The following is a 104,293-nucleotide window of genomic DNA, read 5'->3' as shown; positions in this document are numbered from 1 at the left end:
AAATGATTTATTCAATGTGATACTACTTATTATATTCATATATATATTTAATAAATTATACATACCTACATATAATTGTAAGTTTTAATTTAATTTTTTTTGGATATTATGATTATTTAGATTGATGGATAATTTTTCAATTTTCAAGATCATATAACAAATAATCACTAATTATCGGTCAAATTTTGGTCAATTTGACCATAAAAAGTCAAACAAGACAGATGAATTAAGACCGAGGAAGTATTAGATTTTTTGTGAGTTTCGCGTTCGAATCGAGTTTAGATTGGATTTTAGATTTCAAGTCGGATATTGGTTAATATCTAAATCCAAATACAATCTCTTCCGCCTTTAAACAATGAATCCAAACTCAATATGTCGGATTTCTTAAATCCATTTGGGTCAAATAGATCGGATATCCATCATACCGGATTTTTTCTGTCATCTTTGTCAAGATGTTGAGAATTTGAAGGCGAATGAGTGAGTCTCTTTTATCAAGGGTTTGAAACTTCTCAAGATGACGAACGAGTCTCCTTTACAAATGATCGAGAGTCTGAAACTCATCATAAAAATGATCGAGGATATGAAATTCATCATACGAATACGTAAGATGACAAATGAGTCTCCTTTACAGATGATCGAAAATGATCGAGAGTCTGAAATTCATCGTACAAATAATCGAAGGTATGAAATTCATCCTAAGAATACTTAGTGTGTGTAATTATTAAAATACAATTATAAAATAGCATATAACTAATCGCATTGCTGAGTTTTGAGACTGACGGATCACCTTACAAGTTAAATGTGAATAATATTATGTCCATCCTAGCAGGGTTTTTTTTTTTTTTTTTTGACAATTTAGGCTTATATGCTTACAAGTGAGTATCTGTTCTAACAAATTTCGGGGATGAGCAAGAATCTAACCCAGTACCTGGGACGACAAGAGATAAGCCCTTACCACTCGAGCTATCTCATCGCGCTTGTAACCAGATACATTGAACGAAATTTGTCCATCATAGCAGTTTTTATTTGTAACCAGATACATTGACCGAAATTTGTTTTACATTTTAATTTTACCTTCTGAATACTGCAAAAAGTTGTTGGTCTCCCTCATCTAATCACTTGATGTATTATTGAATAGGGCTCTTAATTGAACAGTCTTGAACTTGCTTTAGAAAATCAGTTACAAGCATTCCTCAATTTAACTCAAAAAACTCTGCAAGTCCAAAAGAGTCTGAAATTTCGGTATAGTTAAAATTTAAAAATAAAATATACGAGTCATTCTTAGGTTTTAATAATCATAAATTCAAATGAATAGGATATTAAATACGAAAAGCCAGGTAGTTTTTACTCCATTACTAAATAATAACCTTGATACAACTAGTTCAAAGAACCTCAGTGACTGAAAGGCAGAGAGCTCCTAACCACACCAAAGGATAAAACTAGTATAAGTGCTATAGACAATAAACTGAACACCAAACAGGCCAATCACACAAAATAAGATGAACATAACATAGTCCTAAAGAAAAACGGGCATCTCCGTTCTGGATCCAGCTCAAAAGGCCATGGTAAATCATGTCATCAACCCTGCAACAATGTGAAGACATGACAATGAATCAGGAATCTTCAAAAAAAAAGTTGACATAGTTCTATAGAAGTCAATATACCTTGTTAGCAATATTGTTGGAAAGCCAGTCCAGGCCCTCGTACAGCCCTTCCCCAGATGTTGCACATGTGCTCTGGATGTACCTAGAACATTGAATAGGACAATTTGATTTGGTATAAATATCACAAACATGCATTACATGTACACACTAGTCAAGAGCGAGAGATATACCAGTGGCGCTGCCTGAGAGAGTGAAGACCAAGCTTATCAGTTATCTCAGCGGCATTCATGGCATTGGGTAGATCTTGTTTGTTAGCAAAAACAAGCAGCACTGCATCTCTCAGCTCATCCTATGTAAAATAAGTAAGATAGTTACTGTAAAAGATATTAAAAAGCATTGATAATTAATGATAATGATCTCTTGCCTAATGCATAACCAGGTTAGATACAATTGAAATAAAAATGGCAGAAAGTTTTCATCAATTGATAATGAATGATAATTATCTGTGCGTCAAATGACGTTGCCTAACCAGGTTACATACAATTGATAATGAACTCTGCGCTGAATACTGATGCCTAATCGGGTTATATATGAATTAATGATGTGATGTACTTATTAAGATTGGGGACTAGCTATTCACATTATTTTTTTGGTAGCTCCACATGCTTCTTGCTGTTTGCATGAGAGTACAAAACCATACGTAAGGGATAACATCTAGATTATAAGTCATCATATAGATGTATTTGTCAGTTCTGCAAATTCAACATCGGCTTTCCTACTCTTCTGCAAAGGGTTTTAGTAATCTAATGCGGCTATCACCCCTTACCATTCAATTTCAAAAAATGGGGGGAAATTATAAAAGAAAAAACTAATTTGAAGTGTACAAATACCTCGTTCAGCATCCTGTGCAACTCATCCCTCGCTTCAACCACACGATCCCTGTCATTGCTATCAACGACAAAGATGAGGCCTTGGGTATTTTGGAAATAGTGACGCCACAGGGGCCGAATCTGCAATAGCAAAATGAGAATTTCATAAAAGTGTACCACTCATACGCAGATTATAAATTGATATTAGTAGAATAGTATAACATGGCCATTGGTCAGAGAACTACCAAACTACATATTGCACGGCTTTTAAAATTAAAAAAAAAAACAAAATATAGGTAAGCAAATTCGAGTATATATACATTTAGACGAAACAAGTTCAGGGACGTGCTAAGTCTACATACGAATACTCCGCATATTAAACAGTAGTCAACGTTAGTGATGATGCAGTCAACTTTAATGTTATATATAAATATGATTGGGAAAATAGAAACTGTTTATCTCCTACTTCTAGTGGGCAATTATTGAAATCAGTTTGACACCATACAAAGAAATTTTAGCATAAGTAGACAAACACAAAACTTGACCTTGAATATCCTAAGAACTTAATAGAAGTTGTTCCAGCTACTTTAATGTGCATTATATAATTATATTACACCATGTTAATGTAATCCGTAAGAATATACCTTTGACAAGTATTAAGTCAGTTTGACACCATACAAAGAATTTTAGCATAAGCAGACAAACACAAAACTTGACCTGGAATATCCTAAGAACTTAATAGAAGTTGTTCCAGCTACTTTAATGAGCATTATATAATTATATTACACTATGTTAATGTAGTACATCCGTAACAATATACCTTTGAAAAGTATTAAGTCTAGGAAAACATATAATTGGTAATCATTTCCTCAACATATGCTTATATGGTGGTAAAATAGATATCACAATAAGTGCATGCATCAAAATGGGCTTTTCCACACGAAATTTATTCTGAAAACAAAACACTGCATACCTTGTCCTGACCACCAACGTCCCAGACAGTGAAGCTGATGTTCTTGTATTCCACAGTCTCCACATTGAACCCTGTGCAATACAGAAATGAGTTTAATTTGCCCAACTTGAAAAAATGACATAAGCAGTAGTATTCTTCAATATGACACAACTGAACAGATGGCAGTAAGTAGAGAAATCATACCAATTGTTGGAATGGTAGTAACAATCTCTCCCAATTTGAGCTTGTACAATATGGTGGTCTTACCCGCAGCATCGAGACCGACCATAAGTATACGCATCTCCTTTTTTGCAAACAACCGACTGAACAGCTTGGTGAAAGACAACCCCATTTTTCCTTAAATCTGTCAGCCAGTAGTAGAATTCAAACCTTGTACCCAAGCTAATTAATTAAATGCAAATGTAAGAGAACAAGAAAGGTAAGGGGCAGGAGACAAAGTCAATCTATATTTACCCTAGAACTAATAAAACAATGCTGGTCACTTTCACAAGGGTAACAATATATCATCAGCTAAAAGTTAATGATGAGTCCTTCAAGCTTTCATCTTTCATAGGTGACGCAACTCAATTCGACAGAAGAAATATTTCAAAAACAGAAAATAAATCTAAGCATGACCCTCTTGCTACCCTTAGTGTGCGCATATTTACCAGCATACGACAAAGCAACGACATTCTCACAAACTAACAATCAAAAAAAAAAAAAAGGGAAACCAGGATCCTCGAAAACCCCAAACAGAAAAAATTTAACATCACATTCCTTGAATTTAAATAATCATCATATCAAACCAATCACATGTTCCATAATTTACGTCAGTAAACCACAATTAACCTGAGCCAAACAAAAGGCACTTTCTTTCGAAATCATGCAACTACCCACAAAAAAATAAACCCAATTACACCAATTCTACACAAATCTAATGTCATTGATCTCTAAAAAGGAAGAATCATACACACAGATACACATCTATGTAACAGGTAACTAAAGGGCTATAACTAAATGAAGCTTAAATATATGCATATAAAAACAAAAAGGGCTCCCTAAAATCAAGAGAATTAAGCTATATAAATCAACAATTGCACAAATGGAGTAATTCACAAAAATAAGAATAGATCTGAAAGAGATAGAGATGTAACGATGGGTTCAGAATGGAATAGATACGATACATAGAGCTTGAGATTCAAAAGGGGGCAGGAAAACTCACGAGAGATCGAGAGAGATTGAGAGAGAGAGATGCAGGAGGATCACTTGCCCTTTTCCTCGTTCTTTAGAAAGAAAAATGAAGTCGTTTATACTTTATACATACAATCGAATCTTGATAAATAAATATAAAATATTCGATAAATGGATGATTTTTCAATTCACATATTTTACAGAAATTTAATTTTGATAAATTTTGAGACGTCCAAAATTATTTATTATTTAAATTTACTCATTTTTACTAGAACATTTCATTTCACTTGGCTTTCTATTTATATAAAATTTATTATACATATACAGTTGGATTTAGTATATTGCTGCCTAATTTAAGGATAATTTATAAATATTAACTCAATAACTTCATAATATATATAGTATGATAAAATGTTTAAATTTTGATAATAAAAAACAAAAAGTACAAAATCAAATCCAAATCATAACTGTAAAATTTAAATCAACGTAAACACGTGGATTCAAATTAATTTTATATATTAGTTATAGTTATGTGCATTATTTTAAGATGTATAGTTTCAAAAAGCTAAAAAAAAAATTCCACTGGATCATCTGGAAAATTGAGCACTTGTATTCATTCATGAACTTGAGTGTAAAATGAAAGAGATAGATTTTATCTGAGCCTAATCCACACAATAAATTACAGAGTCGGGTCGAATCACATCGTACTGAAATTCTCTGATGTTCGACTCAGATTCACCCCTGAATCGGCATTAGCATTACCAATAAACATGTATTATCAGAATCGACGTTAAACAAGCATCTGTCAAGCCAGATAATCTGGTTTCAAAACGTGCTCAGCAGTACTATGACAATCATATAATGAAGCAATGTCTTCACTTCTCCGAAACAGTGAACCAACCATCATAATTCATAACCATAACAAAGAAAGTTGACAAACCTATCTACTTAATGTCGCTAAACAGTTCAGACAAACTGGGAAAGCAGTTCAGACAAACTGGGAAATGCAAAAGTGTCGTAGACAAAAGTTGAAAGGACTAAGTTAAGCTTCGTGCAGATCACAAGACAGCCAAAGGCTCTACATAAAGATAATGATTTCCCAATTAACTATGGTAGCCTCCATCTTCCAAGCACTTCAAGCCCATCTTGTAAACCCTAGATTTTTTATGATCTGATACTGCAAATAGAGAGATAAAAATAACTTAAAAGTCTGTATTAGTGAAGAGCATATCTTAAAAAACACATTGTATAATCAATTACTTATTTTCCAATAGTGCAAGTATGGTTTTGAAGCTAGGCAAGTGGTAAGGAAAGAAAATTATTTAAACTAGTAATCAACCTTCAAACAAGTATTCATGGAGAAATAATCTCACTGCAACTTCCCCAATAGAATAAATGTGTAACAATCACTCTGATTAGTTTTAACACTCGCTGCTGACGAGCATGTTTATTATTTAGTCTTGTCCTCACATTCATAGGTACAAATTTGTACCTAATGTACTAAGAGATGAATCCAGTATAGCAGCAATACCCAATCAATAGACTAGTATAAGAGTATGGGAGTTGATGCAAGAATAACACTGTGGTTTGACACACAATAAGAAAATTAAACAAAGAAACGATCTAGATATAATGTACACCACTGTAAAAAGTAACTGAATGAATGTCATAGGTCTACAATAACTTAAACTACAACAGCAATTGATGTCAAACTATGAGAGTGAAAGCGTTTTTTCCATTTTTTATACTTAAATAATTTCAGATTTCCTATACAGAACTTGATCACTAAGAGTGTTAAACAGAACAAAAAGGCCAGTACAGCAACTATGGAAGATTTGTAGTTTATATATAATTCTTACAGCCATGTGTCTAGATTTCTCTGAGAATAAAGAAACATTAAATAAACTCTCCCTCATTTTCTTTTTCATTTTAAAACTTGCCTAAACAGTGAATATGAAAACCTAATATATACAATTCGTTGCATGTTTCAAAGAGAAAGTTCGAGCATAGTCAATTAGTCACTATAAAGCGAGGCATCTATACTACTGTTTCTTGAAAGAACTCCAAGAAAATAATAATCAAACTGCTATATCTGGAACTAACGTCAATAGTTCTGTAGGATTTTGAGAAAAGGGAACCTGATATCACTCACCTGTTCACCTCATTCTCGGCCTCTTACTGAAGTTGCCACCTGAAGGTGCCCGTGACTTCCCATATGATTTTGATTTCCGTCTTTTCCTCTCCTCTTCACTGTCCGATTCAGCTCCGTGTTCTCTATCTGCAGTGGTTGCTTCCTTTTCCAACTCTTCCCATGTTTTTCCTTCTTCCTCCTCTTCATCACCTTCCTCAGAATCTTCTTCGTCATCTTCCTCAGAATCCACCAAAGAGGCACTATCATCATCGTCGTCGTCATCTGATTCCGAATCAGATTGTACATCAGATGGCTCATATCCTTGGTCTGACTCGACAGATTTCTCAGAATCTGAATCGCTAGCCTCCAAATTCAAAAATTCCCATCCACCCTCCTCAATGAACTTTTCTGGGTCATCGGTGATTGTTTTCAGTATAGTTTTCCAGTTCATATTAAGTCTGCTCTCATAGTACTTTATGTCTGTTGTATCAAGCCACTCTTTGATACCATCCAGGGATGATGAAGGAATTGAATCGATCCGGAAAACATCACGCTTAAAGTCAGTGAAAACAATTGCCATGTCAAAGTTTTTCTGACCAAGCCCAACTCTCTCCAGGTTAACAATTTCAATCTCACTTAAAGAGATAACGACAAAAGGCATCTCTATAAGCTCGACCAGGCAGCTTGATGTCGGAACCACAAAGGAAGAGGATTTGTATGGAACCCCATGGAAGCCAAGCTCTCTTAGTGGCTGATCAAACTCCAAGTCCAACTCTTTAAGCTGAGGTTGGCCCCATAAATCATTTACACGATTTACAAAATTTTGAAAGTCTGAGTTAATTTTGTTTTTACGAGCCCTCTCTCGTTGTTCTTCCTCAATCTCGTCAGGGTCATAAGCCGACCTCTTTCCACCTCCAATTGTCTGCACCACATCCATCACTTCACAGTAGAATTGCACATCCTTAGTTTTCTTGTTTCCCACCATGATGTGATTGTGCAAATGGAAGTGCAGAAGAGTTATCATTTCTTTTTCAGCTGGCTGGAAGAAAGCATGCTTGATGTTAGCATACATAACATCCACACGCTCATCAGGCCGTGAAGTTGAATATCGCAATCCATTTACATGTGCTTCTAATGTACCTGTCAGCTTTCTTCCACGACCACCAAACACTGGACGGATCCATAGATCAGACAACCTAATTGGCTTGAACTTTGAACCTGCTAGTTGGAGCTTTTCTTGAGTAACTAAAGTTGCCCTCTCAGCTTTCTCTGACTCTCGGGAAGCAACCTGCTTACGGAGGGTTTTGATCTGTTGCACAACCTCACTACTGTGCCTTGGATCCCTTGACCGGAACGACACTTCCTTAACAAAAATGAAGTTTTGAAACTTTAAGGTGTTCTGATCATATGGATTGAAAGGAGTACCAGGTACATTAAATATGATTCGGATATAGCAATTACGACTGGTATCCTGCTGGCTGCTAACACTCTTTATAGTAGCCACATGAAAGGGAACCATGCTACCATAAATAGGCAATAGAATGGCTTCATTCCTTTGATCTATTTGAATTAGTAAACCTCTGGGAGGAGGTACATCATTTACATTCTTATATGCAACCAAGTCACCTGAGGATCTCATGCCACCACGATTATCCACCGCACCAGAGCCTGCAGCAGTTAGCCTCCTAGCAGTTTCAATATTCTTTTGGCGGGCAAGTTCTGCTTGATGATTTCTTCTAAGCTCTTCCTTTGACATTTCATGATTAACCGACCTGAGTGTCGTCTTAAGAGTATTTGGATCACCAACAGTTGCTTCTATATCTCCCAGCTCCTCCTCATCTTCTTCTTCACTCTCTTTGAAGGTGTATGCAACATCCTTAACAGCTTTGCTGCTTGTAGAAGTCACTACTTCTGGACCTTTTTCAGCAATAACAACAGTATCTGCAAGCAACATGGAGACTTTTTGGGTCTTCGGATCTTTGGTGTTGGTAAGCAAATTCTGGAAACCAAGTGAAACATTAAAAACCATGCCTATTTTAAGCACCCTGTCATTCTTTCCATTTAAAGCAAGTCCTGACTCACGGAATTCAAGGCCAATTCCTGTTCCAGCTGATTTGGTCAAGTTTGCAACCAGTTCTGGAGTATTTTTCTGAACTACAGAAAGAGCTGCTTGGTAGGCAGCACTAGCTTTGTTACCGGGCCTCAAAACACTAATTGCTGCTTCTTGGGCTCTTAGGAGGACTTCGTAAGCCTTTGTCTGTATTGCATTAGCATCTATAAGGAAAGTGCGTGCAACATTAGAGCAGTAGCTGCTGTAACGAGTCCCAATTGCGCACAATATAACACTAGTAGAATCGTAGTAGAGGCTCTGGTCATTGCTTGATGCACTTGGTTTTAGATCAAATTCTCCACCACTCTGAAAAATTGGTGGGTAGCAGATATCAACATTTTCAGCCTTTAGCTTCACCTTGATCTTTGCAGGTTCAGCAATCACCTTCTCTGTCTCGTCCATTAATGAAGAGTGAGAAACTTTTTTCTCCTCGTCAATGATTTTCTCCATCTTTGGGACCACAAAAAGCTTCATCACTGATGAAGTCCAATAAGCAGATTTCTTCACATTTGTAATCTCATCACTGTCCTTCACAGCAAATAGGTCAGAAAAACCATTTGATATGTCAGCAAGGACGAAGTTTTCATTATTTAGTTTCTTAGCCCACTTCTCCAAAAGACTCCCCTCAGGAGTCTCTCTTGATATATGTCCAACAACCGGGGTATCCACTTCCGACTGAGCACGTACTGCACGGACTACAGCATCCATTAATGCAGATCCATCATCATTTTTGGTCTTCACGTGTATTACAATTTCAATATCAAGAGCCTCCCTAGCCGGTCCTTTTAAACCTCCAAGTATAGAAGCCTTCTTCAAACTACACAAAAAATGAATCTGCTTTTTCATGAAAACCATAATGGTATCTGGGAACTCATACCCAACCAACCAGATATTTAGGGCTGATGATTTTAGATAACGTAGGTCTTCTGATGGTGGAGGAGTTGCTATCGTAATAACTTCAGAAGAACCCCACAGATCATTACAGTTTTCAGTCCAGTGAGAATACAATATCTTCAACCGAGTTTTGAAATTATCTGCATTGATAGTATAAGTACCTGAAGCAACATTGCTATTTTTCTGTTCAACCATTTTAGTCTATGTATAATATAGATCACCTGTAAACAACGAGACAAAACAAATAATAATCAGTTTGTTATAACATTCTTCTCCTCAAAAACAGTGAACCCAAAGGGAGAAAAAATCTAGGAGCAAGTATCTGTTGGGAGGGAAATAGGGGAAATTAGGCAGAAGGGAGTCAATAAAAAAATAAATCATGGTGGAGATTACTGTACCAGTGATTTTCTAATATTCATCTTATTTATTCTGCCTTTCTCATAAATTATCATACCAGAAGGCTATTAACAGAGTCTTATGCTTTCAATACAGTTATACAGGTAAACTATCAACTAAAATATATCCACTGAAAAATATCACATACTATCAAATCTTCTTCCAGTAATTAGGGATAACTCGAACTTTCTTAGTTGAAAGAATGTATTAAATTTCATATGGTAAAATCAAAAATAACATCAAATCTTTCACCACCACCGACTAACATAAAACAACTCAAAGTGCAATGTTGGTTATCAACATGAATTCTCAGCCAAAATTCAAAAAAGAAAAAAAAATAACTTTTAGACTGCCTACAGTTAATAGGAATAGCTCAAACTTTACTAGACGCCAGGAATATGTCAAACTTCGTATACTAAAAAGAAACATGAAAAACTTGATACATTTAACCACCACCAACTAACCAAAACAGCTCACAAAGTGAAAAATTGGTCATACACAAACTGTATAGATGTATTATCATAGTCAAAATTTAAAAAAACTTCAGCCTCACTCACAAAACAATTGATTTTAAAAGTAAAATTTTGAAAGTATATTATTACTTTCATAGTCTATGAACAAAAGTACCATAGGGCATTTATTTTAAACTATATATAGCAATTAACCACCTAAACAAGAAAATAACCAACACTGGTCAGTGGTCAGTCAGTTAATTTCTTGGATATAAAAAAGGCAAAACCTGGACGAGACTAATTATGAAATATTGCAATTGTGAAATCTAGAACCAATTAAGGGATCCAAACCGCTGAAAAACAAGTTGACAGATAAAAAATAGGCATTTAAGTATATTCGGATCCTTCATTTAGTAAGCAAGGATCGCATTATTAATTTACTCCCTCCGTCCCATTTAATTCTATACACTTTCCTTTTTTGGATGTCCCACTTAATTCTATACATTTCAAAATTTTCCCAAAATAGTAAATTTTTATAATATAAAAACCCCACTCACCCACTACTTTCAACTACTTTTCCAAATCTAACAATTATATATTGACGGGTCCCACCATTTTACCCACTTTTCTTTCTCTTTCTTCATACTTTTCATTACTTTATACACTTTTCTTAGTCTCCGTGTCCAATCCATACGTATACATTTCAGAGGGACAGAGGGAGTATTATTAAGTAACAGTTAAATACATTTATGAGCGTATCCAGTTCTTTATTATTAGAAAGACAAAAACAGACAATATGATGATTAATGAGCCAACAAATTATAAGGCCAACACAAACAGTTTGTCTCAGTGACGGTCTTCGACTTTCCACTTGTACAAAAGCGGAGTATAGTGGTAAAATGTTCACCGCGATGCTCCACACATTTATTGTGACATCTCACATCAACACGATAAGTGAGTTTAAATGCCTTCATATTTTCATCTAGTTGTGGCCTCGGGTCATTATATGTTCATCATCAGCACCCACAATCATCCGACTACAAGAATTAAACTATCTAAATTCCACAAATGTATAAAATATACGATATTCGACAAGTACCAATTACAGCAAATCACTAAAAAACCACACCCACAATTCAATTTTATACCAACTCAATCAAACATGCTGCTAATCGTAAACCCTAATTTTAACCACATGGGTACAAAAAAACACTGATTAAACCAAGATAAATGAGTGAATAAGTGAGAAAAAACAACTTACGAGATTAGGGTTTGTGAAGCGATCGTCCCGTGGAAGCTTTTGGCCTTCAAAGCCCTAGAAATAGATACACATATACATACATTTGGGATTAATAAAAGTGGTGGCAATTATGTAGAGTGTCGTTTGAGGTGGATTTAGAGGGGAACAGCGTCGTTTTGTATTGTTTGTTTCCTCTCTGTGATCTTTATTGATAAAATGGCGGCAGTGTCGCTCACATCAATTTGGCGGGAAAGTCTTATTTCTTTATATACTTTTATTTTTGTTTTTATGGGTCAAAGACTCGAAACAATTTCAACTGGACCGCACAATGTGCACACTACTGTAGTACTGTTATACATCATGTTACATCACGAAAATTGTGTCGACTCCAAAATGTTGATCATACGAAATAATATTATTTTTACTATAAAATGGAGGTATCGACTATCGATGGATGTTTGTTGTAATACAGGTAATGATACACGACACTAAAATATAATATGAAAATTTGAATTAGATTTTTAATATCCAATATACGAAAAGCAAAATACATGTTAAATTTAATATCTACTTCGGAGATTATTTTATATACACGAAGGTATATTTTATATAAAATACATGTTCATGAAATATATTTATATATATATATTTATTTATTTATATGGATAATGTAAATACATATACAAATTTATACATAATTATATACAAATATAAACATTTAATATATATTTCACTATATAATACATAAAAATTGTATTTTTAATTTAATTAAATTTTACACGAAAACTATACGACATGTTTTGAAACAGGTATGAGTTCGAAATTAGGTACACAAATTCGAAAAATTAGATATGAATTTCACCCTACACAAAATCCTGAAAATACAACACAATTGACACATCTAGTTATACACCTTTTTAACAGGGAGGCATTTGATACCGATCTGTAAATCACTTTCAAGATGAAAAATCCGTACATTTTTTGTTTATAAGATAACTTAAGCGCGTTTTCGGATATTTCAATGACACTAAAATCTGCTAACGACCTTTAAAGTCGGTGAAAGTAAGCGAGGCACCGGAGACTGATGGTTCAGTAGATGCTGAAACACCAGCAATGACATTCTGATCCAACTGGACCAAGCTTGGTTTGCTTGGCGCCTTTTGTTCCACTGATCCTTCCTTTACAAGCAGCACCACCACTTCAGACATCGTTGGCCTAATCGAAACTGGTGACTGTGTGCACTTCAAGGCGATTTCAATTATCTTCTTTACATTTTCCACTTCATATTCACTTGGATCTAACGTCTCGTCTATCAGCTCCGAATGCATGTCGTTCTCGTACAACTTCCATGCCTGTTTTACGCTTAAGATATCAGAGGAAGGCCCTAAATATTTAAATTAAAAAAAATGGGCTATAGAAACTCGAACCCGAGTCCCTTCCAAAACCGAGCTCTGATAGCATGATATGATACTCTTCAACAATGTTAACTTACGTATTGAAGAAGAGATTCTTTGCCAGGCTCATTTGTCATATCACTGCATCTCTGGCCGCTTATGATTTCAAGCACCATAACTCCGTAGGCATAGGTATCGACTTTCTCAGACAAGTGTCCATGAATTGCATACTCTGGTGCAATGTATCCCCTGGCGTGTTCAAGTAAATCTTTAAAATCTATGATATTGGTACAGATATCTCTGTGATCGAAAAATTAGTGAAGTTTTTATTAGTATGACTTACAAGGTCCCTGCAAACCTAGTGCTGAGGTGAGTTTGGTCATTAGGCAGAAGTCTTGCCAGCCCGAAATCAGCAATTTTCGGTTGAAAATCATCATCAAGCAGAATGTTGCTAGATTTTATATCTCGATGGATGATGCAGACATGAAATTGTTCATGTATATAGGTGAGGCCCCTGGCCGTGCCCAAAATAATGTCGGCCCTTTGTTTCCAAGTGAGAGTCCCACGTTTGTCCCCTACCAACGACAAAATTTATAAGGCATTAGTATATAGTAGGTTCATACGAAACTATGTCAGTAGAAAGATTAAGGTCATCTTACCATATAAGAACGTATCAAGGCTTCCGTTCTCCATGTATTCGTAGACAAGAAGTTTCTCAGGGCCTTTGGCACTGCAGCCTAGCAGACGGATGATGTTTCGATGATGAACATTACTTATAAGCCGAACTTCACTCTCGAATTCAGTATTTATTCGGGCTGAAATTATAGCCAGTTTCTTTACTGCAACTATATCCCCATTCTTTATAATGCCCTGTTCTTGTACAGAGCCAAACAAAAACAAATATGCAAGGCCAAATGCCACAATTAGAAGATGGATTTCGAAACTTTCTAAACATCACTTATGCAGAACACTGGAACCCTGGCTTTTGATCAAGAAACCGAAAACTTTTAAGAACACTGGGATTGGGAACCATTGAGAAATGAGTAGTATGAGTAAAATAGGAGTTACCTTGTATACATCTCCGAAACCTCCTTCTCCTACTTTGTATTCTAGACTAAAATCTTTTGTCGCGGCTTTCAGATCTCTGTAGCTGTATATTTGTGGCCCTTGCAGACCGTTTATGCCTGATATATCACCTGCAAGATAGATAAACAAAGATTAGAAGAATATCAAAATAATTAGATAAGTTGATTTTTAATAGAAAATAACTTGAATAAGTATTGTTTTAATTCATCTTGCTTACCTCTTCCAGCCTCTTTAGACATTCTTAATCTCTTCCATAAAAAGAACGAAAGTATGAGCAAAAGACAGCTCAACCCTCCAACTACAGCTCCAATGATGCCTGTCTTCATACTCGAACCTCCTATATATTCAAAACAAATGTGAAGTTCCAAGAGCAAAAAAACAGAAGAAATTACTTGAGTAACGCTAGAGTCTAAACTCTTTTTGTCTGAATTCATCGATATCCTAGTATTGTTATGTAACAATTGACCATGATCTGAACCAAACGATACAAGGATACCAAGGCGGAAAGTACAAATCAGTAAATCACCTCCTTTTAGATATGGCGCGATGTTAGTTATCTGGTTGTCAGGAAAAAAGGAGGTGTTGGAGTATCTCATAAAACACCGCATATTGATGGCACTACCATCCGCTTCTGGAGGGCAATTCTGTATGTTATTATAGGCAATTGTCAAGCAACTCTGGCAATCACTCTTGCTGATAGTTTCAATACATTGAGCCACAGCATAAACTGTTGCTGTTGCCCCAACATCAAACACTTGCCTTGTAGTCGCGGCAAAGGCCTTATTCATCTTTGGTGTGGCAGCTACAAGATCAGGTAGCAGCCCTTCCACCACTTGATTAAAAGCAGCCGCCTGGGATACACTCCGGTTAATGCTACACACCCCGGAATTGTCTTGAAATGTAAGCTCATTAAAGAAGTTGTGCGCCTCATACCTTGAGTAAACAGAGAAAAAATTAAATTTTAGAATCAAGAAATCTTCTCAAGGCCTCACAAGATGGTCTTCTTGGAAACGAAAAAACAAACAAAAATTAAACTATTACCTGAGGAAGCAGCCTTCAAAAACGACATGAGCACCATCATAGGCAGGGCAGCTCCGCGCCATCTGACTCACACCAGCATCGACACAAGCCACACAGTCTGCAGTAGACAGATAGTTCCTGCACTGCGCCATCCCAAACACATCTAAACTAAACGACGTAGCAAAGTGCACGTCACTAGACCGCAGCTGGCTCCTGATGTCGCCAAATGTTTTGTTAAAATTGCTGTTGAAATTCGACAGAGTGTCGGGAGTTTTGAACTGGCTGCATTCTTGGTTTAGCAGCTTGGTCTGAGGATCTGTCACAACTCCTCTTAAGGTTAACATAAACACAAGACTGATCATCAGGACCTGCATGACTCTGCGTTTAATCCGCAATCTCATTCTTGCTTGGGATTGATCGATGAAGCAACTAATTTGTATGAAGCTGTGGATTATAGCTTTGACATTGTCTTTCATTTGGTGGAGTTTTTAAGTGATGATATTCATAATAATATTGTAAAATGGTCAATGTTCGAATTTTCTTCTGTCACTAAAAGTCGAGATTCGATTATCACTGTAAAATCATTCTACCGGCATTAAGAAAAAGAATGATTTACTTCAGAATGATGAAAATTAAATACACCGCCGCGGCCCGCGGGTGAAATTATTTATGTTATTTATATTGTCACATCACCCATATTACATATTTTTACATCATTTTTTAGAATTTGACTTCTTTTCATTGCTCAACTGGAATTATTTACTTAAGCAAAGATTATATGAAATATTTACTTGATTTCTTTTTTTGTTACCTCAGTCGTTCTTCTAAAGGCATAAACCAACCCTGAGATATGTGCGCTTGAGGTCAAGGTGTCTTTTCTGATCCATATGTGATGTGTTTGCTTGGCTTAAATTAGAGGTATCAATGGAAGCCATATTTGTGTGTTGTGCCCTTGTGGGTCATAACTCAGAAGTCAGAAGTGAGAAGGTGGCCGTGGATGTATATTAGCCTGTATATATTTGTCGAATAATAATTTAAATTCAAAAATATTTCCGGCTTTGAATCATGTTGTGAGAAAATATATATCATTAAATTATAATAAAAAATTATGAGAAAATCTTCCATTTAAAAATATCTTCTTCTTTGTATAGGGGAAGTAATGTTATCGTTAATTAATAATTTTAAAAAAAATTCCACTTCTTTTTTTTTTTTTGGAAAAGGAAGGATTTTATTAAGCTAAATACTGTCTCCAACACAAAATGCAAAATGGAGAAGACATAAAATCAATAAAGATATTAAGCATACAAGATATACGGGTTCAAACATGCACTTCGTTATTTGCTTGCTTAACAAAATTAATAGGAAGATCGCCCTGATTAAAGTAATGCATCTACTCTACTATACTATAATATTAATATATATAAAGTAATATATATAAAGCTATTTGAATATATGTTAAATATCATCTTTTTCAAAAGAAATTACGATATATTATCTCTTGAAAATTCTTGCGAAAATACAGTTCGCAGCTATAAATGCAACTAATTATAATTTATGACAAAATGAACTCAAGACAACTTTTTTGTCCAATGATTTCTTTTTTTTAGTTCTGGACTTGGGTCTTTTTTAGACAGATGAATAGGTTTATTGGAATAAAATGTTAAACAAAACAAACATCAGATACAAGTCCGAACAAATCCCAAACCATCAATTACGACCTCATTGCACATTAATCAGTCATTCTACTTTGTATAGCTTAATATATAAAATATTCCAATTCTTTAATCTGAAAACTAACGCAATAACATTTCAAGTAATTCAACCTACATTAACTAAAATATTTGTAGCTCGCAATTGATTTGGTCTACGTTAACTTAAAAATTACTATTCGTTTCGTCTACTTTTAGGGGTCATTTGTCAAATCTGAAAAGTTATTTCTGAACGAGTTGAATTTCTGAATGATTTGAATTTTGAATGAATGAAATGTTGTTGTTTGTTATTTTTTTTTTTCTAATATATCTGGATGACTGGTTTATAATACATGAATACTGTTAAATCAGTTATATTTTTTGTCATCTGTATATTTATATCTGGTGACTTTTATTTATTTTATCTTTTTTGAATTTTAATATTTTCTTAATAATCAAATACATATTTTAAATATTTAATAATAGATATAAATATTTATCTTCAAAAAAATAGATATAAATATTAATTTTTTGATAATTCGGCTCATTAACATAAATTGAAAGATAAGTTTTCATGAAGGTGAAAATTTTTAATATTCAAAATTTTAAATTATTATATATATAACAATATAATATATAAAAAAATTATAAATTTTAAATATTTTTATTAAAAAATAGTGAACCTTCCAGTTGCATAATATTAAATCTAATTCTAATGCAAAATTTATATTAATAACATTTATATGTAATTTTTATTATTTAAAAGAAGAGAACAATTACACGTTTTTAACAAATTTTTAAAGAAATGATATGCGAGTGCCACCATACAACCAAGTTTAGGGTTACAATACACTTCTGGACGACACCTGCTATATTCTCTATGGTCTCTCGTCCAGCTGTTTTTGGCATCATCCAGATTAGAAAAAAAGTTGTCAAACAATCTAAATCAAAAATGAGTGTGTCGTTCAGCGCATCCAGCTTCATTCACCTGTTAACAAATGTCTATTTTAGTTTTCATAGTTTTCAAATAGTCAAATTGACCGATTTTTGACTAAACATTACATATAATCTATTCGTTATTTTAAAAATTTGAAGGTTGCATATTAGAATAGACTAAATATGTTTATTTATAAATATAACCACCCTCGACTATATTTGTCAAATCTCTGTCGTAAGAAATCTATTTCAAAATTTCATATATCATTTATTACACCATGTTGAAGCGATATATTCTATTATAACAAATCAAAATATTAATATATACTACTATTTTTAGAATATAACCAACCAATATAGTTAATAAACACAGTATCTTATCGGTTAAACAAATTTTACACAGTATATTATATCAATTAATTTCAGTTAACCTAACTTTTAACTAATTTTCAAATTATATATATATATATATATATATATATATATATATATATATATATATATATACTTACTTATATATATATACTTTACATATTTTATCGGTTTCCTTGAGCACAAATCATGTACTACTCAATCACGGCTAGAGCTGGCCAAATGAGCGGTTTCGAACCGCTCGTTCGGAACTGAACCGTCAAATTATTCGTTAAAATTCGACCCGTAACGAATTTGAACCGGCCCGGACCGGCTCGTTAAATATCCCGAATCGAATACGAATCAGGATATAAGAAATCGTAACCGGTCCGTAACCGGCCCGCGAATTACCGAGCTAAGAACCGGGCGAACGACTCGCGGTTCGAACGAACCAACCAAACGAACGAACCGCAAGTCAACGAGCTGCCACGAGCTGTCAACGAGCTGGACGAATCGAACGGGCTGGACGAATCGAACGAATCAACCGGTTCGAACGAATCCAGGCCCGATCGTTTCCCTCACGCGCCAACGTTCCCCTGCTTCTAACGTTCACCTGCGGTTTGTTCCGTTTTTTAAAAAGGAGTCCTCTCAAATTAATTGTAAAATATTTTTTTAATTAATAAAATTATACAGAGGTACCGTCCTCTTTTATTTTATTTTATTTTATTTTATTTAATATATATGATAATTTGCGGTTTTATAAATATAACTTTACAGTTCACGAATTAAAGCAAGTAACAGGCAAATCGAACGAATCGTTCGGCCCGCTTGCGAGTTCCAGACTTCCCGTTCCAAGACACTAAATATGATTTGTGTCGTGCTTTATTTTATTTTTTCCTGACTTCTTTTCTATTGACTTCTTTTATTTATAAAATAAAATGATTATTTAAAACAAATATTTGATTAAAACAAATAAAAAATAGATTTAAAAAAAATAAAAAATGAACCGTTTCAACTCGTGAACCCGCGAATCGGTTCACGAGCTGATTCAGACGAATTCGGCCCGGAACCGGACTGGCCCGCCTAATCAGACGGGCCGGTTACGAATCATGTTTCTATAACCTGGCCCGATAAAAATTCGGCCCGGCCCGTCCCGGACCGCCCGTTTGGCCACCACTAATCACGGCATGTTATAATTGTTATTTGATGATTAAAAATTTCTTTAATCAAAAATTGAAATCTTAATACATGTATTATTACTTGATTTATAATTTAATCATGAAATCAAAAATTGCCTTTTCTTAGGCCATCTCCAGCAATTGTGATCCAAAAATCCAAATTTGGATCATCAAGTGATCTAAATTCTGATCCAAATTTCTGATCAAATCCAGCAGCGTGATCCAAATTCTGATCCCAATTACTTTTTGTATATTATATTACATAAATTTTATATTAAATTATATAATCTTAAATTTAATTTTTAATCATTATTAACTACTTATATTATATTCAATTAAATATTTTAATTATTTTTTTAACATCGATCAAAGTATCTCAAAATCAAGGAAATGAAGATGAAGTTTAAGGATCTCCCGGTATTCTAATTTTGTTTTATACATTATATGTACTTTTTATTTTATGCATGTCATGTAGTTTTTTTTTCGATTTCTATAAAATTTACTTTCCTATTATTCTAAGTTTTTACTAAAACATTAATTTTATTAATTATTAATTATAAACTATTAATAATTATATATTAATATCACAAATTAATTTTAAGTCCGATAAACGAAATATATAAAAATAACAAAATCATTATTTTATGATAAAGTAGGTGATCCAAATTTGGATCAGTGAACAGTGGTGATCCAAATTTGGATCAGTACTATTCACTGATCCAAATTTGGATCACTGCTGGAGCAGAATTTGGGGTAATCTGCCCCAAATTTGGATCTTTGGATCACTGCTGGATTTGCCCTTAGATAGCTCAAAATCATTTCCTGCAAACATATTAAATTTCATTTGTAGCTTTTAATCCTTCTTTTTTTTCTTATCCGATCAATAATTAAAACACATATTACTTGGTTATAATTTAAAGAAATTTATAGCTAGCTTATCTCACATCAAAAATAGATAAATCATTGACTAATATTTCAATATTATATAATTTCTTTTATATATTTAGTCCCAAAAATATAAATATCTCTACCATTTTCATCATCAACCACTTATTTTTCTACCTTGCAAGTTGCAACTAATCGTTTGTGGTCGCTGCTTGCAAACCGCACCGGTTTAATATAGTGCAGGTAAACGATGCATTTAAAAGTAATTGAATTATTCCAAAGACATCGAAGAGTCAACCACTTGTATCTGAAACTTGAAACTTAGGGGCAGGTGGGTGAGTTTAAAATAAATGCTATTGCTTAAAATAAAAAAGTGGAGTAAAAGTTAGAAGCAAGTTTAGACTTATAAGTAATAAAAGTGTTTGGAAAATAAGTAGAAGCCGTGAGAAAAAAACTAGCATTCATAGCTTTTTTTAAGTACTTCTTGACTTATTACACAAACGGTACAAATAAGTGCTTCTAACTTATAATTCCAGAAGCCAAGCTTATAAGCCCGTGTCAAACACCCACTTGGCTTAAAAATTATACTATGATTACTCTGAAAATATTACAAAATTAAAATCTATTATCTTAAATTTAAATATTCAAATTAATACAATTTTTTCTACTTTTAACTTATTTTCACTTTTGGTTAAAAAATTTAAAAGAATAATAAAAAAATTATGAAATTATTATTTATGGCAATGTGACACATAAATTCGTCCGTATTGTTTATGTCCAAGTCACAATCGTTCAAAAAGTTCCTTTTTGATATTTTAAGACTATTTCATCAATTAATACTTTTGAAAAATAATCATCATAACTTGGTGGTCCAAGGTTTGCTTGTTAGACCACAAAGGCCGGCCATATCACGATATCGACGCCATAGATTTTTGTTTATTGTTTGGAATATATTTGTGTTTTTATATCATGTATGAATGAATCAAATCCCACGAGTCAGATTTTTTCTATAAAATTTGTTTCACATTGGCTGCATAACTCACATTCATTGGCTGCATACTCACATTCATCATTCGGTATATATTAGTTTGGTCTGTAACAAATAATTGATACCGTTGACACGTTGTCATGCCGGTTTTCTTTTATTAGCGAGTGATTTTAATCTCGCAAAAGAAATCGCGTCTAACATATTGAGTAATTTAAAATCTGTTTAAAAGTACTGTTAAAAACCGATTGTGCTGTCAGGAAAAATATTGTAAAAATCATATAATTTGATATTGATATATTTAGAATTGTAATATGAATAATAATATTTTTAATAAGTTTTTATTGACGAAATTTATAAAAAATTCCTGCAAAAGATGAAAAGCGGTTTTTTCCAAGTATGAGGACTTAGCTGCAACAAATCATTATTATATGATCTGATTCCGGTTGATTTTTAAAACCCGATACGTGCTGAATCACGATCTGTAAATGTGAATAATTTGGATAATTCAATTTTTTTTGAATATAAAGTCCTAAATTCCAAATTGATAAGCATATTTAGGAACACTTAAATTTTTGGTCTTACAACTAGCAATTTTGCCCGTATATCGCACACGGTAAAGTTATGTTATATAATCATATTCAATTTGTTTATTAAATTTTTAAATTTTATATTATTTGTTTTTGTTTTTTTTAAAATTTTACAATGTGTCCTTATTCCATATAAATTCTTCAATCGAATAATTTAGATAATTCAAATTTTTGAATAGGGAAATTCTCTATGGTACACTCGTGTAATTGGTTTTTCCCATTGGTACAACTACATTTTTGACTTCCACGCATGATACCCTCATGATATAAAAACTTTCCCACCAATACCTTTCCGTTAAGCTAAAAGTTAGTCGGTCGTTAATTTTGACAGAATTCCAATTATTAGATAATTTTATAATTCAATTAATTGATACCCACTTCACCGGACAGTCCGGCCGCCTCAAATCAATCAATCTCTTTGTCTGAGCTTTCTTTCTACTTTTCCTGGGTAACAACCCATCTCATAACAGCGGTGTTGTGGCAAGCCGTCGGCCGCCCTTTCTCCCTCAACTCCTCGTACCATCTTCCATCCATATTCCCTCCGTCACGAATCCCCCAATACCACCTCTAACCCAACCTCCACCTCCCTCCGTTAAATACTAACGTCGTCGCCTCCGATCTCCGGTTTCGGCGACACGACCCATCGCACCCTATACTCTCACTCTCTCTTCTCTCGTGGCTTCGATCTCGACCAAACCATCGCCGCCAATCATCGTTGTGACTCCATCAGAACACACGCACCACACAAACACAATCGGAACACACACATACAAACATCGATTTGAGGAATCAACTAACAAAATTCAAACAATCAATTAACCGGAAGAGTGACATAAAAAAACAAGCTTGCATAAGGATACATAAATGTATAATTTAATATAATTTAAATATTTAGTTTTATACTTGTAATGGCATGTTTACTTAAACTTTAACGTTTTGTTAACAGAAGTGTATAGGTGGGAGTGAAACATTACTATGAGAGTATCATGCATAGAAGTCAGAAATGTAGTTATACCAACAGGAAAAGCAAATTACACGAGTGTACCATAGAGAATTTCTCTTTTGAATATAAAGTCCTAAGTTCCAAATTAATAAGCATATCTAGGAACACTTCAATTTTTTGTCTTACAATAAGAACCTGTTAACGCCCTGTGAATTTGGTGAAAGTAGCAGTGGCCTTAGAGAACGATGGTGCAGTAGATGTGGAGCTATCATTGTCGACTCCGTGAGTAATCTGGACAAATTTAGGCATGTTCGGAGGCTTCTGTTCGAGTGATCCATCATTTACGAGCAGAACAACAACTTCAGACATTGCTGGCCTTATGGATACTGGTGACTGAGTGCACTTGAGACCAATCTCTATCATCTTCTTAGCATTTTCGACATCGTATTCACTCGGGTCTATTGTCTCATCGATCAACTTGGAGTGTCTGCCACTCTCATACAGTTTCCATGCCTGTGTTGCACCATGATAGATGATAACGTTAAGGTATTAGAGGGAGGTCTTAACAGGATACTATATTATTCAACATTCTCCCACTGTGCGTACCGTTGAACTGATACCATGATAAATGACCAACTCAGTGAAAACCTTATGACTTGTTTGGGAACTTGAATTTCATTTGAAATCGGTGTACTGGATTTGATCAAATGACGTGTGTGGATATATAAAACAAATGGATTTGGATTTCATTTGAAATCCAGGACATTCAAATACTAGTATAAAACTGAATATTTGAAATGGCACCTCAAATCATGTCACTTGAGATCCAAAATTTGAAATGAAATACATGTTCTCAAATGCAATCTTAAGGTATTTGAGGAGGTTTTACAGAAGGAAACACTTACATATGGGAGAAGAGATTCAGTGCGAAGCTCATTCATCATATCACTGCACCTTCGGCCACTGATTATTTCAAGGACAACGATTCCAAATCCGTAGGTATCAACTTTCTCAGACAAGTGCCCGTGAATAGCATACTCTGGTGCTGTGTAACCCCTGGATTATTTGAAATTATATTTGTGAAATTTTCCGTCATATAGTATCTTAATTAAGGCCATATGAATGTAATGTTAAGAGGTGGAGAGAAGATGATTTATTATTAGGATGAGGACTTACAAGGTCCCTGCATATCTAGTGGTAAGATGACTTTGGTCCTTTGGCAGAAGTCTTGCCAACCCGAAATCTGCAATTTTGGGTTGAAAGCCATCATCAAGTAGAATATTGCTAGATTTCATGTCTCGGTGTATGATGCAAACATGAAATTGTTCATGTAGATAAGCAAGACCCCGGGCTATACCCAAGATTATGTCAATCCGTTGTTTCCAGCTGAGGGTGCCGCGTTTCTCACCTGCCCATAAGAATGTGTTTCAGATTAAACATGAAGAAGCTCTGGAGTTGTCAGTTTAAGGCTAACAACTCACCATATAAAAATGTATCAAGGCTTCCGTTTTCCATGTATTCATACACGAGAAGCTGCACTGGCCCTTTTCCACTGCATCCTAGAAGACGGAGAATATTTCTGTGATGAACATTACTTATAAGCCTAACTTCGCTCTCAAAATCCGCCTTTTCCTTGCTTGTCACTACAGCAAGTTTCTTTACTGCAACTATGTGTCCGTTCTCTATAATGCCCTGTTCACGACATAGTTAATTCAGTACACAAAGTTAATTATACGTATTAATGTGAGTCTGAGATGGTTGTTATACTGAAGTACTCGCCTTGTATACGTCTCCAAAACCTCCTTCCCCGACTTTGTATTCTACACTAAAATTCTTTGTTGCTGATTTCAAATCTTTGTAATTGTACAGCATTGCTCCCTGCAACTTGGTTACGCCTAATATATTGCCTACAGTACCAAGAAAACTAATTCATCTAAAGAGTGATATGTAAAGACAGAATTATCCATCTCATTGAAATGTATCATAAATTTGTGCATAACGATCTTTGTTGGCTAATATTAATCACCTCTTTCAGCTTTATTCGGTTTTCTCAGTACTCGATACCATAAAAGCAGAGCAAGCATAAGCAGAACAAGGCATAGACCACCAATCAATCCCACGATCAGGGGTGTCTTCGTGTTTGAACCACCTGGAATGCACAATTTCACTCATCACATGAACAGATCACATATCATAAATTCGTAATCTGAAGTGAAATATGGCTGATAGTCTTGATTAACGTTATGCAACAAAACAACGACGAATTTTTTAAAGAACCTAGACCAAGATACTTATATGATTAGAAAGCAAAAGTGACTCGGTTGATCAATGTGTCACCTCTTTCTAGGTAAATCGCGATATCAGTAACATCGTTATCTGAAAAGAAAGGAGTATCAGAATATCTCAGGAAACAGCCAGCATCTACCGAGCTCCCCCCTGCTTGAGGAGGACATGTTTCCACATTGATATACGCTCTTGATAAGCACGTATCACAGTCACTCCGGCTAATATTTTCTACACATTGTGCCACAACATACACTGTTGCTATTGCTGTTGGGCCACCATCAAAAACCTGCCTTTTTGCTGCTGCAAAGAAAGTTTTGATCTTTGGTGTGGCAGCCACAAGTTCTGTTAACAACCCTTCAACAGCTGGTTGAAAAGCAGTTGCTTTTGGAGCAGTCCGGTTATTTATACATACCCCGGAAGAGTCTTCAAATGATATTTGTTTATAGAAGTTGCGAGCTTCATACCTTAATCAAAAAAACCAAAAAAAAAAATTACTAAAAAAATTAAACTGTAAAAACCTGGTGAATTTTTGGCTACATATCTTTTTTAGTCTCACTACTTTTCAATCCCCTCAATCATACGATTGCAACATCCACCAATATTATGATGATGGAGGGACTCACGCGTGGGTCTTCTCCTAAATTGAGCTGTAATACCATGTTAAGTAACCGGCTCATTTAAAACCTTAAAGTGTTAAAGAAAGACCCCAACAGGATCTTATGCTACAACAAACATTTTTCAACATTCACAATATAATTATTTTTAGCATATTGATGTAACCTCCCTGATCATCGAATCTTGTTGGAGGTTATGGTCAACTACACATGAAGTAGTTCAAGAAAGTTGATCAAACCTGAGGAAGCATCCCTGGTAGATCAGATGAGCACCATCCGCTTGAGGGCAATCGCGTCTGATCTGTGCGAGGCCAGCATCAAAACAAGCAAGACAGTCTGCAATAGATAGATAGTTCCTGCACTGTATCATTCCAAATACATCAGTATAATAAGCTGTTGCAAAGTGAGCGTTTGACAACTGTTTCCTCATGTCTCCAAATGTCTTATTAAAATTGCTTAAAAACACCGACAAGTCGTTGGTTGTGTTGAAATTACTGCACTGTCGAAGCAGCTCCTCTGCTTGGGGATCAGATCGAACTCCTTGCATGATCGTAAACACAAGAACAAAAATACTGCAAATGAGGATCCTCCTCATTTCTTGAAGAAAATAGATGATGCAGGACTCTTGAGTCTAGATTATAAAATATCAATAGTATAACTTGTCTGAAGTATCTGCAGGCTGCAGTGTCATAATTGTCTTGTTTTATTGCACATAAGTTGCTGGTGGAAGACCTCAGGTTCTATGTTTGGACTTAAAGACTTGGTGCATGCACTTTTGGACATAAAGGGATTAATCCAAATTGTAGCCCCAAGTGAATCCAACTGTTGGTTTGGTCTCTATGTGAGAAATATGTTTATGTTATCTTATAAGTAACTTATAAGTCGATCAACTGATTTGAGCGTTTACCTTGTCTTAACTTATCTAATGTTGAAGTTAATTAATATTGCGTTTCTGCACATTTACTATTAATTTAAGAAGGTTCATAGCTGAAATTTTCTATGGTGAGGAAGTCATCATATGAATGGTAGATTACAATGCTGCCCTAAGCTGGGTCAACCAGCTCAGGTCTTCATGGAAAACAAGTTGTCTATTTCAACTACTACTTGTCCATGCAAGTCATAGTCTTCTGTGGAATATATTATCTGTTGGAATTCAGATACATACCTAAAATTTCGGTGGTGAAAGGTACTTGTTTCGGCTCACAAGTCACTTTTAAGTTATAAACTATGTACATTTTTCAACTTACAAGTTATCTATAATCTAGGCCACACGGGCCTGGATATGGAGTTCTGGATTAGTGGTGGCAAAAAAAAAAAAAAAATTCACTGTTGAAACTGTAACACTGGACAATGCGTCTGAATCTTTGATCATGTTACGAGTTTATAACAACTGAATGCAAAGGTTTAAAGATAAAACACACCTGCACATGAATGATCAGTTTTGCATTTTATGATAATCACATTTAAGTGTTCGGCTTCCTGTCAGTTGCACCTAATCCTTCACAGTTAAGAAATTTACAGCCCTCTTGACAGAGCCTAGACTTGAAGTGGGAGTTGATGCCTCAGGCTTCCATGACCTGTACTTAAGCATCCTCGTCTCGAACCTTCCTAGCTTCAGCCAAAGCCTTAGAATCAAAAACTTCATTACGGTGATTTCCATAAACTTGAAAGAATTTGTTTTATAGCTTGCTGTTTGATATTGACATTCAAGACCATCATACGACGCAATGGGTCTTGTAGAAGGAGGATCTCCACTGTCTTCGGAATTTGAGCTGCCAGGATCAAGTTTCACTAAAAGAAGTAGCATTCTGATTTTGAAAATTAAGTGTGATAGAATTATTCTTCTGTAGAGCATGATATATGTCCATGAGTTGACTTATCTTTATCTCTTTAAATAAGTTGATGTTGAGAATAGGCCATACTTGATCAAAATAAGTAAAGTCGAGGTTAAAATGAAGTTACTTCCGAATAAGTTACTGTTTGGGGTGGTTGTTGCAGACAACAACAGCAGCTTTTTGCTGAAAAGCAGGTGAAAAACTGTTTGGTAAATCTAAAAGCAGCTTTTCTGAACAGCAGCTTTTAGTTGAAAAGCTGCTTTTAGAAAAAGTAGGTCCTTTTGGAAAAAGCTGGTTTCAGCTTTTGCAGGAAGCTGTTACAAATTTTATTATCAAACATCACTACAAAAAATATTTTTTTTATATTATAACTTAAAATAAGCTAATATCAAAAAAATTACCAAACAGTTATCCGATTTCTACCATAGCACTTTTTTTACCCGCACAGCATTTTTTAACAGCACCCCCAAACAGACCCTAAATAAGATTTTGTTCATTAGCCGCTTTGCATCTTGATGCTTGGATATTCATCCAACAATCCAAAAATTATAAGCTTTTTTAAGCGTCTCCTATCCTTTGTTCCAAACCACTTCACTGCCAAATATTGACATTTTACATCAATTATTTAATATTTTATTTAGAATATTACGCTATGAAATAAAATACAACTTAAATGGTTTCAAAAAGATTAATATAATTTAAATTAAGTTTTCATTTGACATTACTGCTTCCCATGACAATATTAGTAAAATATTAAAAAAAGGTTAATATCTATTTGATAAATCTAAAAATAATTTTTCAAACAATAATTTTTACTATAAAAACCGGTTTTAGAAAAAATAGATTCTAATGTTCAAACTACTTGTCGGTGTTTCAGAAAAATATTATAAATTTCACCATCATACCTCATCCAAAATATTAAATTATTATATTATAATTCAAAATATTTAAATATCAAAAATAATTATTAAATATCACTTTTTTTTATCAAACAACACAATAATTTTAACCAAACTTCCCAAAGATTTACAAATGTTAACCATTTTAGTAAGTCAAAAAGAAATCTTTACAAATACAATTTTACCCCTGCAGCCTTCCCTTAGTTCCCTACCCGCCCCCAAACAAGCTGCCGCTTGCCAACGTATTTATAACTCTGAAACATTTACATACAACCTTAGAAAATGGTCTCGACACAATCAACCCCGAATATTTTCCTCTAATATATTTAAAATCTTGTATACTCGGTGATTGACAAGAAATATTCAGAGCCCATTTTCTGAATCACCCTTTGCTCCAATCTTGATCAAGCCCTAACTTAAGGTTTGCCCCAATCTTGAATGTATTGAATTGTTTTATATCTGCAGATTTTTAGCTACCCATTTAGTTTAAGCTTTGATCTTCACTTTCTTTACTCTGGGTGTTTGTTTTTTTATGTTATTGTTTAGCCCTTTTGCTTGGAAGTAATATAAAGTTGCATATGTTTGTATATTTGTTTTAAGTACGCAGAAATGTTTGGATTTGGATCATGTATGTTTTAATTAAATGTTGTTTGGAGTGAATAGGATATACCCGCATTGCGCTTTTCGAGTTTTTCTTAATGTTTCTGAAGGCTATAAGGTGATCTCTATTTGATCACAAGTATTTGACTTTGGTTATTACCAAGTGGATTGGGTTTTTTCTGAACTTGTATCAGATTTCCCTGTTGTATTGTAGTCACCGACTCAGTGTAATAGTCATTTGATGAAATGTAAAAATTTCATGTGTTCATTTTGTTTGATCAGTTGTGCTTGCAATCTACTGGATCATTGCGCAAAAGCTGGACTGCGCGAACTAATTTTTATCCTATAACTTGTGTAATTATCTGGCCTTTTGGATTCTGATTTCTGAATGTATAAAAGCCATACAAGTGATATTTTTTGGATTTGATGAGGTTATAAGTTGCTGCTTCTAAATGTTTGCATTTGATGAGCTTATAAGGCATATAAGGCAGCTGTGTATTGCCCCTGATGGTATTGGGCATTTGGCCTTTGGTTGATTGGATGGCCTTTGGTTGATTAGAGTAAGGTTCTACTGGCACATTTGTAGTTAAATTAAAAAGACAGAAATATACATTTTAGACCCTCTTTCATTAATCCATAAATAATTAAATATAGAAGAATAATTTGTCATGATGAATGAGAGTTGGTCTCATTTGTGCAAAGTAACAGAGATTTGGTTTCATTTACTCGAATTTTAGTGCTGATCTCTATGTTGTTTGCAAACCAAGGTGTATTGGAGATGTTTTTCTTTCTTTATGCACCTTATAGTTTATTTCTGATAGGAATTTAGAACATTCTCTTTTGGAATTTCTAGGAAGGGGCTGCATTATGGTTTTATAGAAAATAGTGTGTATAGAAAATAAAGGGACTCAGCTAACTTGCTTGCAAAATAATTGAGAAATGGTGACATGGTACCTGTTTCACCAGCAACATCAAATAGGCAAAGTAGCAATGATTCAACCCACAACACGTGTCATGCCCTTGGAGTTGCACCTCCATGGCAGAATTTTTTTGTAAGAACTTGGGGAAAAAAATCTATACATATATGATATATCAACCAGAAAAGTAGAAATAAAATCTATAAAGCGGATGACTAATTAGTAATTATCTAACAAGCTAATTTAGCACATAAGCAACTAGAATAAGATATATATATACAATCGTATATAAGGGTAGCGAAGCAATTACATAAAATCACGACATGTTTAATCCCCTAACATATACGAATGCAGGACATCTCCATTCTTCAGATCTATATTAATAGTCTACCTTGACCCATAAACACGACCTCCCCCTTTACAGGTTAAAGTTCCAATACCAGCCACCTGTTGGCATTGACATTTTGTGAGAACTCCCATCAAGAGCCTAAACCCATTTGGAATAAAGCTGAAATGATTCCATCTTCGAAATATTGATGAAACACTCTTGACTTTAGCATAAACGGACTGTAAATGAAACTAGGTATTTAGGTTGTTTATGTTTTACCTTTAACTTGCCCCCAAATTTAACCCTTTCCTGAATTTTGAGCACTTATAATTTTCCTGCAAAAACTGGGGTCTTATTTTATTTATATTATATAAATACCAATATTGTTATTAACTAAATTAATGATATCTAATACAATTTTTTTAATGTATTTAAAATACTAAATATTGTTAAGACAATTCAGTTGATACCCCATTTTCTAAGAAGACAGCGAGTCAAAATTCTAGAACGATTTAAAGTCAGAGCAAGTTAAAGTTCAATCAAACATAAAAACCTAAATAACTAGTTTTATTTATGCCATTTCAGATAAACTTAAGAGTGTTCATCAATATCTTAAAGGTGGAATCATTTTAGCTGATTCCCAAGGGGTTCTGGCTCTTGATGGGAATTCACAGAGAATGCCAATTCTGCCAATTGCTATCGAGTTATAAATATAAATGAATATCGGATTATAGTTGCTTTTGTACTATATTAGCTTGTAAGATGATCAGTAGTCCGTTCTATTCTATAGAATCTGTTTCTACTTTTCTGATTGATATATGTATAGATTTTGTTCCTAAGCTTTTACAAAAAAATCTGCTATGGAGATGCAACTCAAGGTCACAATCAGGCGTTGTGGGTTGAGTCATTGCTCCCTTGCCTAATTAATGTTGCTGGTGAAACAAGTATGTGTCACCATTTCTCAATTAAATTAAACATCAACTAATCCAGTTCTTTCCCACTTCTGTAAGCAAGTTAGTTGAGTACCTTTGTTTTTTTTGCATCCCTAGGATGTTTGCATATGTGTTTTAGGCTATCCCAATGCTATCCAGTTGATCTGTTTTCTTATCTAGATTTTTCAGGGCCCTAGATCCCTCAAATGGTTAAATCATGCATATATTTTGTTCTCATCAAACTCCTGATTTCTACATGGACATTATGCATTTGTGCTATTCCATGACAAATTGTCAGTTACAGATTGCCTTTCCTAGATAGAGTGAGACTTTACTCTGTTCACAGACACCAAAGGGTATAACCTAGGCACTTGCTTTAGGTTTATTAATTTGATAATTTCTATACCCATTCTGCATGACGTCTAATAAGATAGCATTCTTCCTAAGTTGAATTCTAGTATTATACATGTAATGACATCTTCAATTATTGTTTGCCGTGGTTTTTTATTTTTCCGCCAGTTTGAAATAGTAGGCTATTTAGATTTTTGAAAGTTTTGGCACTCAATTCAAGATTTAATTTGATCCAAAACAAAGTAAATAGAAAACCTGAATTAGTTGAAAAACATGTAAATAAATGTGTATTCAAGCGTGTGCAGGAAAAAAAGTTGATTGTTAACTTTGAATTCAAAATTAACTTACATTGGCTTTCAAGAGTTAAAGTGTGTCACATGTTGCAGATGGAGTATTCTGGTCTGTTCTGCTAGCTATTTTACCTCTCATAAACTGTCCTAACTTGTACTCAGTGGTGAAGGTTAGCGAAGAATGTTTAATGACCTAGTGATACCATAAAATAGTCGAAAGCAATGTTAAGCAAAATATAATAAATTATGTGTTTGTTCATAATATGCACCTGGAATAGTTTAGCATCTAATGTGGGACGGATGGCCTTTTATTTTCTGGAAAAAGTAAAACATAAAGACATATGTTTGAACATTTTTAGGAAGCCAACTAGTGCAGAGTATGATTTATGTTATTTGTTTCATTTTGGTTTATTTTCGTTATTATACAGAGAAAAATGGATGATAGTTGTGCTGTCTGTGCTGAGACACTTGAGTGGACTGCCTATGGACAATGTGGACATCGTGAGGTCTGCTCTACTTGTGTTGCTCGGCTTAGATTTATATGTGATGATCAGAACTGTTGCATCTGCAAGTCCAACCTTGATACTGTCTTTGTGACCAAGGTTCGTGCTTTTAGATTTCAATTATTTATTAAAAATTTTAATTATTTGTAATTTACTGTCTTGATTCTTGAGGATCATGGTTTTCAGTCAGAATACTGTTGTTTCACCAGTTTTCAAGTCTAGAAAATGATAGATTTATACGTTTCTTTTTTTTTTTGTCCGAGATCCGTTTTCCCCTTTGTGTTTTATACCTTCTGCTGCTAGTTACAAGCTATTACAGATAAGGTTAAATAAATGACCGGCTCTAACACATTACACATAGTTGCAGTTTATATGAGCCTGAATAAGTAGTTGTTAAATATTAGTCTATTTTATTGGTGTAACTTGGTAATCAGGCACAAGGGGATTATACAAGTATGATCAGGGACTTCTCAGTTTTTCCTTCTGAGCCTAAAGAAGGTAAAGCTGGCTCATATTGGTATCATGAAGGCACACATGCATTTTTTGATGATCCTGATCAGTACAAGACGGTCAAAGCTATGTGTAAACTTTCATGCATCATTTGCGACAAGGTGCATCAACAAGGAAATGGAAATACCAAAAGATATGGGAATTTTAAAAATATTGACCAATTAAAGGATCACTTATCATGTCACCATAAGCTGGTCATGTGCAATCTCTGTCTAGAAGGCAGAAAGGTAATATAGCTCATTCTATCATTTACAGCTTGAACATTTAAATTGTTATGCAGCCTTGTGGGTTTCTTAGTTTTTTGACTTTTTTGCTTGTTCCTGTCTTCTACATAAATTCTCTCCCAGCCTGTAATTTAAATTATATGTGTACCTTTGACTTGGACGGGTACCTAGCTCTGAAATTTAAAGCTGTGGTTGTGTTGTATGAGGTTAATGTTAAAATGCATTAGATGGATTTCTGTAATAAGTTTCCTCTCTTGCTCGAGTTTTGTAACCCTTACTTGAAATATAGGAATGAATTGGCATTTCTTTGACCATATTTGTTAGCTGACTAGTAATATTTTTAGCAAAAACATATTACGTGTAATCTGAATTGTTTTATTAATATCTACTTTCTTATGTATTTGCGGATAAAGTTGATGGGACTTCACATGTAGAATTTGAAGGGGTTTTTATTTTTATCATAGCTTGTAATTTGAAAAGTGTATGGTAGGTCTATTCTTATACATTCTTTTCTCAAGAATTTGATTTTCCCTTTTTACCAAAACTATCTTTCTGACTTTGATCTAAATCTTGATCAGATATTTATATGTGAACAAAAGTTGTATACTAAAGAGCAACTAAATCAGCATATAAACACTGGTGACTCAGAGGTCGATGGCAGTGAAGCTGAAAGAGGTGGTTTCATGGGACATCCCATGTGTGAGTTCTGCAGAAACCCGTTCTATGGGGAGAATGAGCTGTATACACATATGTCTACGGAACATTATACCTGTCATATATGTCAAAGGTTGTCTATGTTCTCCTTTTCTTTGTGCAGAGTTAATTTTGCTTGCTGTTCAAAATAATGCATTTGCTCCTCTACATAATAATCTTACCTTAGTGCAGGCAGCATCCGGGACATTTTGAGTACTACAGGAACTATGATGAGTTGGAGGCTAGTATTTTTGTTGGACCCAATTTTTGTATATCTTTAGTTTTATTTAGTGCATAGACCATTCAGAAATTAGCATTAAATTGTTATGTTCAGATCCATTTTCGTGGTGACCACATGCTTTGTGAAGATGAAGGCTGCCTAGCAAAAAAGTTCATTGTATTTGCAACCGAGTCTGAAATGAAGGTGAGTGCCTATCATAAGTTCATACAAAAAAATTTGTATCCATGAAAAAGTCATTTCATTGTATGTTTTTTAGCTGACTATACTTGTGTGATCTTTAAAGATATCTTTGGAATTGAATCTTACTTTGAAAAGAAATTTAAAATCCGCAGAGACATAATGCCATGGAGCATGGAGGACGCATGTCTAGGTCCAAGCGTAATGCTGTGTTGCAGGTAATATATCATTGATTATATCTTCAGAAAGATATATACCGGAATTTAGCTTTGATTACCTCTATGTCCATTTCTTGTACTAATATAGTGCTTAATTTTCATGTAAAATCTGAAGATCCCAACAAGTTTCAGATATGAAAGAAATACTGAACAAGATCGTCATCGAAGAGGACGCAGTTTCCATCCGGATCATTTTGACATTGAACTTTCTAGAGCAGTTCAAGCCAGCCTTGAGCCAACTAATGCCAATATCCATCATGCTAGCTCATCTGGTTTCGAAGTTTTATCCAGTATTGGAGCAGCAGCAGAAAATGATTCTAAATTCAGGCCACTTGAATTACTATCTTCTAGCAGAGAGTTTGAGCCATCATCAAGTCACCATCATCAACAGGGACGGAATGCCAGGAACGTCCCCCTAGAAGAGTCATCTTTTCCTCCACTTCCCGTGTCTACTAAAAATAATCAGCAAAACTTGAGAAGCAAAGGGAAAGGGTCAGGGAAGAATACTATGGCTGCTCGCCTTCGTCGCCATAACAATGTGGCTGTCCTCCATTCTGCTCAAGCTGGGACGCGAGTAAATCTTCACCCCACAGCATCATCGAGCAGTGGTTCAAAGTCAAGGCTGACAACAATTTCAGGACATAAGTCTTCCTTTGCTTCTTCCAGTTCCTCCCTTGGTAAGCCTGCCTCTGAAAGTATACTTGTGCGACATGATAATGCAATCCCTGGAAACAGGACTCTAGCGGATTATGTGAGTGTATCAGCAGGTTCTGACCGGTCATCAAGTACTGTTAGTGGCTCAAGAAAGGTTAACCACTCTGCCTCTGAACCGAATCTTTTAGCAAAAGGTTCCTATTCTTCTAATGCTGATTTTCCACCTGTTTCCCTAACAAAGACAAAAGATTCAGCCGCTAGTAACCAACTGTTGGTTAAGGTGGAAGAAACTAAAGCTGCTAACAAGTCTCTAGTTCAAAGAATTCGAGCTGGTTTACTATTTGACGAGGACCGATACACTATTTTCAAAATTATATCCGGAGAATATCGACAGGGTGTGATAAATACAGGTGAATATGTTGCATACGTGCATCAGTTTGGCTTGTCACATCTTCTCTCTGAACTAGCTAAACTTTGTCCTGACGCTCAGAAGCAAAAGGAGCTACTTGAGGCTTCTAAGATCAATTTAGTGAGCAGCAGCTCTTCAGAAACTAGTGCAGATATGGTCAACCGTCAGTTAAAAGAACATAAGACTTCCAGGAAAGGAAAGGAGAAGCTTGTGGGAGTTGAGACAAGCATTAACCCAGGCGTGGCTGACAACTTGATAAGCAGTGCAAAGGTTTTGCATTCAGGTCACAGACCACCTGAAGAAGGCATAGAAATCTTAGAAAAAGATGGTTATCGTTCAATGAAAGGGAAGTCTAAGGTGTCAGTGGCTGATGGAGTAACTAACTCAGGCTCTTCTATCATGGTCCCAGTTGAAAACACTCTCCTGAATGACTACACGTCAAGTAGCAGCTCAAAAAAGATTGGGGAAGGGAACAAGCCTCGCAAGAAAACCTCTAAGTTTCACAGGGTTCGCCTTGGCGAGGATTCCCCTGCAGCACTTCTAGGTCTGGGTCATTCCGAATCTACTCCTGATCTGTCCCAACAAAAACCATCTCAAAGTAATGAGCGTTCAAGAAAGTTGGCAGTTGGTGGGGTCTGGCAGAATGGAGGCGGCAAGAAACTAGTGGCGATTTTAAGATAACAGAGGGAATATGATCGTATTGACAGTCAAGTGGCTGTTTGTAACTTAATTGCCATCAGTGTTTTAGCTAATACTTTTAAGTTAGGCCTGCTAATATCAAATCCTTTTGCGGCATCACTGCCCTGTGACTGTGATCAAAAAATACCCAAGTCTGGATTTGCAAGACTAAAAATTTAGTAAATTGGGTTTATTAGAGACCAGGGACAAACGTTTTGGTACAATATGCATGCCTTGTCGTATACTTGGTAATACAGTGAATATTTTGTTTTAAGACTATGTTTTCATCAAATTTGATTTTCATTAAGGACTTTGTGTGGTTAAAGGTTGGTGCTACTAAGAACCCTAATCTGTATACTCCATATATATTTTGTTATAGTGATAATTTAGTTCGTGCATAGATATTGGACTAATGGCCATGTTTGGTTGGGTGAAATGACATTGTCACATTGCATAGAGATAGATTGAATGTTAGACTACTGTTTTTTATAGAAGTGTGTAGTTTGAGTCCAATTTTTTCGTCTTTAGGTCTACTGCATTAGTTTCCGCTTTCTGTTTGATCTTCCTTATGCACCTAAAATAAGCAATCAACCAGTTCATAACAAGCTTTTCAAGAACATAAATACAAGATAGTTAAGCACGAAGCAGCTAATCGTTACACTCAAACCCTTAACAACACTGATTAACGTACCCTAACCATAACAAGACTTCAGAATAGAAATACTACTAGTTACGGACTAAAGACCGGTGACTAAAACTCGCTTTCCAAGTCTGATCATGGTGAGCCAGTACGGCCACCAAGTGATGCAGGCACAACTGGAGTTGTCGGAGGGGTGCACATGACTCCAGGAAAGCCACAGAAGGTTGGAGAGCCGGAGCCTAAGATAGGGGTAGGAAGAGTTCCGGTGGTTAAACCAGGGGTAGGAAAGTCGAGAGTGTAGCCAGGGCTATGAAAGGTTCCGGTCATTGGACCAGGCAGAGTCCCGCTAAAACTTCCGCTGTAGTCTTCTGGCTGATCAACTTCCTCGTCGAGTTTCTCCTTCATCGGCATCCTCCTCCCCCCTTCAACACCCTCCCATCCCAGTATCACAACAAGAACACTCACCACCACCAACAGCTTGCAACCAACTCTTTCCATCTCTCTCTCCCTCTCTCTTTATCTCTCTCTCCCTCTGTGTGTGTGTTTCTTTGTGATATAATGAAGATTAGTTCTGCATCAAGCTCCACTTATATAGGGAAATAAACTTCCTATTAACAGTAGCTAGGGTTCCTCGTGGCATGTAATTATGACGAAAACTTATTACTACTTTCTCCCAGCAAGAACACACATGAAACATTTCTATTATTATGTACTTGCTTGTCAATAACTGCACTGCAATCCACAAAATCAAAGATGTTTGAATAGATGAGTAAATGTTAGGCAGCTAGGTAGTTGAGCCAAGTTATTGAAAGCTTTAACTTCCGCAACAGTCGCGTGTAAATTATCAACCATCTCCTCTGTTTCGCAATATGAAATTCATTCGAAATGCTCTTCATATTTCAAAGGATCCATTGTTGAGAGCACATACATTGACCATGTAACTATCATCGTATAGTCTACTAATATCTATCATATCAAGTTATATCCGAATATGTAACTTATAACGTTAGGGTTTTACGAGTGCCAGGCACGAGACTAGGCCGTGGGAGATGGCTTAAAGTTGAGCCATTAGCCAAAACCACCATCAACTCCTCCAAAACCAGAAACCTAACCGCAGTCTGCGTCTCTGAAGCCTCCACCTGTGAAGGCTAAGCCTCGCTGCGGCCCCTGAGCTGCCTATGCCAGGAAAAATCTGATTCTGAAACTCAGACATCGGATACTGGAGGCTCAGAACCACAGCTCTTTACTGTAATGAATCGTAAAGTCTGTTAGCACCACAAGAGGACGTAGGGTTTATGACAGTAAGTTACTTTTCATCCAGACTATGAATTCATTTTATATAAAAAAAACAGTCAGATCATACAGCATTTACAACTCATACAACATTCAAAGCACTAAAGAAGTTTAAAGTGTATTTGAACCTACACACTAGAAAAAATTGGTGCTATTATTTTCCCTCGAGTCTCTGTTCATCCTTACTCCAAGCTATAGACAATCGGATACAGCAAACGCCGTGTTTCAACCTAGAGGGTCCATACCCAAACTTGAGTTCTGGTACCAAAGGGCCAAGGGCTGTTAAAAATTGATGTGAGTGTTGTTATAGAAATCAGATAATTGTTTGATAATTTTTTTAATATTTACTTATTTTAAATTATAATATAAAAATAATAATATTTTTGATGAGGTTTGATGATAAAATCTCTAATAGCTTTCTGCAAAAGCTAAAAGCAGGTTTTTCTAAAAGCATGAGAGCACTTGTTTTTTCTAAAAACATTTTTTAGCTGAAAAGCTGTTTTTAAATTCATCAAACTGTGTTGCACCTGTTTTTTAACAAAAAGCTGCTGTTACTGTCTGCAACAGCAACCCCAAAAAATACTTTAATATATACCATTTGTATCAAATAAAATCTCCAAACTTTAATTTGATATAAAAATTGAAAATTTTATGTTAATTGTCACTACTTTTTTATTTACACCTTAATATATAGATCAAAAAGTCAAATATCAATCGAAGCCATGAGCCGTCTTGCTTTCAACACCTTTGCCATGGCTGCTAGATGTATCGGATTCCGGCAATATTTGGACCACAAGTAGTGTTTTCCCATGCAGGGCCACCCGGGTAAGTCTAAGAGCAAGTCCAATGGTGATGTTAAAATAGATGTAGCTATTGTTATAATTTGAAACCAAAAAGTGATTTTTGGTGCTAAAATAGAACTTATGGTCCAATGGTAAATGCAAAATAGCACCAAACATATCCAAATAAAGCTATATTCTAATTACATAATCTTTAAGTACATAACTATATTTGTCACTATTACTTTATTAATATATTTTGTCACTTGCATGCTTATGTGGCAATTATAGCACCATCGATAGTTGGTTCTATATATAGAACCAAGTATAGCATTTTGCTATTTTACATTCAAGTTTAGCATCCCATTGGAGTTGAATTTTTTGCTTGGATGCTATATTATAGCAATAGCACCTACTTTAACACCACCATTGGACTTGCTCTAAAAGATAAAAGACAGAGAGCCAAGAAATACATATGAAAACCATAAGAAATACAAAAGGGTAATAGTTTTGACAGATGAAATCTTTGCAATTGGAAGCTAAAATAATATCCCATAAGCTTTCTGCTTGCGAAGCCATGGGCTGGAATACAAGAAAGAAGGTTTTAAAAGGTGTTTTTGTTACCTTGTCTGGTATGGACTAAATTCAGCGGCAAGGCCTAATTAATCGGACAACTCAGAAACCAGAAGCTCGACATCAACTGCAATGGACTCCCTGGCACCCTCTGGCGGCAACGGCGTCGTTTCACCCACCGAAACAACAGCAGCAACATCCTCACAAGATCCTAAAAACCTAGATGAAACCATCAATTCAATTCAAAAATCCCTGGGATTGCTTCACCAGCTAAATCTCACCGTCTCTTCTTTCAATCTCGCTTCTCAACCGCGTCTCCTTCAACGCCTGTATGTAATTGTTTTTGAGTTCTCTCACCCCATCTGTCTGATTTAATTAAATATCTGTTCATACGATAAGTTTGGCAGGAACAACCTTGTGTTAGAACTAGATAACATGTCGAAATTGCCGGAGAAGTGCAACATTGATGTGCCTATGGAAGTGTTCAAGTAAGTAGGTTTTGTTGGAAAATTTTGTTTATCGGGTTTTGGTGTAAGGGTTTTGATTAATTTGTGTGATTGGTAGTTTGATTGATGATGGGAAGAATCCGGATGAGTTTACGAGGGATGTGTTGAATAAATGTATTGCCAAAAATCAGATTACCAAAGGCATGGCTGATGCGTTAAAGGTAATTGTCATGTTCCTTGCACTGGTAATGTATGTGATTTTTGTATATTTGGCTTTGCTCTTCATAAGGGAATGCATTATGTATTTTGCAATAAGTTTAGTGTCTTGATCAAATTTTCCAATTATCTAAGTATGTATTTTGTACTTAATGTCTTGGTTGGAGTTTGGACAAATTAGTGTTCTAATGTGGAACTACTCTTTACAGATTATATTGCAAAGTTTACTGAAGTATTCTGTCGCGGGATACTTGATTGAAGTGAATTTGGCTAATAATTAGGTGTTTTTTGGGATCAAGGCTAGAAATTTGTGCTTTGCAATTGCTCCTAATATACCAAGAAGCATAAAGGCAATTGCAATGAGCAAATTGAAGGGCAAGTCTCATTAAAGATAGTTATGTACATATAAACTTACAGAGCAAGTCTCATTAAAGTTAGAGTTATCAAAAAGGTGGGTAGCAAGGGTACGGTTGGTTGGTAACTTGGTACCGCAGTGCGAACCGGGCGCCATACGTCATACTGTTGAGGCAGGGTACATGCTGAGTGTGGGTGCGTATTGAGTGCACAACCTGGCGTATCACAATATTTCACGGTGGGGATTTGTGGGTGATCATATTCCCAAGTTATTGGAGCCCTAATTAAACTACACACTTACATATGAAGAGGGAGGTTCTCTCTCCATTTAGACGTCATCTTTTAGTTTACTGAACTATTCAATTGTGGGATAATAATTGAAGTGAATTTGGCTGATAATTAAGGTGTTTTTTTGGTATCTAATCTAGGAATTTGTGCTTTGCAATTTACTCGTAATATATGCAGAAGCATAAAGCCAACCAGTAGCACAATTGCAATGAGCAAATTGAAGGGAAAGTCTCATTAAAGATAGTTCTGTGCATAGAAACGTAATAGTTGTAGAGCTCATAAATAATATCAACAATAAAATTGAAGGGCTAGTCTTACTAGATTTAGTGTTGTCAAAATGGTGGGTAGCACGGGTATGGTTGGTTGGTACCACAGTTTTCATCAGGTGCATACGTCGTACAGTTGAGGCAGGGCGCGTACTGCGGCGTATCACCTTTTTTTCTTGGGGGGGAGGATTTGGCGGGGGATCTGGGGAAGGGATAGGGCCATAAGGGGTAAATATCATAATTTTTCGGTCAAATTAATTATTTTTTTGACTTTATATCCACAAATCGATGGAGCCCTAATTAAACGACACACTTACATATCAAGAGGAAGGTTCTCTTCTTGTACTCAGCCGTCGTCTTCTCGCATGTAACTGATTTGTATATTTATATATGTATGTGTGACGATTCAGATTGTATCATGTATGTGTATGTAGTGGCCTTATTTGTGTACATCGGTGTATGCATTATTACAAACTCATGTATCTTGTCTGTGTATATATGGACAGTGTGTCCATGTTCGACTCTTTTTTGAGTAAATTCCACTTTGCACCCAGTATCTTAACGTGTTTTTGCGATTTGGTCTCACTCTTTAAAACATGTCATTTGCACCCTAAATTTTTTGTCTCTCACATTTTGCACCCCTTTGACCGTTTCCCATTCAAATCATTGTTAAAGTTAACACTTAACAGAGGGCAAGGGCATACTTGAGATTACATAATTTTAATGGTAATATTATTTCCTTTATATACTAACAGGACATTTGGCAGTATGAGTACCAAGCCAAGGAGTATGCCTCCAAACAAGCTTCCCATTACAACCTGCTTGAACCTTACTTTCCCCGACTGCAAGCTCTACATACCACATATCCGGATTCATCTACCAGAGCACAAATCTACCATTGTCTGCATCTCTACTGGCATTCTTGTTCTTCATGATTTGTGCAGCTGTTTCAAACTCAAAACACACCATAAAACCAAGCAACAATCTGAGATCAGATCATTTAAGCACATTGGGGTTCATAGTTGGGGTTTGAGAGAGCTGACCCATCATCCACCGACCCAATCTGACCCATTAGGAATCCCCCATTTCACCTCCATACGAATTTGGACCCTCTTTCAAGGCATCAATGTCTCCCTCAAACCCGGACTCTTGGAGCGTGACCTTGCAGGAGATAAGTTTCGGATGACATCGTCTTAGTTTGAGAAGAAGCCTTGTTTTTTGTCCATTTCAAGTAGAATGTCAGGAACCTTAATATGTGTGTATGTGTGTGTTTAGAGACAACACGAGGTGCTAAGTTGGAGGAGGAATGTAGTGGTTGTTTTCATCGTTTGGGTATAGTGAGAATATGAGTTTGTTGCTCAAAATTGGTACTGTGATTTGGGTGTGCTTTCGATTTGGAGGTGAACTGGATTTGGGGTGTTTACGGTTTTGGGGCTGTGTTTGCGATTTTGTGGGTGTGTTTGTTCAACTTTTATGAAATTAAAGGGGTTTAGGGCTAATAATTTTCGTTAAATTATATAGTCTCAATTATGCAAGTTTAACGATGATTTGGATGAAAAACGGTCGAAGGGGTGCAAAATGTGAGAGACCACAAACTTAGGTTGCAACATGCAATGTTTTAAACAATGAGGCCAAATCACAAAAACACCCTATGATACTGGGTGCAAAGTGGAATTTACTACTCTTTTTTTTTTTACACTTTGATTTTTCAAAATTATAGTTAATAAGTTAATATTTAATGTAGTTGTTATAAGATAAATTTTATTGATACTTCTTGATTTTGCTGAATAATTATATATATAACACATATTTTTAATATTTTAATATTTGCTGAACTCCCCTGCACCTGAATTCCCGTACGCTTGATTTTCCCGAATTTAAATATGCATGTATCTCTGCACCCACACTCGCACTGCACTCATGCTTCATAGTGGAAAGAGTCGAAATAAACTTGTATTTATGAATTATAATAACAAGAGATGCAACAACTAATTGCACTAGACAAGGGCTTGTTAATTCTTTATCATATATAATCCCTCATCTTTATCAATGACTGATTTGAATTCTCTGTTGATTTGTGGTTGCTGCTTATGGGTTCGTTTCTTTGACCCTTCCTCTTCTTTTCTCTTTATCATTATGTATCTTCTGTTTATATCTTAATTCTTTCCTATTTTCAGTCTTTTATTCTTCTTTTCATGCTGTTACTGTTAAGATCTCTCGGGCGGCCCAAATATATATTATTGATGTTCAGAGTTCAAATATGATCTTTTAGTGTCGATTACAGTAATTTTTTCTTTTTGGATTCTACCAATTTTCTGTTGAGCCGTGCGTATTTGTTGCACTGAGTTTATGCACTTGTATTGAATGCTTACGTTCAGTTGGTATTGCTCCATCTGTGCTGTGCGATCTAATATTGCTTTGCACTTTTAACAACAAGGTGGCGACTTATATACATTTATAGTGTGTGAACAATAGTTTCTTCATGTGTTATGTAATTATTTATCTTACGAATTATTTAAAGTGGTGTACACTATACTAGATATTACAGATACCCTCTGTCAAATATTATTTAATAATATGTACATTTGCATATGATAATTTGGTTCTTTTAGTATCTAGTTGTAGATTAAATACTTCAACTCTTTTTGGCCGACTATTGTTGTAGTTCTTGTATATATCTGTTGTAGGATTGACTTTTACTAGACTTTGTTTGTTGAGTTCTAAGGTTGCCTACTTAGATCTGTTCCCTGACATCAAAATTTGTACTAATATTTTGAGTATGTCTGATTGCTTCACTATGTGTTCTATAGGGTTTGAGAAAGCATCTTCTTGAAGAGCTTGACCAATCATTTCCTGATGAAGTGGAAACTTATCGAGAGATACGTTTTGCATCTGCTGCTGTAAGTTAATATTACTGCTAATTCTTACAATGCACTAATGGTTTCTGTATATATCTTCATGTCATCTTTATGTGTGCACATTGGGTGATATTTGTTGTCCATCTTGTGTGTTGGATTTGTAGCGTGAGACTTTACATTTACATCATATAGGACTCTAGTCACTATTTGCATTTCTCCACAATGTGCAGTAAAAATTGAATTGTATAGAAAGCTTGATCATTTACTTGTACATTTCACCTCGCTAGATAGTCAGCAAGTGTTTGTGGGTTTTCTTTTTGTTCTTGGCGGGATAGTCATCCCCACTTGTTTTTTGCTGCCATTTTATGTAGTTTCAATTGAGTTTTTGAATTCTTATGCAGGAAGCTAAATGGGTTGCCCAAGCGCAAAGTATGTTACCAAATGGGGATGTTAAGGTTAAACCTGAGGTATAGGATACAGTCACCAAGAATTCAAATTAGTTATTTAAGAATCACCAATCAACCATGTTTTTAAGTCAAGATTGTTGATACCATTAGTATGTCTATGTAAATTGTAAAAGTTTCAAGCTTTACATGAACGGTGAACCTATAGTTGCCTGTGGCAGTGGTACAGTAAAAAATAAGTTCTCATTATGTTTTACCTTTGGGCATGACATTCCACCAAGAAGTCTCACTTGAGATTTGCACAAGATTGTAATGGCAGGTTAGTTGAGTGGTACTAAATGGATAGTGTAATTATATGTTGAAGGGGTAAACTAAGACGATAGAGTCTCTTCATTAGGAGGTTTGCATGTAACCACCCGGTGTTACCTGGGCTAACCATTGAGCACCACCAGAATTTCCCTTTAGTTTTAAATTGCCCCCTAAAGTAAATTGAGCCAGAAACAGTGTTATAAGAATGTAGCAGAGATCACCCTTTGGAACAAAATTTACTTGACATGAGATTAAATATGTACTTTCTTAACCATCAATCTTGGTTATTTGTCGTTTGTCTTGGATATTTGAAAGAACTCATTCTTACATCTCGTTGTGAAATGTGGTACATCAAGATGTTGGATGGTGCTCTGAGTGTCTGCTATTATTTCCATTGCCTTGTATCTTATAATTTCTCTTTTTAGAAATATCAAGAGACCTTATCTGAGTCTTCAGAGCTATTAGGCAGCCTTTTGAGCCCGCAAATGTCAGTGAACTTACATTCAATTTCAGGTCCATTTCGGGTTAATCGGGTGATTTTCGGATCACTTTCGGGTTTCGTCTCAGTAAATCGGGTTGCGGGTCGGGTCGGGTTATCAAATTTCATGCAGGTTATCATATTTTAAAATTTAACCTTTTTTGTGTGTGGAATACTAGATATTGTGTACCATGGTTTTGGCCTTCAACAAGTTGAACAGGATTGTAATGAATTTTGGGTCTTCAGCTGAGTATGGTATGTTGGTATGGCATGAAAAAAAATATCTACAGAAATTAATTTAGTAAGTAGCATTTTTCTTCGTTTCACTGGAATCATAATTCTATTTCACAGTTCAAAATGCAAACCGGACCGATTTAAGATTTAACTCCAACAGCATCTCCATAATTCCATTGCTCTCTAAACTAGCACCTGTTTGCGTGCGTTTGGTTAGCAGTTTAAAAAATATCTGTTAAACAAGCAAATTCTCCTAAATTTTACTCTCAAGCTCTCTAATTGCTGATTCTAGCATCTCATAGTGTCAAAAAAATCTTCAACATACAACTGTTATATGTTCAAAGCATGGTGACATACAAACGTATGTCAGAGTATAATTCACGGATTATAGCCGCCCAGTAATGCAGTTAATCTAGAAGGACTAGTTTACAGCTATTGTGCAAAAGCAATCAGCCTACTTTCTAAGTTTGCAGGGCATTGATTCCAAAATATTAGCAGCTTAAAGACTCCAAAAAACTATACCGGCAAAATTAGTTAAATAAAAATCAAAAGACATCAGTGATAGTTCCAATGATATTTAATTTTTCAGGATTTCAAACCATGGTTCAACTGCTGCACAAAGTAAAACAAACTATTCACCGAATCTATACATCATAATAAATTTGGAAGTTGACATGAAAACATTAAAAACATAAACAAAGAAAAACATTAGAAACGTAGTTTAATAACTTGACATTCTACTAGATCAACTGAGAAACTCTAACCAACTACGTCGGCAAAGACCAACCCACGGAAAGCATCAACTACTTTGCTTCCATTGATCATGAAAACCCATTGACCAGCAAACTAGACTTTCAAGAACAAAGCCACCTGCAAATTAAACCACAAATCGTTAGAGCCTTGTACTAGTGACCTCCCTACAGTCTGCTACTACACTTGCTTAATTGCTAGGGTTTCAAAGTAGACAGGCTACAGCTTCGACTCTTTAAGCAATAGAATTTTCACTTTCTCACTTGGTTTCTCTTTTCTATTAAAATACAAGCTATCTAAAATAAAAAATTTATTGAATGAAGTGAATAAGATTCAGCACATTTTCTGCGTGCGCAAAGACAAGGGCATCATAATAAACAAGAAAATTAAAAAGACACAATCTTCTCCTGAACACACATGCACACACAAGTCATGTTGTAATGGACATCACAAGAAAACTAAGAAGATGCAATCTTGATCACAGAAATACACGTTGTTATAGACATCACTATTAAACAAGAAGTATACAATATTGACTGGGACACAAACACATAACTCATGTTGTAATAGTATCACAGCAAAACTAATAAAAAATCAATTTTGATCGCATGAATGCACATTGTAATAAACACCACTGCTAAACCATAAAAACAAACTCTTGATCTAAACACAAACATGCATTACTCAAGCTGTAATAGAACAATCAGGAGCAAAATTACAAAACCACAATCTTGATCACATGTTGTAGTAGAGAACAAACATCACTGGTAAACGAAAAAGACACAATCTTGATTAAATACAGACTCATACTGTAATACATATCACAATCAAGCCAGAGAATACAATCTTGATCTGAAGATAAACTCATAGACACGGTCACACACAACATAGTTGCATAGCTTGTTCACCTAATCCATAACTTTTGACACATGAAAATCACTGATATGAACCACCATTCTCATCTCTGAGATGATTATTTTGCACATATGGACTCATAAAAGCTATAGGTGTCTCATCAGCAACTGGAACCACCAGCTGACGAACAAAAACATCACCTCCACTTACACCAACCCCGCCATTGCCTCCAACAGGCATCAAACCAACACCCATCAACACATTTTCCTTGCCACTTTTTCGTTCCTTCTCCTTATCATTCAATTCAGCCACAATCTTGGACGCAAAAACTGCACTCGAACCATCAACTCTATCAATCCCGACCCCATCCCCAAATAAATTCCTCTCCCCAACATTCCCCACAACCCTACTCGAATTTCCCCCAAAACCCAAACTATCACTCACCCCTCCTGACTCCTCCATTAACCTCTCCTCAATACTCACCACATGCTCAATAGTAGCGCTTTTCTTCACAGACCAAGCCTCTTTACCCCTTTTCTCCACCTCAGCTTCCTCACCAGCTTTATGTAGTGGAGGAATGGACTCGATTCTGACTTGCATTGACCGCAATCATTATGGTGGTTTTTGACTTCTTGAGGTGTCATTGATTCAATAGAAATTAAGAAGGAATGTGACCATTTCATTGATTGATTATTCTCGTTAAATAAATAAATAACATTTGTATAACAATGTATAATAAATATTATTTATAACTGTGAGATGTACATATTACTTTTAATATTTGACATGATGTCTTCATTAGTAATTATAAGCTTTAGTATATTTTTTACTAATTATATATAATTATAGTATAATTTCAACGTAAATTGTGGTTTGTTTGATTAAAATATATTAAAATATAATAATAAAATTTTTTGTTTGTATGTTTAGAATCAATAATATAAACGCTCAAATAATTAAAGAAAACGTTCTCATTTAAAGATTACTTATTTAGCAAAATTCGATAGGCGCGTATATATAGTTCAGCTTTTAGGAAAACATTAATTGATTAAGAATAATTTATGTATCCTAACAGATTGTAAGATGTAATCTTGCAGATATTCAAGCTGATTTTCTTAAAGTTTCTAACAAATTCATTATTATCGCATGAATTTCAAAATTTCACGAACTATAGTCAAATATCAACATATTAAAAAACAGTGTTCTTAAATCTGTCCTGCATTAACTATCAGTTCAAAATTGAGTATCGCTTTTATAAGTGAATATGTTTTAGGCTTCAGCACATCCCCTTCCCCCCTGCTCTTATAGACATCATTAGTAAACTACAAAAACACAATCTTCCGTACAAACATGGGAAAACACGTAACAGAGCACTAAGAAACAAGAAAAGCACAAGCTCAATTACAAACGCACCCGTAGAGACACACATGTATTATAATAGACATCACTAGTACACTGCAAAAAATATTTTCAGTAAACACACGAGTAAAAAAATAGTAGAAAAGTAAACTTCAAAACATAGTCTTTATCTGAACACACATACGCACACGCATACACAACTCATGTTGTAGTGGACATCACGAGCAAATAAAAAAAAAACAATCTTGATCTGAACAGTGGACACACACATGCACATGCACAGACAACTCATGTTGTAATAGACATCACCACCAAATTAAAAAGATGCAATATTGTTCTGAAAACACATATGCACATGCACACACAAGTCATATTGTGATAGACATGATGAGAAAACCAAAAAGATGCAATCTCGATCACAAAGAAGCATGTTGTTAATACACATTACTAGTAAACAAGAATAATATAATATTGATTGGGACACAAACACATAACTCGTGTTGTGATAGACATTACAAGCAAATTAATAAAAAAACAATTTTGATCACATGAATGCACATTGAATAAACATCACTGCTAAACCATCAAAACAAACTCTTGATCTGAACACCAAAAGAAAAATCACCAAACCACAATAATGACTGAAACACATGTTGTAATAGAAAACAGACATCACTGACAAACAGAAAAGACACAATCTTGATTGAAACACAGACTCATATTGAAATACACATTACAATTAAACAAGGAAAATACAATCTTGATCTGAAGATAACTCATGCACAAAGTCACGCACAACATAGTTGCATAGAAAGCTTACCTAATCCATAGCATTCAGCACACAAAAATCACTGATACGACCCACCATTCCCATCTCTAGGATGATTATTTTGCACATAAGGACCCATGACCGCACTAGGTTTCTCATCAATTCCACTAACTCCACCATTCTCCCCAGCAGGCATCAAACCACCGCCCATCAACACATTCCCCTTGCCACTTTTTTGTTCCTGCTCCTTATCATTCAACTCAACCGCATTCAACGAAGCTAAAACCGCACTGGAACTATCAACTCTATCCACCCTAACCCCATCCCCAAACAAATTCCTCTCCCCAACATTCCCCACAATCCTACTCAAATTCCCCCCAAACCCCACCCCCCTCGACTCCACCTTCAACCTCTCCTGAATACTCGCCACATGCTCGATAGCATCCCTCGCCCTTTTCTTCGTAGACCAAGCCTCCTTCCCCCTCTTATCCACCTCCGCTCTCGCCACAGCCTTCGCCTTACACATTGAATCATACGAAATCCTGGAAGCTGCCAGCAACGCAGCCGCAGACTTCTTATCAATCACCTCATTCTTCGTAACCCGAAAGACCGGCGGAGAATTACAAAGCGGGCACACATAAGGTATAGAAGGGTTGTTAGGTTTGTTATTGAGTTTGTTAGGGTTGTTATTTACCTGGGACCCGCTTGACAACCCTTCTATACACGAAGAATGAGAGATGGAGTAGCATTTAGAACAAGGGGTGGTGGAATCTTGGAGAGGGGTGGTGGGGTTGTAGAGAGAGAAGCAAGAGGGGCAGAAGGACTGGGAGTTGAAGCGGAGAACACAGGTGGTGCAGAGGCGGCGGAAGAGGCCGCGGTGCTTTATGTAGTGGAGGAAGGGGCTTGACTCTGATTTGCATTGCCCGCAGATGGTGGAGTTCGCCGGAGTCAACTCGCCGGTCAGCGGGGACTCCGCCTGTTTTGCCATGGTCACGGTGGTTTCTCACCTCTTGTGGTGTCGTGATTCAATAGGAATTAGGAAGGAAATTATTGATGAAATTCTTTTATATTTGTGTTTGATGAAATTATTTAATTTTAATCATATTATATAATTTTTAATTAAAGATGATAATTTAATAAGTATATATAAATAATATATTAAAAATTACTTCTATATTTTTATATAATTGAGCGAATTGTATATTTTAGTAACAAATTTAATTACAATAAATATTATATTAATTTCAATTAATAATAATACATCGATGAATGTTTTCTATTTTTAATTTGAAATTTTCCCAAATTTGAGTGGAATCGAACTCTTAAACTGATCGTAACCTCTTATTTCATCGATCCATCATAATTAAATCGTAATTATTTCATTAATTTGAATTTATCCGTTTGATTTTATATATGAATCGAACTCTTGAACTGATCATGTTCGTAGTTCGGGATTTAAAGCTGCTGTTGATTTTGAATCAAAAATATATGTTTGTGTAGTAAGTCAGAAACCGACTTAAAATCAGAATTAAGTCGGAAATTGACTTAGAAATCAGAAGTTAGTTTGATATATCTTTTCGGTAACTTAATTTTATTAAACTTTTATTTTAATAAAAAATTATTTATAAGTCATAAATTTCATAAGTCATTTTTATTTTTATTATTATATTTTTAGTAACACACAAATTATTTAATAAGTCAAAACTACTCAAACGGACATTTTGAAGTCTGAGTTTATCACATAAAATTATAATTTTAAACTCAGTCAAGCGAATTCTAAAATATTTTAGCTAGTATAATATAATACTTAAATTCAAAAAAGACTTCAAACAGTCAAACAGACTTTAAGATACTTTAACTATTATATACCTAAATTCAAAAGAGAAATTGTTATGCTCTCTTTTTTAATTTGTTTGTTTTATTTTTCTTTTTTTTCATGATCACAATGACTAATTTTTGATCTAACTCTACGTATATAAGATGATAAAAAAAATATGTAAAAGATATATCATCAATATTATATACATTCTATTTTAAAATGTGTTTTTCTTAATTTTTAAAGATTTTGCGAGGATAATCATTAGTTACCAGTTAAACCTTAGTCACTGTATCCTAAAAAATATCTAATATCAAAAACAAATAAATTAAAACGAAATGAGTAATGAAAAATAATTTATCTTTTTCTTTTCGCACAATCATTCTAAAAGTAGGGGGATTCAGAGCCACGTATATATAAGGTTTCGATTCAATTTCTTAACTTTCATTTTAAAGAAATTCTGTTATTAAGAATTCATTTATTCCACTTTTGTTTCATTTCGTTCATAAAAATATATCTGGTTTTGTTTCATTTCGTTCATAAAAATAGATCGGGAACTTGTAAACGTGATCATACGATATGATTGACTGAATAAAACTTCACATTTTAAATATAATAAGAAGTTTAAAAATTAATAAAAGCAAAATAATGTCAATAATTAAACAGTTGCAAATCTGAAATAAATTTTACTATGACACAAAACAATTTTTTTTAAAGTCAGCATCACATAATAAAAAGAAAAGTAATAAATAATTTATCATTTCGAGTTCTTCTCCTCAAGTTTTGAACGAAGGATGTGCGTATAAACTATAACAGGTAACAGGTTTTAATCCTAAATTTAACTGATGAACTTTAATTTTAATGGGCTGTGCCAGTATATTTTAAAATTTAGAAAAAACTAGCTACATGACACTGTATAAATTTCGCTTATTTCATCCCCCGTCATTTTGGAACATCTCACTCAATTATATATATATCCTCAAAATAATAAAATTTTATAATATACTCATAATTAATTAACTACATTACCTATATTCTTCCACTAAACTTATTTTATAAATTAAATATTAATGGATTCTACAATTTTTTCTTAATTTTCATATGTATACTACTCTGTTAGAGGGATGTAATTACGAATATAAGATTCGGAGGCCATCTCCCGTTACTCTCAATGTAGGTCCGCCCGAGCCAACTAAAAGCCGAAGGGTAAAAGAAAAAGATTGATAAATAATTTAATATGAAACTAAAGGGGGTATATGCAGAACAAACAATAATGATTGCTACAGATGAATATACCAAGACATGAAGTGAAAGATATGGAGTGGGTAGCCAGGGAAGAGGCAGTGCATGGAAAGAATAGTCACACCATAATGTAGGTGTTCAACCATCCATTTCAGGCTCCGCCTCGTCCCCGTCTATCCTCTTCCGTCATTTACCTTCGGAAAACCCAAACTCCGACAATGAAAAACCAGAACTCCGATAACACAACATACAGGTATACTTGATCAGATTGTCTCATGCAGTGCAACTGCAGTAGTTTGATATACTAGTGAATCTCAATGCACATAACTTCAACACCGCGTACATTGAGCATGAGGCTGGTACGGATTCGGGATCCACAAACACAAAAGTACACGACAAGCATGTCTAAGCACAACATAGGTGTCTATGTTGCTATGTACTGAGATGAACATAGTCTTGCAAAGAACACTATATATACAAATTGAATAAGGAAGATGTTGTAACACTTGCCAGTACACCAAGTACTACTTAGTCTTTAGTGTACTACATGTATCTTTTAAAGATCAAGTACTACTATATTGAGACAGCTAACCAACAAATGTATGTACTACACAAGTTGAAGTACTACTCTAACTAAGAACTACTCCATACTTCTAGTAACTGAGAATGTGCAGTACAACTCCAGAGATCTTGAACTAGTTAGTCTTTGACCGACTAATTTACAGAATAATACTCTCTCTTGTTAGGATATAATAGTCGCCTGACTTTTTTTCACGACTTTTAAGAGTTTTGACCGAACACTTAAAAATATTATCTTTAAAAATTACTTTTTGTGAATAAAAATATGACACTAATTTTTATTCACAAAAAAATTTTAAAAATAATATTTACAAGTGTACAGTCAAAACTCTTAAAAATACGTGAAAAAAAGTCAAACGACTATTATATTCTAACAGAGGGAGTATCAATAAAAGTGGGAGAACAAAAAACTGTAAGATGGGGCTTAATGTAAAAAAAAAATTTGTAAGATCATTCACTCATTCCAGCTATTTACATTAATCGTGGCAAAGTCACTACTATAGCGCCAGATAAACTCTAAAATCTATCTTCCCTGATATCATCCTCTAAATGCGAAAAGAAGAAATTACGAAAATGACATGCAAAATAATAAAAAAGCTTTTCCTCGAAGCTCAGGTACATCGTCTTGGAACAGTCTGCGAAATACAACCCTGCAACGAGAAGTTCAAACTTAAAATTTTGCTATTCTAGGTCGTTATAATCAATATACACTAAGCAGTTGATAATCCAAATTTAGGGCAAGGACTTGAGGGTGAGTCAAAACGAATTCTATCAACAAGACAAAATCAAAATAACCATAACAGGACATTGACACCCATGTCAAGCTTAACAGTTTAAGAATGGGTGTCGTGAAGTTTACGACTCCCAGACAATATAGTTAAATCTCACTACCTGTCAGTAACTGAACTACTTATTTCCTATCCAGGGATGTGAAATATACCAACTAGTCTAGATACTGAACAAAACAAGCCAAACAACGGTTGTTGGCTACTAATACCTAAGTAGTACATGAAAAGTTTGACATTAGGAAATTAACTATGAACATCAAATTCAATTACAAAAAAATCGTCAATTACAGCATAATTACATTGTACCAAAATAGAGAAGCTATGTAATGTGAATTTTAACCATAATTCTCTTAAAAGAAGTGATATTCAGTTACCCGCCTCTCCTCAATGCATATTATACCCAATGCAGGGGCCATGGTCCCTGAATTACTATAACTATCATTGTATATGAATGTCACACAGATTTCGTAACTTCATGGGAATATCAAGGATTACACCTCAATGATTAATGATATATATATACCAGAATCTGAATACAAATACAAAGGACGGAACTATCATAGCATGCAAAGGAGAGTGATTAGGCTATCTTCAGAAAGCACTGCCTATAATGATTAGTTCAACTGAGATTATAGTTTCCGTTACTTTGTTTATGACATCAGACAATTATAATGCAGAATGACAAAATCAGTTACAAGTTGTCCTTCGTAGAATGGAAAAACAAGTCATAGTGCAGTCAAATAAATGGTAAAGTATATATCATTGTACCCTAGAACTTTGAACTTGTTTCGAAATCAGGTAATGCCTCTTCCAACTGTTATATGGATCAACCAAACAATATCCTCAATGAGGCCAATGACATCAAAAGTGTTGGAACTTTACTAGGTAAACACATATTTCATTGACAGTTATAATATCTCAAACAAACATCAAGCATCTAGTATATTTTATTAGACAACCTATATATATATATTCTTTTTCTCCATAACTTCTTATTATCAACATAATCAATGATATCAACAAAAAATAGAACATTGATTTCTCTGCACTGAACAGATGTCAGCAACAATAACATCCTTTCTAATGATCACAATGAGACAACTCAACTCCTATAATTTGTGCTGTCCGTTTCATTATATTATTTATGAATATAATTTTGATTGAAGGTCATTATTTTTTGCAATTACAGAACCAACTAGATCTGTGATAGTTTTAGTTTGCCGCATATGCCAACAACTAAGTAAGCTTCAGTTACCTACCAAATTCTTAACAACTACCCTCAATTGACATTATCTGCGATTTCAGAGGTTGATCATCAATTGCTAAAGTTATAGTTTCTAAAATGGGAACACACACAAGGTCAGGAGAGGAAGAAAAAAAATCCTATTTTACCATAACATATATCCAACAGGCAACTGGTTGTGATAGTGTAGTGAATTTGTAGAAAGGCTTCAGCTTATTTCTTACCCAGGCTAAGTCCCTAATAACTCCTTGCATGTTGACTTGTTGTGCCCAGTGCCCTTGCATCTCCCACATTGGAGTTGACGTTTGCCTATAGATTTGCTTTTCTTTGTCACTGGCCGACCTGGTGGACGAAGAGTAGGAGGAGCTTTGACTGTCACTGACAATGCACCCTGAGAGGAATCATTCACCGCCTTATCAATAATGAGGATAGGATGCACTGATTCTGAATATGTTAACCTGTAGTTCACAGCAGTGAAGTATACAGAACAATAATCATATGGATCACGATTAAGGCAAGCAATGACGGGGATAGTATGGCAGCAAGGCAATCCGGTAAGTTGCCAGCCTTTACAACTACAAATGAAGTTATCAATGTCAACAACTTCAATGGAGTCACCATGAACCTCAACTTTGTTGCCAGATGAGATTAACACAGGATGTGGATGAACATGGACACTCTCCTTCTTTAGCTTTTCCTCCATGAACGGAGTTAACCTCGTCAGCCATTGACTGGATTCTACCCTGCGGGCATACATTACATCCATCATCTTACACCGTATAGCATCCACCATCTGAGTTATTGGAAGTTCATGTGCCTCTGATACCCATCCGTAGAACTCATCCCCAAAGTTTGACGTCAAATGGTTATATCTTGCTCCTGGGAAGAACGCATTGGCCCAATGCTCAGGTTCATTTTGATTGATCCAATTGTAAGCTTCAACTGAAATATTTTTTATGCGCTCCGCACATATTTGGAAGCCCTCGGGAGTACCTGCATACGCTGCAGCAAATAAATCCTCTATCATGAGACGCTTAACTTCAAGGGAAAACTGGCCCTTTAAATCTCTAACAAGTTTCTCTGAGAGGTAATGCAAACAGTAACCATGGTAAACATTCTGGTCCTGAAATATGTTGATAATTGACTCCTTCATACCCTTCTCTCTATCTGCCACGAAAGTTATACCACGACAAGTTGATAAGGCATTTTTGAGCTGCACAAGAAACCAATGCCAATTATCATTCGTTTCTGCGTCTACTACAGCAAAAGCAACAGGAAACACACCATCATTTCCATCAGCAGCAGTTGCAGTCAACAACGTTCCTTGATACTTCGAATTCAAGGTTACACTATCAAGGAAAAGAAGAGGCCGACAGCCATGTTGGAAACCATAAATTGATGCATGAAATGATACAAAAAGGCGATGAAAGCTTGAGTCATCCTTAGTAGTGAATGTAGCAAGACTGCCAGGATTTGTCTCCATTATTGAATCACATAAACTGGGAAGCTGACCATATGCCTCTTTATATGAACCTTGAAGCTGCTCCTTGGCAATTTCTTTCCCACGCCACGCCTGAAAGTAATTAAGTTGAATTCCGTACTCATTCTTTATGTCCTCAACGATATCCCTGGGTTTATAATTCGGAACTTCCTTCAATTTCTCCTTGATCACACTTGCAACCCAACTTCTTGTTGCCTGATGACCAGTTGGTACAGCAGTTCCTTCACATGTATGTGCTGAATCCATTTTCTTAATACAAATTAGTTGGGTAGTAGACAACCTTGATGCATGAATTCTCCATGGGCAACTATCAACCTTGCACCTAACAGTCACGCGGTGACTATCATTCTTCTTATACCTAAAAGCAAACTGATGTGCAATGGCATATTTACGCAAGGACTCGCGGAACTCATGTACACTGTTAAACCTTTGGCCAACACCTGTTATAATGTTCTGCCACTGTTGTGCGGCTTTCACGTGCTTTTCACCATTATAAGTTAGGAGAGGCAGAGGCAGATCACTAGGTATATCAAAAAGGGCATCCACATTGTTTGAATCATCTCCAATATCAAAGTTCGCATCAAGCAGGAGACTGGGTTCACTTGAGTCACCAAAAATATCATCCCCAAGACTAGCAGGAGCATCAACAAAAATCCCATCTTCAGACAAACTTGTCCTGCTTGACCTGCAATATACATGTTCCCAATGTCTAACCTGAACAGGTAAGATTCAACTATAACACAAGTCAGCAAGGTAACTACCTACTCCCAGGCATGCTTGAGACATCTGCAGTGACAACTTCTTCATTCATAACATATATGTCGGTGGTGTTGCAGTCACCATGGAATTTAATCATGCGTTTCAGATCTTTATCATTTGAAATTGAAATAAGCGTCTTCTTATTATCCAAAAGGAAATATTTGATAGACATGGCCATGGTGCTGTAGTTGAACATCTCCGCTACCTCTGTTATGAAATTATCATATGTCATTTCATCGTCAACTTCCATGGCATGTGCATCCCCTCCTATATAAAACAAATTGCCATCCTCGTCCTTCTCAAACTCACCACCTGATAGACATATAGCAATAACCTTCTTCCCAGCCATGTCCTAAATCACATAAAATTAATTTGTTTTTTCAGAAGTCAAAATATCTTCTTTTCTATCCAAACAGATATCACAAATCAAAATTTCTATTGTAAATAGAATATTACATCTCCATACTTATTCATTCAATATTATAAGTCAACAAACGCATTCATTTCTTATAAACAAACTATTATATGTATCAGTTTTCATCATAACCAAAATACTTCTACTCTTTGTTTAAACATGGGACATTGGTAGTTTTATACTAACAGAAATCAAAAAGTATTCAAGCCAAAGTCCTGCCCCAGCATATACCATCTTTCTTTCTGAAACTGAAAGATAATCTTTCATCATCTTAGAATTATCTTCTTCTGACTTTCTAATTAATGCATACTTGATAAATTTACATTTTCAATTTTCTAACAAGGATAAAGGTGGCATAAAGAGCTGAAGAAAGGGGAGCAAGCAGGCTGCCTAGTAGGGCAGTGCGCTTAGGGATGCGGAGCAGCTATTATCACGCTGCTCCCTAAACTAATGCAGCACCGGATTTGGACCGTTTAGTTTCTATTTAGCCCTATTGCTAGGCCCTGCTTCATCTCCTCATTCCACTCGTCCAGCCCTCTTCATGAACTTGTACAATTGCCCCATCTATCCTCCTGAGGAGAAGTTCGGTAACAAGAGGGATCCACCAAAAGAAGATCCTTCTCCTTCCTGTTTTTCAGAAGAGGAGGAGGATCCGGGACAGAATAAAGCTTTGGGAGTGGAGTGGACCTCGGATTACGAAAGTAGCTGACAATTGAGGAGCTCAATGATTTCTATTATTAACCGACTTTGAGGCCCCTTCAAACAAAATCCTAAAAAAAGGCCAGACAACCAACTACGAAGAACCAAACCTGACAGTCATGTCATTTTCCTAAACATACAAAATGTAATGCCGGAACTTCCCATTAGGCAGGCCTCCCATTATTCCACAAAAAAATCATTACTCAAACCCATTTTCCTCTATACAACAATGAACAAACACACAAGATCAGCACACACCAAGATGCATTCTTTTCCAGCTAAAAACTAAAACCCAACACCAAACAAACAAGAAAACACAACAACAATCAACCAAAACCCAAAATACCTATCCCATCCATTTATGTACTTACACACATATAGGTACTAACAAATCAAATAACACAAGTAAACAGTACAGGGCAGAAACGAATCCAAAATCACAAACCAAGAAAACCCCACCAAAAGATTTGTGAAGAAGATTGTAAAGATGATACCTTTTTGTGGAATCTGAGCAAAAGAGATTTTACATGAATCTGTACATAAATAGCAGCAGCATACTGTAGCAACGGATTCTTTCAGGGACAACTTGAGGAGTTCAGAACCGAATATATTCGGAGTTACCCATGATCCGATTTCTTTATGAAATGATTTCGTTAAATTTTATACCTCCTCTCTTTTTAGTTGTACAATTTTCATCTTTTAAATGCTCAAAATGAAATTTTTTTGACTATATTTTATATAAATTATATAACTGAAAAAGTATATAAAAATTATATGATTACAGATATAGAGGATATAAAATTTATTCAAAATGTCATTTTCAGCTTTTTAAAGAATAAAAGACTTATCCATAACTTCTGATAAATAAATGATTAATTTCACTATTAATTACTAACAGTGAACAACTAAAAAATAGGGAGGAAATATAATATGAAAACTATGAATGATATCATTGTGTATTTGGCTTCTCTAAATGGTACTATTTCATGTTTTTGACTTACAAGTGGTGTCACTCAGTTTATGAGCCGTTAACAATACTACCATTCCGTCCATTAAAACGTTAATAACGTTAGTTGACCATATTTAGTTCGTATTTTTCCTTTAAAAACACATAAAATACATATGATATTCGTATTTTTTTTTTCTTTTTTGTGTGCATGTGTGTGTATAGCTGAATGAGAATCAAATAAAAAACAAAGCAGATATTCAATTTATACGTACAACAGAGGCGGTGGGTTACAGAGCAAAAAAGAAGATTAGGTTTTGAGCACTAATTCAACCGATCCAGAAGCTTGATCCAGGTGCCAGGTGGGTGCGAGGTGGGTTGATTTATATACATATATTAAGTGAGTTGGTATGACTATGTTTGTATCTTGTGCTTGCGATGTAATTTGGTGGTGATTGGGTTTGATCTGGCGGTCGGTCGGGGCGATGACTGGGAACAGGTCTGGGAAGTGAAATAGGAGAGGTCGAGTAAGGGTGAGGGGTTGATTTTGTAAAGAACGGGTGTTGTCGTTGCGGCGATTTCGCCGGAGTCGGTAGTGGCAGAAGGGCATGAAGGCTGAGTTGAAATCTTTGGTGCTGATGGTGACTGAGGATCGAAAGGAGGAGTAACCCTAAACCCTAAACAAAAAACACAAAGAAAAAATACGGATATCAGTTGTATTTTATGTGTTTTTTAAAGGAAAAATACGAGATAAACACAGTCAATTAATGTTTTTAACGTTTTAATGGACGGAACGGTAGTATCGTTAACGGATCATAAACTGAGTGGTACCGCTTGTAAGTCAAAAACACAAAATGGTACCACTTGAAGAAGCCAATTACATAATGGTACCATTCATAATTTCTCAATATAATATGATAATATATTTTTCGAAAAATATAGATATTTATTCTCGTGAAACCATTTATTTTTAAATCACACACTTAAAATCATATAGCAATAATATTAATAATTACTCCACGTTTTGGATCAGTGATCTTATATTTTAATCTCCATCATGATTAAATTATTTTTAAGTTGCAATAATAACAAAAACCTAGTATAACATACTTTTTGTCTAATGATAGATATTTTTAATGAAACGGATTAATTTTTGATCATATTAAATATCATCCCGTCAAAATTAGATGATATTCATATAAACTAATACTACTAAACGACACTCTTTTAAAAAAATTTATAATAAAAATAATAAATATTTTATATATAAATGATACGTATAAATTAGTTCATTGTCATATTTTTCAATAACAAAAAATCATGAAAAGATTGTTACTACAATCCTCTCCAAAGTGGGCTATGAAAGAATAGCACTCATGGTGATTTTTTATTATAAAGAAATGATTTTATTAATAAAAATACTAATCAGAAGTCAGTCGGATCAAATTTCCGAATTTTCAACTACTATCTTACTGTGAAATAAAAGACGAGCTAAATAAATAATCATTTTGTAACATTGAAATTAGCAATGACATGAACATCGTCTATAGTCTAGTGTTCACAACTACCGCATCAATTATAGTCTAGTGTTCACAACTACCGCATCAATTACATTAATTGATATAGAAATAACAAATATTTTTAAAATATGAACAAATTTTTGTTACCAAAAACGAGTTCTTACAATATTTATCACCGTCCTAGGATTTGATGCTAGTCTTGTAAATATTCTGCAAACAATCATAAGTACACACAAAATTTGAAATATAACATAATAATATTTCAAAAATATGGGCATGTCTAAAAATCTTGATAAGAAGATATTTAACAAGATTCTCATTCATGAAATTTAGATTTTGATCTTATTAAAAATATGAAGAGAAGATGGAAGAGTAAAAAAGAGCAAAAATAACATAACCGGCGAGAGAATGAAGATTTAAAAACAGAAAAATTGATAATTAATCTTAAATACGGGAGTCGGACTATTAAAGAAGTTAGAGCATCTCCAATAGGCTCCTAACATCCTCTTAAAAATAATATAAATAATGTGGCTCCTAACAAGTTATTACATAGATTCCCGTGTCCAACTCCAACAACACTCTTTATCCTTATTCTCTATTTATATTAAATTCATATTTTGAACTCCACTACTGTACTGCCAACGTCCCTTTCTTCCAACGGTAATATGTGCCAATATGCAGTATATAAAAACTAAAAAGTCTTGCTTTATCAAGTCACCTGCTTCATAATTTATCTTTTATAAATCAAAGTTATCACTTCACTTGCTTCATATTTCATATCAATTTCTTTTATAATGGATCCTGATGATATCATAGCATATTTGGTTCAAGAAGAAGTGGAGGAAGAGGATGAAATGAATATTGCTCTGGCTTCATTTTCGGAACTCATTCGCAGAAGTAGTTCGAGGGTAGTTCGTCATGGAGGATCAGTGTTCAACCACCGTATGATTCGCCGTAATAGAGATTTAGGTAATCAACTTATCTATCGTGATTATTTCAGTGATAATCCTACATATCCGGATTATATTTTTCGTAGGAGATTTCGTATGAGAAGATCATTATTTGTTCGAATTCAAGCTGCGATTGAGTCACATGATCCCTACTTCGTGCAAAGATATAATGCAGCAGGAATTCTTGGTCTATCATCACTCCAAAAGATAACTGCAGCATTAAGAATTATTGCATATGGAGTCCCTGCAGATGCAATTGATGACTATATTCGAATTGGTGAAAGCACCGCAATTGAAAGTTTAAAAAAATTTGTCACAGCAATTGTGCAGATTTTTGGTGAGCAGTACTTAAGAAAGCCAAATAGTGCTGATATTAATAGATTGATGGAGGTTGCTAAGCAGCGTGGTTTTCCGGGGATGCTAGGCAGCATAGATTGTATGCATTGGAGATGGAAAAACTGCCCTACAGCAGCGTGGTAGGTTCTGTTTGATGTGCTCCTTTTATGAATGTTTCTGGTCCTTACTATGTTTTTTTCATCTATAACTGCTATTGACATTAGTTAAACATAACTGTTATTAACATTTGTTAAGGTTCTGGTTTATGCAGAACTAATATATCGTTGCTCTGTTGGCTATCTGCAATATCGCTCTTCTATAGATTTTTAAATCTTTTAAAATATTCATTTAAAATCTTGTAAATTATAGAAATTAGTTGCTGAGTTTCTCTTCATGTGAGCTAAGACTTGGCTTACCTGGTTATGAATCACCTGGGAGAGGATAGGTTAATTTGTATGGACTAAATAGGTTGATTTCATCTGGAGCTAAAAGGGTGTTTTTTGATACTCTTAATGAGTATATCTGCTTTGGTTATTTAGTTCTTTTTGATGAATTTATGTGCTTATTTGTTAATTTAGCTTCCTGATTAAAGTAGACAATTAAATCATAGAAATTAGTTGTTGCTTTGAGCCTCTGAGTGAACTCATGGCAGAAGCCAAGCCAGAAGAGCCACACTTCTCTGTTAACTCCTGGATCAAGACTGGTGGTGAATGCTTAACATTCGACCAACTTGCTCTTAGAGCTTCCCTAGTTAAAAAGCACAAGAATTGACTAAAGCAATTTTCTTTATGTACATTATGCAGACAACAGACATAGGAAAAGAATGAATTTGTTGGGCTTGTTTGCATTCTGGAAAGTTGTTTATAGATTTATTATTTATTCTTTAACCATCTATAGTTTTCTGTTAGCCGCAATGAGAGCAAAACTAATAAACAAAACAAACAACATTGATCATTCCAAAATGTGCATAATGAGCTGATATTAAACCATACAATTGTCAAATACATATATTCCAAAAATGTTGAGGCATTTAAACATTTGTAGTCCAAATCAATTGTCAAAAGATATTCTGATAAAGAAAGTAGTGATTACTTAGCAAACAAATTGCGCCTTCTTTCAATAATCTCTTGTTTTCTGGAGTTAAAATACTCAACTTCAATTGCCCCCATAGAACTTGTATCCATAGCCATTATTTTGGCATCAGCTTCATCTTGTTCTGCCGCTGCTCTTCTCTTCTCGCGCTCATCTCTATCTTTTGCTAACTGTCGCATTTCTTTGAGATGCTCATTTCTTTGTTTCCTGCATTCATTCTGATCAGCCATCATTTTCTCTAATATTGCAGCTCCACCATAATCACCGAACTCATTGTCTAATTTCTTTCTTTTTTTCTGGATTTCTTTTGCAGCTTTCCTCCCAATTGGCCTTTCAAAGGCTGAGTTTCCTAACATTTCACAATCCGGAGTTGAGGGAGAAGAAACTTTTGGACTGTCCTTTTGGAAAATTTTTGCTTTCTTTGTACCAAACTCAATATTCCATTTAGGCAAATGTCTCAGTAGATTCCAGCAGTGCTCAAGAGAAAAGTTGTGTTTGCAAAGATTTTTATACATATCCTTCGCATTATTAATCTGTTAAAAAAATCCACAACTCTTGTATCATTCATGTGAGTAGTCTATTAAATACAAATTACTAGGAAAAAAATTACCTTATCAGCTTCAGAGCACCCACTTTTTCCTTCTACTTGGTTATAATATCCTTGAAATTTATTGACGGCAAGTTGTATCACGGACCAACGATGCATCAATGAACAGCTGGTACGATCAGATTGAAAGTCTTTATGTTTCATAAAGTAGCTGTGCACTCTTTGCCAGTAAGTTTCATTTTTTTGATCAACCCCTGTGATAGGATCAAATGATACATTTTGCCATGCTGAGATTAGTAGCTCATCCTCCTGCTTACTAAAGTTTCTGGTTCGTTGTCTTTTCTCCTTCACCTTTTGTGAGCTAAAGTCTTGAGATGAGATTGATATTACTTCAGCATTTTCTTCTTCGTGACTTTGTGTGAGATGAGCACTTAAATTTGGTCTGGCAAATTCATCATATACAAAACATTCTGCACCAAGCATATTTGGAAAAGAAGGTACTTGTTCACTGTAATTCATCCTTAAGTGCACCTATCAAGTTAAAAAAAGAGAGGGTCTGCAGCTTTTAAAATCACCCAAAAATCATTGAACTATGCAGTCATTTTAATAGCCACAGTAGATCAAAAGAATCAAGTACCACCACAATTCTTTTACGTCAAAATCTAAAATATAAGCTTTAAAAACTCAATTTCATAAAAATTGAATTAGAATCAAGAAAAAATTAAATTTCTATACACCTATTTCAAGGAAAAAAAGTAACTAAAATTTAAGAAAAAACCTGAGATTGGTGATTCTGGCCATCAACAATAGCCGGTGGTGATGAGCGACAATCATTTGATCTGTTTGTAAAGTCCATCAATTTAACAATCTGAAGTTTAAAAATCTTTGACAAAAAAAACCATGCTGTGAAGAAGAGAAAATGGATAGTCAGATGTTGTGAAAAGAACCTACCCAGAGTATATATATTCTTGTTCACAAAAATGTTGGAGGGAAAAGTATAATCGAAAGAGAGGGAAAGCAAAGCAAAAGAGAGGGAAAACGTGTGAAATGATTAGACGGAATGAATTTTATTAATAAAATATGAGTTAAGAGCTGGGCATCCGCTCCTACAAATGAGGAGAGAGAAGAGCCTCTTAACTTTTCTTAACTTTTTAAAGAGTTACTAAGAGGTTGCTGGAGTGCCATTTTTGCTCATGTTCTTTAATTTTTGTTTTAAGAGCTTGGATAAAGAGTTTATTGGAGATGCTCTTAAGAAGAGCCACTCCGGTGATTTTAGTACTCAACTTCTTGTCTTGACGTATTGGATAAAATTATACGTTCTTTCCCCATCTCTCTCACACATTCGAAATAAAATAGTGCAAGTGCAGTATTTGCATACGCAATAAACACCACTAGAAACAACTCATGTATGCATCTCCGGCCAGCATATCACATCTCACCACTTGTGAATTCTGATCCTCTCTTCAAACACCACCTCAACCCCATCTCATAACAATCAAAACGGGCAATGATTCACCATCAAAGCCACCATCTTCAGCTCTGATGAGTCCCTCTGAGCTTGAGTCTGAGTTCTCCCACCATGATCCATCAGTCGCCCGGATCAACAACGGCAGTTTTGGGTCCTGCCCATCTTCAGTTATCGCAGCCCATCAGCACCACCAGCTCCAGTGGCTCAAACAGCCTGATCATTACTACTACAATACCCTCAAACCGTCTATTCTTTCGACTAGGCATTTCATCAAACACCTTATCTGCGCTAACAGTGTCGATGAGGTTTGTGTTGTTGATAATGCCACTACTGCTGCGGCTGTTGTTCTTCAGCATGTTTCTTGGTGTTTTATTGAGTCAAAGTTTGATCTTGGTGATGCGGCGGTTATGTTGCATTATGCTTATGGTGCTGTCAAGAAGTCTGTCCATGCTTATGTTAAGCGGGCAGGCGGGCGGGTGATTGAAGTGAAATTGCCTTTTCCTTTGTTGTGTAATGATGATATTGTTGATGAGTTTAAGAAGGCTTTGGATTTGGGGAAGGTGGGGGGTAAGAAGGTTAGGTTGGCTGTGATTGATCATATTACGTCGATGCCTAGTGTGGTTATTCCGGTTAAAGAGTTGGTACAATTGTGTCGGGATGAGGGAGTTGATTTTATTTTTGTGGATGGGGCGCATGCTATTGGGAATGTTGAGATTGATGTGAATGATATTGGTGCCGATTTTTATACTAGTAATTTACATAAGTGGTTCTTTTGTCCGCCTTCTGTTGCGTTTTTGCATTGTGCGAACACGGACAAGATGAAAGATTTGCATCATCCGGTGGTTTCACATGAGTATGGTAATGGGATAGCTGTTGAGAGTGGATGGATTGGCACTAGGGATTATAGTGCTCAGGTTGTCGTGCCTGAGGTCATGGAGTTTGTGAATAGGTTTGAAGGTGGGATTGAGGGTATAAGGAAGAGGAATCATGAGAAAGTTGTGGAAATGGGGGATATGCTGGTGAATGCTTGGGGTACGAATCTTGGTTCGCCACCAGAGATGTCTTCAAGTATGGTTATGGTAGGACTGCCAGTTTCTTTAGGGATTTCAAGTGATGCAGATGCTTTGAATTTGAGGACCCACTTGAGAAATAGTTATAAGGTAGAAGTGCCTATTTATTACAGAGCTCCAGAAGATGGTGAGGTTAATCCTATTACGGGCTATGCTAGAATTTCTCATCAGGTTTACAATAAACTAGATGACTATTTGAGGTTCAGGGATGCAGTTATAAAACTTGTTGCCGATGGGTTCACTTGTGCGCATCTTGACGGTTGAGAAGGTATGTTGTTTAGTGCAGTTAATTAACTACCAATTATATATGCCAAACCAATTTTGTTTGTAATGCTATCTAGCATTACGTGCCTGTTGGTTAGTTGTTGCTATATATTTCTTTTAGATCATATTCATATACAAGTTAAAAATCCTTTTCACAAAGCTTAAGCAGCAAAATGTTATACAATTACCAACTCCATTGTGATCATAATAAAATTGCTCCATGTCTGTGGATCCATTGTTTTCTTAGTGCGGGAACCAATTTTTTATCGCTATGACTAGTGTAGCATCACCGAGCAAGCGATAAAATCTTTTCGTGAAATCTACGATTTTGAGGACAAAGTGTATGATGTGTAGCCATCTTGTCTCTTATGCTTTATTGACCCTAAGATTTTAAGCCCCTTTTTTCAAGAATTGGAACTCTTCAATGATATGTTGATCTTTTTCAAATTTCTGCCAAGGTTGCCTAGGTCCCTTCTTATACTTTTTGTGCATAAAAGATGTCTATTAGTAAAGGACTCAATTCCAGAAGAAGGACTCTGCTTTTTAAGGATATGCTTTTACTAGTCCAGCTATAGTTTCAATATAAAAATATGTATAATTATGTTTTAATAAGACCATCGGCATTTGCCTAATTCATTTTTCATATCTTATCAACAGGATTACACAGAACATTCTTCATGTCTTATGTATAATTATGTACTTTTGTCTTTAATTTATGGTAGCCTGGATATCATTTTGTTTCACCCAGTGTTTTCAAAGGCAAAAAGTGCAGCGAAGCTCAAGGGGCCTCCTGTAGCTTATGTGTGGGCCTCTCAGAACTAAGTGCACTATATTAGTTATATATTTTGAATATGTGTAAATACTAGACCTTCCAATTAATAACAGTAACCTGAAGTGCAGACTAAGTTGTTCTTAGGTCGTTGTTTCATGATAATTTAAGGCATGTTAGAAGCTAACAAAAGCTAAATTTCTGCATCAACATGTTCTTTGTCGTCGAAATCACCTAAATCTTCATCATAATTAGGATCAAGATGCTTGTTCTCCACAAGTTCAACTCCTATTTTTCCTTATTCTCATGCTGAAATTCCTCTTCAATCTCGTCAGTTTTTCCTTACTCCTAGTAGATGATCTGACGATACAATTTTGTTTGCATTGGCCACTATTAGTTGTGGAATGGATGTTAACTACCATATTGGCGCACTTTTTAAAATATTGTTCAGATCTGATCAAAACTCGCTTCTACACATAAAGCGCGTTTCTTAGTTTTTTTTTTTTTTTTGCACTCTGCACTTTGTTAGTAAGCACGTTAAATCAAAGCTTTATCCCTGGGATTTTGGAAAGCGAATCCCGACATGTGAGCTTTGCTTAAGCCTCAGTTTGGATTACAAGCTTTAAGCACGCTTATAACCACACTGGTTACATGTTAAGTGTGTATGTCAGAACTTTAAATTCTACTTTATGTGATTGTGATGTCAAATGTAAAGCTCTTTGAATTTTTCCTGTAACTTTTTCGAAATAGCTGCGACATTGTAAGATGCATCTTAAATCCTGAAATATAATTTCTTTCTGCATTTGCATAATTAGAGCATCTCGAGCAGTATCCTAGTGAGGTTCCCCAAATATATATATAATAAACAATTCAATTTATAAAAAATAAGGACTCTATATTGAATGACAACTCCAACAATAATCTCTATTTGTGTTCCTTGTTATTGTTATAGTATTAAATTCAAAATCTATTAGCAAAAAGATAATGTAAAAAATGTGGGAAAGAGTGCGCCATAGGTGAGAACTGAATTTTTATCATTAAAAACCAAATGAGGAATGTGTTAGCCCTTACCAATTTATGAGGAATGAAAAGTGGATTCTAAAAGTTCAAGGGAATGACTAAGACTCTGTTGAAGTGGATTTTTGTAGCATATTCCTCAAAATTATAGTTTAAGGCATCATATAGCTAATGCTAATTTGTTGGAGATGCTCTTACATGTTTAGTCATTGCTAGCAAGAAAATTCTGGTAACTGTTTCATGCTTCCTCTTAATGTAGTTGAAGGCAAAGTACTTGAGACGAATAATACTCATGCTTATGCAGCTTTAAGAACACCGGATCTCAGAGCTTCAAAACATGATCCAAGTTCCTCAGGACCCGAATAGCACAAAAGTTAGCTCTGCATACAGGACTTGCCTGAAAATCCTCTTGCAAGACTGGAGTGTTTGTTGTTGTTTGTCAGTTACCTTAAGTGCAGAATTAACATAATAGAGAGAATCACAACTCTATGCATGCATTATAGTGTTAGCTACATATATGGCATGCTATTTGTTCTTATATACGATAACATTTAAGTTCATCGCATGAGCGGATCATCTCATTTTTTGCTTTTCCTTATTGAGAATCATACTTTTGAAATAAAGATCATGTCATTAAATTTGTGTACTTTGCGACCTGTTTGGGATTCCTTTGACTGAATTGTTATTTCCCTGGACATTAACTTGGGTGGCTCTTAAAACAGCAGAACTGGGGTTAGTTTATATGCAAAAGATTCAGTATTTACTGAAGAAGGGGAACTAGATTTGGGTTTCTGGAGAATCTGTGGCAATTAAAAATACCAACGAAGGCAAAAGAATCACTCGTGGATGCAGTTGTAGGGTGCCTGCCAACTATGGTTCGATAAGAGAAAAAATTGTGGATGTCATCCTATTTGTAGAAGGGCTCCAGAGTCTATTTTGCACATCTTGGTGTCCTGTAGTTCTTGCAAAGAGGTGGTAGAATCTCTTTGGTACAGTATGGGGGTTTGGCATCATGTCGATATGGGTTCAGTTTTGTGGCTAGAGATTAGGTGGCAAAACTGTTGGAGGCACGGGTAATTCGATGTTCATCTTAGAAGATTTCTTTATTTGGTTAGTTATAATTGTAGTTGTTTGATAAATAGCTTAAATGATGTTAAGCTTATTTCTGCAAGACAATTTGCCAACAAGGTGGATCATCACCCTGTGAATGTCTTCGGCGGCCTAATGAAGATAGACAGAACCACAGCAGCGTAGATTAGCATCTTTTAGCTTGTGATTAATCAACCAGAAACTTCTCAGACAGAAATTAAATTGATCACAGCACACACTAACGTCTTTCGAAGGTCCTGCAGATTTCCCACATAATTCGTCAATAAAGAAAACTAGCGAATCAGGGCCATTACAGAGATGGCACCACAGGCAGCCCACCTAAGACTCCGGGGAACCATGATTATAGGACCTGCAATGAAGTACGCATTTCTAAGGATGCTTCAAGAATGTGAATCAATGATACTATATCCAAACAGGAGAAGCAACAACATAAGAAGAATTCTAGGACATCAACATCACAAGCTGAATTATGAATAACCCGTTTTGTCATGGGAGGCTATTCGTTCAACTGGTGAAATACGTTCCAAGGGGACAGTTTTATAGTGGACTCGTTACTTTTTTATACCATTGTTCTTCGTCTCTTTTTTCAATCTTTTATACCATTGTTCTTAGTCTCTTTTTTCAATTTCGATAGGTTATTATCTTATAAACACATGAACACGATTTCTGTTTATCGCATAGAATGTCTAACCGATACTAGCCAGTAGCGAATAAGAATGCAGTATATAATTTTACGAGAACAGGACTAACTTGTAACATAGTTTCTACTAATGGAGCCTGAAATGGTACAAGCATGAACAAGTTAGTCTGTGTAAGATAAAACCAAAAAACATGCATAGTGATATCAGGGAGAACAAGTATAATCTTGCATAAGGATGAAAACAAGAATAATACTATAACAAGTGTTTCACAGGCATTAGTCAAACACTTGAAAGGCAGAGTGTATGATATGTATATACAAATTTGCGATGGAAAATCGTTTATATCAATACAAATTATTAAAACATCCCGGAAATAGGTATTGTGGAATACAAATTTTTGGAATGAGTAATATATTTCGAAAAAACAGACATACAATTTCTAAAATGGATATTCTAAACTATACACATTTTAAAAATAAATGCATTTCGGATTTTTGTTATCATGAGGTTTGCATCATACACAACACACATATTAATCAATTATGTCTGTAAAAATTATATAAATACATCATATCATTTATTCACAAAAAATTAATAAATTATATATATATATATATATATATATATATATATTATTTAACGTAGGAACTCGCAACCGTTATGTTCGGGTGCGCACGGCTGAGACATAATCACAAATTTCTTCCTCTTTCGGGAGTTGAACTTGTGACCAGGATACAAGTCCACTCTTTAACCAGCTGAACCAACCCTTGCGGCAAAAATTATATTTTTTATCGTCAATTCAAAAAGTGATATACTTTTATAAATATAAAAATTATGATATACAGTTAAATCTCAATTAAGTAATATCCAATAAAATAATAACCTCACTTAAGTAATAAATTTTGTCGGTCCTAACTTGGGCCAATGTTGTAAAGTAATATTTTCGCTAAAAGTATAAGATAATAAAAATTTAGAAATTCATTAAAGGCCCAGGTAATATGTAAAGTAATATAATGTACTCTATATGAATTATAAATTTCAGTTCTTTTTAAGATATGAATCGTGTGAAAGAAAAAGATATGAATCTATGGTAGCTTGTTTCTTCCTTCCACCAAGGCCAAAATTAACCTCATCCTTGACTTTATGTAAAACATAAATAACTCCCGATATATTTTGCTCATGCTGTAACAAGTACTCCCTCCATTCCAAAATAATAGTCGCTTTGACTTTGTGCACGTATTTTGAAGTGCAAAAAAAACATACTTGCACATGTTATTTTTGAAATTTTCTTTTTCTGAATAAAAATAGAGATTTTAAATTTTTATTCAGAAAAATAAAATTTCAAATATAATGTGTAGAAGTATGGTTATTTTACACCTCAAAATACGTGCACAAAGTCAAAGCGACTATTATTTTGGAATGGAAGGAGTAATTGTTTAGGGGTCGTTTGGTTCATGGGTATGTGGAATCAGGTATGGAGTTTGTCCATTCCAAACCCATACCTGGTGTTTGGTTGGGAAAAATTAAATCTCAAACCCATAGCTTAGACCCCCAAGGTATGAGTTTTTGATACCTAGGTAGGGAGGTGGGTATGAGATGGAGGTATGAGAATCCATTTATTTTTTATTTTTTTGTATTTATTTAAGTAATCAAATATTAATATTTTATATAAAATTAAATCAATGATGCAAAAATATATAACAATAATAATTTTATTAATTTTTTCAATTAATATAAATTAATAACTTATTTTTACAAAAATTGTATATATTGATTCCAGCACTCAACCAAACACATGATATCAGATATGATACCTCGAACCCATACCAGCTTAACCCGATTCCTCATTCCAACCCGATACCACCCTTCGAACCAAACGACCCCTTAAAGTGTTGATTGCTTCAAATGTTTCCTTTGATGACACGCTTGAGATGATGTACAGTACACGTAAAATAATAAATTCAATAAAATAATATTTTTTCCCCATCCTAAGAGTATTATTTTAAAAAGGTTTAACTGTATGTCATTTATGATCAGTGTAATTTTAAAAATGGAATGGACAAATCACGTCGTTGAGTCGGTAGAATCGTTGAAATTTAACCGTGCTTTGAATGACTATTAGGTGGGAGGGATGAGGTGGGTGAAGCAGCACTGCAGCATTGAGCATATACCATTATTATTATTTTATCTTTATCTCCTTTGCTTATTTATATCACTCCTCCTCACTTCGAGTTCTTACACATACGTACAACCTCATAAACTACTCCTCGTGAACACTCCAAGGTATGACTTTTATCTTTCCCACGTACACGTCTCCTTTCTTACATCAACTCGCTTCATTTCTTCACAACCCTGAGCCTATGATCTCCAATCTTTTCTTATCATAGTTAATAACTCACCTTGTATGTGCTTTCTTGTCACTGTTTTAACTTGGAATTAAAGATAAGATGATATTTTTAGGTTGAGGACTGAGCATATGAACCTTGTTAGTACTTTGATCAATCTTGAACTTTGGTCAACTTGATGTGAAGTGGATTATGTCTGATGGGTCATGACTTGTTTAGAATTTTTTGTTGTGATATGGTTAGGGTAATGAGATTCTTAGTTGCTTCTTGGTGTGATGAGTACTGAGTTTCTCTCTGAGAATCAGCTGCTGTTATGTTTTCGAGGTTATATGTTAATGACTTGAGTTTAGTTCTTTTGCTGTTAAAACACCCCCCTTAGGGTTGATTAAATGAAATTATCCAATTTTGAGGTGGAGGACTGAAGTTTTAACAAGAGGGACCAGATTCATAAAAAATGGTTGGTTGATAAAATCTACAAGTTGATTTAGGGGTTTTGTCGCTTATCTCTCCAGTTCTGTTCAGGAGTTTTCATAATCGAGAATTGGCTTCTTGATACACTGTTTGTGATGCTAGTGATCCTTGATCATAACTTAGTACTTTGTTTTCCCTTCAGCAGCTTTGTTTTCAATATTTTTTGCCTGATAAATAGTGTAATTGATTCTCAACCGATTTGGCTTCTGTCTGTCTTATTCAAAATCACTCTATTTTGTAGTTATAGCATTTTGTATTTGGTATGCATTTTTTATTATCTAGATTAGCCTGCTCTCTTTTCATGTTATTCGCACAATTTAACTTTTAGTCATTTATTAACAGAATCCGTAGAACATGGGGAATAAGTATCTTTGGACAATTCTCTGTTTATGGGCTTTCACATGCACTCTTATTAATGCTTCCTCTGATGGTTTATTGAGAGTTGGTTTGAAAAAACGGCAGTTGGATCGCGACAGCATTAAAGCTGCCAGAAGTAGTAAACTAGATAGTAAATATGTGAAGACTGGTTTGGGTGATTCGGACATCGATACTGTATCTCTAACAAACTATTTGGATGCCCAATATTATGGAGAAATTGGTATTGGCTCACCTCTCCAGAAATTCACTGTCATATTTGATACTGGGAGTTCAAATCTCTGGGTTCCATCATCAAAATGCTACTTCTCGGTGAGTTATTAGGGAAACTTACACTCACTATCTTCCATTCCTCATACTTGGAAAGTCACATAATATATAAAATTATGTGCAGATTGCTTGCTGGTTACATCCCAAGTACAAATCAAAGAAATCTAGTACATATACTGAAAATGGTAAAAGACATCAAGCTTCATTCAGTCTCGAAGTTGTTTACTATAAGAAAATCTATCAAGCTTATAATATATAAATAGTTTGAATGCATGAATTGTTTGATTGATTTATCGTAGGAAAAAAGGTTACAATAAATTATGGATCAGGATCAGTTTCTGGCTTCCTAAGTCAAGACAATGTCGAAGTTGGGGATCTTTTGATCAAGGATCAAGTACGTCTGCCATTTTTTCACACTCAACTCAAATTTGAGACCTTTTATTAATAGTCTGATGGTCTTGACTATTAATGTAGGTTTTCATTGAGACTACGAAAGAAGGAAGCCTTTCTTTTGTAGTGGCAAAATTTGATGGGATTCTTGGACTTGGATTCCAGGAAATTTCTGTCGGAAATGTGGTTCCACCCTGGTATCATTTTGGACCCAGTTGTTTTTTAGAACTTTACATCCTTGAAGAGAGACTTTTCCCTGTTTTGTGCTTCTGTCTTTAATGTATCTAAATTTCTACAAAATGCAGGTACAATATGGTGGACCAGGGTCTGGTGAAGGAAGAGGTATTCTCATTTTGGCTTAATCGAGATGCAGATGCAGAAGAGGGGGGTGAGCTTGTTTTTGGTGGTGTTGACCCAAAACATTTCAAGGGGGAGCACACTTACGTTCCAATAACTGATAAGGGTTACTGGCAGGTTTGTATTGTTCAAAGATGAAGTGGTAATCTAATCTGATTTTTTTGTTATATTCTTCTATTAAAGCTGATCATCTTTTTTTCTTTTCACAGTTTGATATGGGCGATTTTCTCATTGGAAATATGTCGACAGGTCAATTTTTTAATTTTTGTTTTAAAGTGAACTTTTGATAAATTTTAATGTGTAGCATTCACTTTTCTATCCTTACTTGCTACTAGTCTTTTTTCTAAAAGATGTTTTGGTTAAAAGCAGCATGGGAAGTTAACATTTCCAGCTATGTTTATGACCAATTTAGAAAGTTTGAATAAGTGATCTAAACCAAACATACTAATACAGGACTTCGGAGTCTTAACAGGAATATTATTGTGGTTCAGGTCTAATCTAGTCAATAAATTTTCAGGCATTTTAATAAGCTGTAAATTTCTTTTTGTGATAAATGTTAAGAGCACAAAAGTCAATTAATTTCTTTATTTGTTTTATTACCTTAGACTTAGTTGGAAAACAGATTATGAGTCTCCAATGTTTTCCCCTCAGGTTATTGTGATGGAGGTTGTTCTGCTATTGTGGATTCTGGGACATCCTTGCTTGCTGGTCCAACTGTTAGTTTCCCTGCCTTTTATCAACCGATCCGAATTTCTTCTGATTCTCAAAATATGAAGTCAGTTATCTTTTTGAAAAAATTGCACGCAGTGCTTGTAGGATATGCCCCACATTCCTATATGAGTTGTATTCTTATTTATGATAGAAAAGGTTTGTGAAAATATATTAATTTGTATTAAAATTCCTATTTAAGATGAGGAAGTTGGTAATTATTAATTATTATACATAAGGGTTCTAAGTTGATTATGATAGGAAAAGTTATGGTGCATATAGAAACGGTTGATTGTTGGCAATGAGTGTATGAGAAGACTAGAGATTTTTGTAGGACATGTTCAAGAGAGATTTTTGCATCAAATATGGTGATTTGATCACGAATTAAGTGAGGGAGTGTCTCCATTTTTGTTATATATTCATTATAGTGAATATCTGGTCTTACCCTCCCGTATGTGGTTTTCACATTGAAATTATTTTGTCTGCTATTTGTTTTTGGCAAATTTGTAAAAATACCTATGTTTTCAAACTTTTTTTAAAAATTAAGGTCAAAGTTGCATATGAGGTTGCAACCCTGGTTGAAATTATTTGCTTTTCATGTTGCAACAGTTGCAACTTGCAATTGTGGTTGCATCATATTTTTGGGAAAAAAATATTTAACTTGGGTATTTTTGAAAAAAGCCTTTTTTTTTTTTTTTACCAAAGTCTGTTGAGAAATCCTAACAATCTTTGTTGGTCTATCAACTTCAGAATGTGGTGACCCAAATTAACCATGCCATAGGAGCAGAAGGAATAGTCAGCATGGAATGTAAAGAAGTTGTGTCTGAATATGGAGAAATGATATGGGATCTTCTAGTATCAGGGGTTTGTTTTTCATGCATCTCTTAAGTATATGGTATATTTAATCCTTATTTAGTTAAGCTTTAGTATCATAATTTATTTATCATGTTACTTACAGTTGGGACCTGACGTAGTATGTTCACAAATTGGCTTGTGTTCCTCATATGGAAAACATCAGAGGTTTGGATATCTGAACTATTTCATATACAGTATCTGGCTTTACTATGTCCCAACAGCTTTTATGATCACAATTTTGCTTTTAAACAATTGTTATAATCATTATGGCTGTTATTTCATGGATGAAATGTCGGCTGGGAGGATTGCTGTAGGTTATTTTGTAATTAATGTATAACATTTAAAGTCAAATTCTTAGAGCGAATGTTACCCTAGGTTGGTTGCACTTCCACTAGCACGTATATAAAGTTCCTATAAACCCAATAGCAAATATAATTTGTTGATGTATATGTGGATTCAGTTAACATGACCGGATGTTATTTTTGCTCCTGTAATCATAATTTCTTATTGGACAATGGTTGACAATTATAGAAGTTTTCGTTTCAGTTCAATCATTAAAACAGTTGTCGAAAAGGCCGACCAAGGGGAGGCTTCTTCTAGCGATGACCTTGGATGCACTGCATGCGAACTGCTTGTGTCTTGGGTCTCAACTCAACTGAAACAAAAGGGAACTAAGGAGTCGGTGCTTAACTATGTGAATCAGGTGATCAATTTAAGACTATCTCTTTAAGTAACTCTTGAAACTTCTTTTATGATTTAGTTTGTGCGGCATTGAATATTTAATTTACGTTTTATCAGCTCTGTGAAAGTTTTCCAAGTCCAATGGGAGAATCAGTAATTGATTGCAACAGCCTCTCCAAAATGCCAAACATCACATTTACAATTGGAAAGAAAACTTTCAGTCTCACCCCAGAACAGGTTTGAAGATTTTTTTTCCCTGAATTCCAAATATCCTAAAGGTTTTGATGATAATGCTTTTCACATTGTGATACTCTCGTAAAGCCAGCATACTTATCATTTTCGACACAATGTATGCATGCATTAGTCATTGACTAGGCAGAGTTTATTTTAGTATTATACCGCTAAGCTAAAGTTAAGAGGCGCCATAAGAGAAAGCATCTAATGATTGATATTACCATTGTTAAGGTCAAGATGAAAATTGGTAAACAAAAAGTACTTGCTTTAGTGGTTTATTTCCAAGTTGCCTTGTCTTTTGTTTTGTTTCAGTATATACTTAAAACTGGAGAAGGTGTTGCTACCGTCTGTCTTAGTGGGTTTATAGCTCTGGATGTGCCACCTCCAAAAGGCCCGCTGTGGTATGTAATATTGCTGTTTATATTTTTATGCTGCTCTTTTTCTTTATCTGCTTAAGAATCAAGTCAAAGTATAATGTATTTTCTCACATTACCTCCCAACTCAAGTCAAATGATACCGTGTAATTTGCTGCAACTCAAATTGAGGGTGTTGCCATGAAGTCCCATAGGACCCATACATTAAATATCTGCTATGTTACTATACATTTCTTCACAATAAAACCCAAGGCATCGCCTATACGTAATTAGTTTGACTAGTATCAACTTAATTTAAGTCGACGAATGGATTAGATACTGAGTTTTTAATTCTTACAATTTGAGGTAACTAAAAAGTCAAAGAGGGCATGCTGCATTGATGTCCTCACACACAAGTGTTACGTCCACAGACTTTTTTTTTTCCCTTCTGGAATGGCATTTCAGAAAACCATTGTCTCTAACGCCAAGAAAAAATTCTGCAGGATCCTTGGAGATGTTTTCATGGGTGTATATCATACCATCTTTGACTACGGTAATCTTCAACTAGGCTTTGCTGAATCTACTTGATGACTACCATTCAACTAGCAGCCATCGGAAACTCTACATCTACGAGTTTGTGAGGCTGCACTTGGTTAGGCTGCACTTGGTTAGTGCTAATTAAGTCATAGTTGCCTAAACATTCCGGTTTGTCTGTGTTATTAATACCAAAGGCACCTGGTGAAGTATGTATTATTTCCAGTGTCTTTTGAAGAGAATACTTTCTATCTTCTCTTCAAATCACAACATCTGAGTAATATGTTGTTATTGTAAGACATTACTGAACTTTGGTGCTTGTCCATGTATCTAGTTTATACTTTGCTGTTGCATAATTAATAAGTCTATGAACATCTGTAGTGGTATATATTGTTTGCTACTTCTGGATTTTGTGGAGAATAAGTTTTACTAACATATAAATTGTTTTCTGAGGAATAATTTAATTTTTTTAATCTTATGTTAAACTTTGTAACAATTATTTAATTTTTAATCTTAAGGAAATTTATAATGCCAATAAACTTCGTAAAATGAAGAACTCTTGTTTGTATCCCTCTAGTCAGGTTCGGTAGAAAACTTTATTTATATTTTCATAGGGCGTGGGACGGTTAAATTGGAGTTGTGGGACATTACCTAAAATTTGTTGAATTCCTCCGATATTATTTTTTGACGGTGTTCACTAGATTGGTCGGTTATATTTTAGAATAAATATGTTATTAATATTTTAAATTGTTATAAATTAATATATGTCAGTTCAATATGATAACAAATAATGTAGAATTTTCTTACTGATTTTTTACAAGTCTGTAGAAATTCGACAAATATAGAAAACATTAAAGATAAGATGAATGTATCATTCGGGGACGAAGCTATAGGGGCCAGAAGGGGCCATGGCCCCCCTAGGGTTTCCCTAATAATAAAATTTGTATTATATAATTTTGAAAAAATTGTATTTTATCTATTCATTTATATAAATATAAAAATTTGGCCCCCCCAGAAAATATTTGTTCTAATATTTAACATTATAAAATTTGATTTTAATTCTTAGATTTCTCTAATTTATGTATTAGACCAAATTCAAAAATATGCATATATACAATTATACTATTTAAAAAAAAAGACCGTGGAATGTATTATGTGATAAAGGTAAACGTCAATATGGTTATCTGAGAAACTTATACCTCACTTCTTCATTTTTGTAGAATAGAGTTAGTCCTCGTGCATTATTAGTTTTTTAATTAATATTAATATTTATCTACTGATCATCAATTCAAATTTCATCATCCCGGTAATATTTTCACTTATTTAAACTATAACCTATCATCTTCTTAACAAACATAATATTATTTTTTGTAAGGGTAATAGGCATAATATTTAATTTTTGAGAGATTGTTAATATATTACTTACTCCTATTCAAAATACAATTTCATTTAATGTGTGTTACTTGCTAATCAAAGATTACTATATAACTTAGAGGGGTGTATTGGATTGGGATTTTAAAGGATTTTTTTGCATTCATGAAATCCGAGGGTATTCGATTGGGATTGTTTGAAATCCATTAAATTCTTGAGGTATTCAATTGGGATTTTAAATTATGCCACAAAATCTGGTGGTATTCAATTGGATTTTAAATTATGCTTTAAAATCTGATGGTATTCAATTGGGATTGTTTAAAATCCATTAAAATCTGATGGTATTCAAATGCTGATGGATTTTTTTTCATTTCATAAAATGATGGATTTTGTGGCATTCTTCAGTGTATTTTAAGTTTTTTGAAATCCCATCAAATTCAATGAGATTTTGAAGCATTGTACCTAAATCCTATCAACTCTACGACATTTCATCAAGAATCCGCACAAAATCAAAATCCCATACAATCCATTAAAATCCATAGACTAAAAACAATGCATTAAAATCCCAATCGAATACACCCCCGTTAGAGTTATTATGATGAGTTTACTGATCATTTTATACTTACATATATTGAAAGAGAAATAGCTAGATGTTTTAGTTGACACAATTATATATTTGATTTCTTGATTTAAAAGAATACAAAACTTTACTATTATGTTTTTACTAGTATTTTGAAATTTATTTTATATTGAATATTTTACCGTGTTAACGAAAAATTTTACTGTGTTAGATGAAATATTTTTGGCCCCCCTTATAGATGTTTGCTGGCTTCGTCCCTGGTATCATTGCAGTTAAAATTTTTTATTACATGATTACTATAATTTTTATTTATAGCATGTATTAATAATTTTTAAGTTAAAGAATTTTCATGGATGTAGATACTCTTAATAATAATAATATATATACGTATCCACATAAAATATATTCTGACAGAATTTTTTGTCGTAAAAATATATTAGGAATTTCTGACATCTAAGTGAATGTCTAAGATATGCAAATTTTTTTTTACGAATATCTGGATAATAATGTGTTAAATATATCTGAAAATAGAAATATTTAAATAGAACTAGTGTAAAAATTAGAAAAAAATCAAGATTAAAAAGTATATGTATTTTTAACCTTTCACACAAAATATTGCATTCCATTTTATTTTTTCATTTTAATTAAAAATAATTTTCAAATTTTAGAATAATTTTTCTTAAAATTGTTGTAATCGACTGACTTTTAATCAAATATACATGTTTTACCAATTATTTGATATTGATCGATTTTTTTTGAAAATAATTTTTGACCAGATTAACGTTTAACAAGACAAGTACATAAATCGGATATGTTAAAAAGAAGCTAAAGACTATTCCATCTTTCTCTCGAAGTTGTATATAATTATATATTGGGGACGAGGACGGCACGCGTTACACATTTTAATACACATATAATATTTTTTATAAATTTTCTAAATAAAAATTTAATATTTAAAAATAGTTTTTAAAATACATCATAGAAATTATAATTTATAAAGTATTAATATTGATTAGTGAACAATGAGAAAAACATACTCCTTCCGTTTTAATAGAATGTATATGTTCACTGTTTTTCACGCATTTCAATATTATAATAAAGTATAATTACATAATATTTTTTTAAAGTTTTCTCTTATTTAATAAAAATGTAAACAACAAATTTTTATTCAGAAAACGAAAATTTTAATATTATAGGGAAATCTACAAAACTACATACCTTTTCTTTTATTGTTTTCAAAAATACTACCTTCCAGAATTATTTTTAAAAATACCTTTTCATAAATTTTTTTTTTCAAAAATACTGTTTGCAACTTTTGCAACCTCATTTGCAACTACAGGCGGCGCCAGCCGTGTTCCTCATTTGCAACTACAGGCGGCGCCAGCCGTGTTGCAACTTTTGAATCTATATATATATATATATATATATATATATATATATATATATATATATATATATATATATATATATATATATATATATATTCCGAAAATGAGGTCGAAAATGACATTTGAAAACTGGAACTTGAAATCAGGATTTGTAATTGCATATATGGTTGCATATGGTTGTATTCAGTTGCATATGGTTGCATTCAGTTGATTCTATTGTAATCTAATGGCCCCGCTGGGGGCACACCATACATCTGTTGTTACTTACAGTTGCATTTAGTTGCAACTGAGGTTGCAAAAGTTGCAACTGCAGTTGCAACCTCATTTGCAACTTTTGCAACCTCATTTGCAACTATATATAATTTTCAGTTGCATTTAGTTGCAACTGAGGTTGCAAATGAAGTTGCAACTGCAGTTGCAAAAGTTGCAACTGCAGTTGCAACTTCATTTGCAACCTCATTTGCAACTTTTGCAACCTCATTTGCAACTTTTGCAACTTACAGTTTTCAGTTGAACTAGTTGCAATTGCAGTTGCAACCTCATTTGCAACTTTTGCAACCTCATTTGCAACTTTTACGGCTGCGCCGCCCAAGGTTGCAAATGAGGTTGCAAAAGTTGCAAATCGTATTTTTGAAATTTTTTTTTTATGAAAAGGTATTTTGAAAAACAATGAAAAAGATGGTAGTATTTTTAAAAAAATAATTTTACAGATGGGTATTTTTAAAAAGATCCCAATATTATATTATGAAAATTATATTTAATAAGGTTAATCGGGTCAGACGGAGTAGACGGAGTACTTTCTCTATTTTTAATATATGACGTTTGATTTTTTGGCACATACTTTTAAGTGCTTTGACCGGATAGTTAAAAATATTATTTTTTAAATTTTTTTTTCTGAATAAAAATATATAATCAAAATTTTAATTTACAAAAAAAATTAATCAAAAATAATAATTTATACTATCCATTACATACGTTAAAATGACATACTCCCTCTGTCCCATTTAATTGTATACGTTTCTTTTTAACTGTTCGACACGCATTTCAATGCTCTTATAAAATATAGTTCCATTACTTATTTTTCAGATTTTTTTTTCTGAATAAAAATAGAACATCCAAACTTTAATTCAGAAAAAATAAATTTTAAAAATAAATTAGACAACTATACTTTACAGGAGCATTAAAGTCCGTGCCGCGTCCCCGTCCCCCAATGTATACAATTCAGGGGGACGGAGGGAGTATAAAATATGTACACGGGACAGAGGGTCAGGGTGAGAATATTGCACAAACATATATCAACTGAACGCGGAAGTACTTCAAACAAGCGCCCAAATGTCGGAAGGGTTAGGGACTAGGGTTTTCAAAAATTCTGAAACTCTGAGTTACGAAATGGCTTCTGCGGTGAAGAAGAAGAAGAAAGCAACAATCACAATTGAATCTCAAGGCGAAGACAGGCTCAGCGCACTGCCAGATGAACTGATTCACAAAATCTACTCATTTCTAGATACTAAAGAGGCAGTTCAAGCCAGCGTTCTCTCCAAACGATGGAAGCTTATGTGGACTACTCTCCCTTTCATTTCTTTTGGTCGGTACCTGGAATCTATGGACATTTTCACCATACATGCTTTGTTGAATATACCCAATTATGCTATGTTTATTCGCCATGTATTGACTAACCGAAACCATCAATCGAATATTTCCGAATTGAGAATGTGTGTTCCCGCGAGATTAACTGTACCGCAGAGTGTTTCGAGGAAGAGGTTTCGTGGATGTGTGATTCAGAGGTTTATCCAGTATGCAATTGATCATAATGTGGAATGTTTAGATATTGCCTTACGTTATAACCATAAGGCTCGTAAGTTATCTCCCTTTAGCTCCAAGGTTTTGAGAGAACTCACATTAGATATGCCTCTTGAGGTATGTCCAGTGGAACCGGATTGTTGGGATTTGCCTGCTTTAACTACTCTTCACTTGAAAAATGGTTCCCGTTCCATGTTACATTACTGGGAACGGGGTGTACATCCCAAGTTACCTGAGTTATGGCTGACCTCCTTGCCTGCCTTGAGAACGTTGCAGCTTGACTCTTGGGATATATCAGAAACGTCTTTTTCTCTGCCTAATCTAACATCCCTCCGTCTGTGTTACTGTAAAATATCCAAAATGGTATGGGATCTCCCAGCTTTAATGAATCTACATCTGGATGATAGTGCTCTTCCCAAGAATCTGAGTGACATGTTCTCCAACCTTGACAGTCTAAAAAATCTCACATTAGTTATACTCAAGTCTATTCAAGAAGTTCATATCATATCTTGTCCTCAATTGCTGAACCTGAATATCAGGATCAGTCGTGAACCTCCTAATGATGCTCCTCATGGTATGATTGTGGTTTCGGCTCCACAGCTCTGCAACTTCAGTTCTTTTGGTATATTTTTAATTACGTTTAAAGCTGCTGAGGTGGAGAATATCGATGTAAAGTTAAAGGATTGGCTCAAATATGTGGGCCCCGGAGATATGCAAATATACCGTCAGTGGTTTACATGTATGCTTTCAGGACTTGGTGCTGCAAAGAATCTTTCCTTTGACTTGGAGAGCATTCAGGTAAATTTATATAAATTTTTTTGTGTAGAGATATCATAATTGTCTTCATTTGCTTCTTTTATTAAAGATAATATTGATAGTTCTGGCCTTTGTATAATTTGTTTTTGAGTCTTCCTTTATGTCTCTGACAAATTTAATTAATTATAACTACGGTCAAAGATCCAGCCCCCCAAATACACATTAAATTCGGTATATAAAAGCACAAAGTTCTATGTTTGAATATGCCCATGATAGTTACAAACTTGTTTTGCTCATCAACAGATACTTCTTTTTGTGACTACTGACTATATTACACGCTAAGCATGTATTGCAGTTCAGCATTAATATTTAAATTGAAGTTAAACACCAAACTTCACCAAATTTCAAGGTATTAGGCTCAGAGCAAGGCCATGGTATGCTATATTATGAAATAAAAAGTAAGGTACACCACTCCAAGGGTGTGCTAAACCTTGTGCTAAAATAGCACAATGCTATTGTTCGTGCTATATATAGCATAAAATATAGTGTTCCATATTTGTCTCATCATTGAAATGTTTAAAAAAGAGACGGAACAAACTTTATACCCATGAATGCAAAAGTTTGCTAAATTTAAACATTTTAGTTAAATATAGAACCAATTATTGGAGATATGGTGCTCTTTTAGCAGCAACATCACTTTTTGGTGCTAAGACACAGTAATAAGTCATTTTCTTGAGCTTCTCGAGGAATCCAGCTTCCTCTGAAATCAGATACTTCATTGAAGAATTACATAAGGAGTGGGCTTGTTGTTTTATTTGGTGCATTAGGAAATTTCCATTCATGTCACAGTTCATTAGATTGATGTTCTGTGTTTTTTCTCAAATATTTTTTGCTTGTTTTGTAGGCACTTGCTAAGCATTACGATCTAGCAAGTTGTTCTTCTCCATTCTATAACTTGAAGTGTGTGAAGCTACCAAAAGAATATAGAGAATCAAGTGTACCTGGTTTTCTACGACGCTACTTACTTAATGGCTCTCCTGGAGCAACCATTGTCACATCACTGCCTCGGGTATGTAATGAATCTAATATTTTTCTTTGAGAAGACTAGAAATTTTATTCTAGAGGAATAATCATATATGGTTATTGATTCCCCCTATATAGGAGTTTACATGGTTACAACCATAACTAAAGGCTTCAAATCTGCCAACTGAATTTAGTGTACAGTGAATACATAGCAGCTACTTACATATCATAATTTCCTAATCGATATATGTTGATGTCTATCATATTAATATATATTTACATCTATCCCTCAAAATCAGTCCTAATTCTCAACACTCCCCCTCAAGCCAGTTTAAAAATGCCTTCCATTCCCAGCTTGCTAACCAACCATTCAAATTGTTTCTTATACAATCCCTTGGTGAATATGTCGGATGTCTGTTGTCTGGTAGGGACATAGGTCATGTGGATTAATCCAGAATCCATTCTCCCTTTGATATAATGTTTGTCAACCTCTATGTGCTTAGTATGGTCATGAAGCGCAGGGTTATGTGCAATTGAAATCATAGCCTTGTTGTTGCATTATATAATTCTGAAACCTTCAGTTCCTTCAACAACCTCCTTATCCACATTGAACACGGGCGATGCCGGACATTAACCTACCAACTTCACATATTCCATGTGCAGGTGCTCAAAAATCAGCTTTAGCACTACTACAAGCAACCACGTTTTGTTTTTTCTCCATGTAACTAATTTCCACCGACAAATGAACAGTGACTAACTGGAAAGGCTATATCCAAACGCATGTGAGACAAGTAACTTAACTTTTCAACAAGTCTTTGATAGCGTTTCTTGTTAATAATACATTCAGGATTTGCAGGTTTCAATTTTACATTAGGTTCTATAGGAGTTTTAGCAGGCTTACATCCCAACATTCCTGTCACTTAACAAGACTAGAACATACATTGTTGGGTGACATGCATTCTTTGGACATGGCAAACTCCATTCCAAGAAAGTTCTTCAGCACTCCCAAGTCCTTGATCTCAACTTCCGTAGCAAGTTTCTCCTTTAATGGACTAAGTTTTTCGTGATCATTGCCTGTTAGGAATGTCATCAATATATAAAATCAAAACAACAACTTAACCTTTATTTGAATGTCTAGAGAGCAAGTATGGTCTTCTGCTTGGCTTTGAACATCTCCATATTTCTTAACAGTTTTAAACAAGAACCGTTCAAACTAGGTTATAGGGGACTACTTGAGAGTAATTTTTAGTCTTTAAACTGTCCCTGGTGCAAATTTACTTTCAAAACCTGGAGGGATACTCATGATCACCTCTTCCTCTAAATCTCTGTTAATAAAAGAATTTTTTACATCTAGTTCAAATAAAGGCCGGTCAAAGTTAACTCCAAAAGATGACAAGAGTCTATGTGAATTTATTTTGGCTACCGAAGGAAATGATCTACTCCATAGGTCTGAAAGCAACCTACAATATTTTTACCTTTAGGTTCCTTGACAACCTCCCAGGCCAATTTCATATTCAAATCATCAAATGCTTCCTAAATATTTCGGGGCACATTAAGTTTAAGGGGTCTTTCGGTTTAATTCATATTCCGATAAAAAACTTTATTTCCTTAAAGGATTTAATCCTTTACCTCTCAATGACATATGGGAGGAAAAATATAATATAAATTATTGTGATTTGGATCCAAGGATAACTTTTGAAAGGATCCCGAGGAAAAAGGTTTTGTTTCCACCGAGCTAAAATAATATGTCGATAACTCTAGTAAACTAAAGTCATCGTTTAATAGCTATACTATTTTGCTTCAATTTGTTTCCACAACTAATTGGAAGATTTAGTTACAATTAGAAATATACTTTTCTATCTCCATCCTTAAAAACTCTTAGCAGTAAATGCTCTATGTGTTTTAAATTAATCATCATAGGATATGTATTTAGGAACGGGGTGTTGGGTACAAGATCGAGTTCTTTTCCGAAGAGCAATAGGTATCAGGGTCAATTGCCTGGGAAATATCTATAGAGATGGAAGAGGAGTTTGGAAATGAAGAAATACCTGAGTTATTTAAGTTACCTTCGCTTGGGACTTCAGATGTAGCTTGTGAGGATTTATCGGATTGCCTTTTTTTTTCTTTCTAAAGGACATTTGTCCTAGAATAATCATTAGGCTCAAGATTATTTCAGGTATTCTTCCTTTGTAGTATTTCCTTTTCTATCAAAGCAATATCAGAATTGATAATTATTGGTTCATTTTCCTTATTTTATTATCAAAACAGTGGTCAATGTTTACATTAGGAGGATCTGAAAGCTCCCAAAAATTTGGTTTCTTTAATTTCTTCCTCTAATCAAAATTTTCAAATGGATGTTTTTCCAAGAAAGTGGCATCCATGGTTATATGAAACGGTTTTGTTAAATTATTAAAAAATTTATACCTTTTTTACTGGGAGCATGCCAAAAAACACATTTCTCCGATCTAGGATTTAATTTGGATTGAGATCTTTTCGGTATGAGTACATAGGCTATACAACCACAAATTTTGAGATAAGTTCAAATTTGTTCTAGATTCAATAAAAAACTTTCAAGACTTGTGGGAGTAATAAAATTCCAAACATGTGTATGCATCCTATTAATGAAGAATGCAACAATTGATGAAGGACAAACAATTAAATTAAAGGAAAGGACAGATAATGTGGATTAACTGTAGAAAATCCATAAGCCCCAAAATGATCCAACCGTAGAAGAATCACTATCTCGAGGATTTCTCAACCACAGAAGAATAATTTGCATCGATCGCAACCTATAACACGAGAGAACAATCTCGGTTCATTAATAATCAATAATCTTACAATAATAATAAGTTATATCTCATTGCATAAGAGTAGATACCTTAACTCAGATACCAAATAACAATTAATTAAAGATCTCCTGATAAAGGAAGCAAATACCTTTCATTTTCTAGAATTCCCGAATAATCTATATATAATATAGTTAAACTTTATAATAATTACAATTTCATCTAATCCTAAATAATAATACATCAGCATCAACGGTCCATATAGCATCTCCACGTAAATTTTATAGAATATTAATGTAAAACATCATACCTCTAGCTACTTCTAACAGAATCTTATATATACTTTCAAATATTCCATTTTATTTAGGAGTATCGACTACCGAACATGTCGATTGATGCATAATACTTCATTTCCTTGAAAAACTTATTAACATGTTTATTGAAATACTCTGTTCCATTATTATTTCTCAAGATATTGATTTTTGTATAAAATTAGTTTTCTTTTCAATCATGTTGCAAAAGTCTTGATTTTTTTTTCCAGACTCATTTTTTTCCTTCATTAAAAACACCTGACATAGTCGAGTATGATCATCTATAAAAGTTAAGAAAACCATTTCTTAACTTTTTACGCAAAACAACATTCACATTGAAAAGATAAAGAAGCAACAATTTTAAATAACCTCAGGAACAAATGTTTTATATAAGAAAAGCTAGGATGACCTAATCGACAATGCCAAATCATTACTTGGTCACAAATAAAAAGAGAACTCATAGTACTAAGCCCTTGAGAAATTTTATTACTAGCGAAAAAGTCCTTAAAGTAGTAAAGGCCATTGATCATCTTAGCACTGCCAATTGTCTATCCCGAGTTTTGGTTCTAAAAAACATGAGGAATCACAAAAGGTAATTGAACAGTTAGAGTCTTTGGAGAATCTGCTGACTGACAAAAGATTGCAAGCAAGTTTAGGAAGATGAAGAACAGATTCAAGTACTATTTCCTTAGACAATCTTACCGAACCTGCCCCAGATATATGTGAATAAGAATAACTACCATCTGCAAGCAAGTTTTCTACCAATAATTCTCCCCCTCACTTTATCAAACTCCACCTCGAGTCCGGACAAAAATTTGAATATACGATTGTTCTCTATAACTTTCTTTGACTGTTAATTATCTTCGGTAGATTCCATTCAGGCTTCGAAGAGATCCAGGTCCTGCCAAATTCTTTTCAATGAATTGAAATACTTGGTAAGTGTATTGTGATTATAGCAGTAGGCTGTAGCTAATAAATATGGAACTGGTGTAGTAATTATTTATTAATATTAATACAATTAGTGATATTGTTACAAACATGGTATATGTATGTATAAGTTAAATAAACTTACTATTTTCATTATATCCCCAATAAGTAATATACTGAATATTGTATATTATTTTTATCGATTAATCATTTTATTTTTTTAATGTATTTGATTATTTATTGCTAATCATTTATCAATGAAATTCTGATTAATGTTGTTAATTACATGTTAACATTAATACTGCACTAAGCTATAAAGTTAAGGTACAGACTTTCCATTTTTAAACTATAACTACACACTTTGCAGTTTGCACTAAATCTAAAAGTTGATACAGACTTTTAATCATGGTACACACTTTTTAGTTTTTACTATACACAAAATATTATCAAGTTTGGTGTGAGAGTTGTCAGTAATATGTATGTAATGCTAGTCTACAGTGTGTACTGTACTAAATTTTTGTCCATTTTTTTTCCTGGTAAAACTAAATATATTTCTTAAGGCTATTGTTTTATTCATCACCCAAGTTTCGAATGCTTTTTCCAGACCCAAACACGAGCAGTTTCAGTGGCAGCTGAAAATATGGTGCTCCCAGAGCCCATGGCAGCTCCAACTAAGGAACTTGGTGATTGTCAAAATATAAATGAAGCTGTGAGTTCTGACACTCTTGACACGGGGGTTCGAGAACCGTATGTGATGGAGAATTCTTCAGATAATGCCAACAGATCTAGACAAACTAATCCTGCTCTTGTGGGGGTAAGCAACGATCGGGCAAGCTCTTCTCAGGGTAATAAAGATATCGGGTTATGGCAGGGCCATAAGGTCAACTCTGAGTTTGTATGTCTACTCGATCGCATTTTCCACAAATACCCGGAAACCTTTGATCAATTCACCTCAAAAAACAAGAAATTATGTACAATGAATTTGAATATGCTGTGCACCTCTGTGAACGACTTCACCAAAACATTCTTGAATGAGGTTGATTCTGAAATGATTGCTGATTACAGGGATGCATTTGCTTACTTGGGGAATCGAGGATTGAACATAGGATGGTTGAGAAGGCGCCTGAACTATATAGAACATCTTAAGTTCTCAAAGCCCCTGATTCCCGAGCTTCATGCAATTGACTGTCATATTGATGATGCTAAAAGGCAAAATTTGCAGAGTAAACTACATGTTTTGCAGGCTTTCCGCAGGGCGAAGATGTCAGAGATTCAAAAAGCTTTTGGAACTATGGGTACTAGACTTACCGCTGGTTTCATCGGAGATGATCTCCTATCTGGTCCCTAACCTTCATAAATTTGTTGTGCCATTGACAGTTTTCTGGATGTGTAAATAACTTTCATTACTGTCCTGGTTATTGACTTTCTATGCTGTTGTTCTTGTTTGGTTTTCTAAGAATTAGGAACTGTTATAGAAGTCTCTGAATGCTTATTGACTTTGTATGGCATGTTTTAAGAAGTTTCAAACTTACATTTTGCGACATTAGGCAAAAGACCTCATCAACAAAAGGTCTACTTAAAGAATGAGCCTTGCATGATACTGGCTCTAGGTTCTAAGCCTGTTCTATGATGCAAATTTGGAGTTCCAGTGTTGTTTCCGCCGGACCAAAGTCTTGACCTCCGATCGAGTTGACAACCTCGAATAGTAAATAAAAAATTTACTATTCGAGGTTGTTAATTTTTAGGCCATTCTGAATTCAAATCCAACTTACATTTTATTCAAGTGATGTCCTGTGTTTTTTTTTAAATCTAATTTTTAAAAATTTTACAGGCACTTTCTGCGAATTTCGACCTCCTTGCACGTTTTCCTTCTCCAGCCTGAAACTTTCTTTCAACATAAACTACTGCGAAAAGTTTTGGGATTTTTTGTTGTTGCGATGCCTTTACGAAGCATATTAAAATTTTACAAATGTACAAGGCATCTAATGTCGTACTGCAATTTGATTAACTGCTATTAATAAATCATTTGTTCGTTTACGTGTCATACTAATCATGTTTAAAGAACAAATAATACATTGAAACCATGCATGAAAGAATCTGATAATCAACTTTACGTAGAATAGCAAGTTCAGAGCAAAGAAAATGCTAAGCCTTCTAATTACTAAACTAATTAGCAGGATTCGTATATGCTCCTAGCTGTTATATTATAGATAGAGTTACAATCATACGATCGGCCGGCAAAATCGACCTATTCCAAAACGCCTTCGTATTAATGAAATTATCGAATCACTTGTATTAAAGATAATTTTTCTTATTTTGATGATATACAACTTGGATTGGCAAACATAATTTGATTACAACTTTTCCCTCTTAGCGGTAGGTTTACCATCTTTTACTTTTTATTTCCCCTTCCCTCCTCCTTTCGAGAAAAGACGAGAGAAATGATCTCAAATATTATTTATTAACGTGAGACAATTTAATATTTTGATTTCCGAAAAAAAAACAATAAATTGTGTTGCGTTTTAATCTGAAAAATCTTAAGAAACGCAACACGATCATGTATTTGAGAACATAATGCTACATGAAACAAAAGAGGATAAGCGCAACATGATCTTTCATTTTAGATCGCAAAATAATAAATTATCATGGTTGCTAAATGCAAATCAGTTTTGCTTATGCAATTCAGAGAAATTACTTTACTATCCCTTCTAATTTTACGTGCAACATTAAATGTGTACGGCGGTACAGCATCAACACTAATGAGAATCTGTTTACAGTTTTATCTTTCCTGTTTACAGTTTTATCTTTCCTGCCATATATGTAGCGTTTCCTTATTTTTGTAAGTAAACCAAAATAATGTTTAAATAACATCGATATATATATTATTTCGTTTCAAAAAAAAAGATCAATATATTATTGTAAGATTAATTTTTTTAACATTTTCTAAATACTGTAAATGAGTTCTTTAATATTAGTTGATGTTTAGATTTTTACCACACATTTTTAAATATTTCGACAGGATAGTTAAAATTATAATTGTTTTATTAAAAAACATATAATCAAATTTTTCATTAAAAATATAATACAAATTAATTAAATTTGTCTTGCATTCAAAATATCTAAAATTAAATGTTGAAACTTAAAATGACAAATAAAAAATCTTATTTATATCTTTTTTTTGAAAAAAATCTTATTTATATCTTATTTATACTTGAGTACATATTGTGATTATATTTACTTGCTATGCTCAAATTAGTATATACAACTTTTGATTAGAATATATAGTGGTAAAAGACATTAGCACGGTGTAATATTTATTTATATAAAATAATAATTATTCAATATCAAAATTATAACACGTGAAAAGTGAAAATTACAAGTAACTTAGATATCAAAGCATGATTTATATATAATATTTACTATTTTTTTTATTTACCTCATGTGTCCAAAGTTATCATTTTTTTTAAACATGTATTTTAAAATATAGACCAATTGCTCCACTAACTTTTACTTAAAATTATTGTTTTTAATAAAATTAGATTTTAAAATTTTATTTGAGAGAAAAAAAATTGGAAAAATATATGAAGCTGTCTTTTTTATTTTTAAAATACATATAAACAATCAATACGAGAGACAAATAAAATATTATTTTTTATAAAATAAAAACAATATATATACTGTGATAAAAAGAGTTCAAGATAAATTGATTCTACTCATTTTCAGAATAACATAATTTTACTAAACACGATGATATATTAATTATACTGAAAATATGAAATAAGTATTGACAAAAGTAAAATATCTTTCTAATAATTTCTAATTTAAAGATTTGAATTTAAAATTTTAACCAAAGACAATTTAAAGAATATTTAAAATAAGTAAAATATGATAAAATCTTAAAATTTTATAAAATATCTTTATGATAATTATTAATTGTGTGATGTCAATTTAAAATTTGATATATATTAAAGAATTGAATTTAAAAATTATCAAAGACAATTTTAATTATTAAAATCTTTCTTCTAAATAATAACACAGGAAAACACTAAAATGCAAATGCTCCTCGTAATCACCTAAGCGCCTCTAATATACCCCCACTCACATTCAGCATTTAATACGTATTGACTGTACTAAAAGGCTAGGAGAGTAATTTGTGCGAATTGCATTAAGCAAAACTGATTTGCATTTAGCTCCGACCTTTGTATTTGGTGCTATTTTCATCAAATCTATGGCATCTGGATCCAACACCCCCACCTTTCCTTGTTTCTTCTTGTGATTCCACCTTCAACTTTTTCAAATTTCTTCTCTTGTTTCTTTGATAAACTACTAATTAGTTGCAGAAAACAAAGATGTGAGTTAACTAGGTAGGTTTACGTGTGAGAACAACGTGCTTGCAAACTGTAAAGTTATGCTATTTTCTGCATTTTTAATCAATAACTTGATTTCACAGCAACAATGGAATCATTTACAAGAAACTCGATTTTATACTCCATTAAAATGATTGGTTTGTTTGCAGACTATTGCAGCCTTCTTCCCTGAAAGATCTTCTCTTTATGAGGACTACTTTTTTGTAACGTATCATAAGATGGGTCCGGGTCCCTGACAAGCAATTGATGCAAACATCTCTGAGCGGGTTTTTCCCGTCTGATGTTTTAACAATTACAGTGTTTTTAGAGTGGCAATCACTATATTTCTTGCTTATATATGTACTGACATCGAAATTTCAGTAAAAGGTTGGACACGTTGAAACCCCCCGGATTGAAATTCATGAGTGCTTCAGAAGGAGCATTCAAATATCTTGATTCCTTACACATGACACATGAGATTTTCTAACTCTAGGTACTAAAAGAACAGTAGAATATTGCAACCAAAATTAAAGAACTAAGGTTGTTTCAGTCAACCAAGAAACCAATGGTCTATGTCTTTTCCAGCAAATATAGTAGTGATTTTCAATGCATCTAACATAAAAATAGTTAGTTTGTAGCATACACTTTTCTATCCTTACTTTGCTACTAGTCTTTTTCCTGAAGATGTTTTGGTCACAAGCAGCATGAGAAGTAAACATTATCAGCCATGTTTATGACCAATTTAGAAAGATTGAATAAGTGATCTAAACCAAACATAATAATACAGTCTAATCTAGTCAATAAATTTTCAGGCATTTTAATAAGCTGTAAATTTATTTTAGTGTAAATGTCAAGAGCACAAAAGTCAATTAATTTCTATATTTGTTTCATTACCTTAGACTTAGTTGGGAAACAGATTATGAGTCTCCTATGTTTTCCCCTCAGGCTATTGTGATGGAGGTTGTTCTGCTATTGTAGATTCTGGGACATCCTTGCTTGCTGGTCCAACTGTTAGTTTCCCTGCCTTTTATCAACCCATCTAAATTTCTTTTGATTCTCAAAAATATGAATTCTGTTATCTTTTTGAAAAAATTGCATGCAGTGCTTGTAGGATATGCTTCACATTTTTCTGTATTAGTTGGATTCTTATTTGTGATAGAAAAGGTTTGTGATAAACGAAACCCAATCTTGCATTTTTGGATTACAAAATAATAGATTATGACAAATTTTTCCGACCCTTGTATTCTGGACCATTTTCATTAAACAGGGGCATCTAGGGCAACACCCCCTCCTTTCCTTGTTTCATCTTGTGATTCTACCTTCAACTTTTTAACTTTCTTCTCTTGTTTCTTTGATAAACTACTAATTAGTTGCAGAAAACAAAGATGTGAGTTAAGTATGTAGGTTTACGTGTGAGAACAACGTGCTTGCAAACTGTAAAGTTATGCTATTTTCTGCATTTTTAATCAATAACTTGATTTCACAGCAACAATGGAATCATTCACAAGAAACACGATTTTTCTAGATTTGTTGCAAACTTTTTTGCGCGTGTTTCGAATGGCAACTTGCCAAACAAGTGCCACTTTTATACTTCATTAAAATGATTGGTTTGTTTGCAGACTATTGCAGCCTTCTTCCCAGAAAGATCTTCTTTTTCCGAGGAGGCGAGGACTACTTTTTTGTAACGTATCATAAGATGGGTCCGGGTCCCTGACAAGCAATTGATGCAAAAATCTCTGAGCGGGTTTTTCCCGCCTGAAGCTTTAACAATTACAGTGTTTTTGGAGTGGCAATCACTATATTTCTTGCTTATATATGTACTAAAATCGAAATTTCAAAGAAAGATTGGAAGAAATTCATCAGTGCTTCAGAAGGAGCATTCAAATATCTTGATTCCTTACACATGAAATTTTCCAACTCTAGGAACTAAAAGTACTGTAGAATATTGAAGCCAAAATCATGAACTAAGGTTGTTTCAGTCAACCAAGAAACCAATGGCCTATGTTTTTTCCAGCAAATATTTACTTTCAATGCATCTATCATAAATTATTTGTTAATCAAACTAAGTCGGACCCTCCAAGATTCCCAGTCCTCAGATCATCGATATAAATTCAGTTGAGCTATAACCAAATAGTCATTTGAAGCAAACTGAGGAAGTAAATTTCAAGTACTACTTTCTTCCTTTTGCATTTGCACTTGGTGTTGAACACAATGGGAGGTAACAGCTACAAGCAGAAGAAGTCCTTTAGTCTTTTCAGCATGTTCAAGACGAAGAAGAGGGCCCGAAGAGTAGAAGATGTAGACGGGGTATCAGATGATTTGGTAAACGCTTACAGAGTGTATCCTAGTGATGAAGACCGAGGGCGATGGATAGCTGACCGTAGAATTGACACTAAAGCTTCTGCTTATATCGCGACAGTTCAGGCAAACTGGAACCGCTCTGAAGTTTCCAACTAACTTAGTCTCCAGTGCATTGAAATCTGCTTTGTCTGGCAATTGTTGCTTGTTGAATTATAATCTGTATTGTTTTATAGTATGATGCATCCTTGTATGTGCAGTTCAAATGATCATTATAATAATCATGGAAAGATAATTTTTTAAATTGTATCTGTATCTGTACTTTTAGTGAATCTTATCTGTCTACTGAGTGAATCATATGCTACAAGTTTATATTTGTATAGTGAATTTTGCTGGTTTTATGATTCTATTCATCATTTCATCCTTAATCTCGATAAACCTCTACTTTAAGCTTCCAGTAGAAAGTTTAAGACTTCTACCAGTGGGTGCATGAGATAATAAATCTCTGTTATTAAGATCTTCAACTCTCTGTGTTCTCTGAGAGATAAACTTGACTGCATGTTATTTATAGCATGTACATTGTCTACCATTTATAATTTTTTTGGTTATTCTGTGATTACAAATGAAGATTCTGGTTAAGCTCCAGCTCATTTAAGGCTATGATTCTGGAGAGCATATAAAGTTTTAAAACGTGTTGGACGATTGTAAGTTCATGTAGGGAAGTGGGAACACCCTTTGAGTTGCAAATAACATACGAGACAACTAAGTTCAAGGAAGCAGATGTTTAAAAGGTTAATTATCAAGTGAGTCACCAAAGTGGGTTCGATATCAAGTTGGTCACCGAACTCAAAACGGTCTCAAATCGGTCATTTGAGTCAGTTACGTATCTCTAAATATGAGTTCAAGGAGTAAAATATTATTCATAGAGGTTTACACATTATTCTTGAATTTTACCACAACTAAGTACAAGATTATGACTTCTAGTATATATGATAATATATTTAGATTTTATCAAGTTTATTTATTATTTATTTTTAATTAAAACAAAGAAATAACTATATGATAAAAAATAAATAGTAAATAGAGCCCACTTTGGCGACTCACTTAATAATAGTAAACCGACTTAAGTAACCAACTTGATATATAGAGCCCACTTTTGTTACTCACTTGATAATAAATCCGAAAATCAAATATCAGCCAAGTTAAGAGTGTTATTGTGCTAGGAGAAGCGGTTAATCAGTATATGATGATTATGTTAACAAAAAAATTATCATGTCTAACACTGTGTTGGTTCACTATCAAATATCAATTGAAATGCATCAAAAACCAAGCCCACCAAGTTGTTTCAGCTATATGTTGATCAATGAAACAGCATTAATGATTATTAGCTTAGGGAATTACATGTAAAGCTTCTACCAGAATATGATAGGTAGGCATCTTAATTACCAAGTTTAGTACTTAAAAAGGTGGATTCTCCTTTATGTTCCACTATATTTCATCTACTAAATAGCTTTAGCCTTTCTGAACATTGATACAGAAGCTGCTGGTGGTGGACTAAGATCAATAGGCATTTCGTGTTTGATGGTTTGAATTCTGCAGGAAAGCACCAAGGAACTAACAACTATTCCAATCTATAGCAGTCTCAAGTGCTTGTGCCTTCGGCTTTAATTCTGTTGACTTAAAAAAGAACTTTGAGAAAGCCTATGAGTTATTTCTTGTGCTATGCGGATGTGCTTCAACTCAGTCACTAATATCCGCTAGTGGATGACTAAAGTGTGAGCCTGGTTCTGCAGCAGTGAAGTAGCTCGCTGCTAAAACATGCACAAACATGCCACTATTTTGATGAAGTTATTTATATACTTCTGTACAATTTGTGATAAAACATTGTTCTGCAACACTGATTTTCACAGAATCGCGAGCTTAGTGTCTCAGTTGATACTAGCTGTTACCTGTGCATAGAACACTATATCTGCAGATGTACGAATATGTATATTAAGAGTAAAAAGTATAGAACCACTAATTTTCTTCTATAAGAAGTTAAGTACCAAGCTAGAAGTAATTCTTTTCATCTCTTATCCTATAGTACATCTTATTTTGCCAACATTTTATTTGGTTACACCTAAAACTTCATTATCACAGGCCAGACTATAGGCAAATATCATCTGAGTATCCCTAACTTCGCGTAAAGTTGAAGATGAATTATATAAAGTTACACCACACAGTGTAAAGTGGTTGAAGATAAATTATAGCCAGTTGCAGTAGTTAAGGAACGAATTTCTGTCTTCAACTCGAAGCAGTAAGTACAAAAAACTTTACGAATAGGGGTCAAGTCCTTCACAGTGGAAGCAAGTGCAGGGAAAATGAAGATCCCTTTGATCAGATACCCCAATAAGGATGCTTCAGTCAACAATCAAACTCAAGTTTAAAAGGCAATTCTTTTTTCCCTTCCCACTAGCAGAGTAATTTCATATCATTGGATACAAACCAATAATAAAAAGCTTAGGAACTTGAAGATTCTCCCCCTCAATAGTTACCCTGGTATTATAAATTCATTAGAGCTGCCATTTAGTTTGCAAAGCCAAGAGCAAACACAATACACTACTTTCTTTTCCGTCTCAGTCTGCATTGAGCTGCGTCTGAAAACAATGGGAGGTAGTAACAGGCAGAAGAAGTCTTTTGGACTTTTCAGCATTTTCAGGAGTACAAGAACTCGAAGAGGCAAAGACATGAATGGAACTGATGACTTTGTGAAACTGTACAAAGTGTATCGAAGTGATGAAGATAGAGGCCATTGGGTAGCTGAGCCTGGTATTGACAAGAAAGCTTCCGCTTACATAGCAAAATCGCAAAGGAACTGGAACCTGGCTGATGTTTCAAACTAGATGATATGAATTATCTCTCATCTGTGAATTCCTTTCTTCCTGCATAAATTTTTAACTTGTTGCACTGTCTATTTATGATTTTCAATATGTAAGTAAAAGATATTCAGAAGAAATTTAATATTTTATCCCATTACGTTAATGAGTTCGTCTCCTTTAATTTTTGGAATTGTAAATTTCTCCAGAAGGTCAATAAATTAAAAACCTAGATGCTCATATATGTTCAGAAATCACAAATACTATGTTCATATCGCCATTCTTCATATGATGGATGTACACCATTTTGCAGAGCACAGCCTTCGTGGCAATGACATTCACGAAGACAGGTTACCAAGTCTCCTGCAAATTATTATTTTTCTAGACTATAGCAGCTTGCTTATTTCCAGGCTTCTGCTTTTCTGAATTTAAGGGTGAATCATCTCTAGCTCTTCATTCCTTTCTAATTTCTTTCGCATATCAAATTTGGATTATATGTAGTGCGCTTCATGGACCAAAACAGTCGCAGAAATTTCCTAGAGGCCTTATGGTTACACAAGAATTTCTTGTCAGGAGAAAGATCTAACTGCATGACCTAAAACAACAAGAATAACTGAGTAGTCCTAGATTTTCCTTTTTTCTTTCAAACTGTTTGTTGAAAAGATTTTCAAGGAACACGTTCTTGTAGACAAATTATTAGGTTCAGCAGCAATAGATCTTCACTACGCTTCTTGCAGACGGACAGTAACTGCAGTACTGCGCTTAACTGCAAGGCCAGATACTCTATCAAGTTTGATACTTTACTTGAGTGTTGCATGTATCACCTGTAATGAGTAATGATCATTTAAGCCAATTTTCTTTCTCTGATAATCACCCCAGTGGACGATTCAGGGGAAGGTTAACCCGGGTTAAAGCCCCGGCTAAGTCAGAGAAATCTGTGATTTTTTTAATATTTAGTCATGTTTTGTTCTTAAAAAATAGCTGACCTTTTCCATTTAAGCCCCGGCTAATTCTAAATTATAAATGACAAGTTTATATTTTATTTTTTAGGCCCTGTCATTTTTATTCCTGGTTCCGCCACTGAATCACCCCTGTAAAAACTATTTCACCCTATTCGGCCGCCTGATGGCTTCTGGATCAGCGGTAAAAGGATCAAATCAACAATTTTGTCTTAGTTATACAGGATACCATGAATTTGAAGCATATTATTTCAAATCACTGCATCTTTGAAATGCACTGGACGTTTCATTTGATACAGCCATAGACCACCTAGATTCTGGGCCTATTAATACTCCAACCAAGAGGTATCTCTGATATAATTTCATTGCAGACCATCCATGTTATTGTGACTTAGACATCACAAAAAAGGAGCTTTAAAGTGCACGCTTAATTTGTCTTATTATGTCTATACCAGACACAACGGAAGGCTCAGGTAATTGTAGCAGCCAAAAGAAGTCCTTTGGCCTGTTTAACACCTTCCAGGTTCCGAGACATCGAGAACATAAAATGATTTTGAGTGAGACATTATTGGAAGTAGCTCACCTGATGCCTGATGGCTGTTAGTAGACCCGAAAATTTTACACGTAGACACGAAAACACCAAATAAAAATTTAATTCAGCATTTGTGTTTTCATTTTAAGTACGTGATCTGAAAATAGACCGCATGTAAAATTTATATTTGAACAATGCTACTATTCATAGTTAAAAAAATATTTAATTTATAATATTGTATATAAATATAATGGCGATATCTATACTTAATGTATATTTGTAAAAATACAATTTAAAAATATAATATTTTCACATATATAATTATTTATTTTTATATAGTGTCACAAGATAACAGGTCATGAAAAAGTAGAGAATACGAAATTAGACGAATCATAAACGAGTCCCGGCTGGATTTGACTAGTACACTGAAACAAGAAAGTACACTAGATGAGAGGTAGTGAACGAATTGCCATGTCTCGTTCCTAGTATCTACAGTATAATTTTCCACCAAGTTTGTTGCAAAAATTCATATTCTGCAACGAAGAGATATATCTACTGTAAAAATGGAAGAGAAGGATAACTACTAGGCTATAAGCAAGCGTTCAGCGTTCTTACTATAATCGGACATATTTGCCCTGGAAGAGTCTGGAGGGAGTGTGACATTAGCAGACCTTGAGCTGTTTCGGAGTTTGGTCCTGCAATGGGATTGTATAGTGGCTTATTCAATCTACAGCAGCACCCTTCAGAATTTAACTGCTAGCCAAGATTGTACCAAATGTACGGGAACCTTGCTGATGCTTCTCATTTTAAACATTAGCCTTGTTAATTACACCAGAAGGTCAATTAATTGAAAAGTTATTTGTTCATTGTATATGTTCAGAAACTTATTATCGTGACCTCGCCAGTGTTCAGGTGATAGATGTCGACCATCTTGCAAAACATGACATTTGTGACCATGACCTTTGCACAAACAGATATCAGGGGTTACCCAGGGCTCTTTAGAAGAAATTCTCTCCAACTCAAACATAAAAGACCAGAGTAGGCAGTTCCAGGAACTAGCCTCCACAAATACAGAGAAGAGACACCATTCTGGTTTTCTCAACTAGCTCTCCTGCTAATCGGCTGCTTGAGGAAAACAGCTCACGGACCACCATTCTGGTTTTCTCAACTAGCTCTCCTGCTAATCGGCTGCTGGCAGCACGGAGCAATCTCCTATCCATTTCTCCCTCTGTTTTTTTCATATGACGCTTGACTTTTTCATATATTTCAATGTGCTTTGACCGGGCCTCTAAAATTATTATTTTTAAAATTTTCTTTTTTAAATAAAAATAGATAAAAGATGGTTTAATTCAAAAAAATAATAATTTAAGGCCCGGGCAAAGCATATTGAAATGTGTGCAAAAAAGTGAGACGTAGGAGTATAAAGTTTACTGTACTGATGCTTGATATCAGTTGAATGCAACAAAGCCCAACACTCTGCATTTCTCATCCAATTCATAGAACATAACCAGAGAAAGAATTCGAATAGTGACCAACATGCAGGTTATGTTATGCTAACATAATGATGCATCCATAGTCGACGTCATTTAAAGTCTTACTTCCCAGACTTTACTCATTGCAAAGTAAATAGCAGGTTCAATATAGATCCAAACGAACATCTGATCCTTGTGACCTTGTTATTAAACGTCTCATAAATACCAACCCAAAGTAGAAGCCAAACTTAGGAACTTACAACGGAGACCAAACCAGGTTGTACCAGGCGCCAGCCCACATCCGGATTCTGAGTCTTGAAGAGTAATAGAAATATTGCTAGCAGCCTCGCGAAGCTACAAAAGATTAATGGTAATTTGACACCAGAAAATTTCCAGCCATCACCTTACCATTTATGAAATCTGGTAAACTAGACATAACGGAGGACTCAGCAGCTGAAATTAAATCTGGCTTATATGGCAACAGAAGGGAAAAGCAACGAATCCAGGGATCACACCTAATCAGAAGCTCAAATCTCTCCAGGCTTGTAAATCATATCACAAATAGGTTCATTTGTTTCCTTCATAACCTGACAAAGATGCCACAAGAGCATTGTCAGGAACTTCCATTGTCCACAAAGATTTGCCTCTCAATAACTCATATTACCACACTGAATCCAAGTCTGAAGATCTTTTAACCATGGAGAAACTTTATAGTTTCCGGTAAAAGTATGGATCCAAAAATGTTATGCTCCTAAGGAATTCAATTAAAGCCAACAAGATGAACTTCGAACTCAAATTTCATCAGCCAATATCCATTATTATCAAGGCCTAAAGATTCAAATTCTCTGATACATATTTCAAGGTACATTCGAAAAAATTTCACTCTAAACCTCAACTACGTTTCATTTTTGAAGTAAATAACACATGATTTATTAAACAAAGATAACCTACACAAAATAAAATAAACCTAAGTCTCACGATCTTCTCATTTTATTGATCATTGTCATCTACTAATTCATCCCCGACAGCCTACTTGATTCCAGTCAATTGTTGAAATAACGAGCAATTTTCTCTCGCAACACAGCAGCTTTCTCACAAGCCGGATTAAAAACATGAAACACATGCTCCTCACCTTCGGTCTCAAAAATCTCCGTCTCGCCGCTCCACTCACTTTTCTTCAACGCCTTGTAATAACTCAATCCCCTACTCTTCAACTCATCATTCCCGGCGATACAAACTAACACCTTCCCACACCCAATCTTCCCCATCAAACCCGAATTTGCAGCCGGGTTATACCTCGGGTCATCAGGCCCACTTGTATCCGGACATATCACCTTCCACATTGGACTCACCTCATCATTCCCGAAAAACGGGTGCACCAAAACCATACCCGAGATCTTCACCCCCGGATCCTCCGACCCGACCCGAACAGCCATGTTGTGTGCAATATTCGCACCCGCACTATCCCCCGCCAAAAACACCCGCCCGAAATCCGCGTACTTGTTCAACCACGGGTCGGACCCTTGACCCGACCCGTGACCACCAACCCACTTCAAAACCTCCCAAGTATCCTCATAACACGCCGGAATCGGATTCTCCGGCGCCAACCGATACTCCACCGACACCGCCACAACCCCAGAAAGCGCAACGAGGGAACTCACATAATCCGTAAACAGCTTAAAAAAAGCCGACCCGATCGAAAACCCACCTCCATGGATATAAACCAGGAGCGGCAGCTTCCGGGTCGGGTCAGTGATCTTCGGCAAGAAAAGCCTCGCACCCACTTTAGGCTCCGTCGAGACCACAACATCCCGGGTCAAAACGCCGTCGCTGTTGGGCTCATCGCCGGTGGTCGGAAAAAAAGAGTCGTTAAAGAACCTCTTGACGGCGCCGTTTTTGAGGACCTGAAAGTAAGGAGGGAAGTTGTGAACTAATTCTTCGTCGGATGCCATTGTTGTTTCTCGAAAAGTGTGATGGATTTGTAGTGTGATTTGAGTTTGGTATGTATAAATTCATGTGGTGACTTGTGAGGGGGGTTAGTTACATGAGATTGAATCATAGTCATGTTCCTTAATTTACGTGGAGTAACAGAAAAGTCTCTGTTTTTTTCTCATTCTCTTCTCCCCCAAGTTTGACCAATCTGATGATATGTTCATCGTTTTCTCGGTTCGGTTATAAAATATACTGTATCCGCTAAGTTGTCTTCTTGTTGTCCTTCATTTGTGTTCTTCAGTATTATCACGTAGAAATTTGTCATCTTAAATTAACATGTTATTTTCAATTTTTGCATTTAAAAATAATTATGATTAGTTATGAATTAGAATGAATGACGTTTTTTGAGTTTTCTTCTATATTTTATTCAATTTTAAACAATTTATTTTTATTAGATTTATATGCCGAGTAAAAATCTAGTTCAACTCATTTAAATAAAATTATTTTATTTCTCATGTGATGTACTCCCTCCGTCCTAGGGATGGCAAAATAATCCGATCCGACGGATACCCGATCCGAAACCCGAATTTTTGGATATACCGAACCCGAATTTTTGGATTTGGATTTGGATATGGATTTGATTTTTGTACCCGAAATTTTTTGGATTTGGATATGGATATGACCTCTACCGATCCGAAATCTGATCCGAAACCCGAAATCCTATCCGAACCCGATCCGAACCCGAAACCCGAAAAAAACCCGAATATTATATATATATTATAAATAATTTAATATGAATGTGTGTGTGTGTGTCTATATATATAACATATTTATATTTAATTATTTGGATGAATGTAATATAATACTCTCAATATCAATAGACTAGGTTAAAGGAATAAGGATTTCTATTTAAGACAAATACTTCATTAATAATATATTGTATAAAATATATTGTATATTGGTAATAATGAAAATTAATATGGTTTAAGTTTATATTATTCTAATTTAAACCAATAAAATCCAATCCAATAATCTTAATTTTGAAAAAAAAATACTTAATTATCATAGTTCAGACAGGTTTATAATTTTTAATTTTTTTTTTAAGATATCCGGTTGAAACCCGAATCCGATCCGAAACCCGAAAAAACCCGACGGATTGGATTTGGATTTTACATTTTAATATCCAAACCCGAACCCGATCCGATCCGAAATATAACGGATTGGATATGGATTTCATGAAACCCGACCCGATCCGACCCGATTGCCATCCCTACTCCGTCCCATCCATTTCTTTACACTTTCCTTTTTGGGGTGTCCCACCCAATTCTTTACATTTCAAAACTTACCAAAAATAGTCAATGGGTCCCACCACTTCTCCACTTTTCCTTCCTTTTCACACTACTTTTACTCCACTATCTTATTTTTATACATTAAAAATAAATGGGTCCCATCATTTTACCCACTTTGCTTCCTCTTTTCCACTACTT

At 34.6% G+C, this 104,293-nt stretch overlaps 14 protein-coding genes across 22 annotated transcripts; 6 read left to right on the top strand and 8 right to left on the bottom strand.

The window, feature by feature from the left end:
- Window positions 1-1,319: 1,319 nt before the first annotated feature.
- Window positions 1,320-4,783, bottom strand: LOC108204605 (ADP-ribosylation factor). 4 transcript variants are annotated; one of them, XM_017374130.2, is made up of 7 exons: window positions 4,648-4,783; window positions 3,630-3,789; window positions 3,447-3,517; window positions 2,495-2,614; window positions 1,835-1,953; window positions 1,665-1,746; window positions 1,320-1,584 (listed from the first exon to the last, which is right to left on the bottom strand). In XM_017374130.2, the coding sequence occupies exons 2-7, from the start codon at window positions 3,775-3,777 to the stop codon at window positions 1,579-1,581; spliced, it is 546 nt and encodes a 181-aa protein (XP_017229619.1). In that variant the 5' UTR covers window positions 3,778-3,789; window positions 4,648-4,783; the 3' UTR covers window positions 1,320-1,578. The 4 variants fall into 4 exon arrangements, with proteins under 4 accessions (XP_017229619.1, XP_063950873.1, XP_017229617.1 ...); XM_064094803.1 differs by having other exon boundaries at window positions 3,630-3,827; window positions 4,648-4,731; XM_017374128.2 differs by lacking the exon at window positions 1,320-1,584 and having other exon boundaries at window positions 1,656-1,746.
- Window positions 4,784-6,768: 1,985 nt separating this feature from the next.
- LOC108204604 (FACT complex subunit SPT16) lies at window positions 6,769-12,001 on the bottom strand. The gene is made up of 2 exons (XM_017374127.2): window positions 11,861-12,001; window positions 6,769-9,972 (listed from the first exon to the last, which is right to left on the bottom strand). The coding sequence occupies exon 2, from the start codon at window positions 9,944-9,946 to the stop codon at window positions 6,773-6,775; it is 3,174 nt and encodes a 1,057-aa protein (XP_017229616.1). The 5' UTR covers window positions 9,947-9,972; window positions 11,861-12,001; the 3' UTR covers window positions 6,769-6,772.
- A 677-nt stretch (window positions 12,002-12,678) lies between these two features.
- On the bottom strand, window positions 12,679-15,858 carry LOC108195998 (cysteine-rich receptor-like protein kinase 2). Its single transcript, XM_017363047.2, has 8 exons — window positions 15,361-15,858; window positions 14,846-15,252; window positions 14,537-14,656; window positions 14,302-14,429; window positions 13,893-14,103; window positions 13,577-13,808; window positions 13,332-13,482; window positions 12,679-13,191 (listed from the first exon to the last, which is right to left on the bottom strand). The coding sequence occupies exons 1-8, from the start codon at window positions 15,813-15,815 to the stop codon at window positions 12,877-12,879; spliced, it is 2,019 nt and encodes a 672-aa protein (XP_017218536.1). The 5' UTR covers window positions 15,816-15,858; the 3' UTR covers window positions 12,679-12,876.
- A 7,081-nt stretch (window positions 15,859-22,939) lies between these two features.
- LOC108209635 (cysteine-rich receptor-like protein kinase 43) lies at window positions 22,940-27,640 on the bottom strand. The gene is made up of 8 exons (XM_017380643.2): window positions 26,035-27,640; window positions 25,233-25,645; window positions 24,922-25,044; window positions 24,675-24,802; window positions 24,377-24,587; window positions 24,072-24,303; window positions 23,801-23,951; window positions 22,940-23,408 (listed from the first exon to the last, which is right to left on the bottom strand). The coding sequence occupies exons 1-8, from the start codon at window positions 26,388-26,390 to the stop codon at window positions 23,094-23,096; spliced, it is 1,929 nt and encodes a 642-aa protein (XP_017236132.1). The 5' UTR covers window positions 26,391-27,640; the 3' UTR covers window positions 22,940-23,093.
- Window positions 27,641-28,759: 1,119 nt separating this feature from the next.
- On the top strand, window positions 28,760-36,528 carry LOC108205290 (E3 ubiquitin-protein ligase HEL2). The gene is made up of 8 exons (XM_017375192.2): window positions 28,760-28,950; window positions 32,376-32,549; window positions 32,885-33,187; window positions 33,763-33,971; window positions 34,070-34,118; window positions 34,212-34,301; window positions 34,451-34,513; window positions 34,629-36,528. Exons 2-8 carry the CDS (start codon window positions 32,382-32,384, stop codon window positions 36,255-36,257), a joined length of 2,511 nt encoding a protein of 836 aa, XP_017230681.1. The 5' UTR covers window positions 28,760-28,950; window positions 32,376-32,381; the 3' UTR covers window positions 36,258-36,528.
- A 2,939-nt stretch (window positions 36,529-39,467) lies between these two features.
- On the top strand, window positions 39,468-44,620 carry LOC108209214 (mediator of RNA polymerase II transcription subunit 10b-like). 2 transcript variants are annotated; one of them, XM_017380026.2, is made up of 5 exons: window positions 39,468-39,868; window positions 39,947-40,027; window positions 40,104-40,206; window positions 43,920-44,009; window positions 44,369-44,620. In XM_017380026.2, exons 1-5 carry the CDS (start codon window positions 39,672-39,674, stop codon window positions 44,438-44,440), a joined length of 543 nt encoding a protein of 180 aa, XP_017235515.1. In that variant the 5' UTR covers window positions 39,468-39,671; the 3' UTR covers window positions 44,441-44,620. The 2 variants fall into 2 exon arrangements, with proteins under 2 accessions (XP_017235515.1, XP_017235507.1); XM_017380018.2 differs by lacking the exons at window positions 43,920-44,009; window positions 44,369-44,620 and adding an exon at window positions 41,865-42,169 and having other exon boundaries at window positions 39,533-39,868.
- A 1,306-nt stretch (window positions 44,621-45,926) lies between these two features.
- LOC108197744 (uncharacterized) lies at window positions 45,927-50,180 on the bottom strand. Of its 2 annotated transcripts, none has more exons than XM_017365473.2 (2): window positions 49,177-50,179; window positions 45,927-46,262 (listed from the first exon to the last, which is right to left on the bottom strand). In XM_017365473.2, the coding sequence occupies exon 1, from the start codon at window positions 50,111-50,113 to the stop codon at window positions 49,205-49,207; it is 909 nt and encodes a 302-aa protein (XP_017220962.1). In that variant the 5' UTR covers window positions 50,114-50,179; the 3' UTR covers window positions 45,927-46,262; window positions 49,177-49,204. The 2 variants fall into 2 exon arrangements, with proteins under 2 accessions (XP_017220962.1, XP_063950853.1); XM_064094783.1 differs by lacking the exon at window positions 45,927-46,262 and adding an exon at window positions 48,314-48,452 and having other exon boundaries at window positions 49,177-50,180.
- A 3,012-nt stretch (window positions 50,181-53,192) lies between these two features.
- LOC108206358 (uncharacterized) lies at window positions 53,193-58,801 on the bottom strand. Its single transcript, XM_017376671.2, has 4 exons — window positions 58,662-58,801; window positions 57,056-57,405; window positions 55,018-56,979; window positions 53,193-53,412 (listed from the first exon to the last, which is right to left on the bottom strand). Exons 2-3 carry the CDS (start codon window positions 57,400-57,402, stop codon window positions 55,023-55,025), a joined length of 2,304 nt encoding a protein of 767 aa, XP_017232160.1. The 5' UTR covers window positions 57,403-57,405; window positions 58,662-58,801; the 3' UTR covers window positions 53,193-53,412; window positions 55,018-55,022.
- Window positions 58,802-61,338: 2,537 nt separating this feature from the next.
- On the top strand, window positions 61,339-63,464 carry LOC108204928 (uncharacterized). Its single transcript, XM_017374624.2, has 2 exons — window positions 61,339-62,059; window positions 63,325-63,464. Exons 1-2 carry the CDS (start codon window positions 61,428-61,430, stop codon window positions 63,353-63,355), a joined length of 663 nt encoding a protein of 220 aa, XP_017230113.1. The 5' UTR covers window positions 61,339-61,427; the 3' UTR covers window positions 63,356-63,464.
- Window positions 62,875-64,638, bottom strand: LOC108204927 (glutathione S-transferase T3). 2 transcript variants are annotated; one of them, XM_017374622.2, is made up of 4 exons: window positions 64,510-64,638; window positions 64,337-64,397; window positions 63,622-64,089; window positions 62,875-63,544 (listed from the first exon to the last, which is right to left on the bottom strand). In XM_017374622.2, exons 3-4 carry the CDS (start codon window positions 64,075-64,077, stop codon window positions 63,008-63,010), a joined length of 993 nt encoding a protein of 330 aa, XP_017230111.2. In that variant the 5' UTR covers window positions 64,078-64,089; window positions 64,337-64,397; window positions 64,510-64,638; the 3' UTR covers window positions 62,875-63,007. The 2 variants fall into 2 exon arrangements, with proteins under 2 accessions (XP_017230111.2, XP_017230110.2); XM_017374621.2 differs by lacking the exon at window positions 64,510-64,638 and having other exon boundaries at window positions 64,337-64,502.
- Window positions 64,639-64,865: 227 nt separating this feature from the next.
- On the top strand, window positions 64,866-68,792 carry LOC108204925 (probable L-cysteine desulfhydrase, chloroplastic). 2 transcript variants are annotated; one of them, XM_017374617.2, is made up of 2 exons: window positions 64,866-66,364; window positions 68,406-68,792. In XM_017374617.2, the coding sequence occupies exon 1, from the start codon at window positions 65,101-65,103 to the stop codon at window positions 66,358-66,360; it is 1,260 nt and encodes a 419-aa protein (XP_017230106.1). In that variant the 5' UTR covers window positions 64,866-65,100; the 3' UTR covers window positions 66,361-66,364; window positions 68,406-68,792. The 2 variants fall into 2 exon arrangements, with proteins under 2 accessions (XP_017230106.1, XP_017230107.1); XM_017374618.2 differs by having other exon boundaries at window positions 64,867-66,364; window positions 68,451-68,792.
- Window positions 68,793-72,021: 3,229 nt separating this feature from the next.
- Window positions 72,022-77,870, top strand: LOC108204766 (aspartic proteinase A1). Its single transcript, XM_017374370.2, has 14 exons — window positions 72,022-72,180; window positions 73,056-73,400; window positions 73,483-73,543; window positions 73,658-73,752; window positions 73,833-73,945; window positions 74,054-74,222; window positions 74,315-74,354; window positions 74,757-74,821; window positions 75,564-75,677; window positions 75,772-75,833; window positions 76,215-76,371; window positions 76,467-76,586; window positions 76,896-76,984; window positions 77,440-77,870. Exons 2-14 carry the CDS (start codon window positions 73,068-73,070, stop codon window positions 77,522-77,524), a joined length of 1,503 nt encoding a protein of 500 aa, XP_017229859.1. The 5' UTR covers window positions 72,022-72,180; window positions 73,056-73,067; the 3' UTR covers window positions 77,525-77,870.
- A 4,201-nt stretch (window positions 77,871-82,071) lies between these two features.
- Window positions 82,072-90,010, top strand: LOC108208760 (FBD-associated F-box protein At5g38590-like). Of its 2 annotated transcripts, XM_017379301.2 has the most exons (4): window positions 82,072-83,407; window positions 84,270-84,434; window positions 89,017-89,226; window positions 89,478-89,696. In XM_017379301.2, the coding sequence occupies exons 1-4, from the start codon at window positions 82,142-82,144 to the stop codon at window positions 89,556-89,558; spliced, it is 1,722 nt and encodes a 573-aa protein (XP_017234790.1). In that variant the 5' UTR covers window positions 82,072-82,141; the 3' UTR covers window positions 89,559-89,696. The 2 variants fall into 2 exon arrangements, with proteins under 2 accessions (XP_017234790.1, XP_017234776.1); XM_017379287.2 differs by having other exon boundaries at window positions 82,073-83,407; window positions 89,017-90,010.
- Window positions 90,011-101,653: 11,643 nt separating this feature from the next.
- LOC108213187 (2-hydroxyisoflavanone dehydratase-like) lies at window positions 101,654-103,032 on the bottom strand. The gene has a single exon (XM_017384961.2). It carries the CDS (start codon window positions 102,824-102,826, stop codon window positions 101,918-101,920), a length of 909 nt encoding a protein of 302 aa, XP_017240450.1. The 5' UTR covers window positions 102,827-103,032; the 3' UTR covers window positions 101,654-101,917.
- Between the last annotated feature and the right edge of the window lie 1,261 nt (window positions 103,033-104,293).

This window comes from Daucus carota, chromosome 1, assembly GCF_001625215.2.
Source record: "Daucus carota subsp. sativus chromosome 1, DH1 v3.0, whole genome shotgun sequence".
Taxonomy (NCBI): Eukaryota; Viridiplantae; Streptophyta; class Magnoliopsida; order Apiales; family Apiaceae; genus Daucus; species Daucus carota.
This window is presented reverse-complemented; position numbering and strand designations above follow the sequence as displayed.

Coding starts and splice junctions, on each gene's coding strand:
- LOC108204927 (XM_017374621.2), bottom strand. CDS start 64,414: ATGGACTTTACAAACAGATCAAATGATTGTCGCTCATCACCACCGGCT. Junction 64,090..64,336: donor GCCAGAATCACCAATCTCAG/GTTTTTTCTTAA, acceptor TTAACTTGATAG/GTGCACTTAAGGATGAATTA. Junction 63,545..63,621: donor GGTGCTCTGAAGCTGATAAG/GTAATTTTTTTC, acceptor TTTTTTTAACAG/ATTAATAATGCGAAGGATAT.
- LOC108208760 (XM_017379287.2), top strand. CDS start 82,142: ATGTCGGAAGGGTTAGGGACTAGGGTTTTCAAAAATTCTGAAACTCTG. Junction 83,408..84,269: donor TTGACTTGGAGAGCATTCAG/GTAAATTTATAT, acceptor CTTGTTTTGTAG/GCACTTGCTAAGCATTACGA. Junction 84,435..89,016: donor TTGTCACATCACTGCCTCGG/GTATGTAATGAA, acceptor TGCTTTTTCCAG/ACCCAAACACGAGCAGTTTC.
- LOC108204766 (XM_017374370.2), top strand. CDS start 73,068: ATGGGGAATAAGTATCTTTGGACAATTCTCTGTTTATGGGCTTTCACA. Junction 74,223..74,314: donor CTGATAAGGGTTACTGGCAG/GTTTGTATTGTT, acceptor TTCTTTTCACAG/TTTGATATGGGCGATTTTCT. Junction 76,985..77,439: donor CCTCCAAAAGGCCCGCTGTG/GTATGTAATATT, acceptor AAAATTCTGCAG/GATCCTTGGAGATGTTTTCA.
- LOC108213187 (XM_017384961.2), bottom strand. CDS start 102,826: ATGGCATCCGACGAAGAATTAGTTCACAACTTCCCTCCTTACTTTCAG.
- LOC108206358 (XM_017376671.2), bottom strand. CDS start 57,402: ATGGCTGGGAAGAAGGTTATTGCTATATGTCTATCAGGTGGTGAGTTT. Junction 56,980..57,055: donor TCAAGCATGCCTGGGAGTAG/GTAGTTACCTTG, acceptor TGTATATTGCAG/GTCAAGCAGGACAAGTTTGT.
- LOC108205290 (XM_017375192.2), top strand. CDS start 32,382: ATGGATGATAGTTGTGCTGTCTGTGCTGAGACACTTGAGTGGACTGCC. Junction 33,188..33,762: donor TCTGTCTAGAAGGCAGAAAG/GTAATATAGCTC, acceptor AATCTTGATCAG/ATATTTATATGTGAACAAAA. Junction 34,302..34,450: donor CAACCGAGTCTGAAATGAAG/GTGAGTGCCTAT, acceptor TAAAATCCGCAG/AGACATAATGCCATGGAGCA.
- LOC108204925 (XM_017374617.2), top strand. CDS start 65,101: ATGAGTCCCTCTGAGCTTGAGTCTGAGTTCTCCCACCATGATCCATCA.
- LOC108209635 (XM_017380643.2), bottom strand. CDS start 26,390: ATGAGGAGGATCCTCATTTGCAGTATTTTTGTTCTTGTGTTTACGATC. Junction 24,304..24,376: donor CCTTGATACATTTTTATATG/GTGAGTTGTTAG, acceptor TCTTATGGGCAG/GTGAGAAACGCGGCACCCTC. Junction 23,409..23,800: donor CTGAATCTCTTCTCCCATAT/GTAAGTGTTTCC, acceptor GGTGCAACACAG/GCATGGAAACTGTATGAGAG.
- LOC108204604 (XM_017374127.2), bottom strand. CDS start 9,946: ATGGTTGAACAGAAAAATAGCAATGTTGCTTCAGGTACTTATACTATC.
- LOC108197744 (XM_064094783.1), bottom strand. CDS start 50,113: ATGGCAAAACAGGCGGAGTCCCCGCTGACCGGCGAGTTGACTCCGGCG.
- LOC108204928 (XM_017374624.2), top strand. CDS start 61,428: ATGGATCCTGATGATATCATAGCATATTTGGTTCAAGAAGAAGTGGAG. Junction 62,060..63,324: donor AACTGCCCTACAGCAGCGTG/GTAGGTTCTGTT, acceptor TTTCTTTTGCAG/CTTTCCTCCCAATTGGCCTT.
- LOC108209214 (XM_017380018.2), top strand. CDS start 39,672: ATGGACTCCCTGGCACCCTCTGGCGGCAACGGCGTCGTTTCACCCACC. Junction 39,869..39,946: donor CCGCGTCTCCTTCAACGCCT/GTATGTAATTGT, acceptor TAAGTTTGGCAG/GAACAACCTTGTGTTAGAAC. Junction 40,028..40,103: donor GTGCCTATGGAAGTGTTCAA/GTAAGTAGGTTT, acceptor TGTGATTGGTAG/TTTGATTGATGATGGGAAGA.
- LOC108195998 (XM_017363047.2), bottom strand. CDS start 15,815: ATGAAAGACAATGTCAAAGCTATAATCCACAGCTTCATACAAATTAGT. Junction 13,809..13,892: donor CCTTGATACGTTCTTATATG/GTAAGATGACCT, acceptor TGTCGTTGGTAG/GGGACAAACGTGGGACTCTC. Junction 13,483..13,576: donor ACTAGGTTTGCAGGGACCTT/GTAAGTCATACT, acceptor TGAACACGCCAG/GGGATACATTGCACCAGAGT.
- LOC108204605 (XM_017374128.2), bottom strand. CDS start 3,777: ATGGGGTTGTCTTTCACCAAGCTGTTCAGTCGGTTGTTTGCAAAAAAG. Junction 2,615..3,446: donor ACGTTGGTGGTCAGGACAAG/GTATGCAGTGTT, acceptor TTGCTATTGCAG/ATTCGGCCCCTGTGGCGTCA. Junction 1,954..2,494: donor TGCACAGGATGCTGAACGAG/GTATTTGTACAC, acceptor TATTTTACATAG/GATGAGCTGAGAGATGCAGT.